The sequence below is a fragment of the Rhinoraja longicauda genome, chromosome 27 (assembly GCF_053455715.1).
Source record: "Rhinoraja longicauda isolate Sanriku21f chromosome 27, sRhiLon1.1, whole genome shotgun sequence".
Taxonomy (NCBI): domain Eukaryota; kingdom Metazoa; phylum Chordata; class Chondrichthyes; order Rajiformes; family Arhynchobatidae; genus Rhinoraja; species Rhinoraja longicauda.
Genome location: NC_135979.1, coordinates 24,524,655 through 24,656,467, shown reverse-complemented (window position 1 = coordinate 24,656,467; position 131,813 = coordinate 24,524,655). Strand labels below are relative to the sequence as shown.

The following is a 131,813-nucleotide window of genomic DNA, read 5'->3' as shown; positions in this document are numbered from 1 at the left end:
TGAGCACAAAGGCAGTCAACGTGAGGCATATTGAAATCACCTATTATTATTCATTCAGCTAACAGTGAACTCTCTACACGTTTTCTCGTCTAATTTTATTTACATTTGGCAGGTCTATAACACAATCCCATCAAATTGATCATCTGTTCTTATTTCTAAGTCCACATACTGGATGATCCTCCAGGAATATCCTCTCTAAATGCTGCCATGATGTAGTCCCTAATCAAAAACGCATCACTCCCTCATCCCTTACCACCACCTCTATCAAAGTGGTGACATCAGAACCCCGGATTATTGAGCTGCCAGTCCTGCTCTTCGATAAACCACTACTTTAATTAATTTAGAAATCCAGGATGGAAACACGACTGGTCCACTGAGTCCACGCTGACCATTAATCACTTGTTCACACTAGTTCTCTGTTTTCTCACTTTCTCATCAACTCTCTACACGGGGTCAATTTATCGAGGTCAATTAACCTGCAAACCTGCACGTCTTTGGGATCTAGGAGGAAACCGGAGCACCAAGAGGAAACCCACATGGTCACAGGGAGAACTTGCAAACTCCACACAGACACACCCAAGGTCAGGATCGAACATGTGCTTCTGGCGCTCTGAGGCAACAGCCTCTACCAGGTGCTCCACTGTGTCGTCTTGTTTCTGTAATAGCTATAATTCCGTAGTAGCTATAATTAAATTACTGTTAAAACACAAAGTTCGTGTTTTAACACCAAGGTAAGAGCTCAACCAAGCAAGCCCATTGCTAAATAAGCATCTAAATTGCTTATGCACATTTATGCTAAGGGACAATAATTAACTCCATATTCAGTAATAAGCTGTCGACATGTTTACAAACATAGCCACCAAATGTTTAACCATGAGAAACCCAATCCCAAGGACATATGAAAATCTAAGATGCCTTTGCACAAGTTATCAAGACCTCTCTTCACTGGTGTTTTGTTGAGTTAGGCCCACAACACATTGGGAAGGCTCAACAGTTACTTCTGGCATCCCAGAACCACCCCCCTCAATACCAGTTCTCACCAACTATGCTACCAGTATGCACTGCTAAGTAACTATGTAAATATCTACCATGTAAAAGAAACTACAGATGATTACTTCAACACTCAAACAAATGCTAAACACTCGTATCCTGTCTTACACTTATTTTAACCCTCCATCACACAATCGTAGCATCACTAATATAATATTCCTATCTCTTGCACCAATCAATGCTGAGTTTATCTGCCCTGTCTGTCAGGAATCTTGCATTAAAATCAATGCAGTTCAGTCCCTCAGACCTTCCTCACTCCCTGTTTAGCCCCTGCCTGTTCTGTCTACTGACCTCAGTTGCTTTAACATTTATATTTGCCTCACCCTGCCCATCTGCCACACGACTGCCTTGTCTTCTCGCTCCCAGTTTAAACCCTCCCGAGCAGCGCCGGCAAATCTTCCCACTGTTACCAGCCAGTTGTGGTACAACCAGGCCCTCTTGTACAGGTCACCTGTGCAACAGACGAGGTCCCGCTGGACCAAGAACCTGATCCTTTCCCTCCTGCACCAGCTCCTCAGCCACACATTCACCCGCCCCCCCTATTCCTATCCTCACTAACATGGGCATTGGGAGAAATCCAGAGATTCCACTGCCTCTCCCTGTTTAGCCCCTGCCTCTGCCTAACCTTCCCACATTCTCTCTACTGGACTTCATCCCATGGCGTTGGTCCTGATGTCTGCAACAACCTCTGGCTGCTCACCCTCCCCATTGAGAATTTTGGAGTTCAGACACACAACATGGAAACAGGCCCTTTGGTCCACGCCAACCATTAATCCTCCATGCACACTAGTTCTCTGTTATCCCACTTTCTCATCAAATCCCCACACACTAGTCACAATTTACAGAGGGTTAATTAACCCACAAGCCCAAACATCTTTGGGGTGTGGAAGGAAACCGGAGCACCCGGAGGAAATGGATGCGGTCGCAGGGAGAACGTGCAAACTCCACACACACAGCCCCGAAGGATAGGATCGTACCCGGGTGTCTGGGGTCATGAGGCAGTAGCTCTACCAGCTCCGCCACTGTGCTGCCCTGCAGAATGTTCTGAAACCACTTGGAGAAGCCCCTGGCAGGCAACACATCACCCTGAAGTCTCCAGCATCTCCCCTCTGTCCCCTGACCATCACGGCCCCAGTCACCATGGTCTTGCTTATTTCTATGTACTGTACATCAGGGCCTGTTGTTGTGCCACAGAACCTCTGCTGCCACTCTCTGAAAGGCCACCCACTCACAACAGAAAGCAAAACGTGACACTTGTGAATGATGGGAATAGCCACATTGGAGTCCTGCCCTGTCTGCCTACTCCCTCTGCTCTCCTGGTGGCCGCCCAACTGCCTGCACCTGCCCCTTTGGTGTTCCCACCTGCCTAAAGCTCCTGTCTACACTGCCCTCATCGTCACCGATGTTCCTCAGTGAGTTCAACTGCAGTTTCACCAAACACAATGTGGTCGGTCGGCTCAGGAACTAGTTGGACATTCTTGCCGCAGGGTGGTCTCCAGGGATGCTGGCAGTTTCTCCTGCAGGAGTCTCTGACCGCCGTCTCTCAACCACGAGGACCACAGAGGAAAGGTGCCTCATCTGACCACCGCTCAGATTCCTCGGCAAAGCCCCAGCATTCTCACTATGGCCACTCCACTGTTGCTCAGCTGCTGTAGAAACCCCTCTCCAGGGACCGCTCACTCTGCATGTCCGGACTAAAGGAATGGGACGATGCAATCATAAAGAAAGGCCAGAGACGCCCCTACATCCTGAGAAGATTGAGGGGGTTTGGTAAGCCGACGGATGCTCGCTTAAACGTCTACAGGGGTACGTACAGTAGACCATATGGACCGGTTGCATCACGGCCTGGTTCAGCAACTCGAATGCCCAGGAATGAAGGAGATTACAAAAGGTGGTGGGGACTGCCTTCTCCATCATGGATGCTGACCTCCACACCATTGAAGGGAGCTACAGGAGGCACTGCCTCAAAAAGGCAGCTAGCATCATCAACGACACACACCATCCTGGCCAAGCTGTCAGTTCATTACCATCAGGAACAAGGTCCAGGCGTCTTGGAAACTATGATCACCTTGTTCAATAGCATCTTCCTAACCACCATCAGCCTCTTGAATGCCATGAAACTCCAACTAAACTATGAACTGTCTCTGGTTGCTCTGTACTTGGGGCTATTTTGTACTAGTTCGGGAGGATATTCATTTATTGATTTTTCCCCTTAATTATTTTCTCTCTGTATTGTGCCTTTTCTGCAGCTGCAAGAATTTAATTGTTCCGTTGTACATATGACAATTAAACAGTCTTGAGTTTTTTTATATTGCTTCACTTTGTCAACCTGTCACATTTATTCCCTAGGTATTTATTCACAAAATGCTGGAGTAACTCAGCAGGTCAGGCAGCATCTCGGGAGAGAAGGAATGGGGTGACGTTTCGGGTCGAGACCCTTCTTCAGACTGGCCTGGGTCAGACTGGTCTGGGTCAGACTGGTCTGAAGAAGGGTCTCGACCCCAAACGTCACCCATTCCTTCTCTCCCGAGTTGCTGCCTGACCTGCTGAGTTACTCCAGCATTTTGTGAATAAATCGATTTGTACCAGCATCTGCAGTTATTTTCTTATACTTCTCTCCTGAGATGCTGCCTGACCTGCTGAGTTACTCCAGCATTTTGTGAATAAATACCTTCGATTTGTACCAGCATCTGCAGTTATCTTCTTATACATTTGTTCCCTATTCAGATGTTTAATATTTGTAAAATTGAAAAAAAAAGAAATACAGATATTGCGCTCGTTTATGTTGTAACAGCTGATATCAGACAGAGTTCAGCCGTTCCTTGTGGTATCCGGTACCACGGGGAGGGCCGGTACTGATATCACGTTATCTGTGGCATGGACTGGCTCTGAGCCGCCGTTGGAGAGAGTTCAGTTCCGTGGGGATGAGGGGTTGGTGGTGGGGATGGGGGGTGAGGGGGTTGGTGGTGGGGATGGGGGGGATGTCGGCCTGTGGGTGGGGAACAGTGATCGATTTCCATCTTTCAGGTGGGTCACCTGCTGCGGGTGGTATCTGCAGTCAGCAGGGAGAGCCAGGATTGAACGTGGGTGTCCGGGGCTGAGGCTGCAACTTTAATGCACATACACTCTGTGCACTCCCCACATGAAGTGCTCAGGCATTACAGAAAGCAACCTGGGCACGGCTTCCCAGTGTCAAAGCAAATGTGAACACTTGGACTCTCACAGGACACACTCGAGAGATGATGTGACCAGAGTCCAGGAGACATGGGAAGGAAGGAGATGATCTCCTGGACTCTACTTGCTGATTTATCCCGGGAGTGAATCAGTGGGACGAGGGGCCAATCTCCACCCTTTCATTTCCTTCCTGTGATTGGCTGTGACTGGGTTCAGCAGGATATAAATTGCAGCAGCTTGTGCCCAGTGTATTGGACCAACCTTAGGTGAGACCGGCTTGTTGGAGACGGACACAGTGAGTACCAGAGGGGCTGTTTGTGCGTTGATGACACACGGGACTTGCTGCTGGTTTTCATTTTCCATGGATTGACACCAAGTGAAATGAAATGAATTGGTGATTCTGTGTTTCAACAGGTTGGAGACAGGATGAAGCCCTTCGTTACAATTGTGCTTGTGATTGGCATTTACCTGCCGGGATCGCACAGTGCAGGCTAGTACTTATTCTGATGTGAAAAGTTGCTGATGCAAGCATCAGTCATGGTGTATCTGAAGACAGAGGTACCTTGGAACACGCAGGGCTTTAGGATCCCAGGTTCCATTCCCGGTCTGTGCCGAGGCGGCGGATCTCTCTTTGTGGTTCTGAAACTCACTATCAGGAAAACCCGTGTCTTACCAAGCCTATTCGATACGGCAGGAATGGGACACACCCATTAAACACACCTGGTGGGCGGGAAGATTGTGACTTCAGAACACTGAGATGTATTCCAATTATGCTTGCAAAGTGCATTTATCTGCACTGCCAGATGCAGCATTGATAGTGGTCATTTAATAATAATAATAATAATACATTTTATTTGTCATATGTAGGTTGACACAGGGTCTACGGTACAATTAAATGTAATTGACAAGACAACGGGTCACCTCAGCAGTAATATTCCAAGGATAAATAAGATTTTAAAAATGACATTAGTAAGGTAAAAAGACAATATTAAAAATAGGATAAAAGACAATATTAAAAATAATCAACATATATGATTTGAAATGTGTTTATGAGTTCAGAAGCCTGATGGCCTGATGGTAGAAACTGTTCTTAAGTCTGGTGGTACGCGCAGCCATACTCCTGTATCGCCTGTATCGTCTGAAGAAGGGTCTCGACCCGAAACGTCACCCATTCCTTCTCTCCCGAGATGCTGCCTGACCTGCTGAGTTACTCCAGCACTTTGTGAATAAATCGATTTGTACCAGCATCTGGTTATTTTCTTATACTCCTGTATCGCCTGCCTGACGGTAACAAGAACAGTTGCAACAGTAGCCCATTAATATTCTCCCAGCTCCATGTAAGTGCACTTTTGCTAGTCCCTCTCGAAGGCCCCGCAGGTGCATCTGAATGCTGATTTGTATCTGCTGCTCCCGATACCTGTCTCAGTATCTCCTCCACCCCATCCAATCCCTGCATCAGCACAGTGTTCCTCGTCACTTCCATTCTCCTTTGCAGGATTCTAAAGAAGGTTGGGGAGAATGTGCTGGAAGCCCGAACTTCTGAAGTTGGTCAAGATCTTCCTCTGACCATTCCCAGACCTGGCCTTTCATTTTCTTACCTTCTTCCCTCTTGGGAAAGTAGCAGCAACCTCTGTTTCAAGGCAGGGACCTGCATCCTATGTTAACTCTTGGGATGCTGTGATCTCTGGTTTCACAGTGCTACATGGCTTGCTGCACCAGCTCTGACTAATTCATAGAAACATAGAAAATAGGTGCAGGAGGAGCCACCACCGCCATTCATTGTGATCATGGCTGATCATCCCCAATCAATACCCCGTGCCTGCCTTCTCCCCATATCCCTTGATTCCACTAGCCAGAACAATTCATCAGAACAATTTCAGCAAAGCTCCATTCTAATTGAACTAGAAACAGACTTCAAAGCAGGTTCTGCAGAACACACTACTGAAACCTCCCCCACTCTGTCTTTCAGATTTAAATAAAACATCCCTTTGCAGAAAACTGCTCACTAGTTACCCTGTGCTCCATCTCAGATGGTAAAGTTGCAACTTTAAACTGACATGTGACAATCTTAACTCTTCACATTTTACAGGATTGGATGCAAAATCAGTGATCTTCTCAAGCAAAACATCCCACAGCTTTGTCAGGTTGCATGCAGCGCACTTTGCCAGTTTGACCGCCTTTACTGTCTGTTTCAGGGCAGCCTCTGAAGCGACTCACTCTTACAGTTTGCTCTCCTACTGTAAAGTTGGTACTCGGACACCATTGTAACTTTAACTACTTTATTAACACACATCACTGCCCTGGCTGTACATGGTCTGTCACGATCACCAGAGAGCTAGCTAGGGGTGGGGACGCTACAATTATACTAACCGGTGAGGGAGTGGTTAACATGGACATCGTCACTAACAATTAAAGGAGTACACACATATCATCTACATCCTTCCTCTACAAAACGAACAGTGAGTGACAGGGCGACCATGTCTCATGCGCTAGGGCAAATGCGGACAGTAAGGCACCGGAATACGGAATCACACGTAATCGCCGTAACGGACAGGCGGCCTGACCACGCGACCAGACCGGGTCCGAACCTCGCCATCACCTCCTTCCCCGACGGGAACAAGGGGGAACGGCGCCGGGGCATGGGGTGGGCTACGGACGGGGGAACCCCTGGGCGAGGAAGGCAGCGGTGGTAGCTGCGAGGAATTGGAAGAGTGCGGGGACTCCGGAGAAAACTGGACCGCAGCCGGAAGACGGACAGGAGAAGTACCAGGTTGTGGGGAAGTGGTGCCCCCCAGAGGAGCTGGCAAGGCACCGGGCCGCGAAAGTTGCAGGGGAGGGGCATACGGATCCGCCGGGGGAGGGATGGGCTCGTTCACGAGGTGGAGATGCTGGCGGGACCGGCGGTACACCGTGCCGTCATGGTCGACCAGGTACGAACGGGGGGAGCCAGCAGAACCGATGACCACTGCCAGCCTGGAGCGGCCAGAAATCGACCTCATGCGGACGACCTGCCCGGGAAGAATAGGGCGGAGGACACGGCAGGACTCGTCGTGGGAGCGCTTCTGAATGCCCTGTCTGTGGGCAATGCGTTCCCGGACTAAGGCAGGTTTAAGTGCAGAGGGAGACAGGGACTGTTGGGACACCGGGACCGTGGGCCGCGTGACACGGGACATGAGACGCTGAGCCGGGGATCCCAGGACATGATCTCGGGGGATGTTGCGGAGGTTTAGCAGGGCCAGGTAAATGTCGGAGCGGGACAGGCGGCAACGTTCCAACAGTCCCTTAGCGCTGCGGACCGCGCGCTCTGCAAGGCCGTTGCTCTGCGGGTACTCCGGGCTGCTGGTGTAGTGCCGAAAATTCCACTGTTCAGCAAAAGCACGGAATTCGGCGCTGGTGAACTGGCTGCCGTTGTCCGATTGCATGCTGGCTGGGGACCCGAAAGTGGCAAAGTGGCGGCGTAGCTTCTCGATGACCGCGGAGGAAGATAGGGAGTGGAGCTGGTCAACTTCAAACCAGCTCGAGTAAGAGTCAACTAGCACCAGAAAGTGCTTCCCGTGCCATTCGAAAATGTCGGTTGCCAGCGCGGACCAGGGCAGGTGAGGGGCTGGCTGCTGCAGGAGCGGCTGCCGCTGTTGCTGTGGAGCGAGGCTGTTGCAGGTAGGGCACGCGGAGACTCTATCTCGGAAATAGCGAGGCATGTCAGGCCAGAAGAACTGACTCTGAGCGATGGAAAGGGTCGCTTCGGCCCCGGGATGGCCACGATGAGCAGTTTCGAAGTATTGTTCTTGTAGTGCTGCGGGCACCACCACCTTGTGCCCCTTCACAATCACACCCTCACGCAGCACCAACTCGTCACGAACCAGGAAGTAAGGCACCGCTGCGGCCGGCAGGGAAGAACGGCGACCTGGCCAGCCCCGCTTGATGATCGCGGCCAGCTGTTGTAGCGAAGCGTCAGCTGCCGTGTGCTTGGCCAGGGACTTCAACTGGCTGGAGGGCACGAAATTGACGTTTAGGACTATCAGATCGGACGCCTCGTATGGATGTCGGGTTGTGGATGGGAGGGGCGCTCGAGACAGCATATCCGCAACAAACATGTCCTTGCCCTTTCGATAAACCACGGTGAAAGTAAAGCGTTGTAGCTGGAGCATCATGCGCTGGAGCCGGGAGGAGGCCACGTGTATCGGCTTGTTGAGGATGGTGACCAGAGGCTGGTGGTCCGTTTCAACAGTGAAGCCAGTGCCCAGGATATAGTCCTTGAATTTGGAGCAGGCAAAAACAACTGCCAGCAGCTCCTTCTCAATCTGGGCATAGCGTTGTTCCGCGTCCGTCATCGTGCGGGATGCATAGGACACCGGTAGTTGCACCCCGTCGTGGACCTGCAGGCAGGCGGCCCCTAGGCCAAACTTCGATGCATCACATGTGAGAACGATCGGGCGCTGTAGGTCAAAGTACTTCAGCGTAGGCATGCTGATCAGCTTAGATTTGAGGGTGTCGAATGCTTTCTGGTGTTGCGGGAACCAGGCCCAGGCAACGTCCTTTTTCACCAGGTCCCTCAGAGGGGCGCTCAGTTCACTCAGGTCGGGGATGAACTTTCCCAGGTAGTTGGCCATGCCCAAGAAGCGCTGTAGGCCAGGCACGTCAGCAGGTGCAGGCATCTCGGATATTGCGGCTGTCTTCTGCGGGTCGGGCTTCAGCCCTGATGCTGTGAAGACGTGTCCCACGTAGGTGACCTCAGGGACCCGGAACCGGCATTTCTTCGGGTTGAGCTTCAGGTTGACCTCTCGGGCCCGCTGTAGCACCTGGCGAAGGTGGTGGTCGTGTTCCGCGACATTCTTCCCGTAAACCAGAATGTCGTCGACAATGATGGCATACGGGAGCCCAGCAAACAGTTGTTCCATGGTCCTTTGGAACACTTCGCTGGCAGAGTTGATCCCAAACGGCATGCGGAGGAAGCGGTACCTGCCGAAAGGCGTGCTGAACGTCGTCAGATGCGAGGATCGCTCGTCCAGAGGTATCTGCCAGAACGAGCTCTTGGCATCGAGAACCGAGAACACAGTGGCAGGGCCGACCTGTGCAGCAACGTCCTCCACTGTCCGCATAGGGTAATGCGGGCGCTTGATAGCCAAGTTCAAGTCCTTAGGGTTGATGCAGATCCGTAGTTCACTCTTATCCTTCTTCGCAGCGACGACCATAGTGGAGACCCACTGGGTGGGGACCGATACTGGCTTCAGGATGCCCGTGGCCACCATCTCGAGAAGAGTGGACTCGACCTTGTCTCTCATGGCGAAGGATATCCGATGCGGGGGACGGACCACCGGCGTGATGTCGGGGTTGAGGGCAATCTTGTAGCTGCAGGGTAATTTCCCCAGCTTCGAGTCAAAACGGTCCGGGTATTCGGCCAGCGGGTTTAGGGTTGCCTCCACCATGTGGACATCGCTGTGGAACCTCACCAATCCGAGGTCCTGGCAGGCCTCCACGCCGAGCAGGGGGACACATTTACCATCTAGCAGAAAGAATGAAAGGGGCCGAGAGGTCTTCAGCACCTTGCAGTGGAGAGTGGCCCTCCCCACAGGAACAAGTACACCGCCCCCATACGCACGCAAAACAGCACTGTCTGTGGAAACGAGCTCATTATTTCTTATCTTTTTAAATAAGCTTGTTGACATAACATTGGCAGCAGCCCCCGTGTCCACCTTAGCAGAGAAGGCCATGCCATTTACCGTGACTCGGACGGTTGGGTCTCTTATCAGAGCAGGTGCACCTCTCAGTGAAAACACACTCATCTCGCTGTTGGAAGAGCCAGGGTCAGACAGGGGGAGTTCATCATGCTGGAGATGAGAACCAGACGCGGTATCATCACGTGTCAAGTATCGAGAGGGTTGCTGCCGTGGCCGTGCAGGGTTCCCACGGGAACGGCAGGCCGCCGAAAAGTGGTTGGGCTTATTGCAGAGATTGCAGGTTTTCCCCAACGCCGGGCAGACATTAAAACGATGCGAAGTAAAGTTGCAGTTCGGACAGCGTTGGCGCAGCCTAGAGCTCGGCGTCGGGCTTGCCCTGTGTCGCTGAGGAGCAGAGGTGAAGCTAGCTGCGTGGACCACAGGGTCCGGTGGCTGTACAGCAGAGGAGACAGCCTCAGCTAAACGAGAGGCATGCAACGCCTCATTGAATGTCAGATCAGGCTTGCGTAGCAGCTCGGAGCGCAGCTTGTCATCCCGTAGACCAAAGACCAAGATGTCGCGGGTTAGAGTGTCAGGGGTCAGGGCGTGTAGGTGGCATCGGCGAGCCATGCGGCGCAGTGCGGCCACGAAATTGTCAACAGATTCCCCAGGGTTTTGGCGTCGGGAGAACAATTTAAAACGCTCTAAAATGTTGTTCGTGGGGAGGTCACACATAGCCGTAAATTTAGCAAGCAGACATACCGGGTCCTCGACACTCTCGCCTTCTCCATAGGTGAATGACTCCGACCGCTCGAGCGCCTCGGGACCAGCCAGGTTCAGTAAAAGGGAGGCTTTGACCGCAGCGGTCACGGCTGGGTGAGCGATTGCGGCATAATGCTCAAAGTCACGTCGGAACACACTCCAGCGATGAGTGATGTCCGCATCAAAGACCAAGATGTCAGGTTTGCGACAGGCAGAGGCCATCGCGGCACAGGGAGGGGTAACTGGAACTAATAAAACAAAACCCGAGAAACTGAAGACGCAGGAAGAACTTCTGACACCATGTAAAGTTGGTACTCGGACACCATTGTAACTTTAACTACTTTATTAACACACATCACTGCCCTGGCTGTACATGGTCTGTCACGATCACCAGAGAGCTAGCTAGGGGTGGGGACGCTACAATTATACTAACCGGTGAGGGAGTGGTTAACATGGACATCGTCACTAACAATTAAAGGAGTACACACATATCATCTACACCTACGCAACAAACTCTTCCGACAACGAACTGCTGATTTGGGAAGAATCTAAAACACAACTCTGGGTGTATTTAGGAAATGTTGTAACTGAGATTTACATCCCAGAAATGAATGCTTTACTGAGACACATCTGTGTGACCTGGGAGTCTCAAAGGGGTGAGATAACAGTGTGGGTCAATGGGAGACGCAGTCTACGGAAGGTTGGTGGAAAGGGTCAGGTTGTGAAAGGGTCTGGTCAGTTCATTCTAGGTCAGGAGCAAGACTCAGTCGGTGGAAGGTTTGATGCCAGTCAGTCCTTTGTGGGAGAGATAACTGATGTTCACCTGTGGGATCATATTCTCCAACCCAATGACGTAGAGATGATCAGTCAGGGTTGTTTCAGTAAAGGAGGGAACATCATTGACTGGAGAATAACAATGTTTATATCACACGGGTACGTAAGAATTGAAGATAATAATGATTGCACGTTTTGAATTTTCTGGCTACAAAAACCATGAAAATGTGCAGAGGGAAACACAATGTCCTCAAACTGCACTTGTTGAGTATGACCTTGCATTGCGATCTTTACTCTCTAAACCAGATCAGCAGGAGTAGTGTTGCTGATTCCAGAATAAAGGGCTGTTTACGTCGAGGTAACGGACAACTCACTGAGTCCAGGGACTGCTCATAACAGACAAGTCCGCCCTCTTTAACCAGACACCCCTCCTCGTCCATTCTGCTGGAGCCCTTCCTCAAATCCCACCGGGAACAGTTGGGCATCCCAGTTAAAAGGTGCAGCAGTACAGAGCGGTGTCCAGGGCATTTGGTGCCATCTCTCTGACACGCACATGTAGACAAGAAAGTGCCAGGGGCACGGGGGTGGTGGTGATGGGCAGACACGGACTGTGGGGAAAGTCCCTGTGGTGGAGGCTGATCCTGCTCTTGATTTAGATTGTGCTGATTGGAATTATTACTGTCTCTCTCTGTATTACCCTCTTGATTTCACATTGTTTGTTACACCAATGTTTGGAAAGCTCACAATGTGTTCTGTGCTTCCAGTGATTGTGATTGAACTGTAATATTGCAGTTTCATCAGCTTAATAAATGAGCATCAAAACAGAAAGGATCTTGTGTGTGAAATCTGTGTGTGTGTCCAAAATCCAGTTAATGCTCTCAGTGCACTCAGTGTCCATCACTAAACCAACTCATGGCACAACCCAGTGTGGAGCTGATCTGCTGGCAGTAAGATTACTGTAGCCTGAGAGACGATGAAACAGCCCCGGTGAATGTGAATCCGTGGGGAACTGGGGAGAACTCCACTGGCTGGTGTAAGATGTAGCACCCTGGAGATAGTGATCTCAATTCCATAAGTTTGAAGATTGTTTTGAATAAGTATGTCAGGACTTTGGGGAAGGCACTAAACTGGAGTAAGGGAAACTGCAACATTATTGGGCAGGAACTAAGGAGAGTAAATTGAGAGCAGTTGTTTTTGGGTAAATCCACATCTGACATGTGAGTCGTTTAAAGACCATCTGATCAGAGCTCAGGATAAGCATGTTGCAGTAAGGAGGAAAGATAAGGGAACCTTGGACGACCAAATAGGCTGTACATTTGATCAAAGTATAAAAGTTAAAAATAAGTATTAAGAGGATGACACCAGCTTTAGACAAACCAATTCAGCTCAATTTGATGTCATTGGGAACTAGGTAGAAATAACACTTGGCTGGTGCCGTACATTGGAAAGTTATTTCTACCTAGTTCCCAATGACATCAAATTGAGCTGAATTGGTTTGTCTAAAGCTGGTGTCATCCTCTTAATCCTTATTTTTAACTTTTACACTTTGATCAAATGTACACTCGCAACAAGGACAGAATCCCCCTCGTTCTCACCTTCCACCCCACCAGCCAGCGGATCCAACAAATCATCCGCCAACATTTCCGTCACCTACAACAGGACCCCACCACTGGCCATATCTTCCCATCCCCTCCCCTCTCTGCATTCCGCAGAGACCGTTCCCTCCGTAACTCCCTGGTCCACTCGTCCCTTCCTACCCAAACTTCCCCAACCCCGGGCACTTTCCCCTGCAACCGCACGAGATGCAACACATGTCCCTTTACCTCCCCCTCAACTCCATCCAAGGACCCAAACAGTCTTTCCAGGTGAGACAAAGGTTCACCTGCACCTCCTCCAACCTCATCTATTGCATCCGCTGCTCTAGATGCCAACTTATTTACATCGGCGAAACCAAGCGCAGGCTCGGCGATCGCTTCGCTGAACACCTGCGCTCGGTCCGCATTGACCAAACTGATCTCCCGGTGGCCGAGCACTTCAACTCCCCCTCCCATTCCCAGTCTGACCTTTCTGTCATGGGCCTCCTCCAGTACCATAGTGAGACCCACCGGAAATTGGAGGAACAGCACCTCGTATTTCGCCTGGGCAGTTTGCAGCCCAGTGGTATGTACATCGACTTCATAGTTCCTCTGTCCCTCTCTTCCCCTCCTCCTTCCCAGATCTCCCTCTATCTTCCTGTCTCCACCTATATCCTTCCTTTGTCCCGCCCCCCCTGACATCAGTCTGAAGAAGGGTCTCGACCCGAAACGTCACCCATTCCTTCTCTCCCGAGATGCTGCCCGACCTGCTGAGTTACTCCAGCATTTTGTGAATAAATACATTGGAAAGTGTTGATGGTTCCTTTTGTTCCTGGACAATAATCTTAATTTCAGATCATTCCTTATGTTGGAACTCTTGACCCAATCGTCTTCACCAATTTATTTGTTGATCCTCCTCTCATGAATATGGGAAATGCTGGTCATTGTTAAGTTTTGCTCAATTCTAATAAATTAATACACACAGCAGTTCATGCTTTGGGCAACATTCAGAATTGGCTGCTAATTCGTAAGTAATATTTATATTACAATAGAGGAGGAATGATTGGTGAGTTTGTACATGACACAAAAGATGATGGTACTGTGGATCGAAGGTTGTCTGAACTTACAGCAGGATTTCAATCAGATGAAAAGTTGGGCAGAACATTGGCAGATGGAATTGATACCCACCGAGTGCAAGGTGAATGCATTTTGGGAAGTCCAATGGGGTAGGACCTACAGTAAATGGCAGGGCATTAAGGAATGTCGATGAACCGAGGGGTCGGGGATCAAGTGTACAGGTCGCTGAAAGTGGCAACATGGGTATATAGGGTGGTGAATAATGGAAATGCCACACTTGCTATCATAGGTTAGAAAGTGGGTAGTTTATATTGCAACTTCACAAACCCTGGTCAAGCCACACTTGGAGCATTGTGTGCAGTTCTGGTTGCCACCTTACAGGACAGACGTGATTACACTGGACAGGATACAGAGGACATTCACTGGGATGTTGTCTGGACTGGCAGACTTCAGTGACGGGAAGTGATTAAGAGGCTGGGCTTGTTGTGCCTGGAAAGACAATGATTGAGGAGTTTCCTGATATTTATATAAAATATAGTGTAGAGGCAAGCTTTTTGTTCATGGGGGTAGTATAAAAAACAGGCCAGAGGTTTAAAGTGATTTCCAAGGGGATTGGGAAGAAAGTTTTTATATACGGAGATTGTTTGATATTTGGAATGTTGCCAGAGGAGGCAGAATCAGATACAATAGAATTTCAGAGCAGCTAGACAAGTAGGGGGCAGCATGGTGGCGCAGCTGTAGAGTTGCTGCCTTACAGCATCTGAGACCCGGGTTCGATCCTGACTATGGGTGCTGTCTATACGGGGTTTGTACGTTCTCCCAGTGACCTGCGTGGGTTTTCTCAGGGATCTTCGTTTACCTCCCACTCTCCAAAGACGTACAGGTTTGTAGGTTAATTGGCTTGGTAAATGTAAAAATTGTCCCTAGTGCGCGTAGGATAGTGTTAATGTGCGGGGATCGCTGGTCAGCGCAGACCCAGTGGGCCAAAGGGCCTGTTTCCACACTGTATTCTCTAAAGTACTTAAATAGACAAGGCAGGGAAAGGATAAGGACCTGATTTCAGCAAATGCAATTAGTGTGGATGGGTAAAAAGGTTGTGAAGGGATGGTTCTGTGCTGTATGACTCTAATTCTATAATCAGGTAATGACCATCTCTAACAAAAGAGATTTGTAACACTTTTCTAACAACATTCATTAGTAAGGCAGAATTAGATAGATTCTAGATATGTAAGGGTGAATGGTTACTGTAGCAAGCAGGAATGCAGAGTTGATGTTAGTCATACCAGTCATGATCCTATTGTGGAGACTCATGAAGACAAGTGGTCTATGCCTATCCCTCATCCATTTATCTGTCTGATCATATGCAAACTCTATGTTGTTGCTGATGGTTACTGCCTGGTGATAAAGATATTTCAATTTTAGCTTTTGTGCAGGTGCATGGATTGTTTCATTCTCTGAGAAATTGCAAACGGAACTGAATGCTGCATAACCAGTACTTTGTCACATGCACTTAGATGTAGTGAAATGCTTTGTTTTGCACACAATCCAGTGAAATCATACTGTAAATATCCACAATCATACATAAGTACAAGAGTACAATTGGTCCAGATCATGCTGGATATTACACAAGGCAGAATTATGGAGGTCACAGATGCTTGACGAGGATTGTGGTCTCCTTGCCACTGGTGTTTCTTTGGCTCCTTGACTACAGGGTGAAGAGTAGGTTGTTCATGTGTTAAATTACCCATCTCTCTCCCTTCCTTCCCACAGTTGTCATCATAACAACAAAAGTGAGGAATTATCAGGAGTGCCTGCAACTCCACAGAAAGGTGTGCACACCAGAGTTTTACTGCATCTTTATGCAGAAATATCTGTACCTTCAGCAGGCTTCAAATTGTTCCATCTCCCAGATGGTAAAATAATTGTTACTTTGGCATCTTTGGCCTGCACCGTTCAGTGCAGCACAGGAACAGGCCCTTCAGCCCGCAATGTCCGTGCCGAACATAATGCCAAGATAAACTAATCTCATTTACCTGGACACGATCCATCTCCCTCAATTTCCTTTATAGATGCCTTTATAAAGGCCTCTTAAACACTACTATCATCTCAGCCTCCACCTATTCCTCCCGTGAGGAACAGCTTAAAGACAATGGGTTGGAGAATAAATCATAAGAGTTTTGTACCACGTTTACCAATGGCACAAACTGAGCTGTATTGCAAAGCACAAGTATAAAATTAAAGATATTATCTTGGTTTAAAAAAAAAGGAGAAAGCCTTGATAAACAGAAGGCAGGATCTACAAAGGATAAAGCAGGCTGCTTTCTGAATTGTGAAAATCAAGCAAGATATGTAAAAAGACGAAGAGATCTATATGTAATATGTAAAATATTTAGGACAAGTGGAGAAAGTGGAACTACAAATGGTTAGAAATTAAATGTCTGAAGAAGTGTACCAACCCAAAATGTCACCTATCCATTCCGTCCACAGACACTGCTTGACTCGCTGAGTTACTCCAGCACTTTGTGTTTTATTCGACATTCCAGCATCAGCAGTTCCTTGTGTCTCCTGGTTAGAAATTATGGCACAGCTCCAAAAGCCTTGGTAAGACCACATCTTGAATACTATGATCACACCCGTGAAAAGATATATTGAGCTTGGAGGAAGTACAGAGCTGATATTCCAGAGTGAAACATGAAAATTAATTTCCAAGGATACGCACATTAGGGTGGTGGGAATTTTAAATCGGTACTAAATTATTGTGATTCTGCAGCTGTTTGACTGTAGCTGACAAGCCTCTCCAGCACGGGGAATGTTTACCTATAGATGGTGGGATCTCGTAAAGAACATTCATCAAAAGTTTAAGACATGCAGAACGTAAATGGACAATTAAAGCAGAAACATTCAAAGGAAACCGTGCCCTAGATTTCTATTGCGTGTTTACACCCATTTTATAGAATTCCTTTCATGTTACTATCGTCGAACAATCTATTCCTTGTGACAGCTATCATTCTCCACATGGAGCATGGAGCATACCATCCCTTGGGAGAAGTCATCTTTAAGGAATGAGCGCCAACTTCCAGTTGAATTACTGGCCATCGTACAGAATTTGTGAGTACAGGCATGTGAAGTGTTGCCCTGGACAAACCTCAACTCCAAGCATCCCTTCCTTCAAATCATGTTTGCTCTGTTAACCGATGACTGATTTCAGGTCATGATTGCTAATTCTACAGAGTTACCAATATCTTCAGGATACCCCAGAAAGCAAACCATGCAGAAACATTCACTGGATCGTTAAAAAAATATACATCTTTTAATTCTACTTCAACACTCTTCCAAGTTAAAAATATTGAACACGGATAACGCGACTGAATGTGGAGGTTAGAGAGGCAAGAGATGCGGCTTCATTTCCGGGACTACATCCAACCACGTTCAGCAAACCTATGTCAATTGATTCCACCTTTCAAAAGATACAAAATGTTTATCCTATAAACGATCCATTGTGACAGCTCCCAGGATACAACCTAGAATATCAACAACAAATTCTTTGTTGATTGTTTGTAGGAACAAAGAGAGGAAAGGAGGCAGAGTATAGCTATTCTGCATTGTCTCCAATGGGCAAGAGCTTCAGGCCAGCTATTGTCATGGACCATCCATACCAGCTGGTTCACATCTTCGGGCAAGTTCCTGTGATATTAATGCAGACTGGAGGAAGCCTCTACACTTCTTGTGGAGTGTTTACAGTGTCAGGGGAAGTGCATGTGCTCAACTGTGCCGCAGCCCTCTTCTTCCTCTTCCAGTGGTACTGATGATTCTTGGATTTCAGGTGAGCTGCAAGGTAAGCAGTCAGAGTTCATTCAGCGATCATTCTCAATCTGGCACCCAGATAATGTCTTCACCCCAGCTTCCTCAACACTCCTTCACTTCATCTCATTCATGCAGCCTGGGTTATTGTCCTTATATGGTCTAATTCTTCTTACCTTTCCATTCCTGATCACCAAGAATGATTTTATCGCACAATTCACATACTCGCCGGTTCCTCTTCCCATCAGTCTGATCATGAGCCATGGTTAGTGGCAATGCTGCAGGTTGCTCTCCCTGTAAACATGGACACAGTTATCAAATAAGATTCACAGTACAAACACACGAATCATATCACCAGTAAAACTAAAAGAGATTGAAATCACCAATCTGAATAAAATAATCATCTTTTATTCACCAGAAATGCCAATACGTTTTGAAAGAGTTATAATTTCAATCCATCAAAGCATACTTAATTTATTTGTCACCTTGTTCATTGGTGGGGGTTAGTTTAATTTTAGTTTCAGAGACGCAGCAGGGAAACAGGCCTTTCGGCCCACCGTTCACGCTGACCATTGATCACCCGTTCACACAAGTTCGATGTTATCCCACTTTGCCCACCCAATCCTAGTTAGGGTTGAAAGAAATTATATGGGCTATCTTCGTTTCAGAGTGCCCCAAGGTGTTCCACAGCCATCACATAACAGTCACAACAACGTAGACAAGAGCCAGCAAATGTGCACACAACAATATGCACGTAACATATTATAACATAACACCTGACCAGATTAGCAATGTTGGTTGATAGTTCGACCAGGACACTGTGATACCTTGTTTTATCTGAATCGTGCCACTAGATCCTTTGCAGTAACCTTAGAAAGCAGTGTAACCTTGCATTGCACATGGGTTTAATGTGGATTTATAGCTATGTATCTGTATTGCTATGGCCCCATAGCAGAAGCGTTCACGTAACGGGGCTGGAAACTGGAAGCGTCCTGAGCTAATTCTGCTACCACCATCGTCTACTGTACAAGTGAGGCTCCCACTGATTGTCGCCGGAAGCTTGCGCCCTTTTCAGGACAGACGATGACAGTGATGTAACATTTGAATGATGGACACGAAAGAAGAAGTATTGCTATAACCAGTATGGGCGGACAGCATTTAAACAACGTAGCCAGAAAAAAACCCCTGCTGAGTGCCACTGATCATGAAAGTTTATGGTCGGAGTCTAAACGACTGAATGCATCACGTGCATGCATCAGGACTACAGGAGACGTGCAAACATGCATCACGTTTGGCCCAGCGTTCTGTACCTTTAAGAAGCTCTCGACAATCTGCAGAGCAGGTTGCAACACCGTCTCCTCCCATTGGTTGACAAAAGTCACATCCAGGCCATACACTGGTGGAATGTTCGCTCCTGGTCCTTTAGAAACAAAATCATCCAGGAAAGCAGTCAGAAAGTACCCACTGATAGTTCACTGGGAGATAGAGGATGGATTCCATAAGCCTGCATATCTTTCCAGGAACTTTCACTGCTATTTTACTTTGTTAGCTTCACATGGTCCTTTCCACCCAGTATCCCACCACACACCTCCTTCAAATTCTCCCGTTATATTTTCCAATACCACTTCCTCCATTTAACCATTTACAACAAATAACGTTTTAAAAAGAAACACACGTTATAACTTCAAAATAATAAATGACAAGCAGTGGTTAATCACAACTAGCATTAGACTATTTAAAATGTCCCATACTGTGTTCCCTCAGAATGTCATTTCCCAGCTTGGCCTCTTCACCCAACAGTTTGCCCTGTTTTTTCTGTTTCTCACCCTCTCCCCTGTGCTTTTAACACCCCTCCTGATACATCTCTCCCAGCCACACCTTCCCCTAAAAGTTTGCTACCCATCTCAGTTGATCCCCAAGTTCTGTACATTGCTGCTGGCCTGTCTACACCAGCAGCTGTCAATCTCCCTCCATGTTGCTGCTCCCGGCATCTGGCCATCTCTGGTGCACCAACACCACCTCAGTTTTAATGTAACGGATTTGCCCGCGAAAAGTATAATTCAGGTTATGCACTGTAAGTCGTGCTGCGTGAATGCCAGATTTTTTCCGTCAGACTTTATAAAAATTGTGAAACACCACATCGTCTCTCTCTCTCACTGTGAGCTGTGCCAGGGAATACCTGTCCATTCCCTTCCTAGATGCTGCCTAACCTGCTGAGCTTCTCCAGCATCGCATTTTACTCATGATTCCAGCATCTGCAAATTTCTATGTCTCCTGTAGTCCTAATCCTTTCTTCCTTCCCACGGTCTGACAAATCATTCCTATTTAAAGTAAATATCATATTTCTTATACCAAGTTACTATTTAATTGACTTCCAAAACCGCGTGGAGTAGTGAATTTTGGTCAAAGCCTAGGTGGTTGCGCAGGTTTTAAACATGCCCATGTAGGAATAATAGCACATTATGATTACAGAACCCCATAGAAGTCCTGAAGACATACTTGATCTTTAATACAGCACACTGCGCTCATGGGTTTTGCTCCTCAAACATTCTGTTACTTACTTTTCAAGAAACGATTGCGAACCCATTTGTTCTGTTTCCTTGCATAACGCTTTGTGACTTGTTTCAGCGCAGTGATACCTGCCGAGAGTAGAACAGCATGTAAATAATAATAAGCATACTCACTCACCACTCCAAGGACATAGATGTGTCAGAAGAATGGTTTGCGGATGCTCTGAAAACATGATTTGTTAGATACAGTAATGCACTGATTCATACATTTGGAATTCTCTACTCAGAATAAGAGGAATGTACTTGCACACATTTCAAATCAACACAAGTAATACGAGTTGCAGACACTGCAACTTTTAAATCAACTTAAAAAAAATCAGCATCTATCTTCAAGCATCTCTACTGTCTAGACCATGCCCTCTTCTCGCGGTTACCATCGGGCAGGAGGTACAGAAGCTTGTACTGCTATTTTCTCCACTCTGGAGGTCTGTGGAGGGTCATTCATCCTCATTGAAAGCAGAGATTAATAGATTTCTAGATATAAGGAGAATAAAGAGGTATGGGGAAGGATTAGAAAACAGAATTTAAGGAAGAAATGAGCCATGGGCTAGTGGAAGAGCAGAAGGACCAGAGAGGGAGAGAGCAGATGGTCTTCTCCTGCTCCTCTTTATGTTCAGAGAGGGACTAAATTTTAATCAGTTTATACCATGAAACTTGCTAGTGATCAACGCAGTGGGAGTATCTTCACCAGAGGATGACTGTGGTTCAGAGGCTCTCAGCCGTCTACTAAACAGCAATTTAGGATGGGGAATAAATGCTAATATGCTCTCATGATACATACACACTCCTATGTAACTGGTTTCGTTGGAGCATGGTTCCCATATTCATTGCCATTTGCCTAGCCCAGTATTGCTGAACACTAATATTACAACATGCGAGATAGTATGGTACCTTGGGTCAACAGTTTTTCCCTCATTTCAATGGAGCTAGTTTTGGAGATCAGATATTCGTGGAATTCCTTGAATCCAATGGATTGGAAAATGCCATGCTGATAGTCCTGGCTGTGTCTCAATGGAAAAAAGATGAACATAAATTAACAAATGTTCTCCCACTGAAATTCCAATCACCTGGTCAAACTCATTTCTCATAACAAGGTGTGGTATGGTCTGTTCCCTCGTTGAATGTAGAAATAGATAAGGTAGACAGTCAAAACCTTTACCCCAGGGTGGAAATGTCAAAGTCTGGAGGGCATAGCTTTAAGTGAGAGGGGTAAAGTTTAAAAGAGACACGCGCAGGGCAATATATATATATATATTTATTTATTTTTTACAGGTGATGGCTGCCTGGATTGTGTCGCCACGGGTGATGGTGGAAGCAGATGCGTTAATGCCATTTAAGAGGTTTGCAGATAGGCACGTGGATAAGCAGGGAATGGAGGCTAATGGATCATGTGTAGGCAGATGAGGTTAGTTTATCGTGGCATTATGTTCGGCACAGACATTGTGGGCAGAAAGGCCAGTTCCTCTGCTGTACTTTCTAAGTTTTATATAAAAGGACTTAAATTTCCAATGCATCGAAGGCATTGTTGTTAAACATGATAAGCGTATAGAGGTATTTGATGGTCGGCATGAAGATGATGGGCTGTTTCTATGTTGTATGATTCTCTACAACTCGTGTAATGTCTTGAAAGGATAGATTTTTAGCCTTGATTATATCCTTAACGGGACTACATCTGACCTGTTGTTGGCTACTTTCTGTTGGTTGTACTGGTTGTGAAAACTCGTCAGCTCTTCCAGAAGACCAGTGGAGAGCATGTCGTCAACGCGCCGATCCAAGCGCTCATCGAGGACTAGAGAAGAGACATTTAAGAGTTATAAGTTTACCGACACTTTAAATGAAGTTAATCTTGCAATGTTATTGATGGATATATAAAATGTTTCATTTCTCGGCTCATGTTAGTCACAGCCATCTTCAGATCTAGGTAAATACATTGACATCACATCAAACTCTGCGACGTCAAGAAATCTGACCTCAAACACTCCCATTTCTTCCTAACTCCACATACTCCTTTTACTTAATACAAGTTACGCTCAATTTCACCTTCCAACGTTTATCTGCTTCCTTCCCTGCTCATCACTGATCTGAGATGAGGTATATACATCTCTTATTCCTAAGAAACCTTTCCAATAACTTCCTACCCTGGATACCAAGCTTATTGGTCTATAATTTTCAGGTTTTTCCATTGCATCCCTTCTTAAATAGAGGTGCAACATTAGCCACCCTCCAGTCATGCAGCACATCACCTGTGTCTGACAAAGATTCAAATATATATATATATATATATATATATATATCAGGGCTCCTGCCATTTCTTTTCTAGCTTTCCACAATGTTCTTGGATATATCTCATTAGGCCTGGGAGATTCATCTACCTTCATACTTTTTAAGATAGGCCAGCACTTCACTGACTGTAATACAAACTTTCCTCAAGGCATCACCATTAACTTTCCCAAATTTCCTGGTCTTCGTTTGCCTTCATCGATCAGGGTTGGAATGTCATGTTACAGCTGTACAAGACTTTGATAAGGCTACATTTGGAGTATTGTGTGCCATTCTGGTCAACCTGCTATAAGAATTTCATTAAATTGGAAAAGATGCACAGATTTATGTGAATGTTACCAGATCTGGAGATTTGAGCAACCGAGGCTGGATACGCTGGGACTTTTTACCCTGGAGCATTGGGGGGGTGACCGTATAAAGGTTTATAAAATCATGAAGGGCATAGAAATGGTGAACAGCCACAGCTATTTCCCCAGGATAGGGGTCAAAAACTAGAAGGCATAGGTTTAAAGTGAGAGGGGAAAGATTTGGAAGGGACTTGAGAGACTGATATCAATAATGGTGATCATATCATATCATATCATATCATATATATACAGCCGGAAACAGGCCTTTTCGGCCCACCAAGTCCGTGCCGCCCAGCGATCCCCGCACATCCCCGCGATCCTACACCAACTAGGGACAATTTTACATTTACCCAGCCAATTAACCTACATACCTGTACGTCTTTGGAGTGATCATGAAACCTCTATATGGTAATGAAAGCTTTTCAGGTTTACCAAGAATCAACAACAACCTTCAGGCAATGAAATCTGCCATTGTTACCAAATATGCAACTCCAAACCCACGAAACATCTTAACTACAAATAGCAATGGACGGTAAATGCAAGCCTCACCACAGATGTTCTATGAAGAAGTAAATGAATTATTTGATTTAAAATCTAGTTTTAAATTGATATGCTCACTTCCATTACCACTATTAAAAATGTTACAGGATGGAGAAGGGTGGTTCCTGATTTTTAATTCTCGAGAGATTGGTAGGTGATACCAATTCTGTGATTCTTATTATTGATATCAAACAGATTTGCTTATTCCCACTTCCTCTTACCTGCAAGGTCAGCGTGCAGCCACAAAATACAGGACCGTGGAAAGCGTAGCGCCCCACCAAGGGGACCTCCCCCCTCTTCCTCCTGCTGCTGCTGCAGAAGCTGGCTGTGGGGAATTCCCATCTCCTCGTAAATCTGCAGACTCCTGTTGGAGAAAGCCAGGGTTACCGAGGGGCAGACAGTCCGACCACAATACAATACAGTATATCTTTATTGTCATTGTACAGGTACAACAAGATTAAGAATGCCACTTCCATATCGATGCGATACAATAAATAAAACACGGCAAAAGCAAAAACAACAAAAAGGGGAAAAAAAAGAAACAAGGTAAAGTGCAAAAGGGTTCATGCAGGGGTCAGTTGTGCCAGATGACCATGGGGGCAGAGACAGATCACGGGGGCTCTCAGCAGGTTCGATTCAGAGCAGCTATAGCTCTGTGAATAAAGCTGTTTCTTAGTCTGGAGGTGCGGGCGTAGAAGTTCTTGTAACGTCTGCCAGATGGAAGTAGTTCAAACAGACGGTGGCATGGGTGTGTGGTGTCCTTGTAGATGCTGGTGGCTTTATTGAGGCAGCATGCGTTGTAGATGTCCTCCAAGGCTGATAGCTGTATCCCAATGATAACGACAAATGTGCAGCCTGTTTGTCCATAGACCTGGAGGTGCCACTGTTAAAATACCTTTGCAGCAATGAAATCCAAAGCTATGCGTTACTAAAGTACAATGCACAACTCCAGAAAAATGCCATTACTTACGCGATGAAAGTGTGGATCTCTCCACCACCCCCAGGCGTACACTATTTGACAAGTACAGATCAAATGAAATAGATAGATATTTTGATTTGGGGGTAAAGGGCCACATCAGGGAATCTACACCAGCACAGTCCAAGAGACCAAATGCCAGATTCTTCACAACAAATCAGCATCTCCTTCAGTTTTCAAATGCCAGACTGATAACAGGGCTTCACAAGCCAAATAGCGTTCACTGACTTTGTGTTCACTGGAAATCGTGAGCATATACAAGAAATATATAAGGAAAATAGGTCCAGAGGACACCATCTCCCTTACACAACATCAGCACAGGATCACTTTCAGAACACCAACATCAGGATGCTATTCATTGACTACAGCTCAGCCTTCAACACATAATACTGAATAAGCTCATCCCTAAACTCCTGGTCCTTGTCACCTCTATCTGCAGTTGGCTTCGTAACTTCATGACTGGCAGACGTGTCAATTAGAATTGGCATTTCCTCCATCTTGACCCTCAACACTGGCACTCCTCAGGGTTGTGGGCTCAGTCCCCTTCTCTCCTCTCTTTATACACATGCCTCATGGTCAACTCGATCTTTAAGTTCACCAATGGTTCAACTTTTGTCGGCCAGATCAATGACAACGATGAGATGGAGTATAGGAAAGAGATTGGAAACTGTTATGGTGAGAGGACAACAACCTAGCCCTTAATGCCTGCAAGATAAAAGAGTCGGTTGCTGATCTAAAGAGCTGGAGTAGGGTTTTGTGAACACAACCCAATATTCAACAACAGAACTTTTGTAGAGATGACCAACAGCTTCAGGTTCCCTCAAGGCATCCAGCAACCTAACCTAATCCCTTCCCACTGATGTAGTGATCAAGACGACACATCAGTGTATTAACTTTCTAAGGCGTCTGCAGATTCGGCACATCCACGAGCATTCTCGCAAATTTCTAGATACAGTATAGAAAGTAATCTGATGGGATGCATCTCATCCTGGTACATCAACTTGTCAGCTCTTGACTGTCTGAACCCACAGAGAGTGCTGAACACAGCCCAGTCCATTATGGGCTTGTCGCTTCCTCCACCCAGTCCGTCTTCAAGGTGCATTGCATCAGGAAGGCTGGAAGTATCCTCAAGGATGCCGATCACCCTGGGCATTCCTTTTCGAACTTTACTCTTAACACTACTGCAATCATTAGTGTTTGTGCACTTTAGGTTTTTTTTAAAAACTACTTCAGATTGTCCTACAACCGTTGCACCATTTTGCGATTGCATTCTTTGTGGTTGTATCTATCATTATCGTGTATACTGTGCACTATATGGGCGTCATGCAATCAAACAATTTCAAACACGTACAATCTTCTGACCAACTGTTCCAGCACCGCAGCTACCTTGGTCTATTCCCATGAAGGTTACCGCTGCTTCCCTTTGAAGAGCCACAAGGATCTGCTGTCATCTCCTGACCTTCAGCACACATTTCCAACAACAGCTTGTTCACTTATTACCTACCAGGGATATGACTTTACTGAGTTTTCTATAATCAATGATACTTCATTTCCTTTCAGCCTGGAAGATGCAGGGTGCCGAGCAAGAAGCCGTGAATATGCACTATTCCGAGTACACCTTTATTCCTATTCGAAAGAGCTAACAATTCTCAAAGGTTGGTCCACTGACCAAAGAATATTGCCCACATGCTGCCTATCTAAACACTTTCCTTAATTTAATTGTGTCAAGATGGGCATTAGATTAACATCATTCGTGACCTCAGTACATTGCAAAACAGATTACATCAAAATACATGCTTTTCATCCTGGTTGTAAATAAAGGCCCCACTAATAACAAAGCAACTAGTTTAGTACTGATCTGGTCACAGTGGCAACTCCTCAGCTCTTTTATACCTACCCAGCATAATATTGCATTCAAATGATGGCATGTCTATTGGGTATCCTCCTGAATACTCCACTGGAGTGACAACCAGGATTGCGTCCCCAAGTTCCTGGAGCAGAGCTCAAATGCAACTCTCTAACTTGAGGCATTCCTGATACTTCCATCTGGTATTATATTTTATCCCTCCTATTTCAACTCCAATCCACGGACATACCTTGCAGTTAAATGAAAACAGGAAAATCAGAGGTTTACTAGATCACATTACGTGTAGGTTGGTAAATTCCATCTGATGGGTAAGCGGCATTTGGGAAATAACAACCACTCATTTTAAGCCAACCTCGCCACTTTTCGTTTATCATGTGGGTGCAATTTTTCTGCCATTTCAGGATCAACTCCAACCAGTCGTGTGTACAGTTCTAAGAAGTCCAGTTTTTCCAGCTCTTCTTTCCTGTCGGTCAATGGTGTTTGAGTCACAACTGCTGCGTCTCGGGTAGAGCAAACAGTCCCGTCCTGCAGCACAGACAGACAGAAGTACAAATTAAACCCACCAGTGGGGAAATGTCAGACGTTAAGCTACAGTCCGGTGCCAGTGAGAGGGTCACAACGTGAGAGTATCAATCAAGAATCATAATGCCAGGAATTCCCGAGTTTTAAAACTTTCATGGATTCAGCAGTGTCTGTCATCTCCATAAATCACCTCTGGCTTCACTCACGTTGCCTCCCACTGCGTGTACACGAGGAGAATGCAGGGAACAGCCTTCTACGAAGGGCTACCCCATATAAATGTTCAATCACATCAAAAGCAGACTGAATAATTGACCACAAACTTTAAACTATACCTCAAAACTATTTTTTCTTTTAGCATCTGAGCATTCAGAAAAAAACCCACTGGATTCATTTGGTTTTAGTTTAGTTTAGAGATACAGCGCGGAAACAGGCCCTTCGGCCCACCAAGTCCGCGCCGACCAGCGATCCCGCATATTAACAATATCCTACACACACTAGGGTCAATTTTTACATTTACCAAGCCAATTTACCTACATACCTGTACGTCTTTGGAGTTTGTGAGGAAACCTAAGATCTCGGAGAAAACCCACATGGTCACGGGGAGAATCTACAAACTCCGTACAGACAGCACCGGTAGTCAGGATAGAACCTGGGTCTCTGTCAATGTAAGCGTTGTAAAGCAGCAACGCTACCGCTGCACTGTGGCGCCTTGACTCAACTAATTCTACTTGCTTTTTCTCCACAGATGGCCTGGCTTGATTTCACATTGAGGGGCTCTACCTGAGGGGCTACAATGCTGACAACTATATTGAGCATTCAATATCTTTCCCTTTGCTCTATCTTTCGTACTTGATTGTATTTATGTATAGTATTATCTGATTTGATTGGCTAGCATGCAGAGCAAAGCTTTTCACTGTATGTCAGTACACATGACAATTATAAACCTAAACCTATATCTTCCCCTGTACATCTCCATCAGCAACTGTGAGCAAGGTTACACCCCCCCTCCCCCCCAACAATTCACGGCTGACCAGCCTTCATAAAGCTGAATGATAACCTTCATCATACCTTTGTGTCCACCAGCACTTTCCACAGCAGCGACTCAATGTAGTAATTAGTTCCTCCAACGATAATCGGAATCTTTTCTCGGTCAATGATATCTTCGATGTGGATAGTTAATGGAGAGTTCCAACAATTTAAGTTTGATGATTGGAGTCAATGGAAATATTAGAAGTTATACGACTCAAATAAGCTTGGCCAAATCTGCTCTCGTCAAACCCACAGCAAGACCATATTTGAATAGACATTGGCTTTCAGGGAAGACACCACCCCACCTACCCATACCTCTTCACATCCTCTCCATTGCCTAATCTCCCCCACAGCATACCAACTGAAATCACAGTATGCTATTCCCCACACAAATAATCTCACAACTCTAAGCTGGCACAGGTCGAAGGATATTATGGGCAGTGCATTATTCCTGAAATCCACCACTGAGTACGACACCAGGGGATCGAGGAAACTGATCATGTGATGAGTGCAGAGTCGCTGCTCCTCAGTTGTCACCTTGTTCGTGATGATGTCCAGACCTTTGTAAACCTGCAGCACACATATCACCAGCATCAAAGCTCCATCTCATGGCTACCCTTCCCTCCCCCCCCCCTCCCAAAGCTGACAACCTTCCAGTGCTTCACCAACCTCTCAACTCCACCCCTTCCAACCCCAAATAGCATCCAAACCTTCTCATCTTTTGCCCATAATGTTGGAGAACTGTTGAAATTGACAGCATTTTCAATGGTGACAGCAACTGCTGAAGTTGAGAGCAAAGGAGGCCATTTGCCCCACTGTGTCCATACTAGGCGCTGCTCATTCCCCTTGGCCCACGGACCGCAGGTTACGCTAACCCACGTTGTCACCCACACACTGTTTAATGTGTGGATGATTTCTGCCCCTCCGACCAGTCAGACCCCAGCAATGCACTGAGTTTATTATCATCCCGCCGGTCCCAATCGCCCCATGTAATCCCTCACCCCCCTTCACTCCTTGTCCCGTGCAGTTCATCCCGCGTCCCTCAGTGACAGTATTATCATCCTCCGAATGTACTAGACGTGTGTCCTCGAACTGCTGACCATCTCTCGCCCCGTTCTTCACCATAACTCGCCCCGCCATCCCTCACCCCCAAGGGGGGAGGGGAGGGGGTACATACCTGCATGCTATCGGCGTTGACGATCTCCCCGCGGAGCCTGCGGCCTAGCTCCAACGCCAGCCGCGACTTCCCGGTGCCGGTGGCGCCGAGAATCACCAGCAGCGGCCCGGGGCGGCGGAGCGACGGCAGCGCGGCCATGGCGGCGGCGGCAGCGGCAACGGCGGGCGGGCGGGGCCTGGGAGTCGGGGCGGGGCCTGGGAGTGTGGGGGCGGAGCCTTGGAGTGGGGGTAGGGCCTGTGAGTGGGGGGCGGGGCCTGGGAGTGTGGGGGCGGGGCCTGATTGTGGGGGCGAAGCCTGAGTGTGGGGCGGGGCCTGGGTGTGGGGGGGGTTGAGAATGGACGAGAACGCCCACAGTAGGTGGGGCCATCAGTGGAGGCGGGGCCCGATGGGGGCGGGGCCTGGGTGTGAGGGCGGGGCCTGGAAGTGGAGGCGTGGCCTGGGAGTGGGGGCGGGGCTTGGATGTGGGGGCGGGCCCTGGGTGTGGAGGCGGGGCCTGGGTGTGGGGGCGGGGCTGAGAATCGGCCTGAACGCCCACAAGGGGGCAGTGCCACATGGGGCAGTGATAGCGGGAACGCCCACATGGTCATATCATATCATATCATATATCTACAGCCGGAAACAGGCCTTTTCGGCCCTCCAAGTCCGTGCCCCCCAGTGATCCCCGTACATTAACACTGTCCTACACCCACTAGGGACAATTTTTACATTTACCCAGCCAATTAACCTACATACCTGTACGTCTTTGGAGTGTGGGAGGAAACCGAAGATCTCGGAGAAAACCCACGCAGGTCACGGGGAGAACGTACAAACTCCTTACAGTGCAGCACCCGTAGTCAGGATCGAACCTGTGTCTCCGGCGCTGCATTCGCTGTAAAGCAGCAACTCTACCGCTGCGCTACCGTGCCGCCATGTGTGGGGCCATCCGTAAAGGCGGGGTCTATGGAGGGGCGGGGTCTATGGAGGGGCGGGGTCTATGGAGGGGCGGGGTCTATGGAGGGGCGGGGTCTATGGAGGGGCGGGGTCTATGGAGGGGCGGGTCTATGGAGGGGCGGGTCTATGGAGGGGCGGGGTCTATGGAGGGGCGGGGTCTATGGAGGGGCGGGGTCTATGGAGGGGCGTCTCTGGCGAACAATGATCTGTGACGTTTCGGTCATGATCCTTCTTCAGACTGATTGGAAGGGGGGCGGTGGGGGTGGGGGAGAAAGCTAGAAGAGGGTAGGGGTGGGGGAGAAAGCTAGAAGAGAGTACATGACAACGTGTGGTAGGTTATAGGTGAATACCAGGGGGGTTGGTAGGCAAACAGTTGGACATGGATAGGTAAATGGCAGGCCAGAGGTGAAAAAGAGGGTGTAAGACAAAAGGATTGAAGAGTTGTGAATTGTGAAGCCAGAGGAAGGAATGCAGGTGGTGGGGAAGGGGAGGGGAGAAATTGTAGGAATGAAAACTGCAGATGCTGATTTGAATCGAGGGTAGACACAAGATGTTGGAGGAACTTAGCGGGTCAAGCAGCATCTCTGGAGAGAAGGAATGGATGACATTTCAGGTCGAGACCTTTCTTCAGACTGATGGATGTTTCGAGTTGAGACCCTTCTTCAGACTGATTGTTGTGAGTCTATGTGGGGCATGGGGGGGAGGAAAGAAAGGGGAGGTGGGATTGTTAGAGGTTACCTAAAATTGAAGAATTCAATGTTCATATTGCTGGGTCCCACCATCTCAGTAATCGGTTGTATTCTTCTGCATCAACCATGCCCGTTCTAAGCCAAGGAGACCATTTCGGTTCACGCTTCTGAAGAAAGTCTGTAGAAGGTTCCCGACCCAAAATGTTGCCTGTCCATTCCCTCCACTGATATTGCCTGACCTGCTGAGTTGCTCCAGCACTTTGCATTTTGCTCAAGATTCCAGCACCTGCAGTTCCCTGTGCCTGCACCCATTATTTCAGGCATAGTTTCAACAAGGTCCTGAGTAATTACAGCAAGACATCCTTGCTCCTGCACTCAAATCCTCTTGCTATGAAGGCCAACATAACACTTGCTTTAACACACTGCATCACACGTGAGCTTTCAGTAGTTTTCCAATCTAACATAATTCAAATAATATGCCTTTTTTTTTGCTTTGTCAATGAAGTGGATAATTTTGCGGTTGACCACTTTAAACATTTGAAAGTGTTTCATGTTCTTCCTGTATATTCTTTTCTCATATCTTTTTTGGCATCGTTTAATTTTAAGTTTTAAGATTCTTTGGAATCCAGGGTCGATGTTCAAAGATTTCAAGGACACGGTTTTGACCTAATCTTGACCACTTCGTCCACATGAGATGAAACGCCAGTTCACCAGCTGAAGCGGCAGTAGTTAGCTTCTAAACAGTTCATTCGACACAAACCTCACATTCCAAAGAGTGAAATTAGACAAAGGGGAAACTCTCATACCTATTGCTTTAACGGGGTACTGATTGAGAGTGATCAGCCATGATCGCATTGAATGGCGGTGCTGGCTCGAAGGGCTGAATGGCCTACTCCTGCACCTATTGTCTATTGTCTATTGTCACCCTTAGTGTAGTAGTTGTCTAAATACTCTGCGTTCAGAGCCCTATCATTTCCTTATCACTGGACCCCCTTGCTGACATTAGTTTATCTAGAGATAAATATATTGCCTTAGAGGGAGTACAGAGAAGGTTCACTAGATTGATCCCTGGGATGGCGGGACTTTCATATGAAGAAAGACTGGATAGACTAGGCTTGTACTCGCTGGAATTTAGAAGACTGCGGGGGGATCTTATAGAAACATATAAAATTCTTTAGGGGTTGGAGAGGCTAGATGCGGGAAGATTGTTCCCGATGTTGGGGGAGTCCAGAACCAGGGGTCACAGCTTAAGGATAAGGGGGAAGTCTTTTAGGACCGAGATGAGAAAACATTTCTTCACACAGAGTGGTGAGTCTGTGGAATTCTCTGCCACAGAAGGTAGTTGAGGCCAGTTCATTGGCTATATTTAAGAGGGAGTTAGATGTGGCCCTTTTTGCTAAAGGGATCAGGGGGTATGGAGAGAAGGCAGGTACAGGTTACTGAGCTGGATGATCAGCCATGATCATATTGAATGGCGGTGCACCTATTTTCTATCTTTCTATGTTTCTATGGAAACAGGCCCTTCTGCTCTCTGAGTCCATGCCAACCATTAATCACCTGTTCACACTAGCTCTATATTATCCCACATTGGTGTCCACTCCCTGCACACGAGGGGCAACTTACAGAAGCCAATTAACCTACAAACCCACAGGTCTCTGGGATGTGGGAGGAAACCAGAGCAGCCAGAGGAAACCTACGAGGTCACAGGGAGAACGTGCAAACTCCACACAGCCAGCACTCGAGGGCAGGATTAAACCCCGGACTCTGGTGCTGAGAGGCACAGATCTACCAGCTGCACCACTGTGATTATTTCCTGGGTTTCAAGATTGACTGTCAGTCTTTGAGCTGCCTCTTCAACTGTAACCAACAGTGAGCCAACAGCAATAGACCAGAGAACCCCATTAATAGTAATATGTCTCAGGGATGACCTCAGGAGAGGGTGAATCTGCTAAAGGGTATAATAATAATAATATTCATTTATTGTAATATATAATATATATTACAATAAATGAATATTATTATTATTATATAAGGGAAGACGGTGCAATGATACGTGTCCCTCAGAGGCAGCGGTTCAAGCCTCAGCTAGGAATTGTTTAAAGTATTCCCAATGGCAAGTTCATCCCTACCCCAGTCGAGAACCCCTCTAGCAAGCATCCTTCCAGGTAAAGTGATGTGGGTGGATCTCAGAGAGGGATAAATCACCACTCGACAGCCTCTCTTCAGCTCCGTAGTTTTATGTACACATTTATTGACAGTAAAAGGCATAAAATTAAAACAAATGAAACCAAAGAGAAGTCAAAGGCAAAGTGAGTGTGCAAAGTCCAGGTGTAGGTTTCCAGCCCAAGGCTAAAGTGCACAGGCCTGGTGCAGGGACAGAGACCAGAAGGCATAGGAGCAGAATCAGGCCATTTGGTCCATCGAGTCTGCTCCGTCCCACCGCACAGGTCAAATGCAATGGCTCGGTCCGAGCACAAAGTCCAACTGAAAGGTCAGGGTGGAGCGGCCTGTGAGGGGGGGGGGGGGTGTTGAGCACCAGCATGGGTGCAATGTAGCAGGGGTGGGGGAGGGGGGTGTTGGGGGGGGGTGTTGAGCACCAGCATGGGTGCAATGTAGCAAGGGTGGGGGGGGGGTGTTGGGGGGGGGGTGTTGAGCACCAGCATGGGTGCAATGTAGCAGAGGTGGGGGTGGGGGGGGGGGGTGTTGAGCACCAGCATGGGTGCAATGTAGCAGGGGTGGGGGGGGGGGGGAAGCTTCTGTAGGCGACAGAAAAACATTGTCTTTTACAAAATGTCTGTTTTATTGGATGGTGCTGCAGTACAACGAGAGACAAACACACGGTCTTTACAGTTGCACAAGATTTCAAACATAATAAATTAATAATGTTCATGAAGTTAATCCATAGGTGGGTTTATTTGGGTGAATGGGTGCCGAATTGTGTGATGAAATATCCCACTCAGTGTCCTCATCTTGTGATTTTTTTTTGCTAGTTTGCTTTAGGGAACAATACTTTCTCCTGTGCTAGTCTTGTAAACTACATCTATTTATTTACAGAGAGGAAAAGGCCGTGAAAATCCACCACTAAATTGGTTAGTTTGCTGGCCTTTGCAGGGACCGTCTCTCGATTGCTAAAACCTTCTCTCAGATTGGTGAGACAGGGAAGTAAGCGTTTATACAAAGCTGTCACGACAGAAACATAGAGTACAGGTTAGCAGACTACTTCCAACATTGCTCAATGTGATTTCTAGCCAGCTGCTCTCTGAAAGACATTGCCTGGCTCTGTTCATGTCCCAGCTCAATGCCCACACTGCTCCAAACAAAGGGGAATCCCAAAGATTGCTCAGAATATCCAGCAGGTTAACCAAAGACCAAGGACCTTCTTAAAGCATCAGACATGGGGTGCTTTGGCTCAGTAGGTGGCACTCCTGGCCTGTGGTGAGGAAAGTGTAGGGAACAAATCTCTATGCTGACAGCTCCGTCAAGTGAAGACTAGCTTGGGAAGTTTGTATCTAATGGTTGTGGTGCCACCAATCCTCCACCCCAGCGTCATACAGGCAATGGAAACCTGACAGAGCATGAGATGCAACAATAGATGTAATCAGCTCCACCATCCAAGACACATCAGAACCAGAGCTGACTCTTCATCTCGTCAGAGGTGCCTCACACAGAGTTTAACATTAGTCCTACGTTATCCCACTTTCTCACTCACTCCCCGCACACTAGGGGGTCATTTACAGAGGTCAATTAACAAAAAAAAAACACACGACTATGGGATGTAAAGGGAAACCCAGAAGAAACCCACGTGGTTACAGGGAAATCGTACAAACTCTACACAGACAGCACCAAGGTCAGGATTGAACCCAGGTCTATGGCGCCGTGCGGCAACAGATCTATCAGCTGCGCTACCGTGCTGCCCCAACTTCATCCCTCTCCCAAACACGAAGCTTCCAAGTAAAGACATGTGAGTGAGACATCAGAGAGGGGTAAATCACCACTCAGCCTCTATTCAGCACTGTAGTTTTATGTACACATTTATTGCAGTAAAAGGTCTCACGTGAAATTCTGCTGGCGTGGAGCTTAGCAAACCACATCTCACTGCAATGGAACAGCCTCGCCCTGACAGAGCCATGAAATACATCTGCAGAGATCCATGCCAGACTAGAGTCCTGATGGAAGGATTTCAGCAATGGGCTCGGTCCCTGCACTAGTCCAGAGCATATTACCGGGTGGCCTCATCAATACCACATTAAGTGCAGTGGCTACAAAGAAATGGAACTCTATACAGAAACACAGACTGCAGCACATTAGATTTACACATGGGACTTGTGCAAACTCACATCACGATAACATTCCCTAATAGTTTGTCTAAGTTATTTAAAAATAATTAAACCAAATAAAAAGCTAGGAACCAATGTACATCATCAATCTTTGCTCAAATAAACATAACAAAGAAAAACTTTTTTTTTTTAAACTCTTTTTGCTTTCATTTAATCTGTAAAGTAGTATTTTGTGGTTATTTTTGGATTTCCTTTGTATTTCTTTTATATAAAACCCACCAAATATTTTAAATCAGTTCAGTTTTCAAGAGGTGCCCTTTGGCTGGGGTTGATTCCTGGTGGTTTTCGTCTCCATCTCTCTCTCTCTCCCTCTCTGCAATGTGCGTGCGGAACTTGCTGCTAGGATGTTTGGGCGCACGCGGGTGGTCAGTTTGAGTCACTTCATGGCCCCTTGAAGTTGGGTGGGCCCAGGTACGCCGAGGCCCCCAAGCAAGCAGCAGCTTCGCAGAATCCAGGTATACCGGGGGATCCGGGTAGACCGGGGCGCCCGGGCTGCCCCATCACCCCCTGCACGCCCACTTCACTGTGTCTGCCATCGATACTCCGGCCCGGCATTCCCGCCGGTCCTGAGGAGAGAAAAAAACTCCCATCACTGTCACGTTTCTCATTAATTGTGGACTCACAACATGGCTGCTGGGTCACGGACAAATAGAGAGTCAGAGTCAACAGGCCTTTCAGCCCAACTCATCCATGCTGACTAGATGGCATTCTGGACTGGTCCCATTTACCTACATTGGGTCCATATCCCTCAAAACCCTTCCTGGCCATATACAGTAGTCACCCAAAAGTCTTTTGAATGGCATAATCACATTTGCTTCTACAGCTTTCTCTGGCAGCTCATTCCAGATACAAACTACCTTCAGCTCTGAGAAGAGGTTGGACAAACTTGGATAGTTGTTGCTGGAGAGTCACAGGCTGAGGGAAGGCCTGGTGGAAATGTGTAAAGTTATGAGAGGCATGGATACAATAGATAGTCGGACTCTTTTCCCACGAATGAAATGTTAAAAACTAGAGGGCATGGGTCATGGAGCCATACAGCATGGAAACAAGTGCTTCGGCCCAGCTTATCCATGTTGACCAAGATGTCCCTCTCAGCAAGACCTATTTACCTATGTTTGGCCCATCTCCCTCTAATCCTTTCCTATCCATGTACCTGTCCAAGTGTCCTTTATCTGCTGTTACAGTACCTACATCAACTACCTCCATGCAGCTGTATATCCTCCACATATCTACCGCCCTCTCAGTGAAAAGGCGGCCCCTCCAATTCCTATTAAAACCTTCCCCTCTCACCTTAAACATACTGTATGCCCTCTGATTCTTGTTTCCCCTACTCTGGGTAAACTGCATTCACCCTATCTGCATTCACCCTACACTGTATTCACCCTATCTATTCCACTCATGATTTTACACACCTCTGTGAAATCATTCCTCAGCCTCCAAGGAATAAAGCCCTAGCCCTCTCCCTGTAGCTCAAGTCCTTGAGTCCTTGCAAAATTTGGGTGAAAGCGAATGGGAGTTAATCAGGAGACCAAGGCACGGTGGTGCAGCGGTAGAGTTACTGCCTTACAGCGAATGCAGTGCCGGAGACTCAGGTTCGATCCTGACTACGGGCGCCGTCTGTACGGAGTTTGTACGTTCTCCCCGTGACCTGCGTGGGTTTTCTCCGAGATCTTCGGTTTCCTCCCACACTCCAAAGACGTACAGGTATGTAGGTTAATTGACTGGGTAAATGTTAAAATTGCCCTAGTGTGTGTAGGATAGTGTTAATGTGCGGGGATCGCTGGGCGGCGCGGACTCGGTGGGCCGAAGGGCCTGTTTCCGCGCTGTATCTCTAAATCTAAAAAAATCTAAAGCAGATGCAGCTCCATTTTGAGATTTGTCCCACACTTTGGTCTATGCTGCAGATTCCAGCCTCTGCAGTTTCTTGTGTCTCCACTTTAGGAGTTAGGTTGTGCGGATAACATTTCCAGAGTTGCAGAAACTACTCTCAATCCCCTTTCAATGGATTCTTTCAAACATTTTTTCGAAGGGCAAAATGAGGCAAGATGACGGGATCGAAGGTGAAGAAGACTGCAGATGCTGGAATCTACGACATAAAACAGAACGCTAGAAAAACTCAGCAGGTCAGTCGGCATCTGCGGAGGCAAAGGAGTGAGTTGATGTTTCAGGCCAGGATGCTGCATCAGGGCTGAGAAGGAACAGAACGGTAAACGGCAGTATGAAGGGGAGGGGGTGGGATAGAGGCTGTTGGTGATAGTTGGGACCCAATGTGATGGGGGTGGGAGGGTGCGGGGGGTTGATGGGCAAATGGAACAAGGTTGGGCAATGGGAGGGATGAGAAAGTTGAAAGCATAGGCAACACTAAATGAAAGTCAAGATTGGGTAACAAGTTGGGGGAAGGAAGAGCCAAATGTGCAAAGTCAGCATTTTTCGGCGTGAAATATGATCAAACTACAAGCCAAGTCTTCCCAACATACACGGTACCCTGAGGTGGGACGTTGGCAGGGTGGGCACCCTTGGGTCGAACCCGGATTGGGGGAGGGGGACCCTAGGGTCAGACAATAATATGGTCTAGCACCCGAGGGTGGGATGTCTGGCACCCTAGGGTGGGGCGTCTGGCACCCTAGGGTGGGCCATTTTGCACTCGAGGGTGGGATGTCTTGCACCCTTGGGTGGGACATCTGGCACCCTAGGGTGGGATGTCTGGCACACTAGGGTGGGACATCTTGCACCCTAGGGTGGAACATCTTGCACCTTAGGGTGGGACATCTTGCACCCTAGGGTGGGACGCTGGCAGGGTAAGCACCCTGGAGTCGGAGCCCTCAGGCTGGGACACACTAGGATCAGCTAATAGCATGGGCTAGCACCCCAGGGTAGGATGCTGGGAGAGTGGGCAGCCCAGGATTGGTCCTGGCAGGTGCGGAGACCGAGTGTGGATGGGCAGCAGAGAGCAGGACTCTACGAACAGTGAACCCAAGGAAGGTTTGTCAACAACCAGTCTCACACCACACACAGTCAAGCCCAACCACTGGCGCTGGAGCCTCCCCTTACCTGTAATTCCCGGTGGGCCTGGAAGGCCAGGGTGTCCACGCCCCGTCTCACCGCGATCTCCCTTCACCCCTCGTTTGCCTTAATGTAACAAAAAATATACCGTATAATTGGCAGGGATTCTTACTGGATGACCAATGTGAGTCAAAGTCAATGCAGCGATCATTCGCGGGATCGTGATTGATCAGGGATCAATTCCTATATACTGTAGTTGATTAGGGATCAATCACTCAGCTTTGGAATCAATGGGGATCAGTCACTAGCTTTCATTGTCAATGAGAAGTCAATCATCCGTTTCCTTAATCAATGGGGGATGGGGGCCACCAATGAGCTTTTTCAATCAATGGAGGGTCAGTCTTTGGGCTTGTTAATTCATGGGATATCATCACTGGAGGTTTCCATCAATATGGGTCAATCACTGGGATGCTTAATTAATGGGGTGGGGGTGGGGAATCACTGGGATGTATTATCAATTCATTGGGATTGATCAATGGAGGATCGTTGGTCATCATGGTGTCTGATGTTCATGTTTCATGGAGTCAATGAATGAGATGATCATTGGAAGGCCACCACTGGACCTCACCATTGATTGGAACTTCACAATTCCAGCCCATGTATGGGCACAGGTTGTCACCTTACCCTTTGGTCCTGTGTTTCCAATCTGGCCTTGAACGCCCGTCACACCGGGAAAACCGCGCGTTCCTGAAACGCCTTGGTCTCCATGTTCACCGGAAGAGCCCAAGGGTCCAGGGGGTCCGGGAGGTCCTGTCATCCCCGCTCCACCTAGTACCTGTCTCTTGGCACTGACTGCTGCTGCTGCTAACTGCTCTGTAACAAACAAAGGAAGGCAGATAGCGTGAGGCACCGAGGTTGCCAGCAAACAGCAGGGCTTGGTCCAACCGTTATCCACTGCAGGTTTGTTCACTCAACCCCATTACACAAACGAAAGGTACCGTGTCAGGTGTTAGAGTCACAGAATCATACAGCACGGAAACAAGACCATCAGCACAATTTGTGTGGGATGTGTCTCCTCTATTTGTTAGGTAAATAGGGGAATTGATTTCCAATGACAAGGTATTTATTCACAAAATGCTGGAGTAACTCAGCAGGTCAGGCAGCATCTCGGGAGAGAAGGAATGGGCGACGTTTCGGGTCGAGACCCTTCTTCAGACTGATGTCAGGGGGGCGGGACAAAGGAAGGATATAGGTGGAGACAGGAAGATGGAGGGAGAACTGGGAAGGGGGAGGGGAAGAGAGGGACAGAGGAACTATCTAAAGTGGGAGATGTCGATGTTCATACCGCTGGGCTGCAAACTGCCCAGGCGAAATATGAGGTGCTGTTCCTCCAATTTGCGGTGGGCCTCACTATGGCACTGGAGGAGGCCCATGACAGAAAGGTCAGACTGGGAATGAGAGGGGGAGTTGAAGTGACAAGGAACAGGAAACATTAGTCAATGGTGTAGGAAGGAACTGCAGATGCTGGTTTACACCAAAGACAGACACGAAATGCCGGTGTAACTGCGGGTCAGGCAGCATCTCTGGAGAAAAGGAATAGGTAGAGACCCTTCATCAGATGCCCCATCCACACAAGTCCTACCTGCCTACATTTGGCCCATATCCCTCAAAACATTTCCTATAAATAGTTTATTAATTTTCAGTGTTAGCTATGCAAACAACCGTCAAATCCACACATATTCAATTACACATAATCCAATAACTATTACACAAATACCCTAACACCGATATAAACCTGCAGTTATATACGAAAACTAATAAATGGTGCCACTAATATTCAATGATGCCTAATTCTCAGGAACACAAAGTGATTTGAGGAAAAACACAGAGTGCTTCAGGAACTCAGTGGATCAGGCGGCATCAAGGAAGAGAATGGACAGGCGAGTTTCTGGGCACTCACATTTCGGAGGACCTAACATGGCCCAATAACACCGCTGCGCTGGTCAAGAAGGTGCAGCAACGACTGTTCTGCCTGAGAACACTGAAGAAGTCTGGTCTACCCCAACAGCTGCTGACGACCTTCTACCGCTGCACCATAGAGAGCATCCTAACACATGGCATCCCTGTGTGGTATCTCAGCTGCACGGAGGCAGAGAGGAAAGCTCTTCAGCGGGTAGTCCATAGAGCTCAGAGGACCATCGGAACACAGCTACCAGCCTTGGAGGGCATCTACAACACACGATGCCTCAGAAAAGCCACCAGCATCCACAAAGACTCTTCACACCCCTGCAACAGTCTGTTCGAACTTCTACCATCGGGCAGACGATACAAGGCCTTCTACGCCCGCACCTCCAGACTCAGGAACAGCTTCATCCCCAGGGCCATAGCCGCCATGAACCGGTCCTGCTGAGCCGGATGGTCACATCGCACAGTAAACCGGCACAGATCTACTTGCACTTTATTCTGTTTTAAAACTGTTACAATTTGTTTCATTGGGTTGTTTAAATTATTACTGACTAGCTAATTAAATTATTGCATCGTATGGGAGGCGCATTCCCAATCGCGTTGTACCCCTGTACAATGACAGTAAAGATATATATTGTATTGTATTGCATATTTAGCGTGGGAACCTTTCTCCTGGACAAGGGGTCGGTTTGAGGAGGTGTCCGAGAGCTGGTGCCTGGCCTCAGCATTGTAGAGGTCAACCTGCTGGACTACTGCGGCACCTCTCCGGTCAACGGACGTGATGCCAACAACTGCATTGTTACTGAGTGACCAGGGAGCTCTGCGTTTGCAGGGGTAGAGGTTGGAGTGGGTGAGGGGAGTGGAGAAGTAGAGACGGTTGATGTTGAGGCAGCAGATAGAAACATGGAAACATAGAAAAATAGGTGCAGGAGCAGGCCATTCAGCCCTTCCAGCCAGCCATTCAATACGATCATGGCTGATCATCTAAAATCAATACCCCGTTCTTGCTTTTTCCCCATATTCCTTGATTCCATTAGCCCCAAGAGCTATAACAAACTCTCTCTTGAATACATCCAGTGAATTGGCCTCCACTGCCTTCTGTGGCAGAGAATTCCACAGATTCACAACTCTCTGGCTGAAAAAGTTTTTCCTCATCTCAGTCCTAAATGGTCTACCCTTTAGTCTTAAACTGTGACACCTGGTTCTGGATTCCCCCGACATGGGAAATATTTTTCCTGCATCTAGCCTGTCCAATCCCTTAAGAAATTTATATGTTTCTATAAGATCCCCTCTCATCCTTGGAATCCTAAATTCCAGTGAATATAAGCCCAGTCGATCCATTCTTTCATCATATGTTCGTCCCGCCATCTCGGTGAACCTACGCTGCACTCCCTCAATAGCAATAATGTCCTTCCTTAAATTAGGAGACCATAACTGCACACAATACTCCAGGCACGGTCTCACCAGGGCCCTGTACAGCTGCTGTAGGACCTCCTTGCTCCTATACCCAAATCCTCTCGCTATGAAGGCCAAATGCTATTAGCTTTCTTTACTGCCTGCTGTACCTGCATGCTTACTTTCAGTGACTGATGTACAAGGACACCTAGGTCTCGTTGCACCTCCCCTTTTCCGAATCTGACACCATTCAGATAATAATCTGCCTTCTTGTTCTTGCCACCAAAGTGGATAACCTCACATTTATCCACATTATACTGCATCTGCCCACTCACCCAACCTATCCAAGTCACCCTGCAGCCTCATAGCATCCTCCTCGCAGCTCACACAGCCACCCAGCTTTGTGTCACCTGCAAACTTGGAGATGGTACATTTAATTCCTTCGTTTAAATCATTAATATATATTGTAAATAACTGGGATCCCAGCACTGATGGCACCCCACTAGTCACTGCCTGTCATTCTGAAAAAGACCTGTTAATTCCTACTCTTTGCTTCCTGTCTTCCAACCAGTTCTCTATCCATGTCAATACCCTACCCCCAATACCATGTGCTCTAAATTTACACACTAATCTCTTGTATGGGACCTTGTCAAAGGCTTTTTGAAAGTCCAGATACACCACATCCACTGGCTCTCCCTTATCCATTCTACTTGTTACATCCTCCAAAAACTCCAGACGATTTGTCAAGCATGGTTTCCCCTTCAGAAATCCATGCTGACTTTGACCAATCCTGCCACTGCCTTCCAAATGTGCTGCTATTACATCTTTAATAATCGACTCAAGCATCTTCCCCACTACCGATGTCAGGCTAATTGGTCTACAATTCCCTGATTTCTCTCTCCTTCCTTTCTTAAAAAGTGGGGTTACATTAGTTAACCTCCAGTCAACAGGAACTGATCCAGAGTCAAAAGAACATTAGAAAATGATCACCAATGCATCCACGTTTTCTAGAGCCACCTCCTTGAGTACTCTGGGATGCAAACCATCAGGCCCTGGGGATTTATCTGCCTTCAGTCCCAACAGTTTACCCAACACCATTTAATGACTAATGTGAATTTCCTCCAGTTCCTGATCTAGATCCTCGGTCCCCTAGTATTTCTGGGAGATTTTTTGTGTCTTCCTTAGTGAAGACAGAACCAAAGTACTTGTTTAACTGGTCTGCCGTTTCCTTGTTTCCCATTACAAATTCACCCGTTTCTGACTGTAAGGGACCTACATTTGTCTTCACTAATCTTTTCCTCTTCACATATCTAAAGAAGCTTTTGTTGTCAGTCTCTATATTCCCCACAAGCTTTCTTTCATGCTCTATTTTCCCTCTCTTAATTAACCCCTTTGTCGTCCTCTGTTGAATTCTAAATTTCTCCCAGTCCTCTGGTTTGCTGCTTCCTCTGTCCAATTTATATGCCTCTTCCTTGGATTTAACACTATCCCTAATTTCCCATAGTAACAACATTAATGGTTGCAGGTTGTGAAATACGTAATATTTTGTAACATATATATATATTCATGTATATATGCAGTTCGGTACATGTGTCCATTAATGCACAATATATATTCACTCATATATTCTCCAATGGTTAAAGTTTACCTTGATAAATAGCAACGTATGCACCAGGACTCAGTGATACACTGGTAGGTAACTCATATGCTGATACTCTATTGTACACAAAATTAGCACAAGATGGGAAGAGGCCATTCATCCCATTGAGTATGCTGGCCTTTTGTGGAGGAAAACTAGTTAGTCCCAATTCCTTGTGCAGTTCCTTGTCCAATCTGGCCTTCAATACTTGAATAATTTTCCGTTTCCTGGCCTCCCCATTGCCTCGCCTTTACCATGGACGTTCAGTCCCTTTACACCATTCCCCACCAGGAAGGTCGCAAGGCCCTCCAATTCTTTGTTGTACAAAGACCTAACCAATTTCCCTCTACTAATGCTCTCCTCTGCCTGGCAGAACCTGCCCTCACACTCAACAACTTCTCTTTTGACTCCTCTCACTTCCTCCAAGTTAAGGGTGTAGTCATGGGCCTGCCTTTGTGTTGGTTACGTCAAACAGTCCTTGTTCCAAATGTACACTGGCACTACAGGACGACCTAATCATTTCTCCGTTACATTGACAACTGTATCGTGGCTGCCTCCTGCACCCGTGCAGAACTCATTGATTTCATTAGCTTTGCCACTAACTTCCACCCTGCCCTCAAATTCACTTGACTATCTCTGATACCCCTCCAGGTTACTAATTAGCTTCAAGGCATAAGGGACAGGGAATGGAGGGATATGGATTATGCACAGGTAGATAAAAGTTAGTCTTTGCATCTTGTTTGGCACAGGCATCGTGGGGAAAGGGCCTGATCTTGTGCTGTTTCTGCTCTATGTTTTATGAGACCCAGTGTCAGTACATGGCACTGCTCCATAATGCACTCACCTTGCATCATTTTCAAGCACACCTCTACAATATGTTGATCTCCTGGATCTCGGCCCTGCCAAAGAAAATAGAAGTGGTTAGGTAGAAGCCTTGCCCATCCTGAATGGGTGTCACCAATTCTGATCCATCCCATCCTGACAGGCAGTCTTGGGAACAAACACATTACATCATCCACTGTTCCCTGCCACGTAGAACCAAGATATACATTTAACATTTCTTTATTCCCTGAGGGATGTGGGTGGCACTGTCAGGGCCAGCAACAATAGAATGCCCTTGAGGAAGTGGGCGCGAGCTGCCTCCTTGAATCTCCATAGTACTTCTGGTGAAGTGCTTCCATAACAGGAGTCCCCGGAAGCAAACTTACCAATGATAATGGGTCAATGATGTATTTCTAAATCAGGACAGTGTGTGACTTGGGAGGGCGGGTCATGGAGATTGAGGGTAGTGCTGTGATCATGCCCCTGATGACAGAGGTGGCAGGTCGGGACACACAGGGAGTGAAGGCTCACAGCCATGTATCTCATGGCTGGTCCTCTCCACACACACAGCGCAGCAGTGGTGAAGGAGTGAATGCTTCGGAAGAGCAGACAGCTCTGTCCCAGGTACTGCGAGCTCCTCGGGTGATCTCAGAGCTGCGTCCATTCAGTCAAGGGGAGAGAGAGTTCTATCACACCCCTGGCCTGTGCCTTGCAGATGGTGGAAAGACTCTGGAACATCAGGAGCTGAGTCACCCGTGGCAGGGTAGGCAGCCTCCGAGCTGTCCCTGTAGTGTTGGCATTTACACAGCTGGTTCAGGTAATACGGACCTCACACCCACAGGTGCTGTAGAGAGGGCATTCAGCAACAACATTGCTGTTGAACATCGAGGGAATGTGATGAGACAAACAAAAAGCTGTGGGTACTACAAATCTGAAATTAAACAGAAAATGCCGGAAACACTCCCGATGGGTCCGGTAGCAACTGTGGAGTGCAGAGTAGACTTAATATTTCAGGTCCATAACCCTTCATCAGAATGAGTTGCTATTGATTCGGTCAACCTGAAACATTAACACAATTTCTCTCTCCACTGATGCCCCCCCCCCAACTCCCCCCCCCACCCCACCCAATTTGAAGACAATTTTCTTGTGGAGTCAGTTCGAGCACATGACCCATTGGATGGTTCCTGCAGTCTCTGCTTTGAGTACGAGAGGTTCAGTCTGTTTGGGTTCAGTGGAACACTTGTGATTGCTCAACCTCAGACATCTGCAGGAGGCACTGCTGTCTCCAGCATGTCCAACAAAGTGGCTCAGGACTGCCACCATCTGGCTGTTTATGTCAACGCATACGTATAGGAAGGAACTGCAGATGCTGGTTCACACTGAAGATAGACATAAAATGTTGGAGTAACGCAGAGGGACAGGCAGAGAGAGAAAGAATGGGTGACGTTTCGGGTCGAGACCCTTTTTCATACTGAGAGTCAGGAAAGAGGGAGGCTAGAGATATGGAAGGGTATGGTGTGAAAACGACAGATCAAAGCAGACGATAATCAAAATGTAGAATGGTTCATTGTTGGCTGGGGGGAAGGAGACAACGAGGCGTACAATCAGTAAACTTAATCAGGAGGATAGTGAAACTCGTTAGAGAACTAGGGTGGGGGAGGGATGGAGAGAGAGGGAAAGTAAGGGTTACTTGAAGTTGGAGAAATCAATATTCATCCCACTGAGTTGTTAGCTACCCAAGCGAAATATGAGGTGCTGTTCAATTTGTGTTGGGCCTCACTCTGACGGTGTAGGAGGCCCAGAACAAAAAGGGCAATATGGAAATGGGAGGGGGAGTTAAAGTGTTTAGCAACTGGGATATTGTGTAGGCCCAGGCGTACTGAGCGGAAGTGTTCAGCAAAACGATTGCCGAGCCTGCGCTTGGTCTCAAATATATAGGAGTCCACACCTGGAACAGCGGATACCGTAGATGAGGTTGGAGGAGGTGCATGAACCTCTGCCTCACCTGAAAGGACTGTCGGGGTCCCTGGACAGAGTCAAGGGAGGAGGTTTAGGGACCGGTAATGATTTGGGAACAAGGATTCTGCTTCACTTTGGATGCAGAGTAAAGAGCTTCTCTAAGAGATCACAGAATTGGCAGATAAAGATAAACAATCTCCTTCCATTGTTTATCAGCAAAACTAAAGGATATAGTGGTTTAACTCTCAACTCTTACATAACATGAACTAGTCGCAGTCACTCCTGTGGATGGTCCATCACAGGTACTGGCCTCCACCGTCGAAGGGTTTGACAGGAGGCACTGTCTCAAAACGTCAGCCAATATCATCAATGACTCTCACCACCCTTGCCACTACTCATTTCACTCATACCATTGGGAAGAAGGTACAGGAGTCTGAAAACCGTGACCTCCAGATTGAAGAACACCTTCCAAGCAACCATCAGGGAACTCGACTCAACACTAGTCCCAGCAACTATGATCTTCTATGGACTTCAGTCTGTAGAAGGATCCAGACCTGAAACGTCACCCATCCTTTTTCTCCAGAGATGCTACCTGACCCGCTGAGTTACTCCAGCACCTTTTGTCTATCTACCGTAGAAGAGTTCCCTCATCCGCTACAGTGCAAGGATTCCCTGCTCTGGAACAGTACAGTGCAAGGATTCACCAGTGCGCTACTGTACAAGGATTCCCTGCTCTGGAACAGCACAGGGATTCACCAGTGCGCTACTCTACAAGAATCCTGTTGTCTGGTACAGTACAGCACAAGGATTCCCCGGACTGCTATTGTACAAGAATCCTCTGGTTTGGAACGGTACAGTCCAAGGATACCCTGGTCTGGAACAGCCTGGGTTCGTTCTGTGTCAGGTAGGTCTGGGCATCGTCGGTCAGTCTCTGGCTCACCTTACGGATGTGAGAGGTCAGAGTGTAGAGGATTCCGGGGTCCATGAGTCGCTGGAATTCTGAGCAACATCAGCAGCCCGTTCCTGCGGGAAGACAGGCTTGCCCATCTATGTGTGGGTTCTACGCCTGTTCCCTGCCTCCCCTCCACTCCACTCGCCTAAGTCCACACACACACAAGGTTCCAATACTTACAACAGTTCCCTGGCGCCCAATCACTCCTGTTATTCCACGTCTGCCGTTGGGGCCTCGGGACCCCGGCAGTCCTCGGCGACCCTGGGCTCCGGGCTCACCGGGGTTGCCGGAAGCACCGAGGTATCCTGGCTCCCCTGGCACACCTTGCTGGAGGGGCAAGAAGGCAGGCTTTCAGTGTCGCTCGTGCCCCATCCCATGATGCTGCTCCCAGCACACACCCCACCTCACTCCCCCCTTCATCCCCACCACCCACCTAGGCTCCCTTCACCCCCACCCATGCACCACCCCACCCCTACCCTCCCACCTTCCCTGCTCCCAGCCAGGATCCATTCACAACACATGCAAAACTACACATGCAAAACTACCCACCCCCCACCCACCCACACCCTGTTCACCCCACCTCACCCCCCCTTCATCCCCACAGGCTCCATTCACCCCCACCCATGCACCCCTCCACCACCCACAATCACTCCCTCCTCCACCCACCCAGCTCACTACACCCACTGCCCACCCTCTGCACCATATAAGCCTCCCTCCCCCCAATTCTCTGCCTCTCCGTGCCCCCCCACACGTCCCTCCCATGTCCCTCGGTACTGGGGGCAGGCATGAAAGTGGCTATTCAGAAGCTTGTGGATGGTCACTTAGAGACGCAAGGAATGGAGGGAAAGGATCATGCACAGGCAGAGATTGGTTTAATAACGTCATGTTCAGCATGAACACAATGGGCCGAAGGGCCTGTACTGTACTGTTCTATCTTCATCATTACTCGCCCTCTCTCACCAGATACCTAACTTTACAACCTTGCGCCTAACCTCCCTCAACAGTGGAGTTAATTCAGCAAACCTCTTCTAAGCTCTCTCTCTGGAGCCTTTACATCTGTGGGACATTGATGCCAGTTTAGAGTCAAATAGTTGTACAGGCCCTTTGGCCCATCTTGTGCAAGCTGACCAATGTACCCATCCTCGCTGATCCCACTTACCCTCAGTGTATGTCCATGAAGTCCATGACTTCAATGACTTGGTGATTCAAGTGCTTCTCAAATTCTGTGCGTGTCTCTGCTTCAGCCACCTACTCTGGCAGCACATTCCAGATTCCAACCATCTTCCATGTTCCATTTCCTCCCTCTCATTCCTGCTTCCACTTCCCTTTTGAACCTTCAGTGATCAGACTCTCTTAAAGATCTAACATCTAAGATCCACTCCCCTCCTCTGGCCATAGAGTGACACAGTGTGGAAACAGGCCCTTCGGCCCAACTTGTCCACACCGGCCAACATGACCCAGCTACACTAGTCCCACCTGCCTGCACTTGGTCCATATCCTTCCAAACTTGTCCTATCCATGTACCTGTCTAACTGTTTCTTAAACGCTGGGATAGTCCCAAGCTCAACTGCCTCCTCTGGCAGCTTGACCCATACACCCACCACCCTTTGTGTGAAAAAGTTACCCCTTAGATTCCTACTAAAACTTTTCCCCTTCACCTTAAACCTATGTCCTCTGGTCCTCGATTCCCCCACTCTGGGCAAGAGATTCTGTGCATCTACCTGATCTATTCCTCTCATGATTTTATACACTTCTATAAGATCACCCCTCATCCTCCTGCGCTCCAAGGAATAGAGACCCAGCCTACTCAACCTCTCCCTAGAGCTCAGACCCTCTAGTCCTGGCAACATCCTTGTAAATCTTCTCTGAACCCTTTCAAGCTTGACAACATCTTTCTTATAACATGCTGCCCAGAACTGAACACAATATTCTAAATGCGTCCTCACCAACGTCTTATACAACTGCAACGTGACCTCCCAACCTCTATACTCAATACTCAGACTGATGAAGGCCAATTTGCCAAAAGCCTTTTTGACCACCTTATCTACCTGCGACTCGACTTTCAAGGAACCATGCACCTGCACTCCAAGATCCCTCTACTCTACCACACTCCCCAGAGCCCTACCATTCACTGTGTAGGTCCTGCCCTTGTTAGACCTCCCAAAATGCAACTCCTCACATTTCTCTGTATTAAATCCCATCAACCATTCCTCAGCCCACCTGGCCAATCGATCCAGATCCTGCTGCAATTTTTCACAACCATCTTCACTATCTGCAAAACCACCCACTTTTGTATCATCAGCAAACTTACTAATCTTGCCCTGTATGTTCTCAGCCAAATTATTAATGTAGATGACAAACAGTAACGGGCCCAGCACCGAACCCTGAGGCACACCACTAGTCACAGGCCTCCAGTCCGAGAAGCAACCTTCCACCATCACCCTCTGCTTCCTTCCATGAAGCCAATTTGCTATCCATTCAGCTATCTCTCCTTGGATCCCATGCGGAGCAGCCTACCATAGCTCACCCAGGATCTCCCTGCTCTTCCCCTTCCTGGGAATGTACCTGGCCTCTACATGGACCACTGGCCCTGTAAAGGACACCCATTGTTCGATTGCGGTACCACACGTCAATCATTGATTCCATTTTACCCAGCACAGTTCCCATCTCATCCCACTGTAACTGGATTCTTCCCCAGCTAACTCTTCGCACATTGAGGCGACCATCCCTTCTCCAGAGACCCCATTCTCCACCCACCCCACCCCCCCCCTCCCCCACACGCATCACCCCCTCCCCTGTACAGTCCTCAGGAAAGACAGGCTTTGACTGTGGTCACACTGACCTGCCCATTTACTCCGGGTTCCCCCTGGTCACCCTGCAGAGAAAGAAATTGTCGTCAGGTGGATTTATGTACAACGCAACAGCAAGGTAAGATCAAACGCAAAAGAACAGCAGGGGCTGGAAATCTAAAACAAAAAGCAGGAAATGCTAGAAACACTCAGCAGGTCAGAACGCACCTGTGGGAAGGGAAACAGAGTGAACGCTGCAGGTTGGAGACCGTGGGTCAGAAAACTATCTGGGCCCAGCCGAGCTGAGAGAGGTGCAGATCTCGGCCCATCTGCAGGGCGATCAGATTCTCAGACCATCCCTTGGTGATCACATCGCTCAGATCATCATCAGAATGGTGCAGATCCCTCATACCCACTCCCAGGGCAGTCAGGTCCCTCAGACCCACTCCCAGGGCAGTCAGGCCCCTCAGACCCACTCCCAGGGCAGTCAGGCCCCATAGACCCACTCCCAGGGCAGTCAGGCCCCTCAGACCCACTCCCAGGGCAGTCAGGCCCCTCAGACACACTCCCAGGGCAGTCAGGCCCCTCAGACACACTCCCAGGGCGGTCAGGCCCCATAGACACACTCCCAGGGCAGTCAGGCCCCTCAGACCCACTCCCAGGGCGGTCAGGCCCCATAGACCCACTCCCAGGGCAGTCAGGCCCCTCAGACCCACTCCCAGGGCGGTCAGGCCCCTCAGACCCACTCCCAGGGCAGTCAGGCCCCATTGACCCACTCCCAGGGCGGTCAGGCCCCTCAGACACACTCCCAGGGCGGTCAGGCCCCTCAGACCCACTCCCAGGGCAGCCAGGCCCCTCAGACCCACTCCCAGGGCAGTCAGGCCCCATAGACACACTCCCAGAGTGGTCAGGCCCCTCAGACCCACTCCCAGAGTGGTCAGGCCCCATAGACCCACTCCCAGGGCGGTCAGGCCCCATAGACACACTCCAAGGGCAGTCAGGCCCCTCAGACCCACTCCCAGGGCAGTCAGGCCCCATAGACCCACTCCCAGAGTGGTCAGGCCCCATAGACCCACTCCCAGGGCAGTCAGGCCCCTCAGACCCACTCCCAGGGCAGTCAGGCCCCATAGACACACTCCCAGGGCGGTCAGGCCCCATAGACACACTCCCAGAGTGGTTCAATGTGTAGGGAAGAACTGCAGATGCTGGTTTAAATCGAAGGTAGACCCAAAATGCTGGAGTAACTCAGCGGGACAGGCAGCATCTCAGGAGAGAAGGAATGGGTGACATTTCGGGACCCATTCCTTCTCTACAGAATCAACTTCAAGCTCCTCCTATTCACGTATAAAGCCCTAAATGGACACTCCCCCCCCTACATCAAAAATCTTCTAACCCCCCTCTCTAACTCCAGGTCCCTCAGATCGGCCGACTTGGGGCTATTCACTATCCCGCGGTCTAGGCTTAAACTCAGGGGTGACCGCGCTTTTGCGGTTGCAGCTCCTAGACTGTGGAACAGCATCCCTCTCCCGATCAGAACTGCCCCCTCCATCGACTCCTTTAAGTCCAGGCTCAAAACATATTTCTACTCCCTAGCGTTTGAGGCTCATTGAGGAGGCGCTGTGAACTGTTTGCGTGCTACTGTATGTTTTCATTTTTTTTTCTATTGGAACCTAATCAAATGTACAGCACTTTGGTCAACGTGGGTTGTTTTTAAATGTGCTATACAAATAAAATTGACTTGACTTGACTTGACATTCCAGTGTGGTTCAGATCACTCCGACCCACCCCTCGGTGATCAGTTCCCTCAAACCATCGCCAGGGCGACAAGGTCATCAGACCATCCCTAGGTGATCAGTTTCCTCAGACAACCCCAGTGTGGTCCAGATCCCTCAGATCATCATCAGAATGATGCAGATCCTTCAGACTCATCCCCAGTGTGGATCGTATCCTTCAGACCCATCGCCCGGGCGGTATCATTAGTTGTGAGATTTTCAACAGCCAAACCCAGCCTTCTCTCTCACACACACAACTGTTCTGCAGCCCTAGCCCACAGATCTGTGGACAGAAATCTCTCTTGGGTCTCCACAATCAACTGACCTCAAACCTTCATCATCTCAGAATGGGATCTGAGAGACCTCGCTGGGCCTGGTCCCAGAGATGATACAAGGTCCTGGGTCCTACAGTCTGAGACAGGGGCAGAATCCTAGGTCAGGGTCCAGACCCCAGAGTTATCCGGCACCGAAACAGTGCTGCCCACCTTGCCCATGCCGGCCATGGAGTACACCACCATCCCTACACTAATCCCAGTCATCCTCCCCACATTCCCACCAATTCTACCACTCACCGGGGGCAATAGACAGAGGCCAATTAACCTCCCAACCCACGTCATTGGGATGTGGGAGGAAACCGGACCACTTGGAGAAAACCAACAAGGTCACAGGAAGAACCTGCAAACTCCACACAGGCAGCACCTGAGACCTGAGGTGGGGATCGAATCCAGGTCTCTGTCGCTGTGAGGCAGCGGCTCTAGCAGCTCTGATTAGTCCCGGGATATTACATCTGTGTGCTCTTGAACACAAATAGGAAATATTGCAGATACCGGAAACTCCAACTAAAAACAACAAATGTGTGAAATAGTCAACGTGTCAGGCAGCATCTGTAGAGAGAGAAACAGAGTTACCGATCGGGGTCCAAAACCCATCAACCAGGAACACTAATTCTGTTTCTTTCTGCACAGGTGTTGCCTGCTCTACTGTTCATTGGTCATGTGTTCCATTGAAAGGGAACAGTTGTAGTTGAGCAGACACACTGTGTCGCATCCCCGAGTTCAGTACCTTCTCTCCATTATCGCCATCCAAGCCTTCCACGCCTGGGTCACCCTGCAGTACGAAACACAGACACACAACAGTTAGTGCTGACATTCATCAGCTGATCGGTCACTGTGGAGAGCCCAGAAAGCACGGGCAACATGACCCACACACACGCATACACATGCACTGGCACACATACATGCACACAGACACGGGCATGCGCACACACACACACGCACTCTGACACACACGCACTCAGATACACGCACACAGGCACACATGGACACAGGCATGCACGCTCACACACAAGCATACACATATATACATGCAAACCATATGCATACATATGCACACACATGCATGCAAACACAGGGGTGCATGCACATACACACACACACGACCTATGCATGCACACACACTCACACACACACACACACACACACACACGCACACGCACACGCACAGAAACACGCGCGGGAAAGAAACAAAAATCTGAGAGACACACAAACAGATTAGAGGGGATTAGCTACAAGGAGAGGCTGAACAAACTTTAATTGTTTTCTCTGGAGTGTTGGAGGTTGAGGAGACACCTGATGGAAGTATATGAAATTATGAGAGGCAATGATGGGGTAGAGAGGCAATGATGGGGTAGACAGTCAGAACCTTTTTCCCAGAATGGAAAAGTCAAAGACTAGAGGCCACAGCTTTACGGTCAGTGGGGCAAAGTTTAAAGGATAAGGATTTTACATAGAGGGTGGTGGGGGACTGGAACGAGCTGCCAGCTGAGGTGGAGGAGGCAGATACGATAATGGTGTGTAAGAGGCTTTTAGATAAGGGCATGGATATGCAGGGAATGAAGGGGTATGGATCACGTGCGGGCAGAGGAGATTAGTATAACCTGGCACCATGGCTTAGGATAACCTGGCATGAACAATGTGGACTGAAGGGCCTGTACTGATCTATGTTCCATACATGTAACAAGCGCAGAGAGACAGATACATAAATAGAACATTGACAAAATAAGGCATGCAAACAAGAGTTGCAAGTGCGTAAAATGGACACACACATCAGAAATGTATCCACTCACATAAATCCCTGACAATCACTACAAACAGGATACATGGACATAAAACACACAAATAAACATGGACAGAGAAAGAGAGGCACACACGTTTGTAGACACACTGTGGTCCAACCATGAAGCCTGTCGTTAACAACCACGTGATCCATGTTCCCTCACTGCTCTGTCCCTTGTTGAGTCCCCGTCAGACACACTGTCAACTAGACTGAGAGGTCAGGATCGTCTTACAGCATCATCACACGTGAGACCAGGATGCACAAGGAACTGCAGATGCTGAAATCCTCAGCAAAACACAAAGTGCTGGAGAAACTCAGCGGGGCAGGCAGCAACTGTGGAGGGAATGGTGTAACTGTCATTTCCATTCCATTCCCTCCTTAGAGACTGCCCGACCCACTGAGTTCCTCCAGCAGTTGTTCCTTTGCTGGAGAGCAAGAGAATGGGCTTGTTGCCGTGGATGTAATTTCTCCCATTCAGCCAAGAATATTGATGTGGAAAAAGCCAGGTTACTTGGGACAGGCACTGGGGAAATGTAGATTCTTCACAACCCACGGGAGAGGTTACGCTTTGGATAAAGACATGGGCCACAAGAAATAATTTCAAAAGAGGGGGAGAGGGGGAGGAGGGGGAGGAGGAGAGAAAGAAAGAGAAAAAGAGAAAAAGAGAAAAAGAGAAAAAGAGAAAAAGAGAAAAAGAGAAAAAGAGAGAGAGAGAGAGAGAGAGAGAGAGAGAGAGAGAGAGAGAGAGAGAGAGAGAGAGAGAGAGAGAGAGAGAGAGAGAGAGAGAAATCAAGAATGAAATCAAGTAGTATCCAACCATTTATTTAAGACCTAAATTTAGTTAACGGTGGTTGAATTTAGTTAACGGTAGTTAAATTTAGTTAATGGTGGTTGAATCAAACATTGCAACTTCATATTGCAAAAACCACTGGTGGACAGTCAACCGGGCTGTCTAAGATTGCAATGGGATCTGGGTCAACTGGGAAAGTGGGCCAAGTATGGCAGATGGAGTTTGATTCAGACAAGTATAAAGTGTTGGATTTTGATAAGCTAAACCAGGCAGGACCTACACAGTTAATGATAGGGCCTTGGGGTGTGTTGTAGAATAGGGAGACCGAGGGTTACAGGAACATAGTTCCCTGAGAGTGGGGACACAGGTGGATGGGGTGGTGAAGAAGGTGTTTGGCATGCTTGCCTTCAATAGTTCAATGGTTCATTGGTGCTTTCTTGTCATGTCTGCACTGCGCAGTGAAATTCTTTTTGCTTAGATCACACAAGCACGAGTCACCATATTTTAGTGCCATTTACAAAAAGCCCAATGTCCATCGGTCAAGGCATTGAGTAGAAGGATCGCAACATCATTTTACAGCTGTACAAAGCATTGGTGAGACCATACTTTGAGTATTGTGTGCAGCTCTGGTAGCCTTACCACAGGAAGGATATATTAAACTGGAAAGGGTGCAGAGAAGATCCATGAGGCTGTAAATGGAACTGGAGGGCTTGAGATGCAAGGAGAAGGTGGATAGGCTGAGACTTCTTTTCCCTGGTGTGTAGGAGGCTGAGGGGTGATCTTATAGTGGTGTTTAATATCAGAAGGGTTGCCGATTGGATGAAAGATCCGTCTTTTTCCAAGTGCTGGAGAGTCTAAAACTAGAGGGTTAAGGTGAGATGGGAACAAATTTAAAGATTTAAAAGGGATCTGAGGGGCATCTTATTCACGCAGAGGGTGGTGGGTATACGGCAGGATCTGTCAGATGAGGTAGTTGAGGCAGGTACAATTATAACATTTAAAAGTACTGTAGTTAGACAGGAATGTGGATAGGAACTGTCCAGAGGGATATGGGCCAAACAGGGGCAAATGGAACAAACTCAGGTGGAGAGCTTGGTTAATCTGGGTAGGTTGGGCTGAAGGGCCCGTTTCTGCGCTGGAGTAACTCTATGACTCGACAACGTGAAATAGAAACACTGAGTGTTTGAGGGATTATTTATATAGTGCATGAAGAGAGGCACGGCGGTTATATTTTAGTTTAGTTTAGATTAGTCTCTGGCGCTGTAAGGCAGCAACTCTACCGCGTGCCACTGTGCCGCCCATATGTTGTATATACAGTGGCAGTGAGACATTGCGAGGCAGTCAGGGGTTATTTACAGAGAGTGTTGTTGCCCCCACCCATCTTCCCCTGGTCTGCACCATCTGCCGTTCCCCTTCCAGCACAATATCTCACCCTGAGCCAGCGTCCTCGAGGATTACCCTCTGAGACCTCCCTCTCTGTCCGCCCTCCCTAACCCCACTCTCTGACGCTGCAGCCTTTGATCCTTTCCTCTGAGCCCACCTCTGAGACCCCCACCTCTGAGACCCCCACCTCTCTGAGACCCCCACCTCTCTGAGACCCCCACCTCTCTGAGACCCCCACCTCTGACCCCTCCCCCACAGACGGACAGCTCCCTGATCACCCAGCTCCTCCCAGCATCCCCTCTTCCCTTGAATACTCAGCCCCTACCCCCACCCACCACTCATTGACCCTCTCCACTGCTCTGCTCTCCCGCTGTGTGTCCATTGCCTCCAGTGGCGGAGGTGCCTGCATCCGAGAGCCGTTCCCTGCACAAGGCCGGGAGATCCCAGCGGCACGGAGGGAGGTAACGAGAGACGGGAATCACGGACGCTGGCTCTGCCTCACTCCGGCTCCTGCCTTCCTGCCTGGAACTTCACCCAGTCCCAGCGCTTTCTACACAAGCCGAACATTCAGAGCGTTCAGAACACATGGACCCAGGCATGAATCGGACCCATGCATGGAGACAAACAGGCCCGCACACACGTGTGCATGCACACACATGCTACACATGCATATGCACTTGGAATACGGCCATATATGGTAACAGACATATCACACACACAGATAACACACACACACACACACACACCTATATATACACACACACACAGACAAACATAAAAATAGAGAGACACACACACACACACACAAAGACAGACACACACACATAAAGACAGACACACACGTACGAAGAGAGGCACACACATACAAAGATAGACACACACATACCAAGACAGACACACACATAAATAGACAGATACACACATAAAGACAGACACACACATAAAGACAGACACACACATAAAGACAGACACACACATAAAGACAGACACACGCACACGCACATAAAGACACACACACGCACACACAGGTACTTACAAAACCGCCTTTGGGCCCTTTTTTCCCTTGGAATCCCTGGAGACAGAGTGAATATTTGTGATTAGAGCAGTTGATCACCACCTGTCCTGTACCGCCTGCATTCCCAAACCAGAGCCGCTGGGCAGCTGGGAATGTTGCTCCCTCCGCCCTGTCCCCACTGTTGGTGCACCACCACCCAGTCCACAGCGCACACCGCGCAGTGGTCCCAGCTCACACCCACAGCTCACACCCACAGCTCACACCGCGCGGTGGTCCCAGCTCACACCCACAGCTCACACCCACAGCTCACACTGTGCAGTGGTCCCAGCTCACACCCACAGCTCACACTGTGCATTGGTCCCAGCTCACACCCTCAGCTCACACCCACAGCTCACACCGCGCGGTGGTCCCAGCTCACACCCACAGCTCACACCGCGCAGTGGTCCCACAGCTTACACCACACAGTGCACCCACACTGCGTGGTGGACACAGCTCACTGCGCGGTGAACCTACAGCTCACACTCACAGCTCACACTGCGAGGTGAACCTACAGCTCACACTGCGCGGTGGTCCCAGCTCACACTGCGCGGTGGTCCCAGCTCACACTCGCACTGCAAGGTGGACCCACCAGCAATACATTGTGCCGCCCATTCCTCACCTTATCTCCTTTCAGTCCAGGGATGCCCTGAGGTCCCGGAATCCCCGTTGGACCTCGTTCTCCCTTCGTGCCCTGAAAACAAGAACAGTATTGATCTTAAACAGTGACTGGCACTCTGTCTGACCTGTGCAGAAACATGAGTCACACTTCCCATTTGAAGGCCGTGCCAGGTCGTATGGTGGAACCCTGGCCAACGCTGTGTTGAACTCTTTTACACCGTGTTCCTCTGTTCTGTACGTATCTTGCTTGTGACCTGTGCCATCTCTATGCCATGGGGTATCTGTCCTTTGGTAACAAGCTTGGCCCAGTGTGCCTGAGTCAATATGTTCAGCTGTACGTATGTCTTCAAGTGGCGTGGCTGGTAGAGCCGCTGCGTCACAGCGCCAGAGACCCGGGTTTGATTCTGACCTCAGCTGCTTCTATGTGGAGTTTGCATGTTCGCCCTGTGACTGCATGGGTTTCCTCCGGGTGCTCCGGTTTCCACCCACGTCCCAAAGACATGCTGGTTCGTAGGTTATTTGGCCTCTGTAAATTGCCACTAGTGTGCAGGGAGTGGATGCAAAAGTGGGATAACATGGAAGTACTGCGATCGGGTGATTGATGGTCGGCACGGACTCAGTGGGCTGAAGGGCCTGTTTCCTTGGTGTTTCTTTCAATCAATCAGTCAATTAAGTGTGAATACCTCAACTGAATCCTGAATCCTTTCTGAAATGATGGTCAGGGGGTTAAATAAAAAAATCACAACCTCAACCCAGTTTGACTGCTACTGCAAGAGCTGTATTGGCAACTAGAAAATGAAATGAAAAGTCAAGGAAGAAGGGAGCTGGGATGATCAAACGACCGGAAATGCCGAGATCAACTGGCAAAGCTGCAAAAAAAGATTTAGAATGATGAACTGAGTTTAGAAGGATGAGGGGGGATCTTACAGAAACATATAAAATTATAAAAGGACTGGACAAGCTAGATGCAGGAAAAATGGTCCCAATGGTCCCAATGTTGGGCGAGTCCAGAACCAGGGGCCACAGTCTTAGAATAAAGGGGAGGCCATTTAAAATTGAGGTGAGAAGTAACTTTTTCACCCAGAGAGTTGTGAATTTGTGGAATTCTCTGCCACAGAGGGCAGTGGAAGCCAAATCACTAGATGGATTTAAGAGAGAGTTAGATAGAGCTCTAGGGGCTTGTGGAATCAAGGGATATGGGGAGAAGGCAGGCACGGGTTATTGATTGGGGACGATCAGCCATGATCACAATGAATGGCGTTGCTGGCTTGAAGGGCCGAATGGCCTCCTCCTGCACCTATTTTCTATGTTTCTATGTTTCTATGAGTCCAGAGGGCATGATTTATACGGGCGATGGGGTGAATGAAAAGAGTCCAATTCCATAGGTAGGGGAATCAAAAACTAGAAGGTATAGGTTTAAGGTGAGAGAGGAATGATTTAATAAGAACCTGAGGGGCAACGTTTTCACACCGAAGGTGTTGAGTATATGGAATAACTTGCCAGAGGAAGTGATTGAGGGAAATACAACAACGACATTAAAAGATATTTGGACAGATAACTGGATAGGAAACGTTTAGAGGGATATAAGCCAAAAGATGCTCAGCACGGACGGTTTGGGCCGAAGGGCCTGTTTCCATGCCTTACGATTCTATGACAGGCTGGGTCTTTATTCCCTCGAGCATTTTGTAAGTCACATTCATTTCCTCTGGGTAAGGAAGTCAAAAACACCAGGGCATAAGTTTAAGCTGAGAGAGGAGAGCTTAAAAAGAACTCAAGAGGGTTATATGGAAAGGGCTGCCAGTGGAAGTGGTAGAGGTGCGTTTAGTTACAACATTTAAAAGGCACTTGGACAGGTTCATGGATAGTTAAGGTTTGGAGGGGTAAGGAGCAAACGTGGGCAAACGGGACTGCATCTTGGTCGATACGGACAATTTGGGCAGCCGAGCCTGTTTCTGTGCTGTATAACTCTATGGCTCTATGCCTGTCCATCCAATACCAAAACCTCTTCCATTCTCTCCAGCAGCATCAGGCAGATGATACAAGTCATCCTCCTCAACATCATGACCCAACACTGTGGATATATCAACACAACAGTGATTAGATGTGACCAATTGATCCGCTCGCAACTGGGGACACGTAGACCCTCACGATGACGGGGTTTCAGCGAGCAAGGAGGGCAGCCCACCTGGTGCTGAATGTGATTGATTGAGTGAAGGATACAGCATGGAAATAGGCCCTTCTGCCCAGGATGGTGATTGAGGGAGACAGGGGACATGGAGAGTGGGGGTGGTGGTTGGAAGACTGGCCAGTGGTCAGCAAATATTGAGTGGGAGATTGTCAGGAGTCCAGAAAAGGGTGGCCAGGAGGAGCATTGCTGGCGTTGCCTCCAGACACACCCAAAGACCAGCTTCTGCCAGGGCTCCATTTGGTCCACACTCTGTCGCTATACCTCTGGCCTAGCTGGGCAGCCATGACTGCCCCTCCCTCCCCCCGCCCCCCTCCACATTGCCCCCTGAGGAGACTGCGCCCCCACCACAGGCCCTGCTCTGATGCTTCATGCTGGAACCATTGGCACTCCCTGTGTGGGCTCCCTGCCCGAGCGACAGTGGGGGACAAGACCAGGGGCAACGGCAGGCCTGTGAAATGCCCATCTGCCCGATTACTGCAAGAACTGGTCCATGACTGCTCCTGGGCTTTGAGACAAAGTACTGAGAAAATAACCGAGGACAAAGCATTTTTAAATGTTTTACTTTCAGTGTAAACAGGCCCTTTGGACCACGAGTTCACACAGACCAATGATCGCCCGTTCACGCTAGCTCTATGCTCCCCCACTTTCACATTCACTCGCCACACACTAAAAGAATTCTACAGAGGCCAATGTGCACGTCTTTGGGATTGGGAAGAAACTGGAGCGCCCGGAGGAAACCCACGTGGTCGCAGGGAGTGTGCAAACTCCACACTCGAGACAGCACTCGAGGTCAGAATTGAACCCTGCTCTCTGACACTGTGAGGCAGCAGTGCCACCTGCCGCCAAGTGGGAATTGGCGATTATTCCATATCCATGGCTGGATCAATTGAATGATATTTTCAAAGTAGGATGTGTACATCTTTTGTTGGCTGGGATCCTGTGGGACTGAATAACATTACAGTGGATATATTGGGGATTGGAATCACGCCATGCCATAATATTGGGGATGATGCTTCACGGTGCGAGGGTCAACAAGAATTGATCGGGAACTGGATTATTGTGGAAAGCACGATGCCCATTGTCAGGTCATGTTAGTAAAATGATTGATGTCACTTCCATAGACCAGCTTGTTGCACATTATCAATGGCTCGCACAGGCTGGGGTGAAGATTACCCATCAGTGCCCTGCTAGACAATGTGGAATTACAGAGGAGTTTACCAATGTGTGAGCTCATGTCAAAAGAAATCCTCCCTGCAATTGGCCTTTTGCACTGCTAATCCATTGTAAGCAGTTCTTCCTTTGAAGCAAAGTTGATCACGGAGGTCGATGACTCACTTTCCTTCAATTGTTAGAAAGGTTCCTCATCACTGTGTAAGATCGTCACCCTTCCTGCTGCAACCCCCGTCGGTGGCATCTCCAGTGTTGCCCGGGCATTGCTGAGGATGTGCCCACAGCTGCCCCCAGTGTAGAGCCCCTCTACTCCATCACAAGACCCGGTCAGCAGGAGGAAGGTCTGCAGCAACTGCACACGGCTCTCACAAGCAAGGCACCGTGTTCTGATGTGGAACACACAGGCTGAATGAGTGTTGGGAGCTCAGTCAACAATCTGCCAGGGAAGATGAACATGCAGCTCCTGACAATCTACCTCTCTACCTCTTAACTGATTTGATATACTTGTATAAAAAAATATTCACATAAATATTTCAGTGAAAGGAGAGCTCTAATACTTCCCCACTTTGCTTAGTTGTGTTGTACGAAGGAACGGCAGATGCTGGTTTAAACCGAAGATGGACACAAAATGCTGGAGTAACTCGGTGGGACAGGCAGCATCTCTGGAGAGAAGGAATGGGTGACATAGAAAACATAGAAAATAGGTGCAGGAGGAGGCCATTAGGCCCTTCGAGCCAGCACCTCCGGAAACGTCATCCATTCCTTCTATCCAGAGATGCTGCCTGTCCCACTGAGTTACTCCAGCATTTTGTGTCTATCTTTTTGCTTAGTTGTGTGTCAGCTTATGTGACATCAGGAAAAGGTCAGTGGGCTGAGAGAAGATGGATCAAAACAACAGTAGCAGCAGGAGAAGGGGGGGGGGGGGGGGGGGGACACAAGGGATCGTGAGGCTTCATGGAGTCTCATAGTTCAGAGGTTGCATGAACTGACGTGAATGAAACAACTCACTCCTGGATCTGAGTATCTGAACTCATGTAACACTGAGTAATATCCCCAGCACTTGGTGCCCAGAGTAGATGTGGAAATGAGACAGCTTTATGATCGGCACAGGAGGGGCAGCTTGGACTGACGCTCCCTCCCAACTAACTACAACTGAAGTGTGGCTGAAGAAGCTACACCTTCTACCGCTGCACCAAAGAGAGATCATCCTAACACATGGCATCCCTGTGTGGTATCTCAGCTGCACGGAGGCAGAGAGGAGAGCTCTTCAGCGGGTAGTCCATAGAACTCAGAGGACCATCAGAACACAGGTACCAGCCTTGGAGGGCATCTACAACACACCATGCCTCAGAAAAGCCACCAGCATTCACAAAGACTCTTCACACCCCTGCAACAGTCTGTTCGAACTTCTACCATCGGGCAGGCGATACAAGGCCTTCTACGCCCGCACCTCCAGACTCAGGAACAGCTTCATCCCCAGGGCCATAGCTGCTATGAACCGGTCCTGCTGAGCCGGATGGTCACATCGCAGTGAACCGGCACAGATCTACTTGCACTTTATTCTGTTTTAAAACTGTTACAATTTGTTTTATTGGGTTGTATAAATTAATACTGACTGGCTAATTAATTTATTGCATCGTATGGGAGGCGCATTCCCAATCTCGTTGTTCCCCTGTACAATGACAATAAAGATATTGTATTGTATAGTATTGAATCACGGTGGCTCCAATGGCTTGAGACCCTCAGCAAATTGTCAGCAAATTTGCAAACCACAGATTTGAAGACAGAGCAATTTCTTCCGTCTCACACTTTGCCTGAAAAAACCCTGTGTAATTTCCAAGCAGACTTTAAACACCTCCTCGTTCACATTCCATTCAACAAACACTTCTTTGAGTTGTGCTGCTCCCCCAAGGTTCTCTGGTTACTGTGTCAATTCACGTCACACAGACAGGCAGCCCTATCCCCCATTGACAAGTGGCCAGAACACAGCAAGCCACGGCTTCCAAACTGAGCAGAGGGAAGCGGATTATCAAACAGTTAGCGGAAAGCTTTGAAGATCCAGCAGGAGATTATTGTGCGTTGTCCTGCACCCAGTTCCTGTTTGACAAAGCTCTCTGTGCAAGATCAACGAGTTCAAATGAGGTCATGATGAAAGAATAAAAATAACTCTCTGCATGACCACTGTTTCTCTTCACCACCAGAGGAAAATTAAATACAACTTTGATTAAACGTCTTCACACTTAAATGAAATTAGACAACGTTGTAAAGAGTTGAGACTAAAAGTGTCACAATGATGAAGTGTTGCATGTGGGACAGATAGGCCTGTCCATTAATGCTAGTGGACCCTCAGTACTTACAGCCTTGCCCCTGGATCCCGGGGGACCGCTCTCGCCTGACATTCCTCTGTCACCCTGTTGAGAAAGAGACAAGAAGAGTGCGTTATATGCAGGACTAATAACACAGAGATCAGTGAGAGCAAAGGGCTTCCATTGCCATGTCAAAAACTATCAGCCAGAGAGGAGGCACTGGGGACTCAGCTGCTGGAAGCTGCAGCAAATAAAGGAGGGTTGCTGGAAGAACTCAGCGGGTCAGGCAGCAACTGTGAAGGAATGGACAGTCGACGTTTCGGGTCGGGACTCCATCTGGACTGAAGGAGTAGAGGGGAGGTAGCTGGTGTAATGAGCAGGGGGAGAGTTGGGGGTAAGAGCTGGCCAGCGATAGCGACAAGAGGCTGGGAGGTGGCCTACAGTGATGGAAGAGCAACAAGGGACACAAATGGCTACGCTTGGCCAGGCCAACCCTGTCACGATGCCAGGACAATAGGCCTTCAAGGTCAGGTCAAGAACCCCGCACTTACTACAAATGGGACTTGTAAATGGTGTCAAACGGGCGACTCTGTACACCGTCTCAGTGTACCACTGCTATACACTTGTACTGTCTCTGAGATGATAATCTAAGATGATCTAAGTACTTATGTAGAGTGATATTTGTACTGAACTGTAAACAAAAATGAATTTCACTGTCCCTCGGTGCGTGTGACAAATGACGTACTATTGATAAATGGAGAATGAAAGGCTGCAGATTCAGGAATATGGGAGGAATCCTAACCCTAAACATTTGCACCTGCGTCCACCTATCACTTGCTGGCTCTTGCCCCACCTCACATCTCCATCTCTGTCTACTGGCTACCTGCCCCCACTCCGTCAGTCTATTTGAAGGAGCGTGACCCGAACCATCGCCTATCTATTTCCCTCCACAGATGCTGCCTGACCCACTGAGTTCCTCCAGCAGCTCTCGCGTTGTTTGGTAATGTGAGAATCGCCCAATGCATGATAATGTTTTCCTGGTACTGTTGCCAGGTACATGACATCAATAATAAGGCAACCTTGACTCTTGTGAGGCACCTGAGGGTGATTTTCACCAGGACTGGCTCCTCCAAGGTGGGTGTTGAGACAGAATAAGTTCGAAATTAGGGAATAAGTTCAAAGAAATGATTCCGTGAACAAACTTTTGCTGGAGCCAGGTTTCTGAAACACATCACGGGATGTTGGATGTTGGTTAGTGTCGTGCGTGACAGACATTGCAAAAGGGTGCAAATGCTGCTCTGCATTGATGAGGTGCAAGTATTTCTGCAGCACTGTGAGATATCCTTCGTAGAGCAGGCTACATATTTAATGGCCACACAACACCATCAATTGGCCTTTCAGACCAGTCCGCTTTCCTGAAATGGATCAATTTCTACAACCGAAAGCAACTCAGGCACAAAATTATTTACGAATTAAAAAAAAATAAAATAAGGTGGTGGGGGGAGTAGTGGTGCTTGAGAAACTGTCAGGAATTGTCCAGTCCGTTTCAGTGTGCTTGTTACTCAAGGACGGGTGTGTTTGGAGATAGTTTGGAACTTGGAGATAATCCCACCCGTGCATCTCGGCCATTTCCCTCAACCCCATCTGCTGACCGACTCACTAAACCCTCCAGTCATGCCTACTGATCAATTGGCTGCAAACCTCAGAGCTATCTTCTCATTATGCCTCTTAAACCTCAGCCACTCACCCCCATTAACAGTGGAGCCTTGCAGCGAGGCGTGGCATGCATGTGCACTTAGAGCCCATCGCTGATGCAAACTGGGCGGGCGGGCATGGTCGGATTGGGCCTGACACCCCTAGAGATCCTTGTTCAGGAGCCTGCTGATGGAGACCCAGAGCGCTAGCTCAGCATCCGATCCCGCCGCTGAGCTAAGAGTGAGCCCCGCGGTGCACGTGACTCACCTTCAGACCCTCAGGTCCTGGAGGGCCGATCTCTCCCTCAGGTCCAGGTTCTCCCTGCCAACACCAGAACACACAGTTAACATTCCACCCACCTCCGGCATTGTGCAGAGGGTCGCAGCGCAAACAGCAGTGATGTGAACGCGTCACGTTACGCTCATCTTACCAGTTTACCCCGTGGACCAGAGGAGCCCGTCATTCCTTGCAAACCACTTTCACCCTGCGACAGAAATACTCTGTTAGTGCGCAGAAAACACACATTAAACGTGTTCAGAGAAAACAACAGCTTAATTTCCATGGCGATTTCAAAGAGTAAAATGTCCCAACACACATCCCAGGAGTGTAGAGCATACGATTCGATTGAAGATGCAGAGGTCATGGTCGATAATCAAAAATATGATCAAAATGGTCAATTTTAAGGAGCTCCGTGGAGATATGAATGGGCAGGTTAGCGGGTTGAATTCTACATTTAGGGAGGATATTTGGATAGCTAAAGGCACATCTGAAATCTGCCACAAAGAAAATTACGTAGGTTTATGGTGAGAGGGGAGAGATTTAATAGGAACCTGAAGGGCAACCTTTTCACTCAAAGGGTGGTGGGTAAGTGGAACAAGCTGCCGGAGGAGGTAGTTGAAGCAGGTACTATAGTAACATTTAAAGGAGACTTGGACAGGTACATGGATAGGAAGGGTTGACAGGAATATGGGCCAAACATGGGCAAATGGAGTGTCTTAGATGGGGCATCTTGGGTGGCTTTGATCACGGGTTGGGCCAAAGGGCATGTTTCCGTGCTATATTACGAAGTTGTATAGTGTATAATGGTATAGTCAGTCTGAAGAAGGGTCTTGACCCAAAATGTCGCCCATTCCTTCTCTCCTGAGATGCTGCCTGGCCTACTGAGTTACTCCAGCACTTTGTGAATAAATACCTTCGATTTGTACCAGCATCTGCAGTTATCTTCTTACAAAGTGGTAAATCTGTGAATTTCTCTGCTTTGTAAAGCAGTTGAGGCCAAATCGTTAAATCGAGAGTCAGAACGGAAGCAGGTCCTTTGGCCCACCTTGTCCATACTGATCAAGTTGGCATTCTAGGCTGGTCCCACTGGCTTGCATTTGGCTTCTATCCCTCCAAATATATTAAAGAGGAGCTGGATAACGTTTTAGTGGCAAAAGCGATCGGGGTATGTGGGGAAGTGCAGGCAGTGGGCAGCAAGCAGAGCTATTGTCTCACTCCCCAGGCCACTCTGTGTGGAGTTTGCACGTTCTCCCTGTAACCGTGCAGGTTTCCTCCCATCTCCCAAAGACATGCGGGTCTGTAGGGCCATTGGCCACTGTAATTTGGCTCTCATGCAAGTGTGGAGTCTGGAGGTAGTTGATGGAAATGCGTGGAGAATAAAATGGGATTAGTGTGGGATTAATCTCACTAAGTGCTAGACTGCTAGTGGAGATTGGATGGGATGAAGAGTCTGTTTCCATGTCGTGTATCTCCATATTTGGACGATCATATAAAATGGCGGAGTAAGCTCAGAGAGCCATGGCTTCCTCTTCTCCCCATGTCCCTGCTGCTCTGCTAAAGCTACCTACACATCTCTCCGAGAACCTGCCAGGAAACCCACGGAGTTTGAGGGACTCACTGTAAGTGGACAGTTTTCACAGGTGATGTATTTGTTAATTAATATAAAATTACATGGAACATCAGAACCAGGCGCTGTGCAACAGAGTGTTTATACACCTTTTGGAGTTAATATCCACTACAATGGAAGAAAGAACTAGTCTGGTTGAATGATAAATCCTGACAATAATCACCACTAATGCCGACACTGTGGTTGGAATTGGAATTGGAGAAAAATCTCCAGAAATCCAAAATAAAAAGGGACCCAACTTGAAACACTCGGTAGGTCAGGCTGCTAATGTTTCAGGTCTAAGATCATTAATCGGGAATGGAATTGGACCTTGTTGGAAAGGAGGCATTTCCAGGGCTGGAGGGGGAGTGGCAATGATCGGTTGACTCTTTTGAAGGGCTGGAGAGGCACTGACGTGAGTCAAGGAGCTGATGTGCATGGCTGAGCTCTCCTGCCCCAGCACCAGACCTGGGGACCATGATGTGGGTGATGGGACCAGGGAGGATTTAACTCTGAGCGATGGATGGCAGTGTCACCCCGAGCTGGCAAGCCACGTGCATGTCCTCACATCACTGGGATGTCCATCTGCTCTGGAGGAGCATTCATCGCATGGAGGAGATGGGCAGGCACGTGGACATCTATAATACAAACTCTGAGCTGCCAGTGAGGGAGGGTTCACCTCTCCACTGACGGCATCCTAGTGCCGACCATTGGAACCACAGGACACGGGTACGTCCATTCCCAAAGCTACAGAGCCTTCCGGTTTCATTCACGTTGCATTTCTGCCTTTATAGCTGGCAAATCGAGCAACCTATTTCACTTAAATGTGACCTGAACAGCACAAATGTGTTTTCAACGGAAAAGATTGAGGGAAGTTCAGTTACCGTGAGACCAGCACCACCCTTCTGCCCCGGCTGCCCCGGCAAACCCTGCAAAAAGGAAATGACAACAATTAATCATCACATACGAACATGGATAGGGTACTAAGATCCAGAATATTCCACAGTCCCTGAAGGTGTGTCTCTATCCAGGGTACAGTCCCTGTAGGTGTGACTCTACTCAGGGTACAGTCCCTGTAGGTGTGACTCTACCTAGGGTACAATCCCTGTAGGTGTGTCTCTACCCAGGGTATAGTCCCTGTAGGTATGTCTCTACCTAGGGTACAATCCCTGTAGGTGTGTCTCTACCCAGGGTACAGTCCCTGTAGGTGTGTCTCTACCTAGGGTACAATCCCTGTAGGTGTGTCTCTACCCAGGGTACAGTCCCTGTAGGTGTACGATTTCTGAAGATGCCAAATCTCCCCCGTGTACAGTCCCTCAGGGTGCTGACTCCCCCCCCCCTGGAGTACAGTCCCGGAGGGTGTCACTCCCCAGGGTACAGTCCTGATACACATCTCTTCTCTTTTCTCCCACGTTATGCTTCTCCTGCCATCGATCCCATTCCCTAAACAGTCCAACATCGACAGTACTTTAACTGGGTGGCACGGTGGCGCAGCGGTAGAGTTGCTGCCTTACAGCGAATGCAGCGCCGGAGACGCAGGTTCGATCTGACTACGGGTGCTGCACTGTACGGAGTTTGTACGTTCTCCCCGTGACCTGCATGGGTTTTCTCTGAGATCTTCAGTTTCCTCCCACACTCCAAAGACGTACAGGCGCTTGTTCAAAACTAGGGGCGGCGCAGACCAGAGGCACGAGACGCACCTAAACCACCCAATGGCCGGATGCATCTTTCCCAAAGTTTTGTTGAATCTTCCGACACAAAGCAATAAAATATGTGCGGAGATACTCACCGCTCCTCCCCGTGGACCAGCGGGTCCCGGAATACCAGCTCGGCCCGTCCCACCCTGCAGGGAAAATGGGAGAAACAGACAGGTCAGTGAGTAACTACCTCCTTCTCTCCAGAGTCTCAGCCATGCAGAGTTGTACTTGATGAAGGGATCGGGGAGACCGTGTGCTGTCGCCTTGTCTCCAGTATTCCCATTCATCCTCTTTTAAAACAATATACAGGCACTCCCCGACATACGTAAAAGGCGACTTATGCAAACTAAGCAATTCTTTAAGCCCACTGATGCCCACTTGGTCTCCACGTCTAATAGTAAATTTACTTACACAGTGGCACTACCGTTTCCGACTTACGCAAGAGTCTGTGGAATGTAGCCTTATGCAAGGGTAAGCAGTTGTATATTATCCTCATGTCGTTGTGTTTGGTTAGTGCATAGAGATATACACCAGGATGCAATGAAATTCTTTGTTCAGATGGAGCTCACAGATTAAACGGTGTATACAATGATCGACACAACACTAAATACAATTGCTGATGCGGACTGATGCAAAGATTATTGCTGCTAGGCACATGATTTCACAACATGTCCAGCGACTCTATTCGGGTCGGCTGTTTCCCGAGAAGGGCTGAGGGTAGCAGAGGTGAACTGACTTCTGCCACCGAGATGTGTGGATAGAGCCAGCGGGGATGTGGGGTGGAATTTTGTTTGAATGTTCAAAACGGCTGTAATGAGACTGGTAGAGATGTGTCACCCTCCTGTCCCTGTCTCTCTGTCTCCCACCTCTGCTACCCTCAGCCCCTCCACAACAGTCCCTGTCTCACTGTCTCCCACCTCTGCTACCCTCAGCCCCTCCACAACAGTCCCTGTCTCACTGTCTCCCACCTCTGCTACCCTCAGCCCCTCCACAACAGTCCCTGTCCCTGTCTCACTGTCTCCCACCTCTGCTACCCTCAGCCCCTCCACAACAGTCCCTGTCTCACTGTCTCCCACCTCTGCTACCCTCAGCCCCTCCACAACAGTCCCTATCTCACTGTCTCCCACCTCTGCTACCCTCAGCCCCTCCACAACAGTCCCTGTCTCTCTGTCTCCCACCTCTGCTACCCTCAGCCCCTCCACAACAGTCCCTGTCCCTGTCTCACTGTCTCCCACCTCTGCTACCCTCAGCCCCTCCACAACAGTCCCTGTCCCTGTCTCACTGTCTCCCACCTCTGCTACCCTCAGCCCCTCCACAACAGTCCCTGTCTCACTGTCTCCCACCTCTGCTACCCTCAGCCCCTCCACAACAGTCCCTGTCCCTGTCTCACTGTCTCCCACCTCTGCTACCCTCAGCCCTTCCACAACAGTCCCTGTCCCTGTCCCTGTCTCCCACCTCTGCTACCCTCAGCCCATCCACAACAGTCCCTGTCTCTCTGTCTCCCACCTCTGCTAGCACACAGCCCCTCCACACCTGTCCATTTCTCTCTGTCTCCCAACTATCCCCCACCCCTCCTGGCTCCACTCACCCATCATCTTCCACCTACCATCTTCTGGCCCCTGCCTCCCTCTCCCTTTCCCCTTCCCCTCTTTATACTGGCTATCTCCCCTCTCTCCATGCAGGGTCCCTACCTGAATTCCTCCCCCCCCCATCCCTTGCCCACGGATGCAGCCTGACCCGCTGAGCTCCTCCAGTGGGTTGTTTTTAGCTCCTGACTGCTGTCCCTTGCCTCTCTGCGCTACTAGTGAACTTTGACCGACACTGATCTGGTCAATGGTGTGATCTGACGTGGAATGGGATGGTGTGGGGAATGTGCACTGCAGTGGCAGAGTACCAGGAACACACACTCTCAGAGTGCAGACACACTGAGAATGTTAGCACCCATCTCACCACTGGGCATTCAGCCCTCAGTGTTCACCCTCCACACTGCCCTCTGCCTTCAGGCAACCCCTTGACTCCACACTTAGCAAGGGCCTGCACCAGTTCGAGCTGACCTGTGCTGATTGAAGCCACACCCGATCTCTGAGAGAGGGTCAGGGATCACCTTTGGACAAACAGTGGTGGAAGTCAGATGGAAACCTGGAGCAAACCATTGCAGGTCTGGAGAGCCTCTGAGACAATGTTTGCATGGAACATAGAACACGACCTCACAGGAAAAGACCCATTGGCCCACAATATCAATGCAGAACCTGTTGCCAAGTTTAACTAATCTCCTTTGCCTGTTAGTGATCCATATCCCTCCATTCCCTGCATATCCATGTGCCATCTAACAGCCTCTTAAATGCCACTATTATATCTGCCTCCCTGCCAGTATGTTCCACACCAACCATATTCTCCCAGTAAAAAAATTGTACGGTGCATTTCCTTGAAACTTTGCCCTTCTCCCCTCAAACCTCTGCCCTCTCATCCTTGCCATTTTCCATCCTGGGGGAAAGGTCCTGAATGTCCACCCTACCTGTGCCTCTCATCATTTTATATACTTTAATTACTGCTTTCCTGTTACCTTCCAGTATGAAGTTCCAGGGAGGAAGGGTAAGTCTAATTGATCTTTACCAATTTCATTTCCACTAAATGTGGTTCAGCGCCATTTTGGATGAGGATTTTTTCAAACCAGATTGAAATGAGTTGAGTGAGTATAGGAGCAAAGAGGTCCTTCTGCAGTTGTACAGGGCCCTGGTGAGACCGCACCTGGAGTACCGTGTGCAGTTTTGGTCTCCAAATTTGAGGAAGGACCTTCTTGCTATTGAGGGTGTGCAGTGTAGGTTCACTAGGTTAGTTCCCGGAATGGCGGGACTGTCGTATGTTGAAAGACTGGAGCGACTAGGCTTGTATAAGCTGGAATTTAGAAGGATGAGAGGGGATCTTAATGAAACATATAAGATTATTAAGGGATTGGACACGTTAGAGGCAGGAAACATGTTCCCAATGTTGGGGAGTTCAGAACCAGGGGCCACAGTTTAAGAATAAAGGGTAGGCCATTTAGAATGGAGATGAGGAAAAACTTTTTCAGTCAGAGAGTTGTAAATCTGTGGAATTCTCTGCCTCAGAAGGCAGTGGAGGCCAATTCTCTGGATGCTTTCAAGAGAGGGCTAGATAGAGCTCTTAAAGATAGTGGTGTCAGGGGGTATGGGGAGAAGGCAGGAACGGGGTACTGATTGTGAATGATCAGCCATGATCACATTGAATGACGGTGCTGGCTCAAAGGGCCGAATGGCCTACTCCTGCACCTAATGTCTATTGTCTATTGAGAAAGCTGGTTTGTTTGTGTACAATATTTGTGGGCAGCTAGTTTAACCGGGACCTGCCATTCCCAGTTTTGATACTAATCCACTGTGGATCGGTGATTCATTCTCCCGAGCCCGAACACAACCTCTTCACCATTAAATACCTTCATACCAGGAACCCCGGGCATGCCATCCTTGCCATCGATGCCTGGCAGTCCCTGCAATAAAACACACAGTGCGCAGTGAGTAGAAGACTGAATTTAGAAGACTGAGGGGGGATCTTATTGAAACATATAAAATTCTTAAGGGGTTGGAGAGGCTAGATGCGGGAAGATTGTTCCCGATGTTGGGGAAGTCCAGAACCAGGGGTCACAGCTTAAGGATAAGGGGGAAGTCTTTTAGGACCGAGATGAGAAAACATTTCTTCACACAGAGTGGTGAGTCTGTGGAATTCTCTGCCACAGAAGGTAGTTGAGGCCAGTTCATTGGCTATATTTAAGAGGGAGTTAGATGTGGCCCTTGTGGCTAAAGGGATCAGGGGGTATGGAGAGAAGGCAGGTACAGATTACTGAGCTGGATGATCAGCCATGATCATATTGAATGGCGGTGCAGGCTCGAAGGGCCGAATGGCCTACTCCTGCACCTATTTTCTATGTTTCTATGTTTCTAGAGGAAATGAGTGTATGGACAAGGAATTTGCCAGGTCCGTTTTTACAGAGATCAGTTCCAGTCCCCTTCTCTGGCATCAGGGGGAGTGTTGCTTGGTAAAACTCAGTTCAACCCAGTCAAGGCAAGAGAAAGTCAGGAGTCAAGAGTGTTAAACTGTCGTACATATCGAGAACGGAACAATGATATTCTTACTTGCCATTCAGGCACATTAAAACAACAAAGCAACAAATATAACATGATCAACAATAGATCAATACATGCAACAATTAACAATAATATAGATAACCAAATCATCATAGTGCAAAGTGAAGTTGTGCAACCTAAACAAAGTTCATATAAGACCGTTACTGAGGAAGGGTTGTGGTTAGGGTTGCGCAGGGTGGCTCAAGAGCCCGATGGTTGCTGGGAAAAAGCTGTTCTTGAACCTGGAGATCACGGGTGTCAAGCTCCTGTGCCGCCTTCCCATGGTAGCAGCAAGATGAGAGCGTGGCCAGGGTGGTGTGGGTCTTTGATGATACTACCTGCCTTTTATGAGGCAGCGCTTCAAGTGGTTCCTTTTGATGTGAGGAGGTCAGTACCAGACAGTTTCCATCTCTTTCTGTAGAACTCCCTTCATTCCTGGGTGTACTGAATCAGGCCAAGATTTTAGTCAGACCCTTCTTTAGTCAGAAGGTTCGAAGGAGTCTTTGATAAAGTATGGAAGTTCGAACAATGAACAAGTTGTGGACATCATACTTTGGGAATGCCACGCTGTTCTCAGAGGGTCCGTGCAGGTGCACCAGAACAAAAGGAGTTTGAGGACTAGCAGCGTGGGAAGGCTTGTGATCCATTCAGAATGGAATTTGGAGATGGTCTAATGGAGTTGCCAGGTGGAACTGTTAGGGTAGAATGCAAACAACACATTGCCCCAATGGAGAGTCCTGAACCAGGGGGGACAACATTGAAAATTCACCTGGGAAATCAGGGAGGGATGTCAAATTGCATTTCTTCACAGGAAGGATGGTGAAGTTCCAGCAAGCTGCCTCTCACAAAGTTGTGAGGATGTAACTTTCACCAGACCCCATGGCAGCCGTGGCTTGGCACGTGTGCCACCTGCACTGCCCCACACTGGTGCTCATACCTGGGCAACTCAGCGGCCCTCTGAGCCCAGATGACAGCTCAGCCTTGCAGTGTGACTCCAGACAAAACTCCCACTGCTCACTGCGCTCAACGACACAGGGCCAAAGTCTGAAGAAGGGTCTCGACCCGAAACGTCACCCATTCCTTCCCGCCAGAGATGCTGCCTGTCCCGCTGAGTTACTCCAGCATTTAGTGTCCATACACAGCACCAAAGTAGCTGCGACCATGAGCACGAACCAAGGGCACCATTCGAGGTGATTTCTGCACAGATTATTATTAATTGAACGTAAAATGGCTCACATTTTTCCCCTTGCCCCCCGAGAGTCCTTGGCGTCCCTGCTGGCCTCGCTCACCCTGTGGAGTGACAGAACCGTCAGTCAGGGTGATCAGAGTAAGCGGGTGAGTAATCAGAGATGGCACATCATTACCCCATGCAGAACACAACTACAGGCAAACAACCGTGTCACAACAACCCACTTCTAATTTCACGGTAAAGCACAACAGGAGGAGGCCATTCGGCCCATTCTGTCTCTTCCTCCACGGCAGCAATGTTTGCCTCCTTCACCTCATGGCAGCAACTATTGCACAAATACTTCACATCACAGCCAGACCTGCACAAGATAATATTTCACCCACTGCCTGCCCTCCACACACAAACACTTCACTCCGCTCATAACCCTGTGCAGTAAAAGTATAACTTCACTGTGGTCTGCTGAGGTTGTGATCGCTACTGTATAACTCCTACTAACCTTCACCCCATTGAACCCTGACCATACTTCAATACTGACCCACTGTGCACACTAATCCTCCACCACTGACAACCCTGTGCACACTAATCCTCCACCACTGACAACCCTGTGCACACTAATACTCCACCAACCCCCTGTGCACATTAATACTCCACCAACCCCCTGTGCACACTAATACTCCACCAACCCCGTGCACACTAATACTCCACCACTAACCCCCTGTGCACACTAATACTCTACCACTAACCCCCTGGGCACACTAATACTCCACCACTGACCCTGTGTAAATTAATACTCCACCACAACCCCCGTGTAAATTAATACCCTACCACTAATCCCATGCACACTAATACTCCGCAACTGAGCCCTGCGCACGCTAATACTCCACCACTAACCCCCTAAGTGCATTAATACTCCACCTCTACCCCCCTGTGCACACTAATACACCACAACTGACCCCCTGTGCACACCAATACTCTGCCACTAACCCCCTGTGTACATTAATACTCCATCACTAATCCCGTGCACGCTAATACTCCACAACTGAGCCCTGTGCACACTAATACTTCACCACTGACCCCCTGTGCACACGAATACTCCACGACTGACAGCTTGTGCACACTTCTCACCCCAATGAGTACTCGACACATTACTAGTAAAACCCACTGGGATCTTCTGATCCGGTGACTGCTGCCGCACAACCCAAAGTCCCTCCTGAGGTAACATGCATGCAATGGGATTAAGAGGTGCGACTTTGAAATATCTCACCTGTACTCCTTTGTCGCCAAAGTCACCAAGTGGCCCCTCTGGCCCCTTTTTACCCTGAAGAAGAATAGTTGGAAATACGGTCAGTCAAAGCAGCAAAAGAGAAGTTTCCAACATGACAGGAATTCGAGGGCGTGATGAAGGACCTGACTGATGTCTGCGGTAGAAATGATTAACAGTCATGCTGATTAATGCTTCCGTGGGACTCTCACCAACTTCTCAGCAGAAGAGTCTTGCAGGTGTGGAGGTCCATGGACCACGCACACCATCAGTCTGATTACACAGCAGCCGTCTAGTCCCAGCTGGCCGCAGGCTGAGGCTGATATCCATGTCAGAGAGAGGGTCGGGCGGGCATAATGCATTCAGGCTTAAACGTCGAGGGAAATTATATCCGTGAATTATGAGCAAGAGGGGAATAATCAATAGGAATACTGTGGCCGCATCATGCTCTGACCTCTCCCGTCATTGCAGTCCCGCCAGAGACTCTGCCTGACCTGCTGTGCTGCTTGGAATTAGCTAACATGTGGAAGGTAGAGTGTGAATAGATGGATCTGCTCCAGGCTGGAAGGAAACTACTCATGGACTACCAAGGACCAATTCCTGCCCCTGAAATGACTTACCGTTCATGTTAATGATCTGGAGAAAAGTCGAAGGGTATGTATTCAAGTTTCTCAATGACTTGCAAAAATGGTGGGATTCTAATACAAAGGGACTGGTGAAGAAAGGTTCAGCAGACTGGGCCTACTTACTGGAATTTAAATGGTGGACCTTATTAAATCCTTTGAGACTAAGTGGACTTTTCACAGTAGATGCTGAGAAAATGTTTCCCTTAATCTGGGAAAAAAGGGCCATAGTTTCAGAATTAAATGATTTAGTTTCCTTCCCACTTCTGATGAAGGGCCTTCAATCTGAAACATTAATGGTTTCTATTCTACGCAGATGCTGCCTGAACTGCTGAGTGTTTACAGTTTCTTCTGTTTTCTATATTGTAGGAGAGGGAACTTTTTTCTCAAAGCCTTATGAATCTTTGCAATTGTGTACCTCAGAAGATTAAGATAACTAAACTAAAAGATAAAGTAAGATACAATTGCTTTACCTTTTTGCCAGATCTAAACATATGGGGGAATATTGGTAGAACTTAGTCCAGCTGATATGGATCATGCCCAGGCAGAGGAGCTCAGGTTAACTTGGCATTAGGTTCAGCACAGACAGAGTGGTGTACTGTTCGATGTTCTCTTCTATATTATTCAAGTACAAGGCGTTCAGATTGAAGGGAAGTTACAATTATGAAGATGAGGCAGGAGAGTGCAGATGAGGCCCGGATCACGTCAGCTTTATGATCTTCCTTGATGGTGGAGCAGACTCGAGAACAATTTGGCCTACCTCACTTCTACTTCTTAAGTCCTTGTGTTAAGGTGCACTAGTTGCTGCTGTTCCTTAACTTTGTCTTTCACTGTTCCTGGGGCTGTTAAGACTGATTCCACCATTTATGGGTGATTTGAGGATTGAGATATTAGTATCTTTTCTCAAAAGGAGGGACTCCCAACAATATTTTGTTGGAGAGATTCCCTGGAGATTTGTGTTTCTCCCATCCTGGCTTGCCATCGATAGTGATGCTTCTTGAACTGGTTAAAAACCAGTTGGTTTATCTTTGATGTTCCTGTTTGTAACTATTCCTAACTAATTCCACCGGGTGGCGCCATCACCGATGGCAGCCTCGTCAACGGTCTGTCAGTCTTTTTGTCTTTTTTGTTATTTTTAGTGTGTTTTAAAAAGTTTGTATTAATGTTCTCTGGTTTGTTTTATGTGGGGTTGGGGGAGGGGGGAGGGGGAAACTTTTTTTCAATCTCTTACCTTGCTGGAGATGTGATTGTTTTCCAGATCGTATCTCCGGTCGCTCTGCGGCCTAACATCGTGGAGTTGGAGGCCTTGCTCGAGACTGACTTTGAGCCCCACCGCGGGGCCATGGACTTACCATCGGAGCCTGCGATCCCTTGCCTGGGATAGACGCTCCAACTGCGGCCTGCAGATTTCACCATCGAGGAGCTCGCAGTCTCAGGTCGAGACTAATGTCGGGAAGCTCCAAAGTCGCAGGAGGTTCGACTAGCCTCGATCCGGGGTCCGATCACCCGGCGCGGGGAACTGAGATCCCCCCCGAAGCGGGAGCTTGATCGCCCCGATGCGGAGGGCCTGACCGCCGGCTACGGGAGCCAAGATCTTCCCGTCAACGGAAGGCTCGAGGCCCCCGACCGCAGGAGAACAAAGAAGGGAAGAGTTTGAACTTTTGTTTCGCCTTTCATCACAGTGAGGAATGTGGAGGAGTTACTGTGCTGGATGGTCATGTTAAAATGTATTTTGTGTGTCTTGTTGCTTTTTATTGAGATGACTATGGCAAATCAAATTCCTTGTATGTTGCAAAACATACTTGACTAAGAAAGTATGATCATGATGTGAGTGTGTGTGTGTGTGTGTGTGTGTGTGTGTGTGTGTGTGTGTGTGTGTGTGTGTGTGTGTAAGAGGGTGTTCCAGCTCTCTCTTACACACACACACATTTTCTCTTGCACACACACACACAATTATACATGCACACACTCTCTCTCGCACCCAAATCCTTGTCAAAGCAGAACATTTGCAATCTTGCCTCAACAGTTGGGAACCAAGAACAACTGGTTGGAGTACAAGGTAGCAAAACAAGTGAGGGACACATTGGTTTGTTACTCACCTGAAGACCCATTGGGCCACGGGGACCAACCCTGCCATTGTATCCACGAGCACCCTATGGAGAAGGAGAAACTGTGAGTGAGCCACAACACATGTCTTTGAGATTTAATAAGTGCTGTAGAGTTGGCCCCAGAATCATTCCAAGAGCTGTCCCACTTGTGTTTTCTGCATGACCATTGCTATTCCCTTTCTAAACCTTTCGAAAATCAAAAATCCCATCACCCAAAATTCTTAAACCAAAACGTGTCTGGTCAGAGATGCCATTCGAAGTCTAAGACATGAGAGGTAAACTCACCGTGGTCCTCAAACCCCCTGCACAGCTCACTGAGAGGTGGTGACATTCAACACTTTCTTGGGGTGTGTTATCTTCACTGAAAAGAATCTACCATTCCATATCTTACATTTCAGCCAAGATAATCAAGAGATATGCTTCAAAAAGTTCCTTACTGTATCACCTTTTCCTCCCATCATTCCAGGATATCCTTGAAGACCCTGAGGTCCCTGTAGGTTTAGAAAGAAGGTATAAATGCATAAATTCTTATGAAAAACAAACGCAACACCATACTCTGTGCCCATATATTTCCGTGGGCCAACAAATCCAGGCTTCCTCAGTCCTGGAATCCCCGTGATCCTATTCCAACAGTGAAGGTGCTCAGAACAATATTCCTGGCCACAGGTTCCAGATTCTGTCCCAAATCCCAGGCTCAGGGTCATCTACAAAGCCTGGGTGGTATCCACTACCCCATCCCAACCAGCTCCCAATTAGACTTTGCCGGTTGGATCAGCACCAGGCTAATCCATCCATGACCCAAGGATGCTGATGAAATCAGGAAGAACCTTTCTGTCCTGTAACCAATCTCGGGAGCCCTCCAAGGAAGAATGTTTGTGGACCTTCAATGGGCTCAACTCTCAGCTGGACTAAGTTCTACCAATATTCCCCCATATGTTCAGATATGGCAAAAAGGTAAAGCCATTGTATCTCTTACTTCACATATTTATCTTTATCTTTGTTTAGTTATCTTAATCTTTTAGTTTATCTTTACGCGTAGCCCTATTCTCAACACTATCCTGACCAGATACGACCCAGCATCATTAGAGTAATGAATCAGTAAAGCAGTGACTGCTTTTTTATAGATAGATGGCATGGAGGCAGGCCCTTCAGCCCACCAGTTCCATGCCAACCATCTATCACTCATTCTCATTGGTTCTATCTTATCCCTCTTTTTCATCCACTCCCTACACACTAGTGGAGCAGTTTACAGCAACCAATTAACCTACAAACTCACATGCCATTGGGCTGTGTGAGGAAACCGGAAGAACGTGCAAACTCCACACAGACAGCACCTGTGGTCAGTGTTGAACTTGGGTCTCTAGTGCTGTGAGGCAGCAGCTCTACCCACTGCGCCACAGTACTGCCCACCGTGCTTCTGCTGGAAGCCGGATTCGCATGCACCACTATCTGGGAGGGAGTGAAAGCTATTCAAGTATTTGAACGTTGATCCTTCAGGTCTTTGATCAGGCCTTGAATACCACATACATTATTGACACATGCCTGGTTCACTGCACTCTCAACTTCAATTACATGAAAACCACGGAGTTACTCCACCCAATGGCTGCACGGTGGCGCAGCGGTAGAGTTGCTGCCTTGCAGCGCTTACAGCTCCAGGGACCATGGTTCGATCCTGGCCACGGGTGCTGTCTTATAGAGTTTGTACGTTCTCTCCATGACCTGCGTCGGTTTTCTTCGAGAACTTCGGTGTCCTCCCACACTCCAAAGACGTACAGGTTTGTTGGTTAATTGGCTTGGTATAAATGTAAAAATTGTCCCTGGTGTAGGATAGTGGTTAATGTGGGGGGGGATCGCTGGTCAGTACGGACTTGGTGGGCCGAAGGGTCTGTTTCCCAGCTGTATCTCTAAACTAAACTAAACTAAACTAAACTAAACCAAACTAAACTGACCCACATATTGTGCACCAGCCTTTAATCTACTCTTCTCTTGGTAGCCTGAATGAATGGACCAGCAAAGCACCCGTTATCCTTGTTTAACATTATCTAATAGAACAACGTGAAGTCCATTTCCCTTGGGTCAACCCCATTTAATGGATGTTCCTGTGACATTTTCCCCACTAATCTTTTAGCAGCCAAGACGTTGGGAGTTACCACAGTAGGACTTAACAAAAATACTTTACTGGTGGGCCAGGGATGCCTTGTTCTCCGGAGATACCAGTTGCACCTTGAATACCCTAGACAGAAAGAGAAAATAAAATATTAACCTCTTCATCGATAAAGATTTCCGCAGAAAATGTTCAGAGACTCTTGCAGATAGCAATCAGTGGCAGGTTATTTAACCCTGTGAACCAATTCTTCTGCCCAGTCCTACCCTCTACCTACCTACCTATCTACTCCATTCTTATCTCTCTTCCCTTCAATCCTTTACAATTGGTTATCAAAAATCGAATTCGCAGATTAATATAGTCAATAATTAACATTAGTTGCCAGCTGGAACACCGGAATTAGAGGGGAGGTGTGAGAGAAGTATATAAAAATATGAGAGGCATGCATAGTGTAGATTGTCAGAATCTTTCTCCCGGGCTGGAAACGTTAAAGACTAAAGGGCACAACTTTAAGGTGAGTGGGGCAAAGTTTAAAGGAGATGTGCGGGGCAGGTTTTTTACAAGGTGGCGGGTGCCTGGAATGCGTTGCAAGGGATGGTGGCGGAGGCATTCAAGAGGGTTTTAGATAGGCACATGGAAGTGTCGGCAATGGAGGGATATGAATTATGTGCAGGCAGAGGAGATTAGTTTAACTTGGCATCATGTTTGGCACGGACATTGTGGGCCGAAGGGCCTGTTCCTGCGGTGCACTGTGCTCTATGTTGTCTGTTCTATCTTTAGCAGGGAGTTTTAAGAGATGAAATAGAAGGGTGAAGGGGTTAGCATTGAAAGAAATGCGAGAATGGAGGCGGAGGGCAAGGACAAGGCCTTTGAGGAGACTCTTGGCTTCCTCTCTGACAGTAAGCCCCAGGGCTGGGCTAATGAGAACCACCAGGGCATCTCGGTATCTGCTAGCTGCAACAACTGTGAAGACCACATGTTTCAAGGGAAGGAAGTTGATCTACAGGTGCCTAATGACTAAGGTTACCCCTCAGATTCTGATTAAATCTTTCCCCTCATGCCCTGGTTATTGATTCCCCGACTGTGGGTTAAAGACTGTACGAGCCATATTTATTCTCATGTTTTTATACACCTCAATAAGATCATTCCTCAGCCTCCTGCACTCCAAGGAATGAAGTGCTAGCATGCCTAATCCCTCCCTAGAGCTCAGGCCCTTGAGTTGTGGCAACACTTGTAAATCTTCTCTGCACCCTTTTCTGCTTAATGACATCCTTCCGAGAACAGGGTTACCAAAACTGAACACTAGTCCTAAATGACTTGTAAGCCATGATCCTCACCAATACAGATCCAATTCCAGTGCAGATGGAGTCAAGCAAAGTCACCCCAATCTTCAATATCATCTTCAGTCCAATACTGCACCTCACGTCCAACAAGCCTCCTGACACTGTGAAGCTAATCGACAAGTAGTCCACTCAACCTTCATCATCTCCACTTCAGGACCAAGATCACCCGAGCTCAGTCATCGATGTACAGCTGGCAGTCAGTGCCTGCATATGTGCATCATCCAAAACCAAACTTCGAGTTATCATTCATTCTGAACGCTAGAATGGAAATTGTCTGTCACTAAATGCCCACAAAACTGCTGCACAAACCCTGTGTTCCAGCACTGACCATGTCCCTCACCTTGGCATCGGTAGACCTGCACCAAACAGGCAACACTGGTTCTATCTGGCCCCACATTGGACTTCAAATGCCATTCTTTTTCAGCACTAACAACACTTATTTCCACAAGAATGGCTCCTTTCTTTATCCCACTGTTGCTGAAACTGCCACTGATTACCACCTCGAGGTGAGATTCAAACTTCTGCTGCTCACTCCATCTCGCCAGCCATCACCTCGTCACTCGCTATTGAAGTTTGATCAGGGTGAAGAAGGAAATGTATGCCCTCTACAGCAAAGTGGTATCAAACAAACCCTTTGAGATTTGTGCAGAGAGTTAAAAAAAGTTAGGAGGGAAAAATAAGTCATGAAATGACCTTGGCAAGTAGGCTTAAGGAGAATCAAGAGGGGTAGCCAAGCAAGAAATAGGCCCCTTCATGGATCAGAGGGTTAACTCATGCATGGAGCCAGGGGGATATAGGAGGGTCCTAAATGAATACCCCTCAATGGGATTTACCAAGGATTGCACAGATTTCATTCCAGGTGGCTGGGGAATTTAAGGAGGATGTACACTGATATCCTGGAGTATGTCTGGATCAGGAAGAAGGAAGTGTTGTAAATATTGGCAAGCATTCAGTGGATAAATCCCAGGGCCTGATGGCATTTACCACAGGGAAAGAAAAGGGTATGTCCGGCTGCCCCGCTGAGTTACTCCAGCTTTTTGTGTCTGTCTTCAGTTTAAACCAGCATCTGCAGTTCCTTCCAACACAAAGGGATCAGATTGCTGGGTAGTCATGTGTGAGACAATAGACAATAGACAATAGGTGCAGGAGTAGGCCATTCAGCCCTTCGAGCCAGCACCGCCATTCAATGCGATCATGGCTGATCACTATCAATCAGTACCCCGTTCCTGCCTTCTCCCCATACCCCCTCACTCCGCTATCCTTAAGAGCTCTATCCAGCTCTCTCTTGAAAGCATCCAACGAACTGGCCTCCACTGCCTTCTGAGGCAGAGAATTCCACACCTTCACCACCCTCTGACTGAAAAAGTTCTTCCTCATCTCCGTTCTAAATGGCCTACCCCTTATTCTCAAACTGTGGCCCCTTGTTCTGGACTCCCCCAACATTGGGAACATGTTATCTGCCTCTAATGTGTCCAATCCCCTAATTATCTTATATGTTTCAATAAGATCCCCCCTCATCCTTCTAAATTCCAGTGTATACAAGCCCAATCGCTCCAGCCTTTCAACATACGACAGTCCCGCCATTCCGGGAATTAATCTAGTGAACCTACGCTGCACGCCCTCCATAGCAAGAATATCCTTCCTCAAATTTGGAGACCAAAACTGCACACAGTACTCCAGGTGCGGTCTCACCAGGGCCCGGTACAACTGTAGAAGGACCTCTTTGCTCCTATACTCAACTCCTCTTGTTACGAAGGCCAACATTCCATTGGCTTTCTTCACTGCCTGCTGAACCTGCATGCTTCCTTTCATTGACTGATGCACTAGGACACCCAGATCTCGTTGAACTCCCCCTCCTCCTAACTTGACACCATTCAGATAATAATCTGCCTTTCTATTCTTACTTCCAAAGTGAATAACCTCACACTTATCTACATTAAACTGCATCTGCCATGTATCCGCCCACTCACACAACCTGTCCAGGTCACCCTGCAGCCTTATTGCATCTTCCTCACAATTCACACTACCCCCCAACTTAGTATCATCTGCAAATTTGCTAATGGTACTTTTAATCCCTTCGTCTAAGTCATTAATGTATATCGTAAATAGCTGGGGTCCCAGCACCGAACCTTGCGGTACCCCACTGGTCACTGCCTGCCATTCCGAAAGGGACCCATTTATCCCCTCTCTTTGCTTTCTGTCTGTTAACCAATTTTCTATCCATGTCAGTACCCTACCCCCAATACCATGTGCCCTAATTTTGCCCACTAATCTCCTATGTGGGACCTTGTCGAAGGCTTTCTGAAAGTCGAGGTACACCACATCCACTGACTCTCCCTTGTCAATTTTCCTAGTTACATCCTCAAAAAATTCCAGTAGATTTGTCAAGCATGATTTCCCCTTCGTAAATCCATGCTGACTCGGAACGATCCCGTTACTGCTATCCAAATGCTCAGCAATTTCGTCTTTTATAATTGACTCCAGCATTTTCCCCACCACTGATGTCAGACTAACTGGTCTATAATTACCCGTTTTCTCTCTCCCTCCTTTCTTAAAAAGTGGGATAACATTTGCTATTCTCCAATCCACAGGAGGTACCAGAAGACTGGACAATAGCCTCACCCATAACTGGACAACAGGGTCACCCATGGCGGGCAGGTCAAGGGGAGCATTGTGACAAAGCGCGGCCCATGAAGACGACCTCAGCGGTGGAACAGGCGGAGGAGGATGGTGTTGGGCCGGCGGGTGGAGCACCACAATGGCCGAGAAGGTGGAAGAAGGTTGCAGCAGGGAGAGACTCCCGACTGTGGTGGAGTCCGTGCCGCTGGTCCGTGCACCAGCCTCCCCACGGTACAAGATGTCACGCACACAGGCACCCACCTGGAGGGACAGGGAGGACCCACCAGGCGGTCAATTATACACGACCATGAGTGATTGCAGAGATGGTGGTTGGTGATGGTTGACCGGAACAAGCTGCCAATCACAGTAGCACTATTGCAACATGGCATTGAACATTGTACTGAGGGGACTCACATGGGAAAGGTGTAGATGGGTACAGGCCTAATGCAAGCAAATAGGATTGGTGTAGCTCGGCATCATGGTCAGCTGGACAAGGTGGGCTGAGGTTCCGTGTCTGTGCTGTATGGTCCCGTCACTGTATGATTCAATGCTCACTGGTCTACTTGGCATTGGGTACGGCAATGATTCAATTTTAAACATGTCCATCTTGTTGAACGCGCTCCTGGCTTTTCTGCAATTTACTTCTGCAATCTCCTCTAGTTCCATAATGCCCAGAAACATCAGAGCTCCACCGGTACTGGTCTCCCCTTGACCAGACCCAAGTGTGGAGGGCTGCCCTTCACCTTCCTGAGCCCCCAACACTGGATTTTCCTTCCTCGTTTCTCCAGGTCTCCGCCTCGCTCACCTTCTTCAAGGTGCTCACCTTATCCAGCAATCGTTTGGTCATCTGTCGTGAAAACTCCATGCACAACCTGGTGCCAGGTTTGATTTGATAATGACTCTGATGAAATAGCTTTGACCTTTTTACTGAAACAAAGTGCCTGCACCGATCCAAACTGCGCTGTTTGTTGATGAATGCTGAGCCACCCATCGTAATGCAGCAATTAAACATGAAAGGTCCGCTTGGTCATCAGCCCTTCTAGCGCTTCGGAAGGCATGGGTTGAAAAGATTGGTGATTGGGTGAAGGGGGGGAATGAGGGGTCAGAGCTGATGGGATGAGGGGTGGATGTGGGGACTGAATGGTTTGGGTGAGGGGTGGATGAGGGGACTGAATGTTTTGGCTGAGGAAGGGGCGGAAATGAGAGAATGGTTTAGAGCACTGGGAATTGCCTGTGGAATCAGCCAGGGTTGACCAGATATTTGAACCAAGCTTCAGTTTTCTTCCTGTCACCCAAAACCATAAATTCCCCTAAAGTTTCTTCATGCTATTAATGGATTGTGGCTCAGCCGCCTCAGCTCTCTTCAGTAGGGATATCCAAAGATTGATGGCCTTTCTGAGGGAAGAAATTCCTCATCTCCACCCTCATTCCACACTCCTTATCCTGAAACTGTGCTCCTCGTTCTGGACGCTCAGATGAGAGGAAGCTTCCTCTCAATATCTACAGTGCCACCTCATCTCAGGAGCTTGAATGTTTCTACCACGTTTCCTCCCACACTTCTAAAGTCCAAGGGGTGCAGTCTGCTGAGAATCTCTGCCTTGCACCGTCCCATCCCACCTCAATACCTTGCCCCAGTCCCATCCAATCAGCTTAGTCCCTTCATCCCCTCTCGCACCCAATCAGCTCACCCCCACCTAGCCCTTGCCTCTCCCAATCAGCTCAGTCCTCTCATTCCTCTCTTCAGCCAATCAGCTGTCCCCTCACCCCTGTCCATAAGTCCTCTCAGCCCCTCTGCCTTCCTCACCCAATTGCCTCAGTCCCCTCGATGATTTATAACATCACCTGCACATCTCTGCGGTGATAACGCCTTCCAATGTCACAGACAAATGTTCAATGAGCTGTGGCAGACTCCCCTCCTCACCATTAACTTGAACATCAGAAGAAGCCTTAAAATCTGTGGAGAGGGGCATTTAACATGCTTGTGCCGTGGTTTGTGTGATACATCGGCAACACCGCGAGTCTTTGTCTGCTCCATACTCACCGTGGGTCCCTGTACTCCAGCATTTCCCATCGGTCCAATTTTCCCCCTGTGGCCCTGTGAATGTAAATGAATAGTTTTTCAATCAAACTGCAATGTTTACCCTGAGTTACTGCCACCAGGGGGGGGGCTGGCCTGCTCTCGTCCACAACACAGTGAGCTCTATTTGGTAAAATTGAAGCTTTGCATCACACTACACATGACACCTCTTACACCCGCTGAAATATACTGTGTAGAAAAGAGGACTCACCTTGAGACCATGAAGTCCTTGTGGTCCTTTTAGTCCAGAGGGGCATGAGGTGGGGCACTGGAAGAGTACAGACAGATGATCAGTTTCAAGACCTGAGCTTTGGTTAAGTCGCGCTGCTCTTTGCTCCATGGCTCGGAAATGCTTCAAAGGCACAAAGACTAATTATGGATTAACAGCCTCAACCCAGTGGGTGAGGCGCCATTGCCCAGCGGTGGTTTTCTTTCACTCATTGTTTTGATCATCCCAATGACCACTCCACGCCTGTCATGATGGGTGGACACAGGTGGATGGAGATGGTGGGGGGGAGAAATGGGTGGTGAGGGCACAGTGAAAGAGTCATTCATCTGGTCTTTCTTCTTTTCACATGGACCTGTTAACCCTTCCCTGTCTCCCTGAAAGTGGTAGGACAAGTAGATGGGGTGGGAAAGAAGGCCTCTGGCATGGTTGCTTTCATCTGTCGGGAACTTGAGTATACGAATTAGGAAGTCGTGTAGCAGCTTTGTAAATCTTTGGTCGCCTTGTGTGCAGTTCTGGTCACCGCGTTACAGGAAGGATGTGGAGACTTTGGGAGAAGGTGCAGAAGACGTTTACCAGAATGCTCCCTGGAGTTGGCCTCAGTTGCCTACAGGGAGAGGTTGGACAATGTTGGATTGTTTTCCCTGGAGCATCGGACACTCAGGGGAGAACTGACAGAATTCTATAAGATTATGAGAGGCACTGATAAGGTAGACAGTCAGAATCTTTTTCCTAAGGTGGAAATGTTACGACTAGAGGCTTTAAGGTGAGTGGGGCAAATTGTAATGGAATTTAAGAGGATTTTAAAGAGGCACACAGATATGTAGGGAGTGGAGGGATCTGGGCCGCATGCAGGCAGAGGAGATTAGTGTAATGTCCGTCACACACATCGTGGGCCAAAGAGCCTGTTCCTGTTCTGTACCCTTCTATGGTCTAAATGGAATTTGTAAGTACCAAAAGGAGACAATGTGTCTCATTGTGCACGTGCCAACTCAGTGACAGGGCAATCCGCCTGGCCTTTCCTCTATCCATGGTGTCCTGTCACCCTCCTCATTTTAAAATCTGCTAACATTGAAGGGATGACTGACTGGATCTTTCACTGGTCTTTGGATACAGGCACAGGTAGCAGAGCACAGGAGAGTGGCCAATGTCACTCCCTTCTTCAAAAAGGATAAGCTGAACGACCACAGACCAGTTAGTCTAATCTCAGTTCGAGCAAAGCCAAGAGGAAAATGGTTTACTTAAGGAAAGGTAGCATGTATTTATTAAGGGAAAATTGCATTCAAATAAATCGGTCACATTTTTTTAATGGTGTTGCAGAATTATCGAGGGTTTTACAGTCGGTGTGATGTACATGGACTTCCAGATAGATTTTTTCAAGGTGCCACTAACAGGCTGATGAGCGACATCGGAGCACCTGGCAACAGACAGAATGAGAGAATGAGAGTGCAAGTGGCCAAGTATCAGGCAACAGAGGTTGTAAAATGGTTGAACTTCACACAAATCGTGGTATTCCCCGACGACTTGCGTTTGGCCCAGAGTGTTTTTAAATCTCGATCAATTGCCTGGATTCGGGGATACATTCCTAGATCTGGCGAGGGCACACAAGGTGGCAGCATTGTGTATTGTGAAGAGGACAGTGATAAACTGCAGCAGGATACATACAAGTGGGTAGAACGGGCAGATTAAGGTTAAAGCCGGGAAACACAGGGTAATGCATTTTGATGGGAGGAATGAAGGGAAACGCCATAGAATAAAGGATTGACACAAAATGCTGGAATAACCCAGCGGGTCAGGCAGCATCTCTGGAGAAAATGGATAGCTCAGTCTTCAGACTTCAGATTAGAAAAAAAGATATTGTTCTAAAAGGGGTTGCAGTGCGGAGGGAGCTGGGTGTGGGTTTATATGTCAGTGAGTGTGGCAGGGCAGGGTGAGAAAGTAGTTCATAAGGTAGAACAATTCTGTGCTTTATCAGTAGAGGCATAGAGTATAAAGGCAGGGAATTGAGACTATAGGAACTGCAGATCCTGGAGTCATGAGCAAAACGCAAAGTGCTGGAGGAACTCAACAGGTCAGGCAGCGTCTGGGGAAGGAATGGGCAAGCAACATTTGGGGTTGGGAACCTTTTTCAAAAGCGTTGAAGCCATGTTAAGCCTTTATGAAACACTGGTCCGACCACAGACGGAGTAGTGGCTTCACCTCTGGCTGTGCCACCGTGGGAAGGATGTGTGGGCATTGGAGAGAGTCCAGAGGAATATGTGTGATAATGGTTCCTGGGATGAGGAGCTACAATTAGGGAGGCTGAGACGATGTCCTTTGGAGAAGAGAGGGCCAATGAAACGAGGATGGATGGGTGCAGGTTGGACAGCAGGAGAATGTTCATGTGACTGGACGGGTCAGGGACAAGAGGCCATGGGTATGAAATGAGACACAGAACGTTTTTCCCCAGGGGGGAAATGTCAAAGATTAGAGGGCATAGCTTTAAGGTGAAAGGGGCAGTTCAGAGGAGATATGCAGGGGCAGTTTTTATACACAGAGGGTGGGGAGAGCCTGGAATGAACTGCCAGGGATGGTGGGGGAGGCAGATACAATAGTGGCGGTTAAGATGCTTTTAGATCGGCACCTGGATATGGAGGGTAATGGATCATGTGCAGGCAAAGGAGATTGGTTTAGTTTTGTTTAGTTTAGAGACACAGTTTAGTTTAGAGATTAGTTTAACCAGGCATCGTGTTTGATATGGACATTGTAGGCATCCATTATCAGACTATTGAATGGATCTTCCATAAGCTAGGGCACAGCCCCAATTCTCCATCCGATCAACACACTCTCTTTGCTCCCAAGCAAACCCTTTCACCTTGTAGTTATAATTCCTTATCACTGACTTGGCAATGACTGTAGAGTCCGTTTCTATTAACACTGGTTCACTGTGGCGGCACGGTGGCGCAGCGGTAGAGTTGCTGTCTTACAGCGAATGCAGCGCCAGAGACTCAGGTTCGATCCTGACTACGGGTGCTGTACTGTACGGAGTTTGTACGTTTTCCCTGTGACCTGCGTGGGTTTTCTCCGAGATCTTCGGTTTCCTCCCACACTCCAAAGACGTACAGGTATGTAGGTTAATTGGCTGGGCAAATGTAAAAATTGTCCCTAGTGGGTGTAGGATAGTGTTAATGTGCGGGGATCGCTGGGCGGCGCAGACCCGGTGGGACGAAGGGCCTGTTTCTGCGCTGTATCTCTAAATCTAAATCTAAAATATCTAAAATCGAAATCCTTGTGTTTTTAAACACCAATGCTGCAATCTTAAAACCTGGCTTTTTTTTTGGAAATCACACATTTGCAATTGTTCAGATTTTGATCTCCTTGTTCCAAGGCACATTGCAGTGAGTGGGATTGTTGTCCTGATGAACTTCATGCCCTAGCAACCACGAGAGCAGAGGTAGCTCTTTGCCCACCGTGCATTGGCACCGTGGTTAAAGCACATATGCAGAGTATAATGCACCAATTAAACATTGGATGGAGTCGTACTCACCAGAAGATCTGCACTCCCTTCTGCACCATGGAGGTTGCCAGGAGGTCCCTGTGCAAACAGACCACACAAAAGTTACCATCATTTGCCCACACGTCCAGTGACTATACAAACTTATAAATACAAGAAATAGAATTAGAAGTAGGTCAGTTCACCTATTATTATTTCTCCACCATTCAATATGATCATACCTCATCTACAGAAGGGTCATTTTCCCGCACAAACCACAAATCCCTTGATCTCCCTCAAAATGCACAAATGCATCAATTTCTTGCATGATTACACTCAGCCACAGTGCCTGCTTGCGGCAGCATTGCAAACTCCATTGCCTTCTGATTTGCAGCTCATTCCTCAATGGTTGACACCCTTGTGGTGACCACTGGTCCTGGATGCTCCTCCCAGGGCAACCAGCATCGCTGTGTCCACCTTATCACGCCCAGCGAGAGTTTCCTATGTACAGTGAGGTCACCCTCATTCTTCTAAACTCAAGCAAAGAATGGCCCACAATGAACTCTTCACGCAGGACAATTCTCACTTCAGCACAGAGGGGTGGGATTCAATCAAGAGATTTGCTTGGAAGCCTGTCTGATATTGACTCCCTCGTATCTGTTAATCCACTAATAGTCACTTTAATTAGACTGCAGCCTTTAATCCACTCCAATGATTGGATCCTGCCTGCAACCCCCTCCCAGGTCTCAATTCGTTTACATATAAAGGACAAAAAAATAACCTTGATTAAATTAGAAACTGCAACTCATTCTTGAGAACTGGCGCACTATAAAGGCAGCACAATGGCACAGCCGATAGAGCCGCTGCCTCACAGCGCTAGAGGGCCGGGGTTGATTCTGGCCTCAGGTGCTGTCTGTGTGGAGTGTGCATAATCTCACTGTAACTGTGTGGGTTTCCTCCGGGTACTCTGGTTTCCTCCCACATCCCAAAATCCTGTGGCTTTGTAGGTTAATTTGGCCTTGATAAATTTCCCCTCACATGACAGGAGTGGATAACCTAAATTAAACCAAATTCTCAAAGTACATTTCAGTCCACGGTTCAACATTGGTTATAGTTTATTGGTCAGTAACACACACCCCTGACTGGACCTATTATATCCAGTGGAGTCATGTTACTGATGGCTATCCTTGTGTTGAGTAATACACATCTGTGCTCACAGGATGAAGTGTGGATGTTATGATATAGTATATTTAGTGAGGTACCTGTAGGCCTTGAGGACCATCCTTGCCCATTGGTCCAATCTTTCCTGCTGCACCCTTTAAAATAAATAGATAGCAGTTCAACAACACAAGTGTAAAAGTCAGTGTTAATAAATACATTGGTGGAACAATATATCGTCAGGCTGGGGGTTGAGTGGCAGAGTGGGGCACGGATTTGGACGGTATTAGGGGGAGGGTGGAAGGGCTGAGGAGCTGGCAAGCAGAACGATACACAAAGTGCAAGAGGTAAATTGGAAGGTAGACACAAAATGCTGGAGTAACTCAGGCAGCATCTCGTGAGAGAAGGAATGGGTTACTTTTCAAGTCAAGACCCTTCTTCAGACTGATGTCAGGGGAGTGCGGGGGACAGAGATAGAATGTAGTCAGAGACAGTAAGACTGGTGAGAGAACTGGGAAGGGGGGGGGGGTGGATAGAGAGGGAAAGCAAAGTCTATTTGAAGTTAGAGAAGGCAATAATCATACCGCTGGGGTGTAAGCTACCCAAGCAAAATATGAGGTAATGTTCCTCCAATTTGTGCTGAGCCTCACTCTGACAATGGGGGAGGCCCAGGACAGAAAGGTCAGATTGGGAATGGGAGGGGGAGTTAAAGTGCTGAGCCACTGGGAGATCAGGTAGGTTAAGGCGGACTGAGTGGAGGTGTTCAGCGAAACGATCGCCGAGCCTGCGCTTGGTCTCGCTGATGTACAGAGGTTGACACCTGGAACAGCGGACACAGTAGATGAGGTTGAAGGAGGTGCAAGTGAACCTCTGCCTCACCTGAAAAGACTGTCAGGGTTCTTGGATGGAGTCGAGGTGGGAGGTAAAGGGACAGGTGTTGCATCTCCTGCGGTTCCAGGGGAAAGTACCTGGGGGAGGGGGTGGTTTGGGTGGGAAGGGACGAGTTGACCAGGGAGTTACGGAGGGAACGGTCTCTGCGGAAAGCAGAAAGAGATGGAGATGGGACGATGTGGCCAGCAGTGGGATCCTGTTGGAGGTGGCGAAAGTAATGGAGGATTTTATGCTGTATGCGACGGCTAATGGGGTGGAAGGTGAGGACAAGGGGGGCTCTGTCCTTGTTGCGATGGGGGGAGGAGGAGCAAGAGTGGAATATCAAGGAGACTCTAGTGAGAGCCTCATCTATAATGGAAGAGGGGAACCCCCGTTTCCGAATTAATGAGAACATCTCCGATGATATAGTATGGAAAACCTAATCCTGGGCGCAGATGCGGCGTATATGGAGGAATAGGGAGAAGGGGACAGAGTCTTTACAGGAAGCAGGGTGGGAAGAAGTGTAATCTAGATAGCTGTGGGAGTCAGTAGGTTTGTAGTAGATGTTGGTCAATAGTCTGTCTCCTGTGATGGAGACGGTGAGATCCAGAAAAGGTAGGGAGATGTCGGAGATGGACCAAGTCAATTTGAGTGCACACAAAATGCTGGAGTAACTCAGCGGGACAGGCAGCATCTCTGGAGAGACACAAAATGCTGGAGTAACTCAGCGGGACAAGCAGCATCTCTGGAGAATTGGAAGTGTGAGGGGTAAACTAGGGAGAGCAATGGGAGTGGTTCAGAACCAGTGTTGTAACCAGAGGAAGCTGCGGTAAACTAGTACAGAAGGGATAATAAAACAACGTCAGATGGTGAAGAACCATTCTCTCCCCTCTATCTGGGCCTGCGTTAGGTAGCAGCTTTCAGTCGTGATATTCAGACTGAAGTGCAGATGCCTCACTGAAGTTCAGGTTGGAGAATTTCTGCCTGAACAGATTGGCCAGATATGGTCACTGTTGCCTTCCCATTTTGCTCCAGGGAATTAGCTCTTTGTTGCCCAACATGTCCTTGGTAATTATTATCACTTACTTTAGATCCTGGGTGTCCAATTTCTCCAGGAAGCCCAACTGTACCAGGAGGACCCTGAAGTAAATTAAAGAAGATGACATAATTAGTGGACAACCCGACACAGTGCTGACCCACAACGGACAATAAACTAAACACAATCACCGTGAGGGAAAGAAAGCCTGTCTGCCTGCCTGCCTGCTGCCAGCTGATGAAGATTGATGGTAACTAGGACCACTCCTCAAAGCCATTGAATTGGGAGGAGAACGTTAATTCTGCCTTAGGTCGGTTCAGCAGTTGTGAGAAATAAATGTCCATGCAGATAATGCCTTTTCAGGTTCAAACTTCCGATGAAATGAGATGCTTGATCGGAACTATCAACTGAGGGACACGATACACAACTTGGGCAATAATATGTCGGCACCAAAGTTTAAAGTTATGAAACATTTAAAAATCAAATCACATACAGGAGGGGAAGGAGCATGTCGCTGCATGCTCCCATGTTGAAGGTTCAGGGCAGCAAGGGCTGTCGGACTCCAAGTAGTTTTAATGTAGGAGTTCACGGAGCAGAAAGATCCAACAAAGACTAGCAGTGCAGAGAGGTCCAATTGCAAAACACAAACATGATGGACATCGACATGAGATTCAACCAACAGTGTGTTTGGAGGTGGCAAATTAATCAGGACCCCGCTGGCATGAGGATCAAGGGGTGGAGAGAGGGCTGGAGGTGGAGAAGGAAATGGAGGTGGAGGAGGGACTGGAGGGGGAGGGGGGAATGGAAAGGGGTGGAGTTGGGGCTGGAGAGGTGGGGGAGGGGGAGGGGGGGTGGGTGTTGAAGATGGTTTCCATCACCATTTTGTACAATAGAAAGTGCCCGGTGCTCGAGGTACATTCAGACCACAGGGTGACACAAGTTCAAAATAATTTCACTGCTTTTGAATTATGTGTCCCTCAAAATAAATGCCTTTGGTCAATACTCTCCTGATTAGTCTGCTGAATTACATGGCTCCTTTTAATGATTTATCTACCTTTACCTCAGAACTCCTTTACCCAATCCATTTATTTTTATTTTTAAGCCTGATCATGTGAACCCTTTGAAGTTGTGGGAAGCTGGGAAGAAGTTGCTGTGGCCTTGGCAGAGGTGCTCGTATCGTCCTTAGCCTCGGGTGAGGGTAGTGGAAGACTGGAAGGTGGCTCATGTTGTGCCTTTAATTAAGTAGGGCTGCGAGGAAGAGCCAGGGAGCTGCAGGCCGGTGAACATTACGTTGGTGGCGGGTACGTTATTGGTAGGGATTCCACTGTTGGAAAGGCAGGGATTGATAACGGATAATCAACGTGGCTTTGGGAACAGGACATCGAGGGTATCCTTGTTCCCGAGTCTTTTGAAGAGGTGACATCTACTGTATGACATCTACTTGAATGCTCCAGTTTATCTGTCAATTCACTCTTAGAATCTCAGCTATTTTCGTTAGCTTGCCAGACCCTACTTTGGAAGGAACTTTCTTGCAGATAAAAGCTCCCACCCATTTCATGAGATGGGCCCCAAGCCCCCGACAGAAGTCCAACGCAAACCAATAATACCGATGAAGAAGTCCAGCTGAATGTCCAGTATGAAGTCCAGTATCACACTGTGTCCAGTATGAATTTCATAGGCAGAGGTGGGGGTATAAATTGTACACCCATCTCTACCTATGAAATTCATACACCACACGGCACATTCGTACAGCAGAGAAACAGGCCCTTCGGCCCATAATAGCTGTTCCGAACACGATGAAAGACCAATCCTTATCAGCCTGCACATAATCCGTATCCCTCCTTTCCCTGCATATCCACGTGCTTATCCATTTTTTTTTAAATTGCCACTATCGTATCAGCCTCCACCGCTATCCCTGGCAGCACATTCCAGGCACCCACCACCTTCAGTGTAAAAACCTTGCCTCTCCTTTCAACTCTGCCCCTCTCACCTTAAAGCAATGCACAGTAGTATTTAATATTTCCATTCTTGGAGATAGGTTCAGACTGTCTACTCCATCTTTGTCTCTCATCATTTTATCTACTTCCATCAGGTTTCCTCTCAAACACCAGCATTCCAAACAAAACAATCAGAGTCTGGCCAACTTCTCCCTGCAACTAAAAACCTCTATTCCAGGCAGCATTCTGGCAAACCTCCTCTGCATTCTCTCCAAAGCCTCCACATCTTACCTGCAAAGGGACAACAGCATGCAATAGCACAAATGCAGTCCAACAAAAGTTCAATAAAATTGCTTCATCACTTCCTGACTCTTACACTCCATGCCATGTAGTATACATACATGGAGCATACATACATGCCACAGAAAGAATGTCTCCACAAGTGGGAGAATCTAGGACCAGAGGGCATAGGCTCAGAATAAAAGGATGTACCTTTAGAAAGGAGACGAGGAGGAATTTCTTTAGTCAAAGGATGGTGAATCTGTGGAATTCATTGCCACTGACAGCCGTGGAGGCCAAGTCAATGGATATTTTTAAGATTAGGACAGTTTCTTGATTAAAACGGGTGCCAGGGGTTATGGAGATTAGGCAGGAGAATGGGGTTAAGACGGAATGATGGATCAGCCATGATTGAATGGCGGAGTAGACTTGATGGGCCGAATGACCAAATTCTGCTCCTAGAACACATATGCCTACTTTACCAACCTATCTATTTGTGCTTCCACTTCCAAGAAGTTATGGACTTCGACCCTAAGATCCTTCAAATTGTTCCTTGTCAAGAATAAATGCAATTGCCACCTGAACATTGGAATTGAATCAGTTTACTCCCTGCCCTTTTACAAACCAAATGAAAATAGGGAAAGCAGACATGTATAAAAGCATTTTACCCTGAATCCTCCCCAATCAAGTTGGAAAAATGATCAATTACACCCCAACTAATATGTGCGGTCTGTTGCTGAATAACATTTGTTAAACTTACAGATGGTCCCCTGGTTCCAGACCCCTAAAAATAAAGCAGATAAAAGTTAGGTAAAATTCAGAGATGGAATAACTAGCAAAGTACTTGATGATCTTGTTATTAGGCAAAATATCGGCAGACACAAATAACGAGTAAACTTACCGGAGTACCTGAAGGTCCAGGCCAACCCACCAGACCCTGGAAAAGGAAAGAAACATTTAATGAGTTTGTGTAGCTGTAGAGGAGTGTGAACAGATTGAACTGAAGTCGCTCTTTATTCCAATCATGATTCTCTGAGCCAGGACCTGGACACTACACACTGGTGCAAAACAGTTGATGACCAGTTTCACTTCTTGCCACAAAAACTATTTTAATTAACATCGTGATTACTAACTGGGAGGGTGGAAAAGCTTTGCCTGTTGTTCATCTATATACTAAAACTCTCGTTTGTTATCTTGTTTGTGACTGAACTTCAGCCAAAACGGTACACGATAGCGCGACAATTTTAGGCCCACCTTACTCACCATTGTCACTTTAGTGATAATGCAAGTAGTTTTATTGAAATCGGTGTTATATTTGTAGGAGCCATTTATGCTTAATGTAGGAGCCGTTTATGCTTAATTCAGTTACTGTCATTGTGTTATGGCTATGTTTTAATATTTCTAGTTTATGTCTTTTTTGCCTGCTTGTGGGTGTGACTTAATGCGTAATTGGGAGTGTCTAGATGGGAGGAGGCTAGTGTGTGTCGACAGAGGTTGTGGGTCAGTTTAGACTCGGAGGATGGTGAGCATACAGTTCTTTACCACACGCACTCGTACCATGCGCTCGCACCGGTTATATTTGTAAGAACCATACGGTAATAACTGCAAGAATTCTAGATATTGTTTGAAGAAGAAACAGTTGATAAAGTACGGGAACTGATTTATTACTCTATGATTTGTGCTACTTTAATAAAACCAATTAATGAAGAAAAGGAGTTTGGAAGATTCGTTTTGTCATATCAGGGTGCAACGTGTGCGTAAGCTATAACTACATTTCATCCCCGAGAAGTAATGGCTATCGAAGTGGGATTTCGAGATGGTATAGAAACTGCCATTACAATATTTTAAAAGTTATTCACATTTTAAAGTTTAAAAGGAGGGGAGGGGGAGGGGGGAGTGGGGGAGAAGGGAGAGGGGAGGGGGGGTTGAGGAGAGAGGGGAGGGGGGAGGGTGCTGCACCAATGCAGGAGAGGTTTGGGCCCAACTTTGGGTCCACTTTGTCTAGTATTACTCTATTAGTCTTGGTTTTCCAAAATACTGCCTGGATTAGGGGATTTTAGTGAGGTTGGACAAACTGGAATTGTTTTCTTTGGAACGTTGGAGGTTGGGGGGAGACCTCACTGAAATCTGTAAACTAATAAGTGGCATAGATTGGGTAGTCAGAACCTTTTTCCCAGGGTAGAAATGGCGGAGACTAGAGGGGCATGTTTTTTTTATATACAGAGGGTGGTGGGTGCCTGGAATGTGCTGCCAGGAGTTGTGGTGCAGGCAGATGCAACAGTGGCATTTATGAGGCTTTTTAGATAGGCAGATGGATGTGCAGGGAATGGAGGGATATGGATCAGGTACAGACAGAGGAGATTATTTTCTGTTGACACCATGGTCGGCACAGACAACGTGGGCCTGTTCCGGTGCTGTACTGTTCAATGTACTAAGTTCTCTGCACAGACAGCTCAGGCACAAACTCACTCTCTCAAAGTATCTCCCAACTAGTACACTAACCGTTTCATCTTTCCAATTCCAGAGTGCTACATTTGTGTCAATGGGCAGGGCAGGAGAAGGTGTATCACAGTGCAGTTGTAAAATGTGAATGGGCCTCATGAGGCGAGCTGTAAGTGGAGATCACGCAGTGACAATGAGTGGTCAATAGACAATAGACAATAGGTGCAGGAGGAGGCCATTCGGTCCCACCAGAAGATCAACAAGATGAAGGTTTTTGCTGCATGACGGGAGAAAGCTCACAGGGTAACCTACAATTCAGGGAGGGGTCTTCACTGAGGTTTGAACCAGGGGGAAGGTTGTCAAAGAATGACCCACAACGAGGATTAAGACGTCATACTGCCTTCAACCACTGAAGGTCACCTCACCTACTGTCTCCTTTCTCTGTTCATTTATTTATTTACTTATTTATCTATTTATTAATTTCCCTATGTTCTCAAAATCTCTGTAAAGCGTCTTTGAGTATATGAAAAGCGCTATATAAATAAAATGTATTATTATTATTATTATTATAGAGCGGCCTGTAACACATGCAGGGTCTCACAGTGATCGCCAAATCAGAGGAAGTGGTCCCAGACCGTTAGCTGTAAGAAAAGGAGATCTGTAAGGTCAGGTGCCACAAGACAGGGCGGCATGGTGCCGCAGCAGTAGAGTTGCTGCCTCACAGCACCCGGGTTCGATCCTGACTGAGCGCTTGTCTGTACCAAGTTTGTACGTTCTCCCTGTGACCTGCATGGGTTTTCTCTGGGTGCTCTGGTTTCCTCCCATACTCCAAAGACATACAGGTTTGGAGGCTAATTGGTTGGGTACAATTGTAAATTGTCCCTCGTGTGTGTGGGGATCGCTGGTCAGTGCGGACTTGGTGGGCCGAAGGGCCTCTTTCCAGGCCGAATCGCTAAACTAAAACTAAAGAGGACTGGTTTTGTACCAGGTCGGTGAGAATGGCTCTCTCAATGTCACGTATAGCACAGGGATGTCACGCACTCTCGCTAGCTACCACCAGAGTGCAGTTTAAGGATGTGAAGGTAAGATTTTCCATCGGCCAAAGAAAACTCTTGTACCGAGCAAAACACAGTGCTGGAGGAACAGTGGGTCAGGCAGCATCCGTGGAGGGAATGGACAGCCAACATTTCAGGTCAGGACCATTCTTCAGACTGATGGAGGAGAACCTCTAAAAAGTAGCCATACTTTGAGGAGATTTTTCAGTGGAACAGTAAAATGGAGACACTCGGAACTGCAGTTAGGGAGAACCTTTTCAAGGTAGTCATACTTTGAGGAGATCTCACCATATTCATCAGTTTGAAGAAGGTTCCCGACTTGAAACACCATCTGTCCATTCCCTGTACGGATGCACCCTGACCCGCTGAGCTCCTCCAACACTAAAGATTCCAGCATTTGCAGTTCCTGTGTCTGCACTGGTTACTGCTTGGTACCCACACTAATCTCTGAGTTAGACCTGAATTAAATATCAGCAGTGTAGATATTGCAGGAATCTCTATTGTGGAACAAATGTGAAAGAGCATCCTTTAATGCTAAGTTGAAAGGCTGAAGGTACATTTGGAAGTGATTTAGACCCACCAAGCTGGAGTTTGGAGCATCAGTAGACTGGCAGAGAGAGTGGAGCTGGGAGACTCCACCTGGCTCCAGAATGTGTCTTGTTCTCAACACAGAGGGGATGGGTGAAAGAGGAATAATGGACAAGTGGGAATATTCAGAGACTCTGAGGAACGCACCGGGACATTCAGAAGAATGATCAGAGTTGGTGAACGTGAGCCATGAAGAGTTAAGTATGGTTTCTCTCGCTAATTGCTGAATGAATCAGACATGCGGAATCAGAGTTTTGTGCAAGGAATGTTGATGAGAGCCTCATTAGAGTAGGCCACATGCCGTTGTCCAGGGAATACATCTTGGCTTTTGCAAGGTTAATATCGAGGCTAATATACCAACATGTCAAGTGATTCAGTATTAACTTCACGCTGGGACTGTAGGTCCATTTGTTATTAATTAGTCAGCAATAGAAAAGCTTCATTTATGCACTCTGACAATTCCCGGGGCACAGCTGTGATTTACTGGGAGAGTTAAGAAAAACGGCAAAGCTGTCTGATTAATTTGGTGGGGGGGGGGAGGAGTTCATGAGAATGAAGGTAGGATTAGTGAAAAGAGGTGTTTGGTGGTCCGCACAAACTCTTTTAGAATTCAGAAATACAGCCTGGAAACAGGCACTTCTGCCCTCCAAGTCCATGCTAACCATCGATCCTCCCATTCACAATAGTTCTACATTATCCCACTTTCGCATCCTACACATCAGGGGCAATATACCGAGGCTAATTAACTTACAACCCTGCAAGTAACTGGAATGCCAGAGGAAACCCGAGCATTGGGGGGAAACCCACGCGGTCACAGGGAGAACGTGCAAACTCCACACGGCCGGCAGCTGAGGTCAGGAGTACACCCGGGCCTCTGGCGCTCTGGGGCAGCAGCTCTACCGCTGCACCACTGTGCACTGTGAAAATCATTCGGAAATATTCAAAGGGTTCTCAAATCTTTAGAAAAATAACAAAGTTAAATATATAAGAAATGTTAAAAGTCTGGAAAAATTCCACCTGCTTTTAAACACATTTAAATGTTTTAAAAAAAGCACAAGTATCCTATTTAGAGTTTTTTGGGGGAAATTCTTGATAAGAGTTACAGTAGTATTTTTAAATGTTTAAAATAATTGCCAAACTATTTAAAAAAAATTAACAAAACTTCTATCTGATACTCTCGCTGGTGCCTTCTTTATTCAAAATAATGGGAAGATCATAATTCAACTAGTCTCCTCTGCCTGCATGCGATCCAAGTCCCTCCATATCCATGTGCCCATCTAAAAGCCCCTTCAATGTCATTCTTGTATCTGCCTCCAAGAATACTCCTTTCATGATGCGTTATTCTCTAACAAGTGTAAAACACAAAAAAGGACATTTTGCCTGAATTCCCTCCTCTTGATCGCTCCAATGGGGGGGGGGTGTCTGAGTTTGTCTGCCATTGACTCGAGAGTCAAGGCCATTGTGTTCATGTCACTAGGGTAGACACTGAACCGTGAGCTTCATGTTCAGAACGTCACCAACTAGTTACAGCTGACACTGCAGCGGCATTAACAGAGGAAACCTCAGCAAACAATGTTAGTTTGGATTTAAACCTTTACTGTCTAATTCATTTAAAATAATAAATCCTCTCCAGTATGATGTATAGATTAGAGTTGGACTCCAAGTCAGGCAATTGATGTTGGTTTATTATTGTCACCTGGAACCAGTACATTCATAAGCTTTGTTTGCGTGCTATCCTGAGAAATCACACCACACAAGAGTACAAACAAGCCTTATACAAGCACAACAGGAAGAGCAAAGAGAAAAATACCAGAGAGCAGAATATAGTACTGCAGCATTCTAGTGCTAAGTATTGTTAAAACAAGTGCAAAGTCCACAATGAGCTTGGTTGGCAGATCAGGACTGTATCCTAGCTCATGAGAGGATCATTTAGTAGTCTTATAACAGTGGGGAAGAAGCAGTTCCTGAATCTGGTGGTATGTGCTTTCAACCTTTTGTATCTTCTGCTGGACGGAAGAGGAAAGAAGGAATGACCCGGGTGAAAATAGTCCATGACGATGTTGGCTGCTTTCCCGAGGCAGCGGGAAGTGGAGATGGAGTGGATGTTGGGGGGCTTGAGTCTGATCTGTGTGTTGGACTGGGCTACATCCACAACTCTCTGCAATTTCTTGCAGTCCTGAGCAGTGCTGTTCCCAAACCAAGTTGTGAAGCATCGCAATAGGATGCTTTCTATCGAGGGCCTTGATACCCAACACCTCCTAATTCCCAGCCATTGCATGCCCACCCACCCTCTACCACTCATAACCACACAGCCCGTAAATAACAGGCTGAGTAAAACATTCGCTTCAACCACGGCTGCTGGGATTGGACGGGCACTGAAAGATGAATGGCCTCTTTCAGGCATTGCCAGGGGAAGTGCCTCAGGGTGTAAAGTTCCGACACTAACTGTAAGGTTAACTTAATTTTCAAACACAAACATAAGCCTCGATCTCAATGCCCATTTCCACTGCACAGGAAGACGATACATTCCTTACTTAACACAGGTTGCCAAAAAGTCCCCGCTCAATATTGACCAACACTCACATGTGGAACTTGAATTCCCCAGAAGCCTAAGGAAATTCGGCAATGAGCATTGCCGACTACTTCTACAGATGCACCGTTGAAGATACCCTAACTGGACACATCACAGTTAGGTATTGCAACCGATCTGCCTAAGGCTGCAAGAAATTCCAGAGAGTTGCAAACCACACAAACCATCCACCTCCCTATCGACTGCCTTGGGAAAGCAGACATCATAATCAAGGACCACTCACAGCTCGGTCAGTCCCTCTTTACATCCTCCAATCAAGCAGATGATACAAAAGCTTGAAATCCTGCAGCAGCAGATGCAAGAACAGCTTCTTCCCACTGTTATCAGACTCTTGACTGGACTATTTTCTCGTTTGTATTACCTGATGCAGTCATGTATGGTGTGATCTGCTTGGATAGTACGCACAACAATGCTTTTTACTATACGGTACACGTGACCATAAACCTATACCAATATCTTTAAGAGAAAGTTGGTTTCCCCACTAAAATACTGCCCCTCTCTGTGCCATTCGTTAAAAGCACTTTCCTCACTCTGTCAGTCACAGGCAAACTCCATGCTCACTCTTTTAATATCCAAACACACACCCACTGTTATTGACACAGACCAGTCTTGTGTAACAGTAATGAACAATCACTCTTCACAATTATTAACCACGTTCAACTCTCACATCGACAATAATACCCACCCCAACTTCATTTTCATTAATTACACAAGCCATATTTAGGTCTTCATTGAAATACAAATACTACTCCAACTTAACTTCAATTGTCGTAACATTATTCAGTGTTAAATCATCATAAAGAATATTCCAAACTGACATGTGCACACACATACACTCTAGCACATAATACACAACACACACACACACTCATGCACGCGCACAAACACATGCACACACATGCCCACACACGCACACACATCAGACATTTACACACACAACACAAACACACAGACACCATCGTCTATGATGTTAGTTTCACGATACCCTTCCCCTCTCATGTCATTAACACAGATGATACTCTGCATCCACACTAATGCTCATACCCATTCACTGGCTGGGGCTGAATTTGGGCACAGGATTGCTCAGCACACCACACCTCTGCCTGAAGTGTACAGACCAAGCAGATGACAACACCCATCATGCCTATTTCGAAGCTAAACATTCCAACTAAAGTCTTCTCTAAACTAGTTTACTTTAGAGAGATTACATTGGAAACAAGCCCTCCGGCCCACCAGGTCCACACTGACCATTGATCACCCATTCACACTATCTCACTTTCACTTTCTCATTTTCTCATTAACTGCCTACACACTAGGGGGCAATTTACAGAAGACAATTAACCGACAAACCCGCACGTCTTTGGGATGTGGGAGGAAATCGGAGCACATGTAGGACATAGGGAGAACATGCAAACATCACATAGGCAGCACCAACGAGACAGCAACTCTACAGGAGACCATCATGTTATAATTATTCTTATAAACCTTTTGTAGGGATCACTGGATTTGTGACAGACGAGGGGGGGATTCTTCTCACTGAGATCTGGGTTTCCAATGGGGAACACAAGCCAACTTTATTTAGACACTGGGTACCCAGTAATGACCTGGACCCACTCCAATCTCCGACCATCACAACAGATGAACAGAGGATGCAATCATGCTGGCATTGGACCACTTGGATAATAGTAACATGTATGTTAATCACCTTCAGCTTAGCCTTCAACATCATCATCCCTTCTAAACATTGTCAAACTCTGCTCGTCCCTACGCAACTGGATCCTTGACTTCCACATTGGCAGACCACAATCAGTACGAATGAGCAAACAACACTTCCTCATTGATAACCATCAACACTGGAGCACCTCAAGATTATGTGCTCAACCCTCTGCTCTGCTTTCTCTCTACACCTATGCCCGTAGAGCCAGACACAGCTCCAATGCCATCTTTAAATTCACTGCCGATACCACCATTGATGAAAGAATAACAGGTAACTACATGTCAGACTACCGGAGAGAGATCGATAATCCAGTCGAATGGTTGCCAGAACAACAATCTTGGTCTCAATGTTAGCAAGATCACGGTGCTGATTGCTGACTTCAGGAAGAGAAAGCCGAGGATCCACGAACCTGCCTTCATTGGCAGGATGGCAGTGGAGAGAGTCAAATGCTTCATGTTGCTTAGCTTTTCTATCTTTGTAACTGTAACGCTATAACGCTGCAGCATTATATTCCTCACTCTGTATTTTTCTCTTTGCCCGACGATACTTGTGCATCACTTGATTGTATTCATGAATAGTGTGATTTGACTGGATAGCATGCAAAGAAAACGTTTCACTATATCTTGGAACACGTTTACAATAATAAACCAGTACCAATACTAATTTAGTGTAGACAAAGCCTGGCAAATTAGACTCAAAACTGTTGTAGCAAAGTTAAGAGAATTGAGGATGAACCAAAAGTAGTAGAAGAGATGAGTATGCAAGGAGAGAGCAGAGGATGGGAAGTTAGTTTGTAACATGGTAGTAGAGCAGAGAAACCTAGATGAAGAGTATAAAAAGCCTTCAAAGTGGATAGAGTTGCGCTTGCTTGCGTTCATGATATCCAGAAATGCATCCAATACAATGTATGTGATCACTGCAGCTACTGATTGCAATGATTCGCCTTGTGGTCAGTTTCATGTGCAGAATTTGATGTTTACAGATGACACCTAAAAGATGGTATTTGTGAATATGTAAAGCATTGTATTTGCAGCTATGAAGATAATTACATTGAGGAAACGACTGCGCGGCAGAGTGTGAGACCAAATGTGTCTCAGGCGTATCAGGGGAGTGATCCATAGGACATAGCACAAACAGAGAACGGATGTGGTGTTGAGAGGAATAAAAGATGAAGTCAATTTATAATTAGTCAGATGTATAAAAATTTGCATGTGCTTTAAAATTAATTAATTACAAAGCACTTTGTGTTTTGCTGAATAATTAATTTGTTGTGTAAGTTCATACATGTTAACTGTAAATGTGGATAGTGTGTTTGAATTTACGACATATTGTCAAAGCAAGCAGTGTAGTGTCCACATGGAGTGGAGTCTGCAGAGTGGGCCGCTGGAGGATCTACAGCAACCGGGAGGTCGCGTGGATCAGGAGCCGTTGGATGTCCCACAGAGGTCGGACGAGCACGTGATCACGTGGCACGGCGGCACGGAGCGGCGGAGGACACTGACCGCATCGCCAGGCCAAGCCGACCCCTGCAACTGCGACCCAGGATGATGGACCTTTAAGGTCAAGTTAAAACCTGATATTTTTAAGAACTTGGTACTTGAGAGCACAACATGGCACTGGAAAGAAGGTGACCCTTCGTTTACTGCCTCAATGGTCTACGATTCTTACTAAAATCATTACCAACGCCTTACTAACTAACTAACTAACTTACTACTTACTAACGTCACCCATTCCTTCTCTCCTGAGATGCTGCCTGACCTGCTGAGTTACTCCAGCATTTTGTGAATAAATACCTTACTAAAATCATTGCAATTTTTTACTTAATTACGATTGTGCTTATGCATAATATGATTTTACTGAATTGTATGCAAAACAAAGAATTTCACTGTATCTTGGTGCATGTGACAATAAAGCACCATTGAACCAAGTGTGAGAGCACCTTTAAAGACTGAGTGTATTTTGTGGCATGACACTTAATTACATTGTTTGAGCAGACATTCCCATTAGTTAAGAGTTTACTGCCTTCCATATTAGTTCTTCTATTAACTGCCCTACCTTCATGTGCACAGACACTACACTTCCCACCCCTAGTGAATAAAGTGTTTAAATATAATCCACAGAGAAGGAAGGATGGTATATTAACCTACTGGGGGCATCATCTTCTTTAACATGGACTCATCTGATAAATTTTTCCACCAGCCTGCTGAAGTCAAATATCCTGATAATTCCAGCTTTAGGGCTACAAACTGTTAATTATTATAATTTATTATGATATCTCGATGAGGTGGAACATTTCAAACTGTTCTTCCTCCCCCACTGACCCACCCAACCCCTCATCACTTGTGACTCCAACACATTGCGTACTCTCTGGCCAAGCTGGGTCATCTGCTTCCTCCACCCCTCCTGACCTCCTCCACAAGAGCCCATGTAACTGGGCAGGGCAGGATTGCAAACTGGAAATGGAGCTATAGATGCAATGAGTTAACTGTGAACAGTGCATGCATTTCACTGGCCAAAGAGATAGGAGACTGTCAGAGTCAGAGAAATTGCCAAATGATTGCCACTGGGAATATGGAGAGACGTTAACATCGAAGACAGAACTCCAGAAAAGAGTGATGGAGGGAGTAATGGGGAGGGAGAAAGCAGGCCCCCAAACAGCTCTAACCCAGGCAATCCTCCGGTTGTACTTGAGGTTAACAGTGGCACAGAGGAATAGCCCTCATGTCTGTTCTGCCACAGTTCAATAGGATCATGGTTGATCGTCAGCAGGGGCAGAAGATGGGGGCGGGGGCCAACAGAGATGCAGAGCCCCAATGATCTGCAAAGACATTGAGATGGGGAGTGCGCATGTCATGTGTTTAAAGCCATCAAATGTAAAGACCTGCACACACACCTAATGTCCCGATTCATCGTGCCTCATCAAACTCAGCTTCTGCAATCTCTTCACATGCCTGGAGTCGTTCACCCTGTTGGGTCTCAGTGGCATGAAGAGACCATTTTCCTCACTAATTTTCTCTGGAAAGTGTGGAGCAGCCTGTAATCATCACTGAACCCATTCTGCCCGTAGGGGTGACACCCAGGGCTCATGTCATAAGGACCTGCTCCAGGTGGTGACCTGTGACATCTAACCATAACCGCCAGGAGCTTCCTGTTCCCTCACAGTCTGACTGGACAGAACCTCAGAACGATATTCATATCTGTACATTCATACATGTATATTCAAAACAGTAGATGTTAACTTTGCATGGAATGCTATGATTAACAAGTCTTCGTGGGGCTCAGAGACGCTGGAGTCTATTACCCTGCAACATCAGGAGAATGTGCCAAATCATAAAGTTGTACCATTCCTAGCAACAAGATGTGTCAATTACAATCCTTCTCTCATCCCCCTTCAATCAAGTTCTAGGCCTGTATAAGATATCACCTCCATAGCTTGCATCAAGATATTTCATATCTGCTTTCTCACAAAATAAAATGCAGGACTTACCTTCAGACCGGATCCTCCAGGAACTCCAGGTTCTCCCTTTGAACCTTCTAAACCCTGTGAGACGGACAAAGAAAGGAAAGAGTTATGACATAAGCATTGAGTAATCTGATAGGCTCTCAGTATATCATCCCAAAGTATATCTCATAGAGTGATACAGTCTTACAGTGTGGAAACAGGCCCTTTGGCCCAACTTTCCCACATCCTTGATCCCGAACTGTCAAAATCCCAACAATGTGTCTGAACACGAATGAGTGTTTATGTTCTCCTTTCCCCCCTTCCCCCCTTCCCCCCCCCCCCCCCCCCCCCCCAACCACTCGACTAGAGTTTCATGTTCTACAACCTGACAGTCCATTCACACTTGGAGTTCTGGTCGTCCCATTACAAGCAGGATGTGGATGCAGAAGATGTTTACCAGAATGATGCCGGGATTAAGGGGTATTAGGTACAAGGTGAGGTCTGACAAACTCAGATTGTTTTCTCTGGATCATTAGAGGTTGAGGGGGGACTGGATACATATATAAAATTGTGCGAGGCATAGATCGGGTGGGTACACATTCAGAAACCTTTCTCCCAGCGTGGAAATGTCAAAGACTAGAGGTGAGAGGGGCAAAGTTTAAAGAGGACGTGTGGTGAAAGTTTTTTTACACAGAGGATGGTGGATGCCTGGAACGTGTTACCAGGGCTGGGGGTGGAGGCAGACACGATAGTGGCGTTTAAGAGACTTTTAGTTAGGCGCAATCAATGGAGGGATATGGATCATGCGCAGGTAGCTGAGATTAGTCTACCTTGGCATCATGTTCAGCACAGACATTGACAACAAACAGGGCATCAGAAGCAATGTTCAGCTTCTGTGAATGAATAAATAATGGGAAAAAACCCTTGACTGTCCAAAATTGAATTTACTGCCAGGAATTGCTCCAAATCTTTCAAACCAAAAGGAGCACCATCACATATTCGGCTTGGGTTGTCTACAGCCCAATGGTATGAACATTAAAGTAATATTGCTCCAACACACCCATCTCTTTACCTCCCCCCCCTCCCCTGTTGGACACACATTTCTCCCACCATCCCCCTCACCCTGTTCCTTTCCCCTCCTCGTTACACTAATTTTCCAGCCCCTTCCATCTCCGAGTTCCCCATTTCCCGTTAAATCCCCTACCATTCTCCCTCTCCCCCCCTCGTCCCCTTCCACCCGCATCCCTCCATCCAGCTTTACATTACAATCTTCCTCTTCTCTCTTTATGATTCTCTCTATGACTTCCTCTCTATCACATGAACACCTCTTTGCTTCAACAGAACTTCTCATCAAATCAAACCCACTCAGAATCTGTGTATCGTAGGGTTGGCTTTCAAACCCCCTCAGTCTGTCGGCCAAATGAAATAAATATTTACTTTGTCACACACCCTTGCTCTTTCACTATGGTCCCAAAAACATTTTCTTGAATCCGGAAATACACTCAGGTAGGTATATGTCTGAGTCAGGATCAGCTGTAACCATGAACTAAATGATTTTGGGCACTTAACACTCTCGAACTATCTAATTGTTAACTTCGGTACAAACACAATTCTCAACACAGAGAATGGGAACTGCAGATGCTGGAATCTTGAGCAAAACACAAAGTGCTGGAAGAACTAAGCGGAACAGGCAGCATCTGAGGAGGCAATGGACAGACAACGTTTTGGGTCAGGACCCTTCTTCAGACTGATTGTAGAAGGACGGGAGAAAGTTAGAAAAGAGAGGTGGGGGTGGGTCAAAATCTGGCATGTGACCAACACTTTGCCTCTCTGCAATACATCATCACAGCCCACACACCCCACAGCCATCTTGACTGCACTCCTCCCACCTGCCTTCATGCAAGGACTGATCTCTTCTTCCAGTTCCACAATCCTCTATACCTGTTCTGATGACAACTCATTCTGGATCAGTACTTCTGAGAGGGCAGTCTGAAGAAGGGTCTCCACCCGAAACTTCACCTATTCCTTTTCTCCAGAGATGCTGTCTGACCCGCTGAGTTATTCCAGTGTTTTGTGTCTATTTTTCTTTTTTCTGAACTCTTCACCATGGTCGATAGAACTCCCAAGTGCATTTGAACAATTTCCCACCCTTTTCACTCCTTCTCCAACCACTCAGGGCAAGAATAGTGGTTCTCAACCTTATTGCCACCTGTACCAGCCTCCACATTCTATGGAATGTCTGCTGTAACCTCCCCCACCTTCAACGTAATGCCATAACATCTCTCCTTCTCAACATACTGTTGGGTTGCATCTCATCTTGGTTTGGCAACAGCTCTGCGCAAGACCGCAAGAAATTGCAGACAGTTATCGATGTAGCCCAGTCCATCACACAAACCAGACTTCCCACCATTGACTCCTTCTGCATTTCATGCTGCCTCGGAAAAGCAGTCAATCAAAGACTTGGCCCACCCCAATTATTGTTTCTTCTCCCTGCTGGTTGAAGGTACAGAAGCTTTAAAGCGTTCACTGCCAGACTCAGGAACAGCTTCTTCCCCCCTGTTACTAGGCTTCTGAACAGTCCTTCCATAGGCTAGGGTACTGTCTGATTCACCTTTACCCCATTGTGGATATATTTACTTTGTCTATGGAAATGATGCACGACCACGCTGAGAACTATATTCTGTAAGCTGTAGCATCCCCATTGCTCTTTCTATTATACTTGAGTTTAACTTGATTATATTTGTGTATCTGCTCTGTTTAGATAGAATGCAACACAAAGCTTTTCACTATACGTGACAATAATAAACCTAAACCTTAACAATCCCTCCATGGCTCCCAGTTCACTCTTCCATCTGCACCAACATCCACTTAGCTTTTTGCTGCTTTGAAACCACAGGAGATGAAACCTCCCTTTTATCACTTCCATTCCAACCATTCAGTATCCAAACTGTCTTCCAGGTTTTCGATTGATTGAAAGATGCAGCATGAAATCAGGCCCTTCTGCCCACTGAGTCCTTGCTGACCATTAATCATCTGTTCACAATTGTTCTATGCCATCCCACTTTTGCATCAACTCTGGGGGCACTTCACACTAGGGGCAATTCATCTATAAATGTGGGAGGAAACCAGAGCACCTAGAGGAAACTCACGCGGTCACAGGGAGAATGTGCAAACTCCACACAGACAGCACCAATGTGCTGTTGAATAGCGCTTCACTGTACTTCTCCCAATCATGCCTCATGTTATAGAAAAGCCGAATGCTGTCTGGGTGGGTGCTTAGCTGAACATCTCCATCAAGGTGATCTTGAATTTCCATTTGCCAACTCTCCATCCCATTCCCATTTTGACCTTTCATGCCATTTCAACAAAGCCCACAATAAACTCGAGGAACATTATCTAATCTTGCAACTTCCCATTATAATCCTCAAGATTCAACACTGAATCCAACTTCAGATAATCAGCCTTTTCGGTTTGTATCAGAGCTGTCCCATCCTGTTGAAGGATCGCCACCTGTGTTTCTCTTTCTATGGATGACACCTGCCCTGATGAATTTTCCTTTATTCATTTTAGATTTCCAGATGAGCTGTGTTTTGGTTTTCCATTGTTTTACATCTCAGAGATCCAGACTTTGCATTTGATATCCTTCCTCTCACATTCTCTGTTTTCATTCATCTTCTTCTGTATCTCCTCCAGGCAGATCATGCGCAACTAATAGTCTTTCATCATCCTCTTTTAGCCAACACCACCACCGCTTAAATCAATCAGGGCTTCTTGGTTGCACCCTACCACAGATATTCCTTTGATACTCTCCACCATCTTCCCTGCAGCTTAAAAAACCACTGTATTTCTAACATCTTAATTCATCAAGGCATCAACCTGAAACCTAATTCTATCCCTTGCCCGACCTGCAGTCTTTCCTGTATTCTCTGCAGTTATTTCACTAATCATCAATGTAGCAAAGTTCACAAGGAATATGAAGGTGCAGAACCCCAATTTCACCAGCAGAAATCTGGAAAATGAACACTGCAGGTCAACCAGAATGGCTACAGGCCTCTGGAATACTGAGAGGAAGGGTGTATTTAATGCTCAGCTTGCCATGAGCTGTTGTTGATTGCAGGCAAGGGAGCTGGCTGTATCTGTTGTAGCCATGAAGACTTCCAGTATCAAGAAGATCCAAATCCATCTCCAAATAGCTTGATTTATTCACAAAATGCTGGAGTAACTCAGCAGGTCAGGCAGCATCTCGGGAGAGAAGGAATGGGTGACGTTTCGGGTCGAGACCCTTCTTCAGACTTGTGCTAGTCCACAATCTCAGGGAAGAAACACAGTGACATTGCATCTTGTAACCCAGTCCAAAGCAGGCACACAACAGCATCAAACATATTGACACGTTCAACTTACTACACCAAAAGACCATTCTTCAGTCTGAAGAAGGGTCTCGACCCGAAACATCACCCATTCCTTCTCTCCCGAGATGCTGCCTGACCTGCTGAGTTACTCCAGCATTTTGTGAATAAAGACCATTCCTCATTGGTACATGAGAATGCACAGTACATATGTTATTGACATTGAACAGTACAGCACATGAACAGGCCCTTCAGCCCACAATGTCCATGCTGAACATGATACCAAGTTAACTAATTTCCTATGTCTGCACATGATCCTTATCCCTCCACACCCTGCACATCCATGTGCCTACCTAAAGCCTCTTAAATCCCCTCATCATATCTGCGTCCACCAACACCCCTGGCAGCCCATTCCAAGCACCCACCATCCACTTTATAAAACACTTGCCCGAAACATATCCTTTGAATTTTGCCCTTCTCAACTTTTAAGCTATATCCTCTCATCTTTGATATTTCCAACCTGTGGGGAAAAAAAGGTTCTGACTGTCTACCCTCATATTTGCACATGAAGTGTGGCCATTTTTTAGGTTCTCAGTACATTGGTTGTCGACTGTGCAATGTCTCAGCATACAGAGAGTACACTGTGCAGATTGTCATTCACAGCGTATCAATCATGCACAGTTTACATTGAATGCACATAGCTTACTTTCCCAGTTCACTGGGCATCAGAAGGTCTGATGCTGATATATTGGACATACAATACTTTGGTGCTTGGGCTGCACGCATTGTGGGCTGGCAGTTCATTGGATGTATGCACTGTGGACATGCAGTCTAGTGGCTGTTCACACTGCAGGCTTGCAGCTCTGTGGATGAACACAGTGGTGTTTTTTGGTACTTGTTGAGGACAGCAGTGAAGGTTTGCACCCCGCTGGACACATACGAGATATATTTTCATTCCTGGTACATTGGTTACACATTCAGATTCTCTGTGAAGTTGTTCAATTCATTGAAGGACATTTCTCAGTTCGAGGCAAAGTAGTTTCTCAGCTCCTTCGACTTAGACATTCCGAGTGTCCCCCTACATGGGCTGCACTCCGTTTATTTTCCCCACTCACTGTATTTACACAAAGCAGCTTCTCCACTTCCAGGATGGGCAAAGTGTAGCTTCTCATGATCTGGAATACCCGCACCGTTTCAGCTTGCTGGATGTTCCCAGCACTCAGCTCACTAGTGTACACGGTTCAGACATCAGTGCACAAAGTATACATAGTACAGGTCCCATAATGGTGTACACAGTTCATTTTCTTAGTGTATCAAGGGATGGCACAGTGGTGGAGTTGGTAGAGCTGCTGACTCACAGCACTAGTGACCCTGGTCTGATCCTGATCTTGGGTGCTGCCTGTGTGGAGTTTATATGTTCTCCCCGGATGCTCCAGTTTCCTCTCACATCCCAAAAACATGGTTGTAGGTTGATTGGCTTCTGTAAATTCCCCCTAGATTTTATGAGATAGTAGGATAAAAGAACTCGTGTGAACAGTTGACCGTTGGTCAGCGTGGACTCAGTGGGCCAAAGGGCCTGTTTCCATGCTGTATCTTTCAATCAATCCATGAAGCAGTCACGATGCAGGCTCTCAGTCAATGGCATGAGGCAGATTATCAGTCCACTGGAAGTTGGCAGCACAGGTCCGTTGCACAGGTTGCCGATTCATTGGGTGCTCCCAGTGCAGATTCACAGTACATGGGCTGTACACCGCTTCTCATGGGTGTATGTGGCATAAGGTACATGGAGTGGGCACAACTTCTCTACTCATTGGATGGATGTAGATCCGATTCATCACAAATCTGGGAACGTCTGCAGAATACATCCGGAAGCACTGTGCACAGAGATAATGAGGCTTCGAGTAAATTAATTGCACTAATTGAATTTATAATCCAAGAGATGGGACTCTTTGCAAGTTTCAGCACATTGCAGGACTTTGGTGTCTTCAAAGGAATGAGGAAAGGGGAAAAAACTGAAGTATATAATATATTTATAATGTCTGACCCAGGCCCAAGTGCAAGAGGCTTACTGGCCTTTGAGAAACACCGTAACTCCCAGCTTAAAGCACTGGACTGCCAATGGCGCACGTCAAAGCTACTTACATCATAGCCTGAGTCTCCTTGGGCTCCGTCTGGTCCCGCGGAACCCACGTCCCCTTTTGGTCCCTAAAGGCAGGGGGAAATGACAATCAAGTTAGCGCACTTTAAATAAGAACGGTTATCATAGTCTCTCTGCCGGGCTAGCTGCTGGCTGTACGGTTGTCGGTCAATGAAGGAGATTGACTTACCGGAGATCCAGGCGGGCCAGAGGCCCCGAGCTCGCCCTGCAGAGAGAAAGAACATGCATGTGTCAGTACAGCAAGAGACCTCTCTTGGAGGCACAGGCAACCCGTTATTATCTCGCAGCCACTCACGTTAGAGAGGAGACACAAGGAACTGCAGATGCTGGAACGTCTGACCAGCCATGATCACATTGAATGGCGGTGCTGGCTCGAAGGGCCGAATGGCCTCCTCCTGCACCTATTGTCTATTGTTGAGCAAAACTCAACGTGCTGGAGGAACTCAGCAAGTTAGAGATGGGTTAGTTATGTGCAGGGAGCAGGTTTTAACACAAGATTCTTCCGCTAATCTATTGCTTCACTGTCTTTATGTAAATCGCTCTGCACGTCTCGGTTACACCTTCAACTGGTTGAATAGGTTTGATTTTTTTAAATTTTACAATTATAACCCCGATTAAGCAAAACTCCCGATTCGAAACGTCGCCTGTCCATTCCTTCCACAGATGCTGCCTGATCCGCTTGGTCACTCCAGCACTTTGTGTGTTGGCTCAAGATGCCAAGCGTCTGCACTCCCAACTTACTTAACTTCAGTAAGTGTAAGAAAATAACTGCAGATGCAGGTACAAATCGAAGGTGTTTATTCATAAAATGCTGGAGTAACTCAGCAGGTCAGGCAGCATCTCAGGAGAGAAGGAATGGGTGATGTTTCGGGTCGAGACCCTTCTTCAGTATGAAGCCAGCACTGCCATTCAATGTGATCATGGCTGATCAGGCAGCATCTCAGGAGAGAAGGAATGGGTGACGTTTTGGGTCGAGACCCTTCTTCAGACCCTTCTTCGCCCATTCCTTCTCTCCTGAGATGCTGCCCGACCTGCTGAGTTACTCCAGCATCTTGTGAATAAATAATGTCAGTCAGGTCATTCTGCAAACCCCTGTTAAAACGGACGCCGTCCTACAGAAAGGTCGAGTCTCAAATGTTTGTAACAGGGGGACTAATTTGCTTGTGACATTGGCTGGTGTTAGTGGGAGCCCCGAGGCGTGGGTTGCCCTGGGGCCGGGCTGGGGGAGGGGCGCCTCTAGCGGCCGCCCGTATCGGTACAACTGCCGCGGTCTGGCACCTGGGACAAAGCTGCCCTTTGTCAAAGTGCGCTCTGTACACACACACACGTCCACACTCACATCGATCCCGTCTGCTCCAGGGATCCCCGCCGCACCCACCGCGCCTCGTTCCCCTATCGGACCCTGCCCGGTGAAAGAGAGAAGATTAAACAGGATGGAGCCAAAAAACTTCTGAAACAGAAACATAAAACAACAGAGACAGCGGCGCGGTCTCTGTTAATGAAATGTTAGCATTTTAAAAATCCTCGATGCACATAGAGTCGGTGACTGGGCGCCGTGAGAGTCGGGCTGACAAAGTAAGACACAAACTCAGCAGGTCAGGCAGCATCCCTGGAGAATATGCACAGGTAGTACAAGAAAATAACTGCAGATGCTGGTACAAATCGAAGGTGTTTATTCACAAAATGCTGGAGTAACTCAGCGGGTCAGGCAGCATCTCGGGAGAGAAGGAATGGGTGACCTTTCGGGTCGAGACCCTTCTGGACCCGAAAAGTCACCCATTCCTTCTCTCCCGAGATGCTGCCTGACCCGCTGAGTTACTCCAGCATTTTGTGAATAAATACCTTCGAATATGCACAGGTGATGTTTTCAGCCTGAAGAAGGGTCCCGACCCCAAACCTCTCCTGTGCACGTTCTCCAGAGATGCTGCCTGGCCTGCTGAGTTACTCCAGTTACTGTGTGTACAACTCGGCGCTCGGTGAGGCGAGCTTTGCTTGCTGGTGCGGTGCTGGTGCTGGTGCTGGTGACGGGCGGGTGTAGAGTGCACTAGCCCAGCGCCTGAGCCCCCCTTCTCTCCCTTCACACTAACCCTGGTCTCCGCCCGCGTTCGCTGGAGGCAGTCTAACGTCTGATACACCAGAGCTCCGCGCCCTTCACACCCGCACAAACACAACGCGATCCACACCAAAGTGAGCGAATTCCACATCCCCCGGCTAATCTTCATTTAAAGCAGAGGGGAGACGGAGGGTTGGCGATGTAGACTCGCTCCGGTCACGGTCCGTCCCATCACTGGTCCATTGACTCCGACTGTCGGCTGGCCCGGCACCGGCTAAAGCGGACAGAATAGTGGCCGCAGGTTTGCAGGGTGCCCCTCGCTGGTTGTCAGATACCGACTCTACCTGCGACTGCCCGTGACACACTCCAGGGAGAATTGAAGAGGCGAGAGCAACAGTGACAGCGGGGAGAAGCAAACAAACTGCGAAAAAGTGGAATTTAGTCCCACTAACTTTTAACCAAAAGCTGCCTTTCTAAGCAAATAACTCTTGCGAATGTGACCGAGCTGCAGTGTTGACCCGTGCCCCCTCTCCCCTGCACTTACTTGGGCGAGACACAAGCAGATGACTTGCAAGAGGACCATGAGCCGGAGCGATCCGGGACGGCACCAAGCATTGATGAGGCTGCCCATGGCCGTGCAGTCTCTCTCCGTCTCAACCTGGGGCTAATGTTACAAATCCACGCGTCTCCTCCCGGGGCTGCGGCAGGTAGTTGGAGACCCTCGGAGAAAGATCGGACCAGCCCGAACCACTCAAATCCTTGCAAATTGCTGAGTGGATGGAGTGCCCAGCCGGAGGGGCGGGGTAAGGTGAGGCGGCTGGAGATTGTGAGGCGGCCGGGAGCTTCGCTCATTGCCCGTGTATCCATTCCCAGAGCATTCCAGAGGGAGGGGATTGAGAGACAGCTCGTAAACAGGAATCTGCTCAGAGTCGGTGGAGCATGATTAGTATTTTAAATGGAAACAAACCTGGAACAACGATCATCAGGTACAGGGGCAGGATGAGGCCATTTGGCCTTTCCATACTGCTCCATCATTCCAAGACCATCATTCCTGAAATCCAAGTGCATAGATCCATGAAATCCAAGTCTACAGTGATCTGAAAGTGACAATACAGGTCGGGAGGGTAGTAAAGAGGACGCGTGGTTTGCTGCCATCATCTGTTGGGGCATTGAGGATAAGAGTCAGGAAGTCATGATACGGTTTTATAGATCGCATTTGGAATATTCACAAGTTACAGGGGTAGAATTAGGCCGTTCGGCCCATCGAGTCCACTCTGCCATTCAATCATGACTGATCTCTGCCACCTAATCCCATTTTCCTCCCTTCTCCCCATAATCCTTGACACACATTCTAATCAAGAACTTGTCTATCTCTGCCATAATAATATCCACTGACGGCCTCTACAGCCTTACCTGGCAATGAGTTCCACAGATTAACTACCCTCTGACTAAAGAAGTTCCTCCTCACCTTTTTAAAAGGGCACCCTTTAATTCTGAGGATATGACCTCTGGTCCTAGACTCTCCCCCCAGTGGAAACATCCTTTCCACATCCACTCTATCTGTGCCTTTCATTATTCTATACGTTTCAATGAGGTCCCCCCTCAACTTTCTAAACTCCAGCGAGTACAGGCCCAGTGGTGTCGCTAACCCAGTCATTGTGCGCAGTTCTGGTCGACCCTTTACAGGGAGGATGTGGAGGCTGTGGAGAATGTGCTACAATGATGCCTGGACTAGAGGGGATGAGCTACGAGGACAAATGCATTGTTTTCTCTGGAGTGTGGAATATGGGGGGGGAAACCTGGGAGAAGTATTTAAAATTATGAGAGGCATCGTTAGGGTAGACAGAATCTTTTCCCAAAGTGGAAATGTCCAAGACTAGAGGGCACAGCTTTAAGGTGAGAGGGGAAAAGTTTAAAGGAGTGAGAGTGATGGGTGCCTGGCATGTACTGCCAGGTCTCTAATCCTTGACACTTCTACCCTGAGAAAAGGGTTCTGGCTGTTCACCCTATCTAATAATGTTATATATTTCTATCGAGTCTCCCCTCAGCCTCAAGCTCCAGATAAAACTATTCAAGTGTCTAATCTTTCCTTGTAGCTAATATAGACAGGTACATGGATAGGACATGGTTTAGAGCAATGTGGGCCAAATGCCGGCAAATGGGGCGAGTTTAGATGGGGCATCTTGGGCGTCATGGACGAGTTAAGCCAAAGAGCCTATATCCTTTCTGCACACATAATATTCCAGTTGTTGTCCTACCAAGGCCTTGACTGATACTGTAAGAAAATAACTGCAGATGTTGGTACAAATCGAAGGTATTTATTCACAAAATGCTGGAGTAACTCAGCAGGTCAGGCAGCATCTCAGGAGAGAAGGAATGGGTGACGTTTCGGGTCGAGACCCTTGAAGGGTGGAGCAATGGCAGATGGAAGTTATTGGTATTGGTTTATTATTGTTAACTGTACCGTGATATAGCAACAAAATTTGTTGGTGGTCTATCCAGTAAAATCATACTATATATGAGTTTCATTTTCCTTGTGAAGAGGCTTAGTGGACACCTGATAGAGGCATGCAACATTATGAGGGGTATAGATATGGTGAATTGTTAGAAACTTTCATCCACAACAGATACGTCTAAGTCACGGGGAGGGGGTACAGGTTTCTGTTGAAGGAGCACGAGGCTCGGTGTGGATCTGAGGATATTTCTTTTACCCAGAGGCTGGCTGAAATGTAGAACAGATTGTCTTTAAGGGTGCTGGAGACAGGTACTCTTGCAACAAGAAAAACACTTGAATTTCCAATGTGAAAAAGATTACAGCAAAGTGCTGACAATTGGGGGATTAGTATAGATGGGTACATGAGAGTTAGCGAGAACATGATGGGCCAAAAGGCTGATTTCTTTGATGTATGACTCTAAACCTTGTGTCTTTGTACATTAACATTTCCTAATCTAACACCATTTAAAAAAATCATTGCTTTTCTGTTTTTTTCTACCAAAGTGGATGGCTTCATATTTATCCACATAATACTGCATCTGGCATGGTTTGATCCATCCGCTCAATATATAATTGTCGCATCTTCCTAAATTGCAAACCAATTTAGTGTTGTGAACACTCTTCACAATATTATACTCTGGTCACTCTTGAAAAAGGGTCCTGACCCTGTCCATTTGCTCCACATGCTGCTTGGACACAAAGTACTGGAGAAACTCAGTGGGTCAGGCAGCATCTGTGGAGAACATGGATCAGTTATGTTTCGGTTCAGGGCCATTTTTCAGACTGATCAGGGAGAAAGCTAGAAGAGGAGAGAGTCAGGACAAAATCTGGTGAGTGATAGGTGGATACAGGTGAGGCGATTTTTGACAGGCAGATGGTTGGACAAAAGCGAGATGAAAAGACTAAAGGTGTGAGAAGGACAGAAGATCTGAGAATTGTGAAGCCAAATGAAGGGATGCAGGTGGAAGGGGAGGGAGAGAAATGGATGCGAGTCCAGGTGAGAAGGAAAATAAAAGTGGGAGGGGGGGGGGCAGATATAGTCTGACTCAGTAGAGATGCCCCACAAATCAAAACACACTCTTCCCATACCAACGGAAACTGCAAATGATGTAATCTTGAGCAAAAAATAAGTTGCTTGAGTAACTCAACAGGTTGGGCAGCATCTGTGGAGGGAGAAGGGCCTTAACATGAAGTAAATCCTGTAGGTTATTACCTCTGCTACAAGCAAAGCGGCAGAGAGTTAATAAGATCAGAGAGATGAATGAGATTGGTGATTGGTGTGGGAGGAAGGTTAGAGTTCCCCCAGTTCTCATCTTTCACCCACATCATTCTCTAATAGTTCCACCACCTTCAATGTGATCCCATCACCAGTCACATGTGCCTGTTCAGGTTTCCACAGTGACCACTCTCTCCTCAGCTCCTGGGTTCGCTCATCCTTTCTCACCCAAACCACCCCCTCCCGTGGTACTTTCCCCTGCAATCGCAGGAGATGTAACACTTGTCCCTACACCTCCTCCCTCACTTCCATTCAGGGACCCCACAGTTCTTCCATGTGAAACAGAGGTTCACATGCACCTCCTGTAACCTCATCTGCTCAATGTGGCCTCCTGTACATTGGCGAGACCAAGTGTGGATGAGGTGACCGTTTCACCAAAGACTTGTGTTTGATCTGCCAGGGCCTCTGGATCTAACCATTTCCACTATCTGCAACCCAACGGTATAAACACTGGTGTTGATGTGATTCTTCAAAGCATCTCCCACGTTGTTTTGGTGAGTAACTTGGAGCTGTTGGTGGTGCTGGAAAATTATATTAAAACAGCACTGTGCACAATACCTGTCTGTTACTGGGTGTGTTTGCATGAGATACTTAACAGAGTTGTATGGGTGGCAGAGTATGGAAGCTGAGACATTTGAGTTGGGTTGGAGTGTGCTTACAACCTTCAAGGTGATATTTATGGTTTGAGGGGAAAGATTTAAGGTGGGAGGGGAAAGATTTTAAAGAGACCTGATGGGCAACCTTTTCATACAGAGGGTAGTATGTTTATGGAATAAGCTGCCAGAGGAGGCAGAAGGAAGTAGGAATGGGTGCAATGCCGATGATAAAAAGACATTTGGAAAGATGTGTGGATAGGAACGGTTCAGAGGGATGTGGATCAAATGCAGGCAAATAGGACTAGCTTCTTCATAAAATTGGGTCGCATGGACAGGTTGGGCAAAGGGCCTGCTTCATGCTGTTTGACTCTCTAATCTCGTAACTATTTTATCAGATAAATATCAACTGCACTGAGTCTTGCAAGATATTACAGAAGAAGCTTGGGTATTTAGCACTTTGCAAAGTGACCCTGTCTAATAACCAGGATTTCAGAGGCTAATTTCAGAGGTAGTACTAAGGGAGCGCAGCTCCAAAGCAGGGACATTGGGTTGACATTGGAGTGACACTGAGTGCAGCCAGGCCAACGCACGATTAATCAGTGTCTCCATAAACTGGCTAGAGTTTTAATATTTTCAGAAACTGGTTGGGGATTTTGGAATTCATTGCATAACATTTGATGATTCACATGGGTACATTTAGACAAAAGGCCAACTTAAATGGTACTTGTTATCAACTAGGTAAAAGATGTATTAATACTGAATTAATTTCCACATACCTCAACTCCATCCTATCCCCCCATGTCCATCCCTCCCTACCTATGTCCAAGACACCGCACGCGCTCTTCGTCTCTTCAATTACTTCCGTTTACCAGGCCCCCACTCCCTTATCTTTACTATGGCTGTCCAGTCACTCTACACCTCCATCCCCCACCAGGAAGGTCTTGAAGCCCTCCATTTCTTCCTCAACCGCAGAACCAGCCAATTTCCATTTGACTGATACTCTCCTCCGCCTAGCAGAGCTGGTCCTTACCCTCAACAACTTCTCCTTCGACTCCTCTCACTTCCTCCAAATTCAAGGCGTAGCTATGGGCACTCGCATGGGCCCCAGCTATGCCTGGCACTTTGTAGGGTACATGGAACAATCACTGTTCCAGGTGTACACTGCCCCTATCACCGAACTACTACCGCTACATTGACAACTGCATTGGTGCTACCTCCTGCACCCATGCAGAACTCACGGACTTCATCAACTTCACGACCAATTTCCATCCTGCACTCAACTTCACTTGGAACATCTCCGACATCTCAATACTATTTCTAGATCTCACCATCTCCATCATAGGAGACAGACTATTGACCAACATCTACTAAAAACCCACTAACTCCCACAGCTATCTCGACTACAGACGAGTGGCGCCCGCAATGGCTGCCTCACCAATAGTCTGTTTCGTCCTTTCTTTCTTTCTTGTTTTATGGCATGTGTTAAATATATGTTTTAGTGTCCTTTCGCTTGTTTTATGTGGGGGTGTGGGGGGGGGTTGGGGGAAACTTTTTTAAATCTCTTACCTTGACGGAGATGCGATTTTTTCCGGAATCGTATCTCCATCCGCACTGTGGCCTAACATCATGGAGCTGGCGGCCTCTTGCTGGATATCGACTTCGGGAGCTTCAACCGCGGGAGCCTGCGGACTTTAACATCGTGGAGCTCGCGGTCCCTGGTTAGAGATCGACTTCGGAAGCTCCAGGCCGCAGGAGCTTTGACCGCCCCGATCGCGGGAGTTCCGATTGCCCCGACGCTGGAGTTTCCATTGCCCCGACGCGGGAGCTTCGATCGCCCCGACGCAGCAGCTTCGATCGCCGCCTGCGGGAGCTTCGATCGCCCCAACTGCAGATGGTTCAACTGCTCCGACCGCGGGAGAAAAGGAGGGAAGATTAGACATTATTGCCTTCCATCACAGTGAGGAATGTGGGGAGTCCGCTGTGGTGGATGTTTATGTTAACTTTTATGTAGTTGTGTGTCTTGTTGTTTTTTTCAGTATGGTAAATCGAGTTTCACTGTACCTTAAGTGGTACACGTGACAATAAAAAATCTTTGATAAAAGACCTTTGAACTTCTTCTCACCCTGCTTCCTGTAAAGACTATCCCCTACTCCCAAATCCACCGTCTAAGCCGCATCTGCGCCCAGGATGTGTTTTTCCATCCCAGGGCATCGGAGATGTCCTCATTCTTTAGGAAACGGGTTTCCCCTCTTCCATTGTAGATGAGGCTCTCACCAGGGTCTCCTCGATATCCCGCAGCTTCGCTCTTGTTCCCCCTCCCCCTCGTCCTCACTTTCCACCCCATTAGCCGTCTCATACAGCATATAATCCTCCAACATTTACGCTACCTCCAACAGGATCCCACTACTGGCCACATCTTCCCATCGACACCCCTTTCTGCTTTCTGCAGAGACCGTTCCCTCCATAACACCCTGGTCAACTTGCCCCTTCCCACCCTTCCCACCCCCTCCCCAGGTTCTTTCCCCTGCAACCGCAGGAGATGCAACACCTGTCCCTTTACCTCCCCCTTGACTCCATCCAAGGACCCCGACAGTCTTTTCAGGTGAGCCAGAGGTTCACTTGCACCCCCTCCAACCTCATCTACTGTGTCCGCTGTTCCAGGTGTTAACTTCTGTACAACAGCGAGACCAAGCACAGGCTCAGTGATCGTTTCGCTGAACACCTCCGCTCGGTCTGCCTTAACCTACCTAATCTCCCGGTTGCTCAGCACTTTAACTCTCCCTCCCATTCCCAATCTGACCTTTCTCTCCTGGGCCTTCTCCATTGTCAGAGTGAGGCCCAGCGCAAATTGGAGGAACAGTACCTCATATTTCGCTTGGGTAGCTTACACCCCAGTGGTATGAACATTGACTTCTCTAACTTCAAATAGCCCTTGCTTTCCCTCTCTCTCCATCCCCTCCCCCTTTCCCTGTTCTCCCACTAGTCTTACTGTCTCCGACTACACTCTATCGTTGTCCCGCACACTCCCCTGACATGTCTGAAGAATGGTCTCGTCCCGAAACGTCCCCCATTCCTTCTCTCCAGAGATGTTGCCTGTCCCGCTGAGTTACTCCAGCATTTTGTGTCTACCTTGTTATCAACTAGCCAAGTTTAGTTTACAGTTACGGTATGGAAACAGGCCCTTCAGTTCTCCAAGTCCATTCCAACCATCGATTATCCGTTCACACTAGTTCAATGTTCTCTCATTTCCATATCCACTCTCTACACACTAGGAGCAATTTGCAGAGGCCAATTAACATACAAACCCGCACGTCTTTGAGATGTAGGGGGAAACCAGAGCACACAGAGGAAACCCACGCAGTCACAGAGAGAACGTGCAAACTCCACACGGACGGAAGCCGAGGTCAAGATTGGACCCGGGTCTCTGGCACTGAGAGGCAGTGGCTCAATCAGCTGTTCCACTGAACCTGTGAAGAATTCATTCATTTTGTTGGGCGAGTGTTTAAAAACATCCAAATCCATCCAGCAATTGTGGACGGATTGCCGGAGTTATGGCACATTGAGCAACTGAGTTTGGTTTTCGGACTAATAATTCTCAGGCAAAACCACGGATTTATTTAAGTGGAGGAGTCCACAGGGGCAGGTCTTGCTGACTGTGCTTTCCCAATGGGGAACTACTTGGCTTTGAACCGCTCTGAATCGCAATGGACAGAAGACAGTGCTGCAGACATGTATATCAAAAACAAAATCTATTCTTGCTGGAAATCTGAAATAAAACCAGAAAATTCTGGAAACACCCGGTGGGTCAGGCAGCGTCTGTGGAAAGGGAAACACAGCTGATGATCCCTTAGTACAGCTGTAGGGTGTGAGGTCGTTTGGAGCGATTGTCAGAATTTAAAAAAAAGTTATTTTAAGTGGCAACAAAGGTCGGGGGAAGGACGAATAGGAGAAAATAAATATCTGTGATCGGATGAGGCTAGGGGTGTAATGGGGATAAGTAGTAAAGGTCGTCAGAACACAAGGAAATAAATTACAAAGAAGCGTCAAACGTTGTATGACTGTCGGATATGCGGTTGTAGGAGAACATACCTCAGCAGATGTGCCAGTCCTTATAACTCCTCCCTCACCTCCACCCAGGGACCCCAGCAGTCAGTCCATCCAGGTGAGACAGAGGTCCATGTGCACCTTCTCTAACCTCATCTTCTGCTCTTCGAGATCCCAATGTGGCCTCCTGTACATCAGCGAGATCAAGCATAGACTAGACGACTGTTTCACCGAACACTTGCGCGTGGTCCTTTTGGGGGGGGGGGAGAAAGGGAGGGGGAAGGGAGATGTTTGCAGAAGTTACCTAAAATTGGAGAATCCAATGTTCATACCTTTAGGTTGTGAGCTGACTATAACCAGGCTGACTATTTCCTCTCCTCCGTCCCCTTCCACATATCCCTACCTCCAACTTTACATTTCACTCGTCTTCTCTTTATTTGACATCCTTTTCTCCTTGTCACCTGGTCTTTTTTTCCTTACTCCACCCATCTGCCAATCTATGCACCCGTCACCTGCATCCACCTATCACTCGCCAGGCCTTGTCCTGCCCCCACTTCTCTTTTCCAGTTTTCTCCCCCCTACTACAATCAGTCTGAAGAAGGGTCCCGATGTGTAATGTCACTGTCCACTCCCTCCACATGTGCTGCCTGACCCTCTGAGTTCTTCCAGCGCTTCGTGTTTTGCTGACTACTTCCTCTGTTCCTAGAGCTCTCCGTTCTTAAATCTAGTTAGAGTATGAACCGTTGTTTACATGTTTATTGTCTCCAGATACCCGAGGTGGTGGTGACGGCAGACACAAGGTACAGATGGCTGGTAAGTGGACGGGCTGCGGGAGGCAGTGCAGTGTGTCTCCATGGTGGAGTGGGCCGCTGAAGGCCCCGCAATAGCCTGTGGCACAGGCCGGACAGGACGCCATTCTAAGAAGAAGGGTCTCGACCCGAAACGTCACTGAGTCTCGACCCGAAACGTCACCCATTCCTTCTCTCACGAGATGCTGTCTGACCTGCTGAGTTACTCCAGCATTTTGTGAATAAATCGCCATTCTAAGAAGCTGGGTGTGGACCAGATGCCACCTGCAGCTGCACAGAACGGTGCAGATCAGTGGAGGACACCAACGACTACACTTGGACAGGCAGACCCTGCAACACCACCAGGACAACGGGCTTTCATGATCAGGTTAACAACTCTGCACTTACAACAACTGGGATGTGAAAATGGATTTGCACCTGGCTACTTGTATGCTGTGCAGGAAAGAACTGCAGACGCTGGTTTAAATCGAAGATAGGCACAAAATGCTGGAGTAACTCAGCAGCATCTCTGGAGAAAAGGAATGGGTGACGTTTTGGGTCGAGACCCTTCTTCAGACTTGTACACTGACTCCGTGTGCTATTTCCATACACTTGTACAGCATCTGAGACGTGCTTATGTATCTTAATACCTGTACTGAACTGTGTACAAAAAAGAATTTCACTGTAGCTCGGTGCATATGACAATAAAGTACCATTGAACCATTGAGCTTGATTTATGTTCAGTGCGTAGGCGACAGCATTTCATTCTTAATACACAGAAGTGGCTTCGACACAAGATGGAGCTGTTGCACAGATTCCTGTGGAACTGTGCTGAAAGTACAGTGCAACGCAGCCAGTGGACAGATTGCCAGTGGCAGTGGACTGAAAGCTCCTCCCCTGTGGAGCAAAATAGAACAATTGGAAACGGTGCTTATTAAGAACATAAAACAGTACAGAAGATAGACACAAAAAGCTGGAGTAACTCAGCGGGTCAGACAGCATCTCTGGAGAAAAGAAATAGGTGGCATTTCGGGTCCAGAGCCTTGAAGGGTCTTGAACTGAAACGTCACCTATTCCTTTTCTCCAAAGATGCTGTCTGACCCACTGAGTTACTCCAGCTTTTTATGTCCATCTTTGGTTTAAACCAACATCTGTAGTTCCTTCCTAAAACAGTACAGCACAAGAGAAGGGCATTTGGCCTACGGTTATTGCATGATCTTGGAAATCCATTCCTCAGTGGCCTAAAGTAACCTATTCTTTCAGCAATAAAGAAGTGACAGGGATCCAGTAAAACAGTCAGTTATTAGAATACATAATATTAGAATTTCCATACACGATCAACCCCCATATTTTGAAAACACACTGAAGGCTATTTTACCACATTATCTGACTAAAATCAAAACCAGTTTGCTGATGAGCTGGGAGATCTTGTGATTTCACTGCAAGGAGGCTAAAGGTTTTGCTTTGAAACCTTCTGTTACAATTAAGGCCAATACAGTGGCACAGCGGTAGAGTTGCTGCCTTACAGCACCAGAGCCCAGGGTTCGATCCTGTCTAAGGGTGCTGTCTGTAAGGAGTTTGTACGTTCTCCCCGTGACCATATGGGTTGTCCGCGTGTTCCGGTTTCCTATCACACTCAAAGGACGTGCAGGTTTGTGGGTTAATTGGCTTCTCTAAAAATTGTAAATTGTCCCTGTGTGTAGGATTATGCTAATGTACAGAATGGATTCGGTTGGCTGAATGGCCTGTTTCCGCCCTGTATCTCTAAACAAAATTAAATTGACCAGTTATTAACTTGTCTTCATCACTGAATAGATGTCCATTAAATGCTGAGTAGCTTTGGACTGATGTTTGAGCACAACCTGTTGGATCGCACTGACAACTGAGGGCATGCCGCTGATCCACTGCAGTTTATCTCAATAATGGAGCAAACCTTCTTGGTGAACCCATACAAATCAAACTCTCATTCCCACACGTCTAGGAGCAACTAGTTTGAGTGCGCACCTTGACGCTGTCAAAAAGTCCTTCAGTACCAGACACAACACTCCCAATGACAGCAAGTTGAACACTGTAGAAAGTTGCAAGCATCTACACTTTTGGAAGGAATCCATCTGCAACTGACCTGCTAGAAATTGACCCATGATGGGTGCTACAATCTGCCAGGTCTCGGTGTTGCAGGCGGAAAGGTAGTGTGTTCCTGAGCCCAAGTTCATCCCCAGCGTGGGCATCAGCGTGGATGCAGAGTGTCATTGTGTTAATGACATTAGAGGGGATGTGTATCTTGAAACAAACATCACAGAGGATCGTGTGTGTGTGTGTGTGTGTGTATGTGTGCGTGTGTGTGAGTCTGTGTGCGCATGTGCATTCATGTTTCAAGGTTTCAAGGTCAGTTTATTGTCACATGTACCGATTAAGGTACAGTGACATTTGAGTTACCATACAGCCATACTAAGTGAAAAGCAACAAGACACACAACCACATAAATGTTAACATTAACATCCATCACAGTAGATTCCACATTCCTCACTGTGATGGAAGGCAATAAAGTTTAAACTTCTTCCTCTTTGTTGTCCCGCGGTCGGGGCAGTCAAACCATTCGCAGTCGGGTCGATCAAAGCTCCCGCAGCCGACGATCGAAGCCCCCGTCAGGATGATCGAAACACTCGTGCCGGGGCGGTTGAAACTCTCTCCATGGCATGGAGCTCCCGAGTCGGCCACTTCTTACCAGAGACCGCGGGCTTCACGATGATAAAGTCCACAGTCCACAGTTGGAGCTTCGATCCCCGTCAAAGGGATCGCAAGCTCCACAATGTTAAAGTCCCGCAGACCCCTGCGGCTTGGAGCGCCGGGCCGGTCTCCAGGAAAGGCCGCCAACTCCACGATGTTAGGCCAGATACATTAAAAAATCGCATCTCTGTCGAGGTAAGAGATTGAAAAAAAGTTTCCCCCAACCCCATCCCTCACCACCCACATAAAACAAACCAAAGAACACTAAAACATACTTTTTAACACATACTAAAAATAACAAAAAGAAGAAAGGACAGACAGACTGTTGGCGAGGCAGTCACTGCTGGTGGCACCACCCATGTGAGCGTGATTTGGAGTATACACCTTTATGTCGATTTAACACTGAATTATGTTAAGACAATTTAAGTTGAAGTAAGTGTTAATAACAATTAAGCAGTGTTTGTATATTAATGAAGGTATGAATGTGGCTTGAGTAATTAATAAAAATGAAAGTAGTGTGGGTATTATTGATGATGTGAGCGCTGAATGTTCATGGTTAATAATTGTGAAGAGTGATTGTCACTGCTTGCATGAGAACTGCTCTGTGTCAACAGTCTGTATGTTTGTGTATTAAAAAAGTGAATATGGAGTTTGCGTTCGACTGAAAATGTGAAGAAAGTGCATTTAATGATTGGCACAGAGAAGAGCAGTATTTTAATAGGGAGATGGGGAAAACCATCTTTCCCTTGAAGATATTCCAGCCTGAACATAATCCAAAGTGTGCAGAGTGTCGTGCAAGGAGAGAGACGACGGATCACGGGATGACCTGAATGGAGGCTACGGTTGCAATGGGCCTTTGTGGCCAGCTACAGCTGGGTCTGTAAAGCGGTGCCAAAATAACGACTCTTGCACATAGACTCAGTGGGCTGTGCATTCTGACCTAGCCGGGGGATTGTCCTTATGTATGGTGATAGTCTTGGTGATATGTATGCAGATAATGTATTTCACTGTACCTCGGTACATGCGATAATGAAGAAACCATTGAAACTACATCAAAGATTGCATCAACCACAGGAAATTAGTGCGTGGTTTTAGAGGCAACCTGTCAGTGTGGACAGAAGATTGGACGTCGAACAGAAAACTGAGAGTGGGCATAATATTTTAATTTTCTTCTTGGAAACCTTCATTGTGTGGTGTGTCACAGGGGATGGTTACTTGTACTTTACAAGATGGATAAAGATAACAAAGGTATGACAGGTAGATTTGATCTGGACACAAAGACAGGTGGGACAAGGTGTTCTGAAGACATACACCAGGGGACGGTTAAGTGAACAGGTACAGATCTGGCAAATGGAGCACAATGTGGGAAAACTGTGAAATATAACAATGACAAGCCAGGTCAATCATGAGATGCAGACAGATCTGGGTTTTTGACTGCTTCATTCACAAACAGTTGGAGTGTAGGTACAATGAGGAAAACTAACAACATTTCATCGTTTAATGTTAGGAAAATTTCCAAATTAAGGAAGTTGTGCTTCAGTTACATAAGGCAAGAGCAAAACCTCATCCTGAACCTATTTATTATACCAGTCTCCTCATTTAGAAAGATATGCTTTTGAGACCGTTCACAGGTGGTTTACTGGATTGATATCTTGGATAAGGGTGTTGTCTTATAACAAAAGGTAGGACTGTCTGGCCTTAAATTCACTTGTGCTTATTAGAGTAAGAGGACTTAATTCAAATGCAGAAGGTGTTGAAAAATCTTGACTGGATGAAAGTGGAGAGGATATTTGCTCTTGCGAGTGTACCTACGACCAGACAGCACTGTTTAAAATAAGGGGTTGCTCACATAAGACAGAGAAGGGGGAAGACTTTTATTTCAGAGAGTTGTGAGCCTTTGGAACTCTCTTTCTCGAGATGGGTGGAAGCAGAGTCTTTGACTTTTGTAAGGAAGATTTAGGCAGATTCTTGATATGTGGAGTTGATGTTGCACTCAGATCAGTCACAATCATAATAAAATGAAGAGGAGTTGAGAGACTGAGTGGCTGAATCACGTGTGTATACGCTCCTTTCATTTGTCTTTCTTCATCTCTCAGTCTCTCAGTATGTATATCTCCCACTCTATTGCTATCTTACTGACTTTTTTTTCTCTGTTTCCTTCTGATATTCTGTGTCTGCCTCTGTTTCTTGTTATCTCCCCTTTTTCTTCTTTGTACTGTCCTGTTTCCCTGATCTCCACCATTGTATTAGCAGGTCAGGTAGTATCTGTGTAAAGAGGAAGGGGCTATTATTGACAAGCATTTCACTTTGCCTCCATCTTTCATTTGTATTGTCTAGTTTGCAGGGCATGTCCTAGAAGGTCGGACTGTACAACATTACACAGACATTTCAACATTAGCAATGCATTACCGGAAGGAACAATGACCCTTAACAAAGGAACAATGTTGCTTGGATTAGGTGGTATTAGCTACAAGGTAGGGTAAACTTGAATTGCTTCCTCTGGAGTGCTAGAGGCTGAGGGGAGACCCGATAGAAGCATAGACAATTTTGAGAGGTGTAGATAGGGTAGACAGACAGAATCTTTTAGAAATGTCATGAAATCGAGGGCATAAATTTATGGTTTGAGAGGGGCAATGTTAAAGGAGCTGTGCAGGGCAGGGGTTTTTGCACAGAGGGTGGTGGGTACCTGGAACACAATGGGGCAGATATGATAATATCTAAGAGACTTTTGGATATGGATATGTAGGGAATGGAGGAATATGAATCATGTCCATCAAGATGCGATAAGTTTAACGTCATCATGTTCAGCACAGACATTGCGGGATGAAGGGCCTATTCCTGTGCAGTACTGTTCTACAGTCTATGAACTCGTAGCCATTACAATTCCCTTTGTTCCGCCCACCGCCCCTTGCCTGTCTTCTTTGCTGCTTAGATTAACTCATTTTTATTTTCCTCATTTCTAATGAAGAGTGCCAGACTTGAAATGTTAGCTGTTTCTATTTCCGCAGATGCTGCCTGACCTGCTGATTGTTTCCAGCGTTTTGTTCCACCATCCGCAGGTCCTTATTCTCTCTCTATCTATTTTTCACTCAATATGCTTTTCTTCCCTGGGTCCACTTCTCTCTCCATTTTCTTTCTTTCACTCTTTGTGTCTTCATTTCACATTTTCTCTTTCTATTTTCAAGTCCAATCATTCTCCCATTCTTTCATTCTCTATCTATCTCCAATTTAATCTGATTTGACATTCTGTCATACAACATTGACAGGCCCTTTGTCCCAACTTGTCCATGCCAACCAATGCCCATTCACACTAGTCCTATTTGTCCACATTTGACCCATAGCAATCTGAACCTTTCCAAATCATCTGAACCATTTCTATACCTGTCAAATGTCTTTTAAATGTTATACCCGTACCTGTCTCAAACACTGGGTCTGACAGCTCGTTCCATATATGTACCATCAACTGTGTAAATTAAATCTATCCCCTCTCACCACAAACCCATGGTCTCTAGTTCCTGATTTCACAACCTTGGGGAAAAAATTGTGTGCATTCACTCTATCTATTCCCCTCGTGATTTTATACGCCTCTATAAGATTCGTTTTCAGTCTCCTGTGTTCCATGGATTAACGTCCTAGCCGTCCCTATCGTTCAGTCCCTCCAGTCCTGGCAACATCCTCGTAAATCTTCACGGCAGTCTTTTCAGCTTATTAACATCCTTCACATAGCAGGGTAACCAAAACTAAAGATAATATTCCAAATATGGCGTTACCAATATCTTGTACAACTGCAACCCAACGTCCCACATTCAATGTGTATGAAGGAACTGCAGATGCTGGTTTAAACCACAGATAAGACACAAAATGCTGGAGTAACTCAGCGGGACAGGCAGCATCTCTGGTGAGAAGGAATGGGGGACTATTCGGGTCGAGACCCTTCTTCAGACTGAGGGAGGGAGATAGATAAATAGATAAGGAAGTGTGAGGGTGTGAAAACAGGTCAAAAGGAATAAAGATCAAGGAAAATGTAGAATAGATCACGGTTGTGGGCCCAGGAAATATCTTCAGAAACCCAGGAATTTGAAGTTTTTGACCCTCTCCCCCTGACCTGTCCCCAGTCCCCCTGACCCTCCCCTCTCCCCTGACCCTCCCACATCCCCTGCTCCTCCCCTCCTGACCCCTCTCCCCCTGCCTTCTCTTCCCCTGCCCCTGATTCCTCTCTCCCTGACCCCCCTCCCCCTGACCCCTCTCCCCGACCCCTCCCACTGCCCCCTCTCCCCCTGAACCCTCTCCCCTGACCCCTCTCCCCTGCCCCTGACCCCTCTCTCCTGCCCGATTCCTCTCCCCCTGCCCCCTCTCCCTGACCCCTCTTCCCCTGCCCCTGACCCCTCTCTCCTGCCCCTGATTCCTCTCCCCCTGTCCCCTCTCCCTGACCCCTCTTCCCCTGCCCCTGCCCCCTCTCCCCTGCCCCTGATTCCTCTCCCCCTGCCCCCTCTCCCCTGACCCTCCTCTCTCTCCTGGCCCTTCCCTCTCCTGATGACCCCTGACCCCTCTCCCCCTGACCCCTCTCCCACTGCCCCCTCTCCCCTCCCCCTCTTCCCCACCCCTGAACCCTCTCCCCTGACCCTTCTCTCCCTGCCCCCTCTCCCCCTGCCCCTGACCCCTCTTCCCCTGACCCCTCTCCCCCTGACCCCTCTCCCCTGCCCGATTCCTCTCCCCCTGCCCCCTCTCC

At 47.5% G+C, this 131,813-nt stretch overlaps 3 protein-coding genes across 4 annotated transcripts; 1 reads left to right on the top strand and 2 right to left on the bottom strand.

Annotated features, from left to right (window-relative positions):
* Positions 1–4,468: 4,468 nt before the first annotated feature.
* LOC144606838 (mucosal pentraxin-like) lies at positions 4,469–12,245 on the top strand. Its single transcript, XM_078423249.1, has 4 exons — positions 4,469–4,519; positions 4,639–4,714; positions 6,314–6,458; positions 11,145–12,245. The coding sequence occupies exons 2-4, from the start codon at positions 4,651–4,653 to the stop codon at positions 11,614–11,616; spliced, it is 681 nt and encodes a 226-aa protein (XP_078279375.1). The 5' UTR covers positions 4,469–4,519; positions 4,639–4,650; the 3' UTR covers positions 11,617–12,245.
* A 5,147-nt stretch (positions 12,246–17,392) lies between these two features.
* trit1 (tRNA isopentenyltransferase 1) lies at positions 17,393–29,346 on the bottom strand. The gene is made up of 11 exons (XM_078423222.1): positions 29,178–29,346; positions 28,433–28,570; positions 28,040–28,138; positions 26,802–26,974; positions 23,828–23,970; positions 22,117–22,228; positions 21,331–21,440; positions 20,431–20,508; positions 19,180–19,289; positions 18,046–18,163; positions 17,393–17,896 (listed from the first exon to the last, which is right to left on the bottom strand). Exons 1-11 carry the CDS (start codon positions 29,313–29,315, stop codon positions 17,784–17,786), a joined length of 1,332 nt encoding a protein of 443 aa, XP_078279348.1. The 5' UTR covers positions 29,316–29,346; the 3' UTR covers positions 17,393–17,783.
* A 4,114-nt stretch (positions 29,347–33,460) lies between these two features.
* Positions 33,461–115,933, bottom strand: col9a2 (procollagen, type IX, alpha 2). 2 transcript variants are annotated; one of them, XM_078423193.1, is made up of 32 exons: positions 115,704–115,933; positions 114,446–114,508; positions 113,276–113,311; positions 113,091–113,153; positions 106,648–106,701; positions 95,670–95,705; positions 95,529–95,552; positions 92,603–92,656; positions 90,751–90,804; positions 89,543–89,590; positions 86,002–86,058; positions 85,755–85,808; positions 79,827–79,880; positions 78,085–78,138; positions 77,639–77,692; positions 74,920–74,973; positions 73,703–73,756; positions 71,779–71,832; positions 68,423–68,476; positions 67,518–67,562; positions 65,179–65,232; positions 65,016–65,069; positions 63,105–63,158; positions 57,391–57,462; positions 56,754–56,789; positions 52,492–52,536; positions 49,711–49,743; positions 47,049–47,195; positions 43,980–44,034; positions 38,821–39,009; positions 38,185–38,262; positions 33,461–35,699 (listed from the first exon to the last, which is right to left on the bottom strand). In XM_078423193.1, the coding sequence occupies exons 1-32, from the start codon at positions 115,788–115,790 to the stop codon at positions 35,515–35,517; spliced, it is 2,055 nt and encodes a 684-aa protein (XP_078279319.1). In that variant the 5' UTR covers positions 115,791–115,933; the 3' UTR covers positions 33,461–35,514. The 2 variants fall into 2 exon arrangements, with proteins under 2 accessions (XP_078279319.1, XP_078279318.1); XM_078423192.1 differs by lacking the exon at positions 115,704–115,933 and adding an exon at positions 115,194–115,463.
* Between the last annotated feature and the right edge of the window lie 15,880 nt (positions 115,934–131,813).

Coding starts and splice junctions, on each gene's coding strand:
- trit1 (XM_078423222.1), bottom strand. CDS start 29,315: ATGGCCGCGCTGCCGTCGCTCCGCCGCCCCGGGCCGCTGCTGGTGATT. Junction 22,229..23,827: donor GCTGCACGCTGACCTTGCAG/GTAAGAGGAAGT, acceptor TCTCTTCTCTAG/TCCTCGATGAGCGCTTGGAT. Junction 19,290..20,430: donor TCGCAATCGTTTCTTGAAAA/GTAAGTAACAGA, acceptor TTGTTTCTAAAG/GACCAGGAGCGAACATTCCA.
- col9a2 (XM_078423192.1), bottom strand. CDS start 115,328: ATGAAGATTAGCCGGGGGATGTGGAATTCGCTCACTTTGGTGTGGATC. Junction 90,805..92,602: donor TTGGACACCCAGGATCTAAA/GTAAGTGATAAT, acceptor TTTATTTTAAAG/GGTGCAGCAGGAAAGATTGG. Junction 49,744..52,491: donor ATGGCGATAATGGAGAGAAG/GTACTGAACTCG, acceptor CTTTCTCTGCAG/GGTGACCAGGGGGAACCCGG.
- LOC144606838 (XM_078423249.1), top strand. CDS start 4,651: ATGAAGCCCTTCGTTACAATTGTGCTTGTGATTGGCATTTACCTGCCG. Junction 4,715..6,313: donor GCCGGGATCGCACAGTGCAG/GCTAGTACTTAT, acceptor CACATTTTACAG/GATTGGATGCAAAATCAGTG. Junction 6,459..11,144: donor CACTCTTACAGTTTGCTCTC/CTACTGTAAAGT, acceptor TATCATCTACAC/CTACGCAACAAACTCTTCCG.